General features: G+C 42.1%; 1 protein-coding gene across 3 annotated transcripts; it reads right to left on the bottom strand.

Annotated features, from left to right (window-relative positions):
• Positions 1 to 51,351: 51,351 nt before the first annotated feature.
• LOC133344174 (adhesion G protein-coupled receptor B1-like) lies at positions 51,352 to 118,989 on the bottom strand. Of its 3 annotated transcripts, XM_061554185.1 has the most exons (29): positions 118,837 to 118,989; positions 114,766 to 115,736; positions 112,239 to 112,406; positions 111,384 to 111,491; positions 92,423 to 92,521; positions 89,128 to 89,234; positions 88,761 to 88,955; positions 83,244 to 83,312; positions 82,852 to 82,960; positions 81,606 to 81,752; positions 78,969 to 79,038; positions 77,186 to 77,288; positions 76,459 to 76,502; positions 72,028 to 72,157; positions 69,117 to 69,223; positions 68,723 to 68,825; positions 67,832 to 67,982; positions 67,010 to 67,079; positions 65,902 to 65,968; positions 61,733 to 61,818; positions 61,290 to 61,388; positions 60,559 to 60,730; positions 59,460 to 59,555; positions 59,228 to 59,267; positions 58,134 to 58,795; positions 57,783 to 57,818; positions 56,633 to 56,737; positions 56,254 to 56,298; positions 51,352 to 53,434 (listed from the first exon to the last, which is right to left on the bottom strand). In XM_061554185.1, exons 2-29 carry the CDS (start codon positions 115,550 to 115,552, stop codon positions 53,258 to 53,260), a joined length of 4,152 nt encoding a protein of 1,383 aa, XP_061410169.1. In that variant the 5' UTR covers positions 115,553 to 115,736; positions 118,837 to 118,989; the 3' UTR covers positions 51,352 to 53,257. The 3 variants fall into 3 exon arrangements, with proteins under 3 accessions (XP_061410169.1, XP_061410168.1, XP_061410170.1); XM_061554184.1 differs by lacking the exon at positions 118,837 to 118,989 and having other exon boundaries at positions 114,766 to 116,331; XM_061554186.1 differs by lacking the exons at positions 61,290 to 61,388; positions 118,837 to 118,989 and having other exon boundaries at positions 114,766 to 116,331.
• Between the last annotated feature and the right edge of the window lie 25,190 nt (positions 118,990 to 144,179).

Here is a 144,179-nt window from a genome sequence, read left to right as displayed (position 1 = left end):
AACCACTATCCCCCAACCCCCCCCCCCCCCTTTAATCACTCCCACAAATTGTCCTGTCATCATAACTAGATTACCACTTTGGACAACTCCACTTCTTATTTAAACGATTATCTTATGAACATTTAAAAAAAATGAATTGTTGTAAAGTGCCTTTGAATAAGGATCTAAATTAATCTATATTAGATAAGAATTAAAGTCACGGCTGGCTGCCTGAGTTTCAGTGGTGCCAGCTTTGCCTAATTTGCTTCCAAACGTCTTCACTCGACAACACTCACGTAGAGTTTCACACTGTCGGCGCTTGCTTGTGCTTACTTACGAAATATATACGATCGATTTCGCATCAATGCCAGAATCCCTTGGTGACCCACAGGTTTTTAACAAAGTAAAAAAAAAACGTCTTAATGTCCATTGGTCATCGCCAATCTTAGAGGATTCGTGGCGATTCAAAAGAAAAATTCTCGAAAAATCAGACTAGGTCACGGTCACTGGTTATTTAAAAAGTTATACAAAATAGATTACATGTCGTTATCAGAACTGCATCTTGGTTTTCATGTCAGCGTGGGAAGAGGGGCAGAGAAAGGGCACTAATATGCTCCTAACTCCAGACCATTGTTTCCAGGCTGTTTCACATCAACTCCTGCAGTTGACGAGGAGCACCCAATAATTTAAAGTAAAGAGATTTCTGCTCGAGTGACTTTAAAACCAAGCACGCAATGAGACTCGTATTACTCGGAAAGGCAGTTGCAGTGCACATTGCCACATGTGCTATATTGTGTGGTGTCGCCACGTGTTTGCTACAAGAGCTCAAACTACACACTCAAGGACGATTTCGAGAGTTCTATTGAACCAGAAGCTTCCCGTGCAGAAAAAGTTATTCTCCCCTGTTTCAAGAAGTGCACGTTATTAAACATGGTTTTCATTGCAGCGTTTGAATTTCTACAATTTTTATTTGTTATATGGATGCTTGTGTTTTTTTTTGTAAATGGACATCCCATTAGAAGCATTTCTTAATATGTGAAGTGGCCAAGTTTTTGCTGGCAATTAACGGAATGTCAAAACAGCATCTTCCCCCGCCCGCCCGCCCGCCCCCTCGTCATCCAATGAGTGAAAATAGTTATAACAAATTTATATTCCTATCAAGGAGAACAAATAATGTGATATGTTGTCAAAATATCCACCCTTTGATTTACTGAAAGCTGGCATGCAATCAGCCAATAAAACAATATGGGCCGTGTGGCGGGAAAATTGAACAGACATTTCGATTTAAAGCTTTCGTGACTGCAGGGATTCATCTTCTTGGTTCTTATTAAAAAATAAAAATAAAACATAATAAAATAACTATTTTATTATGTTTTATTTTTATTATTAAAATAATTATTTTATTATGTTTTATTTTTATTATTTAATAAGAACCAAGAAGATGAACAGACATTGTCTTGGCAGAACTGGTTCTTAATGGTCTTTCCATAATTACTTTGAAGCGTTTACTTATACACAGGCAGTGGCCATAAACTAGATATAATGCCGTAGGTCAAAGGGTTAAGCTCTAATTGTGTAGAACATCTTGCAAAGACGGTGGTGTCACTCACATAGATCATAACCGCAATGACAGCCAATGGCTTTGGGCAGACATCTGATGTACAACAAAAAAAACTATAATGTACAAAGAATGGACCCCTGATAGACTTCGTAGAAAATCAATCAGGTCAGGAACGTAGTCTCGTTATTTATACTGTTGTTTGTGTCCAACCAAATACTATTTCAGCTGTTGTCGCACAAAGTGGAACACGTCAATTGTATTTTGACCTTTTTCCTATATTATAGTAATTTTATCAACATTTTTGCTGAAGTCCAAGATGGTATACTTTGATAGTAAAGATTAGGTCGACAAACACCAAATGACGAAAGTCATGTGCATTTTGTAGAGGAGGTCCATGTTTTTCAGAACATATTGTGTTCCCATTATTTTATTAGCAGAAGAAATGTGTTTCATTTGGTATAAAAAATTCTACATTACCAAAGATGCCAGATCTACAAGTGAGTCAGAACTGCTTTTGTGTATAGTTTATTGTCCTTCCCCGGCACCTCTTATTAGCACGCGTGGCTATACGTATGGTGTGATAGAAGTTCAACATGCATACATACATGGAGCTTGTGAAACTTCTACTGATGTTAAATTACCAAAATGGGGTCCATTATCTTAAGATATTCACGTATATAAGCTCACACGTTTTATAGATGCAAATTAAGATTACACGTCCAATTATATATTTAAAGATGTAAAGATGCGGCTCTGCAATTACTAGTAAACGCCACTGCTGGCAGAAGTGCCTCCACCAGAAGGAGCTCTCAAGAGGATGTTTGACTTACTCTAGAAAAAATAAAAAATAAAATAAAATAAATTAAAATGAAAACATAAATTAAATCACGACGTTTCGGAAGCAACACAAGCATCCGTCATCAGGTGTGACTGCTCCAGAAAAAAATACTAATTTATTTGTTTTCATTTTTTTTATATTTTACCTACGTAACTTTACCGACAAAACCAAAGAGTATGGATCCTTGCAGTCACGAAAACTTAAAATCTAGAATTACTCGACATTATCATACCTCAAGACGGACTTGTGATATAGAGTTTACATTAGCATGCCGAGTCTTACTGTTGAACTTCTTTCGCACCGCACGTAGCCATCCGTGATAATCGTACTAAGGAGCAGACATGGAATTATTTGGAGCGTGTTAATTTAAGTGTGGTTTGTTGCATGAAAAGAGTGTGGCAGACAGGAGTCAAGATTTGTCCACTGAGAGAAATGTACAAGAAAGGGAAAAAAACGTGGATATGTCAAAGTGCACTGGGCGAGAGGTAAGGTTCCTTGATCAAGTAAACATTAACACAATGCTCATGGTTATATGGCTATATCGTGAAGGTTAATGACGCATGAAATTATTTAAAAATCTATAAACGTTGGCAGAAAACACTTCAAGACAAGATAAAAGAGAAAAAAAAATGTAATGCATCACACCTTCAAGTATTGAGTAAACCACATTTTAGAATGCAATTACACCTTCGGGGATTTACAAGAAAAATCTAGTTTTATATTTTAAGAGCTGTTTGTAATTTTTCTTAAAAATTCTAAGAAAGGCACCGGGTAATATTTGCTAGGGGGGTTCCATAAGTAATATTCTTAGCCACAGTAGAGAGACTGTGATAACAGAGGGAAATAACATGTCGTTATTGGCTGTTAGTATAATGCATGCTTCCTGAGAGTAAATACACTGCCCCGAAGACAGGAATTTATATTAAGATTTTAAAGAGGAAAGCGTCAAATAAATCACCAAAGATTGGTAAAAAAGGATTCACTGACAAACATCTCAAATACAATTTAAAACGCTCTTGTTTGCTCCGCTAAAGATAACAATAATAACATATGCGGGAGACATTTCAGGAAATGGCCATTCTTTATAGCAGAGTGATCAGTAGAGAGATGATCTCAACGGTATAAATAAGGGGCATTTCCTGAAACGTTGTCTATTACATAGTTTTCCTTTCAGGGCAGTGTTACCAATGAATGACTTTTAGTTATTTGTGCTCGTGCACCACTGCCAACACCGCAGGGGTTTTGCTCTTATTTGCTTTCTATCGTTTTCTGCCATGTGCTTAAACCACAATTTAATCAGCAACAGAAATACAATTACAATAACAAAACATAAATATTGATGTCTAGCATATATATGGGTATTGTGTTTATCAATACTAGTTATGATGCAAGTAAAAGCGCACACTATTTACGTAATTACCATTCACAAAGTTTTCTTGCACAATTTTCTGCAATTGACTTACAATTAAACTTTTGCTATGTCTTAAACAAGAATCCAGATAACACAGTTTAGAGAAAGTTCATTGGCATCATCAGAAAGATGGGTGGTATGGTTCATAAGGCTTGATTCCCAACTGTATACTACGTCTTAATTTACTCATATCTCATCTACTGAAAAATTGTCTGGGTCAGTCCATATGCTTCCTTCCTACATAAATGACACATCATCCAAAAGAAATGTGCAAGACTGGCCACCTCCTCTAACTACTTGGCTCCATCTGCCCCTATGCTTAGAAACTCAATATCATGTCCATCTACAACATTAAGATACTCCAAAAATGTGCCTTTATCTATAAATGCACGTACCTCAGCGACATCGTATCGAAACCCTTCAAAGTATTCAAGGTTAATTCCCAAATCCATGCTTACAACACAAGGCACTCCGATAAACTTCACCATCCCCACTGCTGCACTACACATAGTCAATTCTCCGTCAGATACAGAGGTTCCGTACTCTGGAATTCCTATCTTCACACTGCCAATGCATACATATTTCACAGTTAAGATTTTGATCATTAAAGACGATATTAATCATTTCATAGAGGAATTCTGGTGTGGGTGCAGAATATGAACACTTGCACTCAATCTTAACTGCAGGGATTGAGCAGTGAGGTGGTGTCAAGTGAGGTTGATTGGTGTGCATCTGGTCATAATTACAGGTATGATAAAGTTAATTTCTTTTGAGTTTCATTTTGTTTATTTTACCGTTTTTTTTTGCACGGGAAAGTTGAAAGACAAGATGGCGTCGTTAACACCGTCCCATTTATTTAATTATATTTCCGAGTGCTCATCTGTCTAGTTTTATAAATTAAAGTTAATTCAATGGATATACAGTAATTGGAAAGTGATTCGAATGTTATAATAATGAAAAATGTAGTTAATTTTGTCATAGTTGATTACATTTAGTGATATTGAAGTTATGTTGTTGGGAAGAGACCAGCACAAAGTGGACACCCTGCAGCTCTTAATTGAACATTGAGCTTGATGAAGTGAGCAGAATAATCAAAGTATTTTGATAAAGATTATTCGGATTCAGGTATAAGAAATAGTTGCTTTATAGATTCATGGTGATGAAAATTGCTTGCCAAATTGACATTGTAGTAATACAATTCGATTATATTTTTTCTTTATTATTATACAAGTAAAAACTATTTTATTTGTGCTATTATCACAATAGCTATGACGAGGATAGAGTATTTAGAAGGCACTCTCGATGTTTATTTAAGATATATGTGATAAGCAGATGTTATCATTCTTCAGATTCGGATGGACGCTGTACAGGGATTGACCTGTGAGGTGCTTGGGGTCGACTGGTGTGCATAATGACAGGATTCACGAATGCCCCTCGTAAGAACACTTGGAAATAAAGAGTTGCAGCTCCAAAACCCGCTGGTGTCCCTCGATGGTGGAGTCACTCGATCCTCAAGAGGAGGGCAGAATACATCGCACAGTATCCACTCATCGCCTCCGAACTCGTCTACTGTATTATTGTTTTCTTTATTAACCAGCCTGTCCGCTCGTCATGATCGCCGGGAGGTGAGGGAGTGGGCGAGCTGGTTACACCAACAATATATTTATCCGACACCTGCAGTCCCCACAGACGTTCCCACACGTATTCACAGTTTTGCAAGCAGAGTGGTGGAAGTGTGCCTAATTGCCTTACGAATAGCACGTGTTTTTGTTTACACTCGGTCCACAGACAATGGCTGCCAAAGGTCAATATGTTTTCTGGATATGCCTTAATGGCAGCAATTTTAGAAGAGGATTTTTTTTCCAGCCCACCTCAAACTATGCCTGGAAGCGTTGACATGTTATTATGTCAAATATACATCTTAAAGTTGCAGTTGCTTGGAATAAAAACATGCTACTATGTGTAGTAGCAAAGTACTGTAATGGTTTTGGTTTAAGTGCTCATCAGTCTGCTGTGTATTTTTTACTTGAGAGAATGGCATGCTCACTGACTCATGTTAGAGGATGTTGCTTCCCTTTGCGTGGAATTGTTCCCAACGTCAAGTGTTTGTGACCACCGTGCCTTTCTCTGACAATTGCAGAATGAAAGTAACGTTCTCATGACATTGTTTTCGTATTCGAAAAAAAATATTCTACAGTACGCAACATCCTACCAGTGACGTTGTAGTCATGGTGGTTAGCCCACTGCACGGTGAATGCGGAGATCAGAGTTCGATTCCTGACCATGGCAAAGAATAGTTGGTGAGTCATATGTGAATCAGTCGTGGCCACTCCATGCCTTTTCACCAACCGAGTGGAGGCCTCCATCCAACAAAAGAACCGAGTGGTCTTTTTTTCTCCCCATTTTTTTTTAATGCTTCGCTGCGCGTTCAAAGTTATTTTAAATGATGTTTTACAATGGACATTGCATTTTAGATGCATTCCATGGTCCCCGCAAGTTAATCAAGGCAACATGCACGGGTACATTATTTTTAAACCACTGATGGTAATTGGCAAAAACTGGTTGGTGGATATCATCCAAAAGACCAATTCAATTCCAGGCTCCATCACAAATTTTCCATTAATTTCCACGTGCCGTTTCTCTGCTTAGTTAAAACAACGGGGGGAGTGCAGTTTCATGGTCTTTGTCACTTTTAGACAGCTAGAGCAAGAAAACCAATTTGTTACGTTATTGAAAACAATACAAAAGCCTTTCATTGGTGCTCGGAGAGAAATCTGTTACATGCCAATAATGTGTTACTCCTTTCGTGTGCACACGACATATAACTTTTAAAACTCCAGGTCAAAGTTTCTACTGACAATTACAAATTTATTATTGAAGTTCTAAATTAGTAAAAATAAACCAAGCTTTTGAGATGTGGCTGTATCGAAAAATGCTGAAAATCCCATGGACAGCCAAAACCACCAATACACAAGTTGTGCAAGATATGGGCACTGACAGGCAACTGCTGAAGACCATCATTGGCAGGAAGTGTTACTACCTAGGCCACATTGCCCGAAACGACCACAAATACCAGCTATTAAAGCAAATCCTGGAAGGAAAAATCGAAGGGAAAAAACGACCAGGACGGCCAAAAACGACATGGCTCAGTAACATCAAAACATGGCTACAATTAACAACAGCACAAACTCTACACGCCGTGAAGTCGCACACGCCGTTAGGCAGCACTAAAGAAGAAGAAACCAATGAACATATAACCAAAGTAAATGGAAAAATAGGACAACTGTGCAGAAAGGAGATGTTCACTCTTGATAATGAAATACATGTATTATCTGTTTTAAGCCAATATTAATATATATCTTAGACCTACAAAGATTTGCACTCCACGCAATTTGATTGCCAGGATTTGAAGGAGCGATTCCATTCAAGGATACATTATTTTATAACATCATAGTGTACAGTTGTGTCTCTAGTCCCTGTGGAGGACAGATTACCTAATTGCATAAAACATTTATGGCTTGAAAATAATCTATTCTCACATGTACCACTCAATGCATGTCAAATTAGCATACAAATCATTTTTATCAGTGAATCATTGCACCCACACCATTTAAATTGTGCTAAACTTTTATTTCTGCACTGTGATTTTAGATAGTGAAACAATGCCCGAATATTTAGCTCCACATGCTGGGAGCTTTATTTGGGAACTGAATGAAAAAGCTCCCAGACTGCCATGCCGAACAACCCAAATAGCACATTGGAGAGGTAATGAGCAGTTGTATATCTGATGCAATATTGCTTAATTCAGCATCATCATATAAACACCAGAAAAGTTCAAGATCTTTGCACTCGATTTTTGGGTTCGCCAAAACAGGAAAATTGGGATTTTCAAAGGCCGATGTTATATTTGGATTCAACACCTGACGCTCCTACGAACCAAGGTATTTGATTTAAATTCCTGGGTAAGGATAACATCAGTAGCAAGTGGGATCAGAACTTGTCTTGTGCCTCCCTTAGGTCGACTCAACCTTAAATGTGTACCTGCTGTGACATATACATATCAACACCCCGCCATGTGCCTTGATGACCTTGAAATTAGTTTGCTAACAGCACTTGTCCCATGGCTACAGGGGAAAGTTTGTATCGTTTGTTTTGTATCGATAATGAGCACTTGACAGAGATGTACTTCTACAAGCAACCAAAATCAAAGCCATGGATATAGTTGCGACACTTTTATTCACTCATATGTTTCACAATCTAGGTTATTCCATGTTTTTAAATACTATTATTTATTTAATTTGGAGCTTTCGTGACTGCAGGAATTATTCTATGGTTCTTTCGGTAAAGTCACGTATAAAGATTAAACAATTTTTTTTATTAAATACTAGCATGCTAGTATTTACTAGCATGCTAGTATTTATACCTGATAATGCCAAATGAGTGTGATATTTCTAATTCCGCGAGTTTTAATCTCAATTATAAAATGCCTGTTTTTGCTAGGATAATGGCGAGTTTAATCAAAATATTCCAATAATGTTTGTTACTAAAGCGCCCTTCCAAAAATGTCCGGATTTTCCCATTATGTTTTCACTCAGTGCTAAAAAAGGAAATATTAATTTTAATTATTATGTTTCATTATTCAATCAATAATCCATAACAGCACAATAATTAAAAGCAGACAATTGAATTTAGTGTGCCGCTGCGTTCCTTACGGAGACACTTGTGTGTATTATCATTTATAAAGACAAGTAGCTATGTGTTAGAATTAAATTAAACTATTAAACATTCAGCATGAATGCACAATTAATGTCTAATGTAATGTATGATAAAATATTAGTTTTATGTATATTTTTAAAACACCCACCTTCAAATTAACTTTTGTCACGTAAATTAAAAATAATGTTTCTCATGATATAATCAAAACGATGCTCAGCCAAGTTCCTGGATTAATATCCACAAAAACATTATGTAAAATAAAAATAAAATATTAAAGTTATAAGCCTCAGGCCTATCCAAGGGACAAAATTTTTTGGGATTTAATTCTTCACAGATATGTAATTAACATTTCAAGTTGATAGCTGCAGTAGCCAGTTTCATTTGTATGTACAGCAAAACGCATATTGCCTCCTAAATAATTAATTAGAAATATTTTATGCCGTCCATTTATCAGTAGCAGACATGATTATTAAAAAGGGGTCATTAAGCAAGTTATCCGTTTCAATTAGTGTAAAGATGCAAATGCTCAGAATATTCAAATTCTTACTTTTTTCAATTGACCTCTATTATCCATAACCCTTTATAAATTCACACTGAAAAATAATTAATGTAACTTTATTTAATTCGCTACAGCCGTTTCTATATGTGGTGTGATTTCTAAAAATAAGCAATTATAACTTGTTAAGTTTTCCAACATGATACAAATAGTCCACAAGGTCAAACCGTGTGCATTCTAATGATTCACATTTTTTATTACTATTATTTTTAAACAGAAATGCTGCTCCGTATAGATTTTTTTGGTGTCACTGCTTTGTGAACAACTCTGCAAGAAAACACGCATTTCCTAACACTTGCCATAATGAGGATAACTATTATAACAATTGTGCATGCTTGTTAGACGGATGTTATGGAAAGGTTAAATGTAAACATGCATATCTACACCAGTGCACAAAACATTATGTCCTTGCTTCACCACAATTATTACGAATGCTCACTGGCCCAAATTAATTGAATGTAGCACGGTAACAAAAGTTAAAACGAATCATGTCAGGGTATAGTATTCATTGTTGTTATTATCTTGCAATAATCACCCCATCACACGGATGCCGCTTGGGTTCAAACAAGGGCTGTGAACGAGTGCATTTGGGTATGTGGATCAAAACACCACTTACACTTGGCCTCTGGAGGTATTGAATGCTTTCTGGATGCACAGTTGAACAGCAGGGACAAAGAATCCCACTCCTCCATAATCGCTCTCATCTTTTGCTGTATGGTGGAAACGGTTGCCACTATCAAATTTAATTGGATTGAGTTCTCTCCTTTTTAAATCCTTTATATTAAGTTCACTTGCTTGCGTGCTTGCGTGCTTGCTTGCTTGCTTACGACCGTGCAAATTTTCGGTCGTGTTTTAACCCACTTCCCGTGATCCAATCGAGCTGATATTTTGCACACAGACTCGTTGTGCGAGACAATTAATGTTCGTGAAATTTTTTTTCCAAAATTTTACACTGTTTAGGGAAAACAAATTAAATATTTAATTACCAATTGCTTAATACTGGCAGACAATCATCTGACCCATAGGTGGCAGCCATCTCAAGCCAGAGGACGAGAAGACTCTAGCCGCCACGCATATAAAGGATTCATAGTGAAAACTTAGTTTTTACGGGTTTACTTGTTTTTGTCCTCACCTCACTGCGTCCAACTATAACCCAGTTTATTTCTGACAATTCTGCTTCCAGGTCAACGAGGAGCGAATCACCCAACAGAGTCTGCATGTCGTGTCGCGCCTCCAGGAGTCGTTCTGTTAACACCCCAGTGACTCTTAGCACTCCCTTGCTCAGTCGCCTACCCAGTCCCCTCCGTGGGCTGACGGATCCAACGCCACTGGTAACTGAGGGCCGCGGTTTTGTGTGATGATCATGGGGAGCAGGCGGGGGGGGTGTTGGGTGTTTGATCGTACATCACCACGCTGGTTTGTGCCTCTTGCTGGGAACCTGACCTGTCAGGGTGGCCCTATCCAGCGGGACTGCTTTGCAATGATTGAGCTTCATTGCCACATCAAAGTAAAAACAGGTTATATATCTCCTGAAACGGAAGATCAATACGATTTGTAACTGTGATCCTTCCCTGTGTATCGATAGTCCAATGTTAATGTGTCATTTTATTGAAGGGCTACTGAGTGGTGTTACCTTGGTGTGGTCTGGGACTGTTTCCTTGCTTTTGCTGCCTTGTCCAAACTTGATAAATCGGACTTATGTGATAAAAAAAAACGATTTAAGTGACCTGCTTACCCTTTTCTCTATTTTGCACCCTTATCGTTTTTTGTAGTGGTTGTTGTTGTAACTTGCTGACCCAGCTCAAACTGGACATCTGTGAAAAAGAGCGTTATAGTTAATCGGATTCCTCCTCCACACTAAATTAAGATTCTGATTCTGAAGGTAGCACCCCTTTGAAGGTGTTTCATAGAGACACATTCAAACTACTTCTCGTATGGTTGATTATCAATTCATTTGAAGTCCACCAAATTTATGATTTTAGCACAGTGTTTATAGCACAATGATAATACAAAAATATATTTGAAATGTGCAAGTTTGATGAACATCATTATCGTCCTAATTATATGCAAATGGTGTGTTGCACAAGCAAGTATCAAAGTAGGAGCGAATGTTGAGGCAAAGGGGTCAGAGGCATAAACAGTATGCAGTGTCAACACATGTAAACCATCCCCGCCACGTACGCACATTATCACAACAAATGAGTGCGTAGACCTGTTCTTCACCTCAGGACGGCTGCTTGCGTTGTGGCCGAAACGTCGTGACCATTATTTTATTATGTTTATTTTTTATTATTTTATTATCTCCCTTCTACGTGACTTTACCGAAAGAACCAAGAAGAGGGGCGTTAATGAATTGTTAGGTTTATTTATGGTGATCAGAGGCGGCCCGTTTAATCATGTCAATCTTGCCAATCACTGCAAGATCAAAGCCCTCCCAGTCAGTGCGGGTTTGTGAAAGTAGGGCCAGAACATTAAGTGCAGGAATCGAACATTCACGTGGTGGGATAAACACAGCACCACCACTCCACCCTTCTATCATCAAAATTAGCTATGATCGATCCACTGCTGGATGTAAGTCTCCCCATCTGACCTCTATCCGTCTGGAACACTCTTCCTGCCGATATTAGGAAGCCGCTGGAGCTATGCACTTTAAAACATCTAAAACTATCTTCTTGGTTCTTTCGGTAAAGTCACGTAGAATGGAGACGCTGTCTTCCCGACAGACCTGGTCTTCACCTGAGGACGGCTGCTTGCGTTGTGGCCGAAACGTCGTGAGAATGATTTTATTAAGTTTTATTTTTATTATTTTATTATTTCCCTTCTACGTGACTTTACCGAAAGAACCAAGAAGATGAATCCCTGCAGTCACGAAAGCTTTAAATCGAAACGTAACACTGTCGTGGCTTTTCACGTCAATATCGATGTTTGAAATGAAAATATTGTTGGCTTAATGAGTCGGCTATCTTCAAGTTTCAAGTTTAATTTATGAGGTATATAGCCCTGTGAGCCATGCGGTTCTTGAGTCGGGTGCAACCGCAACAAACAAAATATGAACGGAGAACATCCCAAAGCGACGACGCGCAACAAAAACATCCTGGAATAAATCAGCAAATATAAAAAAGTATTTAAACTCTGTGTGCAAAAATCACAATGTGGTGCCAGCCAACAACAACAACAACCATGAGACAATTTAGATTAACCATATGTTTTCGAATCACCAAAATGAAGCTATAAAAACAATGTAACAACAGCAATCATACGGCGCCTTCTCACAATGCAACCGTTTTATGATGACCACGGTCGGCTACGTACGATGCGAAAGAAGTTGAACATACAGCCACACAAGGCCTGCATTGGTGTTAAAATGTGCCTTTGCATGCCAGTGTGTTATTTCTATTTTCAAGCCTTTTTTGCGTGAAATCTGAAAGTGGTCATTTGAGGAAACCACAATATTTAAATTCGGCCTTAATTCGTAAGCAAGCTCACGAATTCTGAGCGAACTACTCTTGTGGTAACGATCACAATCTTAAGCGCCCACACCATCCCACAACAGCATTGATTATCATTTAAAACATTAGCTGGACACTCCAAATATCCGTTTTCTGTAGTTATCTGTCTAAATGTTTTTCATTTGGACACTTTTTTGGTTCTGCCCTTAGAAGCAGGCAATTGCGTATTTTTCAGGGCAAATATGGACAATAAGCATTTTAGTGTTCGGTTATCTTGTTTTCGAAGCAACTTGGTATAATTCCCACTTTCGAGAAAACTGTGCAGGTGCTAGATGGATTATTACATCTCTGGATCGTGAGCGATAGCATCGGCTTGGGGATATCTTCATCCAGCAGTGGATGAACCATGGCTGGTAATAATGCTGATGACAAACTTATAGTATAAACGTAACACTTTTTTTTGTCTCCCCGACAGACCTGGTTTTTACCTGAGGACGCTGCTTGCGTTGTGGCCGAAACGTCGTGAGAATTATTTTATTAAGTTTTATTTTATTATTTTATTATTTCCATTCTACGTGACTTTACCGAAAGAACCAAGAAGATGAATCTCTGCAGTCACAAAAGCTTTAAATCGAAAGTATATGCAATGTTTAAAGTGTTGTACATAGTGTATAATGTACCGTAGAGAATATGTGACACCGGAATCAAGCGTAGCTACCTATTTTTTTTTTTGTCACGCGACATGTTGCCGATCGCCAGACTTGTTGCACCCTTTGGAGCGGTATTTGCCGGTGTTGCCGGATCGGCTCTGGACTGCAGCCGAAAAATGTTGGAATCGGCCAAGATAATTTCGCGCCGGATAACAATCGACTGTATGTTTTAAAGAGTCACTGGTTTTTCATGCTGAATTGAGCATCGGACTTGCACTCGTCTCCTGTTTACTGTGCTGGAAATTCCACATTCCTATGGTGAGGGTGCGTAATACTTTTTTTAACATCTCAAAAATTGAAACTGTATTCCCATCTAGACCTCTGCTTTCATGACCCTGTTGAAAAGTTCACTCACTAAATTGGACTAATTTTTCCCCCATCGCTCATATAAATGCAATTAAAATATCTGCTATTTTTCGTTTAACTACCTGTTCAGCATGGCCTCATAATCTTTTTGCCAAAAGCCAATTTGCCTCAATCGTTTCACTAATGAATCTTCTCCTTCATTTGAAACGAGTCAGTTTTGGACCAAAATGCTACATCAATGCATGACCCCAAATTCAGCAGGGTCCCAGGCATAATAAGCACACTACATTGCATACATAATCCACTACAGTCACCGCCAAGTGCATAACAGTGATTGAGTCTCCTGGGCGCTATGCAAATGCCATGAATCAGAACATTATGATGGTAGCGGCCTGTTTTTCACCTCTCACGACCAACGACAAAATGCAAATTAAACGTACAAATTATTTCACGTGCACTTTTCAATTGAAGTGGAGTGTAGGTTTTTTTGTATTTAATCAAAGGACACAAGCACTTTGCACATTACCAAAAATGTCCCTCAATTACAAATTACGTGGAAACGGTGAGTTTATTTGAAACAGCAGGTGACGTGAGACTTTTGCATCGGATATATATTTGACATTTATCCTGAGCATTGAGTATGCAACATTTCCCAGCCAACACTTTTTTTACTTAATGAAAAATATGGGTTGATCCAATGTGCACCCAAAACCGGTCATGGATATGCTTTAAGTCGTGATTACATATCTTAGGAAATTTCTCAAACCTTCAGAAACAAGATTAAAGATCAAGAATTGTAGTTTTGAAAATAATGAATCCTCTATTGCATGTTATTACATAGCATCAAAAATATTCGATGTGGAGTGAGATATTATTTGCTTAAACGTAAAGTCTAAAATGGCAAAGCACTACAACAACGCTATTCGCAATTTCTCGGCTCAAACACTCCCTCTCTGGTATCCATCCAACACAGAGAGGGTTGCTTATTAACAAGCAGTTCTCATCTTATCTCAACGTAATTTATACAGCGCCTCCATCTGCCCATCTACCAATGTGCCTTGAAAACAAAGTGTCCCACCGTTGTATTTGACCACTTTGAAATATGGTTTCGAAGAAACATGCAAATGATTCTGTTTTACATGGAGCAACACTCGTTGGGTGGAAATGAAGAGATGCACACCTTAGAATCACGAGAGACAGAAAGAGGGACGCATGGATTGGAGAACAAATGCAGGTTAAAGACATCATTCAAATTTTTTTTTTTAAACTGTGAATAAGGAATGGTGGTCGGTGGTCAGAGATAATAACAGTGGCAGCTAACGAATGAAACGTGTCCAAGGGGGGTGTCCACAGACTTAATGCGGCAATAGAATCAGCTAACGTGCAGGTGCGAGGTGGATTACTACATTGCAAGATTTTCTAGAGATATTGGAGGCTTGGGGAGGCCTTCCTCCAGCAGGAGATTGACCATGGCTGATGATAATAATTATGATGGCCATATAAACGAGTCCGATCTTGCACCGCATATTGGCAATTCAAATTCATCGTGCCGAGGAGCAGCTTCACGAGTTGCCATTTTCGAGCAATTCATCTCACAAGCACCTCAGGTCGCCCGTGTAAATCCCACGCGGGGACCCCTTACCAGCAACCCTTTGCGAGGGCTGTGGTGGTGGAGGTGGTGGTGGTGGTGATGATGACGTCAATTGGTCCCTTGTGTAAACCTGCTGCTGTCAAGTCAGAGGGCCATCCTCTGGGGCGATGGTGACAAGAGAAAGCTTCTGATCAAAAGCTGCTTGAAAAGAGAAATAGACCAAATAGGCGACTGCAATTGGAGTAGTATAGAAACATAGGGTCACACCTCGCTGGTCATCTTTAAAAAAGAAACCACTGCATTATCACGTGGTTTTATTTATTTAATTAGTATTCTTTTTGGTTATTCTGCTTAGACCTCGTGAACCAAAAATATGGCAAGGATGAGCGATGCAAGAAAAATCAAATAAATTATCGTTTCCAACATGCAGATTAGTTTTTATTTTAATTATGTGACCCGCACTGAAGAATTGGAGACACATTTTAATGGAGCAGCGAATTATTCATCGCGATTGATCTCGAAGGATACCTGTTAATGGATAGCTGAATTAAGATATTTGAAAATTATAATAAGAATCATGTTACTATTTGATTTGACTAGAGAACCAACTGTAAACTAGGATGTGCCTTCCTGTGTACATGGCTGTAGTGGTGAGATAGTGCAAAAGGTACTGCTGAAGCTATTAACTGATAAGTAATACTGTACAGGCATATACTATTTTAATAGTATTATTTTAATTATTTAATATGCATTCATTGTTATTTCTGGTGCTCAGTATACCCACCGTTCAAAATATTAAGCCGAGATATACAAATTGTTTCTTCTCTTTTAAATACATATTTGTTCAGCGACGATGGTAGCATTTTTAGACGTAAATGTTAGAATCGCATCGTTCATGCTCGAACATTTTTTTCTATTCATTGGGGAAAAGGTTGCGATTGGTTGTATTAACATGCGTTTTTTTCTTTTTCCCAAGCTTCATCCACTTCGGGGGTATTTTTCCATTGCTTTAGCTTAATTATCACGTAGTCGGGGCAGCAAATGTATTTGATTTTAACAAACGGCAAAAACACTGCTTCAGAAAAATAATCCATCAACCGTGATTTGCCCACTGCTGGATGAAGACCTCCCCGATGGCATTGCCATCTCTCTGTGATGCCACAATCCATCTCACTCCTGCACACAAGGCAGTCTCGTCATCACTCCATCTCCACTGTGGCCATCTTCTTGGGTGTGTTCTCTCCTTCGCCTGCCATTCCATTACCAATCTCGACCATCAACCCTTCTCGCAAGCATGCCCTGCTCAATCCAACTTATTTTCCCCCCAATCAATATTCTCTCTATTGTGTGTGTTGTTCCCCGCTGATTTTGGTTTTTTCCTCTCTAACATTTACGATTTTTATTCAGATTCATTTTACGAGCGGCAACAATGAAAAGCAGTGATCTTAATGGTAGCATACGGGAGGAACATTCCTCATTGCATTCATCAGGAGTCGCACCGGATAAAGAACATGGGCCGTCAATGGTGTTTTATTTGCCCTATTTCAGTGGCTATCAATTTATGTAGACAACACACAATCGTATAAGCCTACGTTCAGTAGCAATACTTGTATATCACGAACATAAGCATAGATTTGTGTGTGTGCATGTATTCGAACACAGGATTAAACGGGTCACAGCAAAATCATATGCGGGTTTGAATAAATCTGTGTGCTGCAATTGTAATTGAGCATAATGTCACCCTGATGATTTAAGAACGTAATTTAAGTATGGTCTATTGTGATAATCCACTCTGTTGATTCTTTGGATAATGTCGGATGAAATTCATAGATGAGCTGTCATATCCCATTCAACGTTTTAATAAAATCTGAATGACCTGTGACTGAACCACCTACTCCAGAAGGTTATGAAACGTGAATGTCAATGTTGCTTCTGATACACATTTGAAATTGGCATTGTCCTGCAAAGCTTATGTCCAGTGCATATCAATATACAGTCAACCACCAAGTACCTTTGCGGATTTATGTATGCATTGTTGCACATATATCGTAAAAAAAGCACAAATTATATTTAATAGCTGTATAATACATACAATACACCGAGGAGATAGGTTAAGGAATGAAAGCAATAAGGAGAACAGCGGGGGGGGGGGGGGGTCACTGAGAATGCTGTCGTTGAAGCGAAAGCAATCACAGGCGGATACGGGTGGGGACACGTCGGGACAACAACCGGCGAGAGATGAGATGCAGGAGAGAGATGAGATGCAAGAAAGAGATGCAGGAGAGAGATGAGATGCAGGAGAGAGATGAGATGCAGGAGAGAGATGAGATGGAGGAGAGAGATGAGATGCAGGAGAGAGATGAGATGCAGGAGAGAGATGAGATGGAGGAGAGAGATGAGATGCAGGAGAGAGATGAGATGGAGGAGAGAGATGAAATGCAAGAGAGATGAGATGGAGGAGAGAGATGAGATGCAGGAGAGAGATGAGATGGAGGAGAGAGATGAGATGCAAGAGAGAGATGAGATGGAGGAGAGAGATGAGACGCAGGAGAGAGATGAGACGGAGGAGAGAGATGAGATGCAAGAGAGAGATGAGATGGAGGAAAGAGATGAGATGCAGGAGAGAGATGAGATGGAGGAGAGAGATGAGATGCAAGAGATAGATGCAGGAGAGAGATGAGATGCAGGAGAGAGATGAGATGGAGGAGAGAGATGAGATGGAGGAGAGAGATGAAATGCAAGAGAGAGATGAGATGGAGGAGAGAGATGAGATGCAAGAGAGAGATGAGATGCAAGAAAGAGATGCAGGAGAGAGATGAGAGATGCAGGAGAGAGATGAGAGATGCAGGAGAGAGATGAGATGGAGGAGAGAGATGAGATGCAGGAGAGAGATGAGATGCAGGAGAGAGATGAGATGGAGGAGAGAGATGAGATGCAGGAGAGAGATGAGATGGAGGAGAGAGATGAGATGCAGGACAGAGATGAGATGCAAGAGATAGATGCAGGAGAGAGATGAGATGCAAGAAAGAGATGAGATGGAGGAGAGAGGTGAGATGCAGGAGAGAGATGAGATGCAGGAAAGAGATTAGATGGGGGAGAGAGGTGAGATGCAGGCGAGAGATGAGATGGAGGAGAGAGATGAGATGCAGGAGAGAGATGAGATGCAGGAGAGAGATGAGATGCAAGAGAGATGAGATGCAAGAGAGAGATGGGATGCAGGCGAGAGATGAGGCGCAGGAAAGAGATGAGATGGGGGAGAGAGATGAGATGGAGGAGTAACTTTGGAGTGGAAGGCGAGTTAGAAGGCAAGAGTAGCGGAGGGAGATTAAGTCAAGGAGTTTTGAAAGTACGACTGGGCAGGAGCAACTAGGGAGAGAAAATAGTTCAGGGAAATTGAGGAGGCCTTTTCCCAGCAGTGAAGGTACAGGCTAATGACAACAACAACAACAACGTGTAGACGGGCTAATGGAATACATTTGTAATGTCGTGACCAAATTCAATGTCTTTCAATTCAGATTTAATATTTCACCCTCGCAAAGCGTGCTGTAAAAAAGGGACAGGCACATCGTGTAACGATCTCTCCAATTTAACCTGTTCTATTAGTCACATTTACATTTGATAATTGTGAGGTGTGCAGTTTTAATAATCTGAGCATCTTATGTATCACTATTGATCGAGAATACAGAACAAAGCTATTGATTGTATCTCAGTGTGCTTGCATTGAAACAATACTGGGATTATACATTGAAAAAATAAATCACCATATTCATTATTAAGACTTCCTTATATCAGAAAAAACACATGTAGTAATCAGTAAACACCTCAAAAAGGCCTTTCTTTATAGCAGAGTGGGGTTAGAGAGGTGAACAGTGCAATGAGAAGGCAATGTACATTCTAGATGCTTTTAGCACGATGCTGTGTTTATTAAAATACTGTTTACGTTACGTTTATTAAATCACTATTTGCATAGCTGAAAAGGAAAACGTGGATGCTAATTCACGCAGGAACAAGGTGTACAGGATGTAACATTTCTTCAATATTGACATTATAAAACAATTACTATTGCGTAGGATTTCACAATAGAATATACTGTACAGTCATATCACTACGCGACTACAAGAAAATAAACATGTATCTGAAAATTGAATCTTGAGCCTGAATCAAGACAAATTATCAAATTGTGGAAGAGATGGAGATTAATTGTCACAACCCCAAAGGGGTTGGAGATATTGCACAGGATTTACAAGTCGGAGTTGTCTAGTTCAATGCTTAGTATTTTTTAACCAGGTAAGGCCCACTGAGCTGTATAGTTCTTGTTCAAAAGCGACCTGCCCACAAATGACATCTCAACGAAGTGGCTTATCATGTGGAAATATACAGCAACCACATACTGATTCTAAAAATGTGGAGGGAAAACCCGGTGGACCCGTAGAACAATCCACACAACCACGGGGAGAACATGTAAAGTCCAAATATATAGGCGTCAGGGTCGGGATCGGGATCGAACCCACGACCTCCTGCATCCCAGGTGAGGTAGTTAACATATCGCTAACGCGGCATCCCAAAATAGCATAAGAACACAACAGCATCGTCACAGCAGGGCCAAAGCTCAGTCTACGTCCACAACTTCTACCATGCCAATGAAGTTAAGAGCAATAGCTCCCACAAGGCAACTTATTCAATGTCATTTGGTGCTTTCAAGAGAGTATTATGTTTATAAAAGTTCTCAATTATTACCTTGTATGTGAACACATGGACAAGATACAATTACGTTTAAAACTCGTATATTAGCTTTATCTTTTTCCCTCTATAAAGGATAGTATTGAATCGCAATATATTTTAATGACATTTGGCAAAGTATTATTTTTACAGGTTAGTTTCAACTGTAACCCACAGTGGAGTTGAATTTAATACTTTACCAACACGTTTATCTTTCCAGCATTATAAGTAATAGAATGCTGGTCGTCGGAATCCAAGCACAGCAACTTGCAGTGCTAAAGTCCCAGGATGCAAATTCCTCCCTCTCCTCCCCAGCAATTGATTCAGCCGCAGGTCCCACGTAATGGACCCACCCCGATCGTTAATATCTGTAGCCCCCAGGCGATACACTAATTTAAAAGGTGCTATCAACTGACCCAGATTTCCCAGCTGAATCATTGTGGCGTGTCGCACACTGCCCACACTAGGGGGCGGGGGGGGGGGGGTCTGGGGGGTTTGAGGGGCAGAAGAGGGTGGTGGTGGGAGATGAGAGGGGGGGGGGGTACAACGGGAGGGGTTGGTGGAGGAAAATAAAAGGCAGAGCCAAGAGGGGCTGCTTATGTGCCGACTTGGACTGGAGTAATTTATGGGGCGCTATTCTGGATTTAACAATGGTTATAAATCTGCAAGCGCCGTCTCTGAATCAGAATACATTTAATACATGTGCACCGGCCCAAAGGGCCAGATCAGTCATGCAATAACAGTTCGCCGGAGCAGCTCGGGTGGTGCCTGCTTTTACACGTCTCTACAAGAAGAATTGGCAAGTCATTTCCTTTTTGCCTGCGACCGTTCGCAAACTAAAGGTGATGTAATGAAAACTGCCAGTATTTAGCAGCTTCTGTTTTTTAGCAGAATTCGCCAGACCAAACACCAAGCTGCCTTGTCTCCAACGTCAACCACAATCGCTGCTTCTCCCGCATTTGATCACGTTGTGAAATATTACCAAATTCGGAATGGGACATTTATGCAAGTCGCATTGTACATATGAAACAAAATAAATTAATAAAAGCTGTTTTTGGCGTTAAAAAACGTAACTTTGAGAAAAGACGTGCAAGCATGTGCAAATTAAAAATTCAACGTGACGTAACACTCGACACTTTTATTTTAAGAGCTCTTCATCTCTAGTAAACCACTCACCTAGCAGCTGTTATTTTTCTTGGTATTCTAGCCATACTTTTACGAGATGCCATGACATCCAGACATGATTGCACGATATTACAAGTCACTTAGACTAAGCTTACGACATTGGGACTTTGACCCCTGCAATTTTGATATGCTCTGGGCAAGTCTTGAGGGATCAATTTGGTAAAATAATCCAACCAACATAATTGTGCTTTTACAACCTGAATCAGGGCCAAGGTCTGCTCACGTCAGATAACAGCTTAAGAGTTTCACCAGCTATTAAGTAGAATAAATCATCTGAATTGTCTCAGCTTCAGAGAAGATCGCTCGACCTTGGGAGGAATTCTTCTCGACCGCAAAGGGTAAATTTGAAAGTAAGAAACCTCCTCACTTTTAGCTCACAATTCTTCAGTCTGCCAATGTAAGCAACAGCCTGGGAGAGCTTGGCTGGCAACATCGGGGGCCTGTGTGTAATCTCACCTCAACGCGCTTACGCCGTCAATTTTCTCGAAAGTGGGAATTATACCAAGTTGCTTCGTAAACAAGATAACCGAACACTAAAATGCTTATTGTCCATATTTGCCCTGAAAAACACGCAATTGCCTGCTTCTAAGGGCAGCACCAAAAAAGTGTCCAAATGAAAAACATTTAGACAGATAACTACAGAAAACGGATATTTGGAGTGTCCAGCTAATGTTTTAAATGATAATCAATGCTGTTGTGGGATGGTGTGGGTGCTTAAGATTGTGATCGTTACCACAAGAGTAGCTCGCTCAGAATTCTTGAGCTTGCTTACGAATTAAGGCTGAATTTAAATATTGTGGTTTCCTCAAATGACCACTTTCAGATTTCACGCATAAAAGTCTTGAAAATAGAAATAACACACTGGCATGCAAAGGCACATTTTAACACCAATGCAGGCCTTGTGTGGCTGTATGTTCAAGTTCTTTCGCATCGTACGTAGCCGACCGTGGTCATAATAAAATGGTTGCATTGTGAGAAGGCACTGTATGATTACTGTTGTTACATTGTTTTTATAGCTTCATTTTGGTGATTCGAAAACATGATTAATCTAAATTGTCTCATGGTTGTTGTTGTTGTTGGCTTGCACCACATTGTGATTTTTGCAAACAGAGTTTTAATACTTTTTATGGAATATTTGCTGGTTTATTCCAGGATGTTTTTGTTGCGTGTCGTCGCTTTGGGATGTTCTCCGTTCATATTTTGTTTGTTGCGGTTGCACCCGACTCAAGAGCCGCATGGCTCACAGGGCTATATACCTCATAAATTAAACTTGAAGATAGCCGACTCATTAAGCAGAGTCCAACAATATTTTCATTTCAAACATCGATATTGACGTGAAAAGCCACGACAGTGTTACGTTTCGATTTAAAGCTTTCGTGACTGCAGGGATTCATCTTCTTGGTTCTTTCGGTAAAGTCACGTAGAATGGAAATAATAACATAATAAAATAAAACATAATAAAATAATTCTCACGACGTTTCGGCCACAACGCAAGCAGCCGTCCTCAGGTGAAAACCAGGTCTGTCGGGGAGACAAAAAAAAAGTGTTACGTTTATACTATAAGTTTGTCATCAGCATTATTACCAGCCATGGTTCATCCACTGCTGGATGAAGATATCCCCAAGCCGATGCTATCGCTCACGATCCAGAGACGTAATAATCCATCTAGCACCTGCACAGGAGTTGGTTGTATCGCTCCATCTCCTACGAGCGCGTCCTCTTGGACGAGTTTCATTTCTTTGATTTAAAAGTTCAATAAAGAAACATCTTAAACTTTCTCAAAGTGCAAGAGTTTTTTTTATAATATTTTAATTTTAGATTAAACTTGTGTTGTCTGTCTTTTTAATAAATGCAAATTAAGAATGTGCTGTATGGTAATGTTCATGTTTCTCATCCTATTCAAAAACGTTACACTCTATGATTATCTCAGCATTAAGCACTTGCCAATATCTTGCCTGAGGATGAGATGATTGTTAGGGCTCCTGTATTGCGGGGCCACAACAACGCATAAATAACCTTTATGGTCACTGAAGATGGCATTTTTACAGCAAACCCCTTAGGGATCCCTGATTAAAATTCAGGAGCAGCGCTGCCCTTGGGAAATGTTTAGTTGCTATGTTTGCTGGTGGAAAGTTTAATATTCATTCCTGGCCAACATAGCCGCGTCACAAAGAGCAAGATCGACCTCTTTGTTCTGAATGATTCCCCCCTTCAACTTTTTATTTGGCTCACCATTAAAACTAGCCATCTTGTGTAAGATACAGTCCATCATTGAACCGATTGCCTGTTGTCAAAAATAAGCAGAAAGAGATTCGAGTGCAAGTACAAACTGCACACATTTAGCAAGTGCTATTGCCAAGGGAATATATATTCCCGTAGCGTAACAATAGTTACTGAGAGAGAGAGAGACATGCAAACTCCAAATATTCAGGCGTCAGGGTCAGGGTCAAACCCACGACCTCCTGTATATCAGGAGAGGTAGTTCACATCTCGCCACCGTGGCACCCATACCCCACCATATGCAACCAGGGGAGACACTAACTGTGGGTGGACGCAGGCAGGGGGCATTGTAAGAACTTGGCCATTATTTCAACTGCTGCATCTCTGTATTGCGCATACCAGTGTGCTAACCATTACGCCAAAGCAACGTCTCTTAAAAGCCATAGTTATGAATGGCATTTGAAAGCTGACATTGTATGTTATACTCTTTGGTTCTTTCGCTAAAGTCACGTAGGTAGAAAACATAAAAGATCGCGACGTTTCGATCGCCACGCAAGCAATCGTCTTCAGGTGGGAGAGAGAAAAACAGCCCGATTCCCACCACCATCCAGCGCAGAAGAATTCCCTCATCAAAACACTACACCATAGGGCCCATTGCATCTCCGACCAGCACCACCTATCCAGTGAACTGGAGCACGTACACCAAGCCCTCAAGATGAATGGATATTCGGACCACACAATCCGCAAAGCTGTATCCCCAACCATGGGTAGAGAACCATCTGAGGACCCAATCAAAACCATCACCTTGCCATACATAGCAGGGGTTACCAAAAATATTTCCAAAATCTTGAACAAACACAAGATCCAGGTTCGATTCAACACAGTACACAAAATCCGTGACCTGCTCCCATCCGTGAAAGATGTGATTCCAGACATGCAATACCCTGGTGTCTACAAACTAAGTTATGTCTGTGGTAGCAGTTACATTGGGGAAACGAAACGACATGTCTCAGACCGTGTTTGCGAACACAAGGCAGATTTGAAACACGGCAGAACCAATACCTCTGCCGTGGCTGATCACTGCTTGAAAGCAGTGGGCTCACACGACATTGTTTTTTCCGAGACCAGTGTATTCTGTAAACCTTCGGGCTACCATCAGAGATTTGTTCATGAAGCCATTCAGATATATGGACACAGACATAACTTCAACCGAGAAGATGGGTACAAACTGACAAATCATTTGAAGGACGTAATTAACCAGGTAAAGCCTTAACTGGTTGTTGATATTTCCATCATACCTGCCATTGTCAGCAGTTATTTCCGACTCTCTGAGTTACATTACCAAGTTGAATGTCTTTACATTAACGGCCTAAATGTCTCACGAACAAAGCCAGCGTTGCCCCTTTCCCACGATGTGGCGGTGGCTCTCGTTTTTTAGCGGACTATAACTGGATGTGATGATGTTCTGTGTGTGTCTCTCTCTGTGTCTCTCGGTTTGTGTGTGCTCTGTGTGTGTCTCCCTGTATCTCTCTCTTTGTGTCTCTATGTGTTTATGTGTGTGTCTCTCTCTGTGTTAATTTGTGTGTGTGTCTCTCTGTGTGTGTGTGGGTGTGTCTTTCTGTGTGTCTCTCTCTCTGGGTGTCTGTCTCTGGGTGTGTCTCTCTGTGTGTGTCTCTGTGTGTGTGTGTCTCTAGGTGTGTTTCTCTGTGTGTGTCTCTCTAGGTGTGTCTGTCTGTGTGTGTCTCTCTCTCTCTGTGTCTCTCTGTGTGTGGGTGTGTTTCTCTGTGTGTGTCTCTCTAGGTGTGTCTCTCTCTCTATGTGTCTGTCTGTGTGTGTGTCTCTCTCTCTGTGTCTCTCTCTGTGCGGGGGTGTGTCTCTCGGTGTGTGTCTCTCTCTCCTTCCCTCGATGTGGTCTTGTCACTCGGTTTGTTGCCCTCGTTGTCTAACGAGCTGGACGTCTCACTCGCACAGCCACCGTTGCGTTGGTTCGTTTACATTGACATGCTCATCTCTCACAGTACAATGGCACCTCCTTAGTTCTTCTTCGTTGTTGAGGTGCATCAACCACAACCTCCCCCCATCTCGGTTCCCATCTTTGGATTTCCCACTCGCTGAGGCACAATCTCTAATCCCCACCCTCTTGACCGATGCGGAAAACCACCCCGTCTCCCCCCCCCCCCTCTCGGCTCTCTATATATAAGGACTTGTTTTATATCAGGACTTGTTTCAGCAGCCTGTTTCTCTCTCCCACCGGAAGATGATTGCTTGTGTGGCGATCGAAACGTCTTGATCTATTGTTTTTTCTACCTACGTGACTTTACCGAAAGAACCGAAGAGTATGGATTCCTGCAGGCAGGAAAGCTTCAAATCAAGATTGCGTGTAAACTACAGAACCACACGGAACAGAGCAAGAGTTTAAATTGTTACGTGGTACACATTGGACGTGCCGAGTCACTCTTGGTTGCAGAGTGAATTGTCACGTTGAAATAGTAATACTTAAAAAGTGTCACCGATCACTTGAGTCCAAGTAAAAAAATAAATGCGATACAGAACGTCCCAGCGATCACGGGGAAATGTATGCAATTGAAAAAGATAGTTCTAAAATCCATAAGCTGTACAAGTTACAGCTTGAAAGGTGCACCACTTGTGAAGTTTCAATATGTCCTTCAATTGTCTCCAGCCAAAAGAATATTCACTTTGACAGAAGGGTTGAATCGCTGTCTTGGAATAGAGGCTAAGCACTCGTGAAGTCTCCTTTCCTTCTCACAGATTCAAACGAGTGGGTGGGGCATGTTTGAGCGGCTGTTTAAAACAAATGAATGAGGACATAATGCATTCTTTACGAGTTAAAACACGAACTGCAGAAAAACTGTTGCTGCAAGGTGAGAGCGACCTTTGGTGACACGGGGAACGCGTGGTCTCATTCTCTCGTTAGTGTTGCGGAGGACATCACTGCCAAGTGATCCACTGCGGTCTTGTGCTTCGTCACTCACGGGCGATGGAGAGTGCGCGCGGTTTTATTCTGTGGCCCAACAACTGGATTGCCGCCTTCGCTGATGTTTTGCTCACGCAGAGACGTAATATTCACAAAGGCGACAGTGCTCACTGACGGTTTAAAATCATTGGCGGTCCGCATAACGCGCACAAAAAAGATAGTTCTAGATTTGAAGCTTTCGTGACTGCAATGATTCATACTCTTAGGTTTTTTCGGTGAAGTCACGTAGGTAAAAATAAATAATAAAAATAATAATAATAAAATAATAAAAATAAAATTCTAAATCACGACGTTTCGGAGGCAACACAAGTCTCCGTCATCAGGTGGGACCGTCACAGCCAGATTTACTGTATCAAGTGAATCTAGCTGTGACAGTCCCACCTGATGACGGACAACTTGTGTTGCCTCCGAAACGTCGTGATTTATTATTTTATAATTTTATTTCTATTATTATTTCCATCATTTAATTTTTAATTATTTATTTTTACCTACGTGACTTTACCGAAAAAAACCTAAGAGTAAAAAACGATAGATTTTTTTAGTCCACTGCTGAGAATGAATGCCACGTTGGTCAATGCGGGTTGTTTGACCACTCCTTCACCAAGCTGGTCAGTGCGGGGTTTGTCAATTGGGGGGGGGTGGGGGGGGCGCAGCATAGGACCAATTCAGATGTCACCACTCGCCAGTGATGTTGGCCATGGCTGGGGAATCGAACTTGGGCCGTCGGGTTACATTGTGCAGTTCATGAACCGCTCTACCCACAGCTCCGTCCCCAACGTGCGCACACATTAAATCAGTGTAACTTTACTCGTTTATAATTAATGTGTGCAAGAGGTTCGTTGGAACAGCATTCATCTTTTGAAAAGGAAAACTGTGAACACCTACGTGAGGATTGGATAGACCATCGTGGCAGCTCAATGCGAATTAATAATTCATAAAGGCCATAAACATAAGAAACACACATTTCACACAGGTATGCACATCGCATAAATTGATGTTTTTTTGGTAGATGTACATCTTATCTGAGAACTAAATGTGCACTGCGCACATTCAAAACTGCCCTTCACTTTTAAGCAGTAACAAGGTTCGAAACACAAGATAAAGGAAGTTTAAATGATTGCTGACAAAATCGGTAGCTTCCAGTGATGTTATCCTATTTTGAGTTCAATCCAATGTATTAAAATGCTCTAACGTGAACATTGCATTTTATTTGAACGAATAATATGTTAGTAATTTGGTATGTTATCGGATTGTGCATGACAATGTGTGGAATACTGGTCGCGTACAGTGTACTATATACTCTCTGGTTCTTTCAGTAAAGTCACCTAGGTAGAAAAATAAAATAAAACAAAAAATAACGTATCACGACGTTTCCATCGCAACACAAGCGGTCGTCCTCAGGCGGAAAAATAATCAAGCAGTGGAACTGCTGAACTAGCGAGAGAGCTGTTACAACAAGACGTTATTTCTGTGGCGATGGGCAAGCAAGCGGGGTCTGAGCTGGAAAGGAATTTCATCCCCGGACGCAAGCACGTCAGTTGTGTTAACGGGGGAGATTAGGGAGAGAGAGATTAAGGTAAAGGTGTAGCCCTGTAATTCCTTGCTCCAGGCATTGCTGGTGAAGGGCGTCCAGTAGAAAGCCCTCCGAGAGGGTACTGGCCTGCTCATCCACACGAGCCAGACCTCTTGCAAGCGGTGGACGTATCCACAATTCACCTCGCCACACACACTCACTCACATGGAGAAACTTTCCCATTGTTTTAACTGCCACTACGGGATATCAAACCGATGATCTCTGGAGTGCAAGTCAGGCGTAATCATCGTTATACCACAGCAGCTTCACTTCATGTGTAAATAAAAAAAATCCTTAATTAATTACTCACAACGCTTAATAGTATTAATTTTTAAAAAGCGGTGCAATGGCAGCGCGACCCTGTTACAAAATCGTTTTCGGGACCGTTATTATTTTTGAATGAAAACTCAGCGTAAAATTCATTAGTTGTCATTTGCTTTCTTTGCGCATTTTTTTTATTGCTCGGCCACATTTGTCAGGTTCCATTACGCCAATAAATTGAGGAATGCGGCGCCAATCTTGGATCCTGTTTATTGTCGAGGATCAGATGTTCGCTGCTCACTCAGCGCAACACGGACGCCCAATCAGACAGCTGTCCGATACTTCTAACCCATCCCAGTGAGTGGAATGGACACAAACGGAATAGGTGATCCGTGTCTCCTTGAAGAAGTGTCCAGGACATTTTTTTTTGCATGGTGCTCTTTTTCTTCATTCTATTTGTATTATTGGTTTTCAGCGAGTGAACACGGACAGCAGTGGAGCGATAGCAACAATATAATAGGTTCATGGGAATCGCTGGACATCAAGTGTTAGATTACACTTTGAGAACGAGTGTTGCCCTAAGACACATGCTTGCCCGCAAAAACAAAGAATCGTCGCGTTGAAAGCGCTGGACTTCATAGCGTTTACAGTGTGAATGGTATTGTTCAAATGTATGCCCCATGGGCTTCAGGTGCATTAACCTAACGTTGCCATTTTTCATCGGAGCCTTTATAGGATAAGATTAGTACTGTAGTCATTTTGAAGGCGCACCAATTTATTCCTAACATCGTGGGCAATTTACAATAATGCTGCAAATAAGATCTGGAGTGTGTGTGTGTGTGTGGTGCATGGGGGGCTTGGTGGTGGTACCGGTGTGCGAACCGCAGAGAATATTAAAGCGGCAGCAAAGAAAACAGGACAGGGGGAGAAGATGCAATTCCAAGCAGGGCAGAGGTGTCAACAGACATCTCGGTGAATGTCATCTCCTGCCATGTGCCAGGCTGATGGCCACGTCTGCCCGAGAGTGTTAAAATACTAAGTCTCTGCCCGAGCCGAGAGCAGAGACTGTAGTCAGAGACTTAATATTTTAACACTCTTGTGCGTGCTTCTGTTTAACCGTCATCCGTTTAGTCGTTTAGGTGTCACGCAATGTGCGAGGGGTGCAACGGTCAAAGTTCACGGGGATTTTTTTATCAATGAACCTTCCTGCGGGACCGCGGGGTCCCGAATAAACGGAAGTCAAAATCCTAATTCGTTAATTTTTGGCGACTCCGTCCCACCGCGCACATGACCCACCTGGCGCGGATCATTATGTCGTCACGTCGTGTCCAAGCGCAACGAGGACGAATGCGCCGAAGAGCTGAACAAGCGAATGCTGCACTCCACGCTCGGGTATGGGCAGGATCATAACCCTTATCCAAAGCTGCTCAAACTGCCGACACGACTTAAGTCCTTTATGTGTCATAACGGAATGCATAATAGAGTGAAACTGCTCTCTTATCTTCATTATTATTTGTGACCTACCAATGTCTGCAGCCAGGATCAATCGATGACAATCCTATTACCTGCAGATATTTGACAGATGAGATGCGTTGCACCGTTAATTCTTCCCGTCCGAGAAGACTTCTCTTGTCCGTATGCATCTGTACAGATCGTTTTTTTTTTTGCAGTTAAGCCATAGTCCCCAAATACCGCTGAGATCAATGCAGATAAGAGGAGCGGCGACTCACTACTCTGTAGAGTAAGATTGGGATAAAGGCTTGTTACAATATGAACAGCGCATTGAAAACGCGTACATTTTATGTACTGTTTACAAGGTGTGTTCACAAATCCACACTGAGAAACACGATGATTGACAGAGGGATGTAAATTACTTTGTCGATAGTGTATTTAAATAGAGGTACGGCAGGTAAGTAGTTTTCAGTTTTAAAGGCATCGTTTAACAAGACAACACTTGCCACCATCCTTCAAACCCATTGGTGAAAAAGAGAAAAGTTTTTGTTTCAATTATATGATGTTTATGCGAGACCCGGGGGCTTATGGGACCCCGGGGTCCTGCCATAAGGTTCAAATTGTCGCAGTTTCAGTGCCCATTCAGGAGTCAAATGTTTTTCTCGTCTCGTTTTTCATCGCTTCGTTTGTATTGTTTCTGAAATAAATAAGCATTGCTCCCTTCTTTGTTCACTCCATTGGCTTAAATGTAACATTAGCATTTACATGAATATAAAAACACAAATTCCCACACAATCTCTTTGATGCATGTATTGTAGGCCTTAGAACTTAATCCGATTCGATAAATATTTACATTCTGACTCTACCTTAATTTTCGAGGGAATATTGTTGAGGCTTTTAAGGTGTTTGCGGTGTGTGGCCAAATTGCTGTTGGATGATAAAACACGGTTGCCTAATCTGTTCGCATGGTTTTTAACCCAGACTATAGGTGCACGATCTCATCGGTTAGGAGCAAAATCACACGTACACATATGGTACTCACTCGACATTAGTGAAGGTTAGGTTCTTGAAATGTTGCACGAAAATAGAATTCGTGAATGTAGATTAAGTGTGTTCTCCTATAACGTGGTAGTTGTTCCTGAAGAACACTGCATCATGGAAAAATCGCGTTATAACATAACATAGGGAAAAGCATAGTCCGAGATGACACGTGAGATGTGGATGCATGCTGAACAAAGACCGAGGCGTGTGGGTAGCATCTAGAAGGATCCAGCAGCATCCCGCCTTGCATGACGCTACGCCCAGACAGCCATACGACCGCTTATTCAATTCGCGTGACGGAGTGCTCTTAATTCATTAACGTTATACCCAATTCGCGCTATGAAAACACGCGTTATAGAAGAACAGACTGTACGAATATTCTCCGAGTCAAGAGTGAAATCGACGAACGGCAGCATTAATCCGTCTCCCTTGTTCGCAGGTGGAAGGGTTCAAGTTAATTTAATGCAACGGCTGCGACCCATTGCCTATTCTGACACAATGGTGGCCAATAAGACCCATATTGTCAGCTCCGTTCCAGTGAGGGCAGGCAAAGTAATTCTTCACCGAGGACAAAAGTGAACCATGTCGACTCACTCCAACTCCTGTCGACCCCAATCTGTCAAGGGCACCAACAAATTCAGGCCGAAACGCAAAGTGCGAGAGAGGGTTGCCCACACGTTTGGGCAGCTGCCTGTAACTAAAAAAAAGAAAGGTGAAAGGAAAAAGCGCAGCTCACAACAACACTGCTGGCACGGGCGCCTAAACTCGAGCAAGCTCGATTAGGGAGCCCGTCTCGAGGTGATCTTGGCCTATTCTTTCACGCCGGCGAGAATGTCTTTGGAGGGATGGGAGCACCCCACACTTTACACATGTGTTGAGTAGTTCCGACGGACGTACTCGTAGACGGAGGTAAGTTAAGGGCTTCCGCCAGGGTTTATTAAAGCTGTTACAATAACACACCAGGGTACACAACTCCCAGGGGCTAGGGGTCCTACTCTGAGTCCGGGTCCCTGCCGGCTAGCTCTGGTCTCTCTCTCTCTCGTGTCGGATCGTGGAGTCTGCCGACTCCACCGAGCGGAGAGAGAAGCACCTCTACGGCTACCACCGGCTTCTCCCCAGACTCACTACTCGATCCCTCTCTCTACCCCTGGTTCCCTCTTCACCCCGTTTACTTTACCCGTCCCCACAGTGACCCCGCCTTACGTCACGGGGTCTCTCTTAAGTACCCTAGGAGACGTGACGTCATCGCACTGAACGGCACACCTGACGTCACGTCCCCATTTTACTCCTCTACACATGCACCGCCACCTGCTGATAGACTAACTGGAGCCTGTGTATTGCGTGCGTGCTGAACATATTTCTCAGCGGACATAGCTATTCGTAGGTGCGCTATCCCCCTCGTATGTATGTTGAAGTTATTTTGCACCGCGCGTACGTACCCAACCGTACTAATCACTTGATGAGGTGCACACAATGTGTAAGCATGTCGGATTGCATGCACAATCAGCTATTTATACTGCGGGGAGGGACAAGTGGGGGGGGGGGGGTAGGGGGGAGATGTGAGAAGTTTGCTTCTTTATTTCAGTTTAACACGTAGGCTTTCGCGACCAATATTATTCATAATCAACGATTTTGGGTTTAGATCGCGTTATTTATAAATGTGTCGTAACCCTCCACCACCCGACATGGCCAATCAGTAAAAAAGTGTCACTGCTTTAGCCCACCAGTGTGTTGAAGCGTGAAACCACAACATTTACAATTTGAGTACGACGTTTCGCTGGTAATTGCATCTAGCATCATCGGGCAATTCAACTGCCACGTCGGGAGGTCGATCCGGTGACCGCTCGCTTACAAGTCCAGCAGCATCCACGTTGATGACCGCACCGCTGGTCAACTGTTCATTGTAAAAATCAAGAAAACATCAACTGAAAACCATGAGAAGGGTTTTTTTCCATGTTAGGTCTCGTAAATATAAAAGTGTCGTTAAATCCGCCATCGCTGAATGTTGCCTGATGAGGCTGGTTGTAATTACCGGCGAAACGTCGGACTCGAATCGTAAATGCTGTGGCATTACTCTCCAACGCACCGGTGTGCTCAAGTAGTAACTAATTGGCGCGTTTTGTTTACGTTACAATCCTTACCAACTGGCTGTGTTGGGTGGTGCCGAGTTTAACGACACCTTTATATTTACGCGATCTAACCCCCCCCAAAAAAACGATATGATGAAAACGAATAACTATCCGTGGATGCAGCCTTATTATACTATTATACATTTCTGGCGGATATAAAATAACCACTGTCAATGTAAAATGTAATAATGTTGCACCATGCTCTTCCCCCTCCCCCACTCACCGTTACTCTTGGGAAGATAATTTTGCCCTTGACTTTATATTCACGTTGCTAACAAGAAACACTCAATATTAATTATAATGTTGTAACAAAGCATACAATTTGTGGGGAGTGGAGCTTGTTCTTCACCCGGACTAGCCTAAAGAGGAGGCGCCTCCGTTTTAATTACTCCATTAGGAACATATTAATGGTCCCGCCTTGTGCGGCTGGGGTCATTAAAGGTAATGAAAGAGCACACCGATTGCCTCGTTTGTTCGCACAATACGTAACCAGCCCAAGCGATAATCAGCATTGTTCTCCTCACGTAAATTCTTATCGCTAACCACGGACAATGATTTTTTTTCCCCCATCCTCTCCGCCCCGGAGTCGGGGCAACCAGCGCGCACATCATCGCACGCGACATTGCACGCGACATCGTCGCAGCACCGACAGATCGTCACCCCGACAAAGGGGCAAGCGCCCAACAAAGCGTCGCCTCGCACGGCGATAAGACGTGAAACTGCGCGGGGTTTTTTTTTTTTCAAAAGGTGTATCTGAAAAACGAATCTGAAAAAAAAATTTACCCGTAAAAACAAAGTTTTTCACTATAAATCCTTTATATGCGTGGCATCGGTTTTATTGTATTATTCATTTCTGTGTTTCTTGAGCAAGTGTTTCATTATTGGTATTTTAAATTAAATATGAAAAAAACAAATTCCTAAAAAGTGGAAACATTTTTAAACATTGTTTCACGAAAATTAATTGTCACGCACAACGAGTCTGTGTGCAAAATGTCAGCTCGATTGGATCACGGGAAGTGGGTTAAAAAACGACCAAAAGATTTGCACGGTCGTAAGCGCGCAAGCAAGCAAGCAAGTGAACTTAATATAAAGGATTTAATGACGAGAAAATTCCCCAACTTAAAATAGCGCAGAACACCGTAAGTTTCGAACAACAACAACAACAAGGGGTAAACACGTGTAGAAAGCCTTCAGCCTTTGTGCATTATACAAAAATAAAACATCAGCAGGTCCTGAATAAGTGTGACATAGATGGTGTTTGCGCGTTTATTATTCCTACAACCAATGCGTTATCATGTTGCTGCTGTTGCTTTATATAAACAATGCTCACAATTTGGCCTGTTTTAATGTAACCTTGCGTTCATTGCGGCCTGCATGGAAATTGGTCGACAAAATGTATGCGTGCCCCCCCCCTCCCTCCCTCCCTCGCATTTAAAGATGCGTGTGGATTTCTGAACACATTTGAGAAATGAACCATAACCGCTGCGGCCAAGGTATAAGCGTGTATCTTTTATAAGTGCAATAAAATCTGCTGTCATTTTTCAAGCAAATTATGGAAATTTGGAGTTGACATTCTAAATGGAGTCCATGGTGGGTCCAATTTTACAATGAGATTGCTTTTATCCTAGGGAAAATGGTGAGCTCATTGGCCCAGGCAGTAAAAATGCAACGGGAAAACAAGATTGGTTCATCTTAGTGGGTAATTAACCCTTGTGTCACCCAACGCTCAAGTGCACATTTCCGTAAATGAATGCCTGCTGCATTGTTATGCACTGATGGAATGAAGGCAGCCGCGTATCACTGGTTCTCGGTTTCTGCTCTTCCCCACATACATTGTCACATGCCGCCATGCAGTGCTACATCGCAGTGTACAAAAGTACTTACCGATAGCCGTGCTTATCCGTATAACTCGTCTAAGAAAGTTGTTCGTTCATTCCAAACAGTTACACCTAGTAATTGGCAAAAGAAAGTTTCATCTTGAAATATTGCACGGTAATTAAAATTTATGGTGCTGTTTTCTCATTAAGCAGAGACGAGCTTTGATGATGTGATCAAGTGTAAAATTGGAAAATTCTGTAATTTAACCTGCTCACGTTTCTCCCCGCAATGAATACGCCTCCACTGAAGCAACTCTAAATTGCACGGTGATCGATCAATCAATGCAAAGAGAAAAGCAGAGTTAATGGAGGGGAAAAAAATGAGCTGAAAAGCGATTTTTTTTTTTGCTAAAATGTAACAAACACAGAATACGGCTTCCCATTTTTTGCCATGGTAAAACACAGCGGGGCGGGCAATCGGTGAACAATTTTGGAAGCGATTTTGGGGCATCGACATTTCTCGGCCTTCGGGGCTGACGCTTAAGTTGCGGAAGCACATTACTGTGATGTACTGTGGAAGCTAAGGCGTCATTCTAATGATGCCTTAGCTGGAAATCATACCTTCCGGTTACTCTGCAACGGCCTTCATGGCGGAACCGTGTTAAAAAGGACGGCTTTGGTTTACTGCGCTGCCATCTCAATGGTGATTTAACATTCAATTGTCTGGTAAAGCTCCGAAATAACCAACCCCCGCCACCCCAAACCATCAGCTGGTAATTTAAAGTTTCAGCATTCTCATCGCGGTGGGATTGTCCACAAGCTGTCTGTTTCCAATATTAATAACGAACCAATCGAATAAAACGCGTCACAACATCGCCAACATTGCTTCCACACAACATTTCTTTTTAGGAAAGCTATCACTGCAAGTACAAAAATAACATCGCATTCTCTTTGTAACGTCCATCCATCCTGCAGATACGGCACTCAGCCATCGGGAGGGGGCACTACGGCATTCCATAAATAATAATGTTACAAAGCCACTTGGCAATAGAAACGCATTTATTTATTAATGATAAGTATACAACTGCATGCATATGTGATTGAATGAGAGCCTACATTGGGACCAAATCTGAAAGGACAACTGCAGAGCATGTGTCGGCTGCATATGTGATTGAATGAGACAACAGAGGTGCCTCGGTGACGAGATGTTAACTACCTCGCCTGGTATACAGGAGGTCATGGGTTCGATCCCGACCCTGACGGCTGTATATTTGGAGCATGCATGCCTCTCTCTCCATGGTCGTGTGGATTTTTATCCGGGTCCTCCGATTATTTTTCCTCCATTTGTAATCAACATCACGCGTTTAGAGTATTTGGCTGCTATAAATGTCCACGCGATAAGCCACTTCATTGAGATATCATTTGTGATAGCCAGGTCGCTTCTACAAAAAAAGCTACATAGCTCGGTGGGCCTTACCTGGGTAAAATACAATAAAAAAACATTGTGTACTTTAGAGTTTAGTTTGAAAGGATGACTGAAAATGAAAGGACAACCAAACAAATGGAGTGACAAAGCCAGGGCACGCGTGCGATGGGGCTCAAGTTGAAGCTTGCGCAAGGTCGGAAGAGATAACCGCGAGAGGCTTTCATCCAGCAGTAGCGCGAGCATGACTGCTGACGAGATGGATTGTGCAATCAAACCATAAGAGTTCTTGGCAAACTCTGGGGGTGTGTAAAGTTATTATTATTTCTAACTCGTCGTGCCCTGCATCTATCTGTAACTGAAAGCTTCTATTTGTATTGCCTGTAAACCGTTTGTGACAATGCATATAATAGCACACGCTATGTACCCGCGAGTAGCTAATATATAATATTTTGAAGTATACAAATGCACTCTGATAAGGAATGTATTAAAGGGACTTTCACCCCTGGCTACAGTTAAACTACCTTAAAACATAATGAATATGGCTCTCAGGTTTGCGGTAACTCTTTGCAAAAACACACTTTGTATCAGTAATGCCACAATTTTGTGACATTTTAAATGGATTTTAAGCACTTTTATGTAAATAACAATTAGATGACCAATTGCTGCAATCCATGTTTGAGTCCTCTGCGATGACTACAACACAGGCATCAATCGAATGTGTGCCTCATTATAAGGGAGCCTCAAAACATCGATTGATTTTTAGGGAGGGTGTGTTACCACGTGTAATGATTAGCGCATTGGACTTGCAAACCAGAGGTCGCTGGTTCAAGCTCATTGCGGGGAAGTTGAAACAATGAGTACGTCTCTTGAATGCCGCCAGTTCTGCCCACCGAACAGTATTAATGGATACAGCACAAGGACACAGCATTTTTCGATTTAAAGCTTTCGTGACTGCAGGGATTCATCTTCTTGGTTCTTTCGGTAAAGTCACGTAGAAGGGAAGTAATAAAATAATAAAAATAAAACATAATAAAATTCTTCTCACGACGTTTCGGCCACAACGCAAGCAGCCGTCCTCAGGTGAAAACCAGGTCCGTCGAGGCGACAGAGTCTGAATGAAACAGCACACGAGCTTGGAGCATATATATAAGCTGGGCGCCTTGACAAAAGAATTTGCATATCAATAGGAATTTAGCATATTTATGGGAAATGCAGGAATGTGATTAGTATGTGATGCATAATGCACATGCATATGTAGTACTAATCACATTCCTGCATTTCCCATAAATATGCTAAATTCCTCTTGATATGCAAATTCTTTTGTCAAGGCGCCCAGCTTATATATATGCTCCAAGCTCGTGTGCTGTTTCATTCAGACTCTGTCGCCTCGACGGACCTGGTTTTCACCTGAGGACGGCTGCTTGCGTTGTGGCCGAAACGTCGTGAGAATAATTTTATTATGTTTTATTTTTATTATTTTATTACTTCCCTTCTACGTGACTTTACCGAAAGAACCAAGAAGACACAGCATTTGATTGTCAGGTTGAATGCATGTGGTGGGGTAAAGTATTGTACTTTCACCTTGTCCAAGACGTATAGACAGCATGGAATCGTAGGCAAAAATACCACAACGAGGACATCTCCAGAGGTCCCTAGAGTGTGGAGGCTCTTCAGCCAGCATTGGCATGAGCAATAATTGAAGGCCGCACCTAATTGGGAGTAGCGGCTGTGTAGTTAGCACACCACACGATGAACCTGGACACCTCACTTTGAATCCCGGCTTGCGCTATCTTCAGTGGAGAGAGAAGTATAAACTTGTCCTGTGTTCCCCTTCACTAAGCCGCACTGAACAACACTTCCCCGCACCTCCTATTAGCACGGTTGGCTGCGTACGGTGCAAAATAAGTTCAACGTCCATACCAGCGGTCGGGAACCTATGGCTCGCGAGCCATATATGGCTCTTCCAGTGACGGCATATGGCTCCCAGACAATTTTGAGTAGAAAAAATAATTTTTAAAAAATCTGTTTGTAACTGATTTTAAAATACTTGTGATATTACTTAATAATACTGTGTCATTTTAAAGTGAACAGAAATTAGTTTTGAAGATACATTTCACGGGTCACGCCTGCACGAAGCTCAACCTCACCACGTACGAACCAGACTACAAGGCCATCAGCAAAACTATGCAGCACCAGACGTCGCATTAAAAGTAAGACATTTAATTTATTATACGTTAAAAATACTATATGGCTCTCAATGAAATATATTTAGAAATATTTGGTTTTTATGGCTCTCCCAGTCAAAAAGGTTCCCGACCCCTGGTCCATACGAAGAGCGTGGTGAAGGGCGACACAGCATGTGAAGGGCGACACAGCATGTGAAGGGCGACACAGCATGTGAAGGGCGACACAGCATGTGAAGGGCGACACAGCATGTGAAGGGCGACACAGCATGGGAAGGGCGACACAGCATGTGAAGGCCGACACAGCATGTGAAGGGCGACACAGCATGGGAAGGGCGACACAGCATGTGAAGGCCGACACAGCGTGTGAAGGGCGACACAGCATGGGGAGGCCGACACAGCATGTGAAGGCCGACACAGCATGTGAAGGGCGACACAGCATGTGAAGGGCGACACAGCATGTGAAGGCCGACACAGCATGGGGAGGCCGACACAGCATGTGAAGGCCGACACAGCATGTGAAGGGCGACACAGCATGTGAAGGCCGACACAGCATGGGGAGGCCGACACAGCATGTGAAGGGCGACACAGCATGTGAAGGCCGACACAGCATGTGAAGGGCGACACAGCAGGTGAAGGCCGACACAGCAGGTGAAGGCCGACACAGCATGTGAAGGGCGACACAGCATGTGAAGGCCGACACAGCATGGGGAGGCCGACACAGCATGTGAAGGCCGACACAGCATGTGAAGGGCGACACAGCATGTGAAGGCCGACACAGCATGTGAAGGGCGACACAGCATGTGAAGGGCGACACAGCATGTGAAGGGCGACACAGCATGTGAAGGCCGACACAGCATGTGAAGGCCGACACAGCATGTGAAGGCCGACACAGCATGTGAAGGCCGACACAGCATGTGAAGGCCGACACAGCATGTGAAGGGCCGACACAGCATGTGAAGGCCGACACAGCAGGTGAAGGCCGACACAGCAGGTGAAGGCCGACACAGCATGTGAAGGGCGACACAGCATGTGAAGGGCGACACAGCATGTGAAGGGCGACACAGCATGGGGAGGCCTTCATCACGTTGTGTCTTGACCAAGGGCTGAAAATTGTACATTTTAAACGACATAAGACATTTCGCTTGAAGCTGCGTCAAGCATCTTCAAATCAGAACCGAAGGAAGTTAGTTTGATAATCCCTGAGAGTTTGATGCCTCCCCACAGGAACAGTGCCGTTCCGGAGAGAGGCATATAGCATGCCATCCTGTGCTGTAATGGACAAGAGGCTTGTGTCCATTGTCAGCATTTTTATTTTAGCATTTTAGTCATAGTATTAATTTAGTTGATGACACACTCTGGAATCTAAGTAAATTTTTAGCTTGTGAATTTCACTTTGTCATTCTTCGTGATTGATTTTGTCGAGAGGGGTTTGCAATTTTTCTCCCAGAACATTATCAGGCCAGCCAGTCAGTCAGTCAATGAACTTTCCATATAAATCTTTGCGTATACTTCAGAGACATTAATAGTAGGAGACACATACGTTTATTTTACACTTCCACAGTACAGGGGACAACTACACATGGGTCAGGACAGCCGGCACACTGTCTAACCCACAACGCCGAGGAAATGAAGACGGAGACGAGACTTGCGCAGACGACGGGTTCCATTCCAAACGACAGACCCGACCCAGCGTCGGGACCTCCCTTTTATCCTCCCGAGCGTGGCCTGGCTCCGCCCTCGGCCACGCCCTCTTCTGGAACCTACCAGAAGGTTCTGGGCTTCGCCCCACGTGTCCCCCCCCCCTCTGTCACCTTTACCCTACATCCCTTACCCCGGCCTATCACGTGCTCTGCTGGCAGACCGGCTGCTGTGTCCTCAGATCCCCCGTCTCTGCCAGCAACCGGCGCTACGCACTCCAGTGGCAAATTTCACCTGCCCTGCTGGTGGACCGGGCTATTACACCCACAATCCCGCTCTCGACCAGTAACCAGTGCTACGCGCCCTAGTGACCCATTCTATGTCACTACACATATACAAACAATTACCATTATTGGTTTTCCTCAGTGCACTGCAGTCTAATCATGTTACTAAATCGTCTAGGTCTGTGGCATCATTCAAACTCGTTAATCTAGTCTCGTCACAGTCAATCATGCTTAGTAGGTATATGGTGGGTAAGTCGTACTCATGCTGGATAAAATCATCCACCCATGGTCATCGTTGATTAAAATTAAAAACACCTTGTTAATTAATGTATTCATGACCAATTCCTTACCAACTAAATTAGCACCTGTGCTACACCTGGTGACTCTCTGTATCACGAATGCCGTTAAAATCATTTTTTATCTCACCAGATCGTGAAGCACCACTGCCAACGCTGGGTATGGAATTCCAAAAAATAGTCTAATAATTTACACAATTTGGAGGCAAGGTTGCAGAATGCCTCTTGTTTATAGAAAAATATCTCTCAGGAGGGATTAGAACGTGTAGGTTTCTGGGCGATTTGAAGTAAAACTATAAATTATTAAAACTAAACCATTTTAATTTGACCAGGTAAGCCCACCGAGCGGGAGATATTTTTTTCAGAATCGACCTGGACACATGATAGCTCAACTAAATGGCTTATCATGTGGAAATGTATAACAACCAAATACTCTAAATGCATGTTTAGAAATGGGCAGGGAAAGACCGGAGGACCTGGGAGAAAAATCCCCACGATCACGGGGAGAATATGCAGGCATCAGGGTCAGGATCGAACCCACAACCTCCTCCATACCATGGCGAAGTAGTTCACATCTAGCCACCGTGGCACCCCAAGTGTCAGTGTTATCCACCTCATACGTATGTGTGTGTTTTTTTGTTGTTAAGAGGGCCATTCAGCACAGGGCTTGTGTCTTCAAAATGGACAACTTCTGTAAGCGAGCATTTACGTCGGCTCAGCTCAGGCGAACATACGAGCCAGACAGACGGGCAGAAACTTGAGCCCATACAGCTCCGCCCTCTGTACAGCCCTGCCCGCGAAGAGCCCGTGTTGTTGGATGATTTGTAAAGATTTGGCACATCAATCTGAACGTGAGAGAAAGCAGCTTAAAGGCCTATGCAATTTCCATTAATCCCCAAAGCTGCTCTAAAGAGAGTCTGCGTACCACGAGAACGGACGAGACTCACTTCATTCTCCAGAATAGCTCCGAACGCATGATAAATACACCCAACTAACAAGCATTTCCCAACTCCCTTTTATATAATGCGCATACTATATAGGAGACAGACAAATCGTAGGTATACTTTATTTATTTGTTATGTTTTTGCGCTTCAGGAGTTCAGTTGAACCTCTTGTTCACTTACGATTGCCACCTTACCGTGGTTTTCCTAGGATCGTCCTCTATTTGAAGTGGATGTCATGGGACTTTTCAGTCTTTCGGGTCATGAAAAGTCACGATTGTTGCCATTTGCGTAATAATCCACCGCTCGGGACAATGCATTCACGGTGTAGTTCTTCCCTCTTCCAGTATTATGTGATATTCTTCTTCCCATGAGATGTTTGTTGTACTTTAGGAGCGGTGGGCGGCGGGGATGCATCCCTATTTGAAACACGAAATATTGAAATACCTTTGAGCGGCATTGAGCTCAACTATGACCAATGTAATAAATGGGAAACAGCTGGGCCCGATACTGTCCAGCACTCCGAACCTCCTCGTGAACTCGTAAAATATTGATGCATGCTACAGTTCGCAATATACGTGTACATGGACGTTTTATATACGTTGCATGTACGTCGTATGCACGTATGTTTGACTTTTTTTCGCACTGTACGTAGCCAACCGTGCTAATCGGAGGTGCAAAGAATGGTTGACATGGAAACCAGCATTCTGCTCGCAATGATGTGGATATCTCACCCTAGTAAATGTTCACTAAATTATGTCAAACGATGTCCATTCAAGCAAGCGTTTAAATACTGAGGGATTCGCGTATCATAATAATAAAAAATACAACGGTAAGTTGTCTACCATTCGCAAAACTATAACTTACAACGTCTTCTTGGTTCTTTCGGTAAAGTCACGTAGAATGGAAATAATAAAATAATAAAAATAAAATATAATAAAATTATTCTCACGACGTTTCGGCCACAAGTCTGTCTAATCGACAGACCTGTTCTTCACCTGAGGACGGCTGCTTGCGTTGTGGCCGAAACGTCGTGAGAATTATTTTATAATGTTTTTTTTCATTTCAATATTTCCATTCTACGTGACTTTACCGAAAGAACCAAGAAGATGAATCCCTGCAGTCACGAAAGCTTTAAATCGAAATGTAACTTACAACGTGTTTAAATCTTGCCTGAGTAACACCACAATGACCACGTCGTTCCAACGCAGATGTACGTATGTTGAACTTCTTTCGCACCGCATGTAGCCAACCATGCTAATCGGAGGTGCTTGGTAAGTACAAACTAAAGACAAAAATAAGTTCTAAAAAAATAAGTTTTAAATCTAGATTTTAAAGTGCATAGCTCCAGTGGCTTCCTAAGAGTGAAAGAAAGAGCGTTCCAGACGTCCGTGGAAGCACATCTGAAAGCGAGCGATGCAATGGAATGGGGCTTGTAATTTAATTTCTCCTCCAGCTCAGACAAAATTACCTTTTGGTATATTTAAGTAACACAAATTTAACCCAAAGTTGGCTAGGTGGCTCATACTGTAGGTCAGGGCATTCAGCTGCCACAGTTACAATCTTAGATTTGATCCAGACAGCCACCTGGGACTGAACCGGGTTCTCCAGTGTATTGAGTTGATGATCCCAGGCCTTCATCTTCTTGGTTCTTTCGGTAAAGTCACGTAGAATGGAAATAATAAAATTATGAAAATATAAATATTAAATTATTTGTATTATTTTTATTTTATTATTTCATAATAAAATATTTTATGTTTTATTTTTATTATTTTATTATTTCCCTTCTACGTGACTTTACTGAAAGAACCAAGAAGATGAATCCCTGCAGTCACGGAAGCTTTAAATCAAAATTTGATCCCAGGCCTGTTAACCAAAAATTCACGTGCACACAAAAAAATTCACCGCATTGAATTCAATTGTGCACTTTATTTAGCTCAAATCCATCTCTGAGAAGATATCGGTTTGACTGTCGTGCGACGAATATTTATCTCGTGCAGAGCAGGTAGGAAAGTGCTCCACCCCTACTGTGTGGGCCAGAGGTCACTGGAAGGAATCTCAGAGGTAGCTCTGTAATATCTACTTCCGTGTGCAGTTCCCCTACCACAAAGGGTTGCACAGCTCTGCGAGAGATCCAAATGGATTTCCTGTTTCATGATGTGACACCAATAGCACAATGGGGATACATTTGTAGAAGAAAAAATATTATTTAGAAAAAAAACAACAATACATGCAGCACTGATTTCCGAAGCCAATAACATACACTCATGTTTCTACACAACTTTTTTAATTCAGTAAAAATGTTACTCTTTTGAAATGTCTATCTAATTCTGTAATGTGCAATATGTATTTAATTAAATCTAGATTTTAAGCTTTCGTGACTGCAGGAATCCATACTCTTTGGTTATTTCGGTATTTAATAAGTTTAACTTTGTATCTGTATATGAAATAACTCGTAATGGACAAGCATCACAAATACACCGCAATGAAACTGCTGGTGTACCTATAACCATTACATATTCTCCTGATCGATTACTACCAATCTACAGAGTAGTTTTGGAGCTTCAGGCATGTGGTCTTACAATTTAAAGCCAAGTGTAAGTAACATTAATATTTCATTTAATTTAATTCAGTCAACTTAATTATGCTTCATTTTTTATTGTAGTGAGTCATCATCAGCCATGATCAATTGACTGTTGGATGAACGCCCCCCTGAGCTGTCTCCATCTCTCACAAGTCTGCAATACAATAATTCACTTGATATAACACCTGCACACAAGCAAATGTTACTGTTCCATCTCCTTAATACACGTCCTCTCGGATGCATTCCATACATTTGCTGCCACTCCATCATTATTCTTGATTTTCAGCCACCATCCCTTCATATGGACGTGACCTGATCAAGCCCACTTACTTTCTCTAACAGTTTGAATTATTGCATCGACTATGTTTCTATATCCCAAAGTAATTCCGAGCACTCTTCTCCTGTTGAGAGGAGTCAATGCTGAAAACAAATATCTAACGATGGCATTTATACTGCATAATTCATGCACATTGCCTCTCACAATCGCTAAGGAAACACAGACCAAGCTGGGAGACTCTCAGGCGGTGAGGCGGTGTCGACAATCGCTCTGCAGTTCTCTATATATTCAGATGTTTTCGGCCAATTAGTGAGTGTTCATAGATGTGTGGGAGGGAACCAGAGTACCCGGAGAAAACCCACTCGCGTGAAGGGGACAAAACTCCACTCCCGCACCGAAGGGACAGATGATATCAGTCCACACTTTGCCGTACTGCATTCTGTGGCAACTCGATGCCCATGGGAAGAGATTTTCGCAATATGTTGCAGGATTCAGTACGAATGTGAATAACTACTTACCAGACTGATTTAGGGCCACGGATACCCTACACACCATTCATTTGAAGCTGTTCAGGAAGTTCTTGCTTGATACAGCAATCGTGCTGTGACGGTTCCACCTGAAGATGGAAGCTTGTGTTGCCTCCGAAACGTCGTGATTTTTATTTTACTTTTATTTATTTAAATGTTTACCTACGTGACTTTACCGAAAAAACCTAAGAATACTGTTCAGGAAGTTTGGTCATTTCAACATTTGGGATTTAATTATTGACGGCTTAGAGTTTTCAGTGGTACCACAAAAACCCATATAAAAAATGCATTTCTCATTCACTTATGAATGAGAAAAATGCTGCCTCTCACCCCTTGACTGCATACCACTGTGGGTATGAGTCAGAGGCTAGCTCAACCGTAAGGCGCAACATTTCGTCGTGGGTGCAAACTTTTAGTTGAATGACACACGGGGTGAAGTGTTCCCTTGGCTTGTGCCAAATGTCACCGCAGCCAGAGTCTTACTGCCACCCATGTGTTGTGTTTTATGAACACTCTTTTGTACCCTCACATGATTTTTTGTATTACTTACACTAAAACATGTATGTATTTATTAATTGGCGTAACGGATGTTGTGGGGAGTACCGTTACGACGGGTAAACGCGCAGCGCTTTGAAGCAATAGCCATTCGAGTGAATGCAGTGCAGTTCATTACGTAGGTGCTACACGGAGGGGGAGGGGTGGTGGGGGAATTAAATCGTTACATTAAAACTTGAAAGTGGCACTTGCTGCAAAAGTAAGAGGGCAAGGGATAATGTGCGGTGGGAGGAGTGCTTCCAAAAAAAGTTAACATCACATTTTTTTACAACTGTGCACTGCAGAACCGATACTTCAGCACTTAACTGCTTTTGTGGCCAACAGTAACCACTGAGGAACAGTCAATTATGATTTTTTTCCCCCCATGCTTAAATAAACCCCTGGGCTTATACGATGCCACACTTTCTCTCTTCTATGTAAGCTCTTCAAGAAAGTTCTGGCAAAAACTAAAACTCTTAAATTGCCCCTAGATCAGATTCGACACGTCTGTGCATAATAACACGAGTTATTGGCCTTCGCTTTGTCAGGGCCATCCAACTCAATGATCCGTTTTAAACAAAAATTAATAATAATTTTTTTCAACGGCGTAAATTCTTCAAAATCCTAAGAACTTTTTTTCAGGTAAAGTTTTGGTCACAATTTCGGCTCCTTCATGTTTTTCATTTGCTCCAGTTCTCGAAAACAAATGGTGTACAGGACAAGCAAGCAGCCCACACCAAGCCATGCTTGCTGTCACTTCCTGTTGCGAAGAATATAGCTCAAAACCAAAGATCCAATCAATAGCGAATTAAAAGGTGTTGTGGCTCAATTGCAATGCTATTGAGGGATCATATACACGGAAGTGGAACTGATGAGACCCAGTCATTTCAAACCCAGATGCGATTGTACGCATGCAACTTCTTTCCCACTGTACATAGCAAACCTTGCGCATCGGAGGTGCGATTCTATTTCGATTAAATCCTGTCCACAGATTCATTTCATGTCAAACTAATACTATCACATCATAGCGTGTTAGATGAAAAAATGTAGTTACATTTGTTAATAACAAGGTAAAGGCCCAAGCCTGATGTGTTGTTGCTCACACCATTATTGGCAGATGATCCTTCGCTAGAGACGGCTCTAGAGAGCCCCTTTAGACGGTCCTTTGGCCTAGTCTTCCACACCGGCCAGACAACTTGGAAGAGGTGGGAGTATCCACGCCGTATCCCACCACACGTGACCTACCAATTGATTGTGACTTGTATTATTGAGTTGTCCTCTTGTTTCAGCTGCCGCACCGGGAGATCTCATAGAGCCACTGATTGCAAGTGACCTCCACTGTGTTCAACCATTGCACGAGGGCAGCATTCTCTCCTGATTGTATTTTACATGAATGCACATTTGGTGTTAAGGTTTTCTGAAATATAAATAGAATATACTAAAGTTAAGTTCCAAACCATCAAAATCGCATTTCAGTCAATAATACGTGTATAGCTTTGAACTCCTTTTTAAATCATTTATATTAAGTTCACTTGCTTGCTTGCTTGCGCGCTTACGACCGTGCAAATCTTTCGGTCGTTTTTTACCCTACTTCCCGTGATCAAATCGAGCTGACATTTTGCACACAGACTCGTTGTGCGTGACAATCTATTTTCGTGAAATTTTTTTTCCAAAATTTTACACTTTTTAGGATTTTTTTTTTATATATAATTACCAATTGCTTAATGGTGGCAGGCAATCATCTGACCCATAGGTGGCAGCCATCTCAAGTCAGAGGACGAGATGACTCTAGCCGCCACACATATAAAGGATTTATAGTGACAAACTTTGTTTTTACGGGTTAATTTTTTCCAGATTCATGTGTTCCTATTTCTGTAATTCCACGCATGCACCACCACTTGCTTCTTGGTGCACATATCAGACGTGGTCCCATTTCCTTTGTCATTGTCTCGGTTTCTGATACGCACAGCGGGATGTAACATTCACCTATTATAAACACATTCTTCCCCGTCGCACAATGATACGTTGCTTTTCATTATCAGTTCAGTTTTCCAAAAGCAATCCTACTTCCGTCAATCTCTTTATATCACATTGTTGCAGGCCGACCTTTCGTGACTGTTAAATATATACTGCACATACTCGCATGTGTTTTGGAGTTGTTATGCCAACATGACAACGTTATGCCAACACCATAACAACTCCAAGACACATGCACGTGCACAGGACTTTCGCTTTGCTCATATTCTACTTACACTCTATATAAATAAAAATACATTCGTCGCCACTGTGTACGAGGAAGGCTCCGGCGCCCGTCGAATGATGTACCAACATTCTACGGCTTGACTCGAAGAGGGGGGCTCTGCCTCCTCCAGCATCCACAAAGCTCCGTGGCTAATGGTCATTATGCAACGGTGAGTATCGTCATTTAATATAATTAAGGATAGCCTATCACGAGGTCTGAGTGCGTGTGAACACCTGGTGATGCTGTTTGTAATCCATAATAGAGGTTTTGGGGTTAAATCGCGTAAATATATAAATGTGTCATTAAAACCCGCCACCATCCGACACAGCCAACTAGTAAGGGTTGTCACGTAAACAGAACATGCCAATTCGTCACTAGTACAGCACACTGGAGTTTTGGAGAGCCAAGCCACAACATTTACAATCTGAGTACGACGTTTCGCTAGTAATTACAACTAGCTTCATCAGGCGACAGCCAGAATTGTGGAGCACACTAAAACCATCTGCTTGGTTTAGATATGTGGATGACATTTTGGTGGTCTGGCCACACGACAAAAATACACTAAACGCATTTCTAAACCATCTCAACTCGCAAAACCCATCCATCCAGTTCACCATGGAAGTGGAAGCTGACAGAAGTCTACCATTTCTGGATATTCCACTCGGATGGGGTCTAAATGGTAAATAACAGTGTTTACCGAGAGAAAATGCATACTGACTCCTATCTGAATGCAGAGTCACACCATCACCCCGCACGGAAATCTGATCTCATCAAGATGCTCATTCATCGAGCTAAGAAAGTGTCAGATGGTGACAGTTTGAGAAGTGAAATTCAACATGTTAAAGAAGTGCTTCAAATTAACGGTTACAATTGTAGGGAATCTGCGAGCCATCCTCACGCACTCGCACCACGCAGACATGAAATCTCCGCACTTAGCAGAGCACACACCAATCACACGCACGGGAATACACGAGACGGGGGTCAAGGGTTAAAGGGCACTGACGTCACATGGACTCGAGACGGAGATGTGTATTGGGAACGAGGGCGGAGATGGAGGTTTTAAAAGGGGCTGCGAGACGCGTATTCCGGGTTGGTTTTAGGAACGAGTGTGGCTGTGGGTTGAAGAATAAACAAGTGCGTAACCAGTCTCCGACTCCTCTTCACAATAATGCACAAATCAACAGGGCATTGAATATAAAATTACAAGAGCATTGAAACTGCCCAAGTAATAAAAATGATCAAAATACCGTACATTGCAGGAGTAACTGATAAACTTGCCAGATGTTTGGAAAAACAAAACATCCGAGTCAGATTTGGCATTGTACATAAAATGCAGAAATAAAATATCTGGTACAAAACATGTATTACTGAAGCTACCAACAGAAGGTGTGTACAGGATTAACTGCACGTGTGGTAAATGTTATGTTGGGCAAACAGGACGAATGATCAGCACAAGACTGAAAGAACATCAGAGAAATAGTAAATTCTCCAAAATACAACTGTCAGCAGTAGCAGAATACACGTGCCAACAAGGAAACTCAATTGATTTTGATAATGTTGAAGTTTGTGCAAAACTAGCTACTACTAGCTAAGACTAATTAGAGAATCTATCGAAATTGAAAGAAATCAAAATAACTTTAACCATTCGAATAGATACCGCCTTAGTGCTGCATGGAAGCGAATCATCAAATAATACATTATTTCAATGTTTAGTGGCGTAAGGCGTGCAGGGTTTGCAAACAGAAGTTGTATTATGTACGGGGTTGCAGACAGTGAGGTCAGCTAAAGATAAGCAGGTGCAGGCGGGTGGCCTGCGTGACAGCAGACAGAGAGACGCCCGCAATTAGGGAAAGAGACAGTGATTGGCTGCAAATGCAAACGCGGAGTAGGCGCCACGGAGGCGAGAGATAGTGGCGATAAGGGGGAGAACACGTGCGTGAGGCATGGGGAGGACGCCGGCTTAATGAGGGTCATCTGGGGGCACTTAAAAAGGAGGGGGATAAAAGGGGAATGTGTGAGTCAGAGGAGTTGAGTTGGTTGGAGTGAAGACAAGAGTGAATTCAAGAGAAGTCCGGGACCTGGCTCGCCGCACCTCGTCCTCTGCAGCAGTGTTGGCTGATCCCCCGCTGGAGGCACGGGCAAGGTTGGAGGAGTGAAGGTAGACAGGCTAGCAGTAGAGAGGCTAGCGGAATCCTCAGTGAGAGGGTGATAAGGAGTAGAGAAGCTAGCAGAGTGTATAGTGAAAGTCTAGCAGTGGAGAAGCTAGCGGAGTGTATAGTGAGCGGATAGCAGTTAATGAGAGGCTGGCAGTGGAGAAGCTGGCAGAGAAGCTGGCAGAGGGCAACGTAGCAGGCTAGGGGAGCGAGCAAGTTGCGACGGAGACGTGCGGTGTTAAACGTGAGAAGTTCTGTACGAATAAAGTGACACAGGAGAAAATAATAAGTTGTCCGTGTGAAATAACACCACTACAAATGCATGCCTACGAAGGGCAGCGGACTTCAATAGGGATTACCTTTGGTAGAGCTATTTTAATAAACAATAGACAGGAAGGACGAGTTCAAAGGGCTCGCATAATGCACATGCATAACGTACCTTGCCTCGGTAATCATCCCCCCCCACCACATTGTGCAAAAGTGCAGAAGCATGGTCAACACATCTATGCCTCTATTTAAGGAACGAAACAGGTGGACTTCTCCAAATCTGGCTGTCGCCTGATTAAGCTAGTTGTAATTACTGGTGAAACGTCGTACTCAGATTGTAAATGTTGTGGCTTGGCTCTCCAACCGATGTGCTGTACTAGTGACGAATTGGCCACGTTCTGTTTACGTGACAACCCTTACTAGTTGGCTGTGTCGGGTGTTGGCGGGTTTTAACGACACATTTATATATTTACGCGATCTCACCCCAAAACCTCTTATGGATTACAAACAGCATCACCAGGTGTTCACAAGCACTCAGACCTCGTGATAGGCTATCCTTAATTATATCAATGTACATTACATTGGTGATAACTTATGCTGTATTGATTGGTCATATAAATCACCTATGGAACGGTATTGCAGGAGGTAGAATTTAGTATAATTGTATCCGGTGGAAAAAGTGATTGTTTCTTGCATTTTGCTAAATTTTATTAAAATGATATTGTTTGTTGTTGGCATTCTTGTAATTAAATTATGGATTACTTTTACCTAAAAAACTAAAGTTAGTTTTTCTAGTATCTAGATTCAAATTAACAGCATCCAAAAAAACATTAAACCTGGTGCTGCATTTAATTTCGGTAAAATTTCAGCTCTGGGAATTAAACTATTGGTTTGACTGAACAATACACTAATATGCAAAGAAGATAAAAAAAAGTTCTACCACCTACTGTTTGAACCATAGAATAGGTCACTTGTAGGGATCTCAGTGGTAGCTCTATGATATCCACTTCCAAAGGCCGTTCTCTAATAAGTAGGAATGCACTGCTTTGTAAAAAATGCAAATGCATCATCTCATGACATGACCAGAACAATGATGCAATTGTGGAAACATTACAACAAAAACCATATAATACAGTGAAAGGGCACCTTACGGAAAATTTTATGGCGTACATATTTCTTCACAATTACCACGTTTGTTTGAATGATTTTTAATGTACCGTGTGAGTTGAAATGAGGCTTGAAATTATGATTGCGTTTTTTTTATCGTACGTTAAAAATAATAGCAATCAAAGACATTCGATGCATGGCTTCGTTTACCTCCCTAAGCAGTGAAATTAGGTTGCAGATGATGAATAAGTGTGGCTTTCCTAAGTTAGCAAAGCACAGGCATCCACAAAAACACACCCAGTGAAATCACTCAAACGTGACTTCCACTGCACACCCAATTATAAATATGCATGTGTGCAAATAATATTTACAATTGCGAAAACTTGGGCACAATATATTTTATTTATAAATTGATTTATTTTAATAAACATGTTTTTACATGTCTAGTAACCCTCTGAAGCCTTGTACAGCTTACAAACTTTCATACATCAGAAAATAGCAGTTTTTAAGCTACTATAAATAAATGACAAACCCAAGCGTTGCATTAGCTCGGGGAAAAAACGTAATCAATTTTTTTTATCTCTATTGAATAATACATTGTTAATAAAACAGCCAAACATATACTCATCCTAATTTTTTTAAACTAAACCGTTAGATGTTCTGCTTACATATTATATCAATGTACAATAGGTTGCTTAATAGTATAAGTTTTTTTGTTCTGTTAAAAAAAGAAACATGTTAGCACAATTTATACAATGTATGCCATAGTGCAGATGAAAAGCTGAATGCATAAATATTTTTTACAGAAATTAAAATTCATCAGCCCCAAGCGATTTTTTTCATTTTAATAATCCTATTTATAAGTAGCGTTGTCTTTTTTTCGTGTGACTTGTTACCCATTGTAAAAGCAAAATTGTGCAAATAATTTTCTACATGGCTATTGCAAACTCAAACCGAGGTCGCTGTATGAAAGATTTAAGAGTGAGCATGTAAGAAACAAAATACTTGCAATATCTACGAGACTTTATATTTAATATTATTGTATTTTAAAAAATAAGTTATCTCTGTGTTGACAGTGTATAAGGTAGGTTATATGTACAACTTGGCAAGTGGAGAGGATGCTTTTGAAAATGGGTGTTCAAACACAAAACTAAAAAGTTATAATTTATGCTTTTTTTACACATTAAAGCTGTAAATATAAGCAAAGTCGAATCATACGTCACCATATTTAATACTCAGTGGTAAACTACATTTTTAAAAGGGCCAATGGGCACATGTATTACACACCTGTTTTGTGATTGTCAATGTAATAACATTTTACCTTCTAGTTTATAATTCGATGGCATGTCCAATTAAGGCTGACTTTTGTTGTAAATATACAGTGGCATTTCTATTATACATTTTTTGTGAATGCAAATTAAAAGGTTAATCATATCTATTTGTATCCAAAGGTAGTAACTTTTTTTATATATATTAGGTATTTTTTTCTCACTGCATGTCTTATGTAAACGTACCATCTCCTGCAATAAAATAAACAATCTGAAAAAAAATAAAAATTTTACTTTATTCCAGTTCCTTACATAACCACCTTAAAGAGTTTAAGGATATCCCAACGTGATCTTATGCAAATTTGAAATGTGTACATTCTTCTATAGAATGTTGTCTTAATCTATATTACATGTGCATAAGGATCAAACAAGGATGTTTTAAATGCTATTTATTGGCTGCCCTATAGGATTTTATGTAAGGCAATGTTGGAAAATATACCATATGAAACACGTTTATTCCACATTACTTCACAACACATTGGTGGCTTTTTAATATTTTCAGAAATATATATTAAAAAAATACCATACTGGTATACACCAGTAACTTTAATATATCGACATATCAGCATACCTTAAGTAAAATTTAGATATTTGCAAGATACTGAAATTGCAGTGATAGGAAAAAAAACTATTCGGGTGAATTTCATTCCTAACATTTGTAATATATCAACTCAAATGGCACAACAAACTAAAAAAATATGTTAGAACGCTGTAACACATTCAACTAAACAAAACCACGCAATTTGCTTCGACGAGGGGGGGGGGGGGGATGATAAATGGCATCGTGTATTTATAAAGCAGCACAATCATGATCAACAGATCAACAGCAGGACGCGGGTGCCTGGTATTAAACACAACGTTCTTTCGCTAAAAGTCCTCTTGCTCTGTACACCTCCAAGTCGCGGAAAGGGGGGAGACACGTGCAAGACGTGGCGCGTGGCAGTGCGCGCGCACGTTCCTACACCTCCGTCTGAATGTCCCCTTCGTGGGCCACCAGGGGCAGAGGCCCAACGGCTTTCTCCCACTCGGCGGCGCCGGGCTGCGACTGGCAGGCCAGGCCGCTCCACGCGGGCGACATGTGGTTCGACGTACTGCGCTGTCCGTCCCACGCGCTGCGACTCGGGGTCAGCTTCTCCTGGGCCGTTGTAGGGCAGCGAGAGGGGCAAAAGGGGGGGCACGTGAACGAGGATTGCTTTTTAATGTCGCGCGAGGCAGACGACGTCCACCGGATTTCCATCTCGCGTTACGTATTTCACACGCATCCAAGCGAGCCCTCTGTTTTTAAACTGATGTATTGCCACCGGGGATGACTTGACATTACACATGACAGAGTCAATCAATGTAACATGCCAAATGTACTGTCTTTAGCACAATTGGCCCCTCCCGAGAGGAGTTGAATGTATAAGGTAGAAGAGCGATGTTTTTATTCTTTTATTCAGACTCAAAGAAGCAATACATTATATTTTTTAAAATTATTATCTACTTTCATCGTTGAATTCATTTAGCCGATTTTTCCTTTAAAAATGTTTCCAGTCGTTATTGCTTGAGTCTGTCTTGTTCCAGGATATGTCTCTAAATCGAATCTTACATGTGTTTATATAACGCCTTATTCCAAGGCACTTTACAGAGTGGGGTTTTTGAAAGTACCAAGACAGTTATGGTAACAGGAGAAAAGGTGGGGGAGGTTAAGCATGGGTTAGAATCGTGATTGGGGTAGTGGTACTGATATGGGTTGGGGTAGGGGTAGTTAGTGATAGGGGTTGGGGTAAGACTGGTCGTAGCTGGGGGGCGGGGCAGGAAGTATCAGTAGCAGGCTGGGCAAGGGAGAAGAGATGGGGGTTGTTTTAAGGGAGGAGCGGAAGCAGGTTACACATGTGTAGTGTAATAGCGCTGGCTGGTGGGCAGCAGCGGCAACTGTGGTGGACAGACAGTACACACGCTGGTGAGTGTGAACACGGTGTGTGTTGGCAGGGCGGAGGAACTGGGGCAAGGGTCACGGAGGACCCCGTCTGGAGGCCCCTGGAACCTTGTAGCGGGTTCGAGAAGGGAGGCGCATGCAGGGCGGAGCCAGGCTGTGCTGGGAGCATAAAAGGAGCCGAGATCGGGGGCTCGAGGCTGCTGGTTCTGGGAGTTGATTCGTCTCGTCGTTGCTGTCGTCTCCTCGCTGTCGTCGTTAAACGTCTCCGCTAGGAAGGATAGTAGTTGGCTATCTCAGTCAGCGCCATCAGTGTTAGACGGCTCGGGTAGTGTACAGGCTAGGCTGAGCTACTGTGGAGAGTGTGCGGATGAGGCCGTGGAAACTGTCTCTGAATCGTTGACACTGCACATGCAATACATGATTTAGGGCAGAAATAGTGATAGGGGTTGGGGTATGTGTAATGCATGTGTAACACAGTCGTGAATCTAATGTAACAGATATGGTAATTTGGATTGCAACTATTCCCCTTCTACAAGTCTGTAAATCACACAAAATGTGTCTTACTGGTTTCTTTAACAAGACCGTAATTTTTTTTACATAAAACTTTCATGACTGCAGGAATTCACATTCTTTGGTTCTTTCGGAAAAGTCACGTAGATAGAAAAAATAAAACAAATTAAAACCACGATGTTTCGATCACAAGCGAACGTCGGCTTCATGTAGAAAGAGGGGGGAGGTCACCGAAGACAACCGTTTATAAAGGTTTCAGAAATGGGCGTGGCACAAGAGCTCTGGCGGTGCAATGAAGTGGGCGGGGCATATGTGCCCTGGGGTAAGATAACAAGGAAACACAAATCAAGCCATGACCCAAAGTGGTTGATGACATGAAACACGGGAGGACCAATATTTCTGCCGTGGCTGATCATTATTTTAATGTGGCTGGCTGACACGAAACTGATTTCTCTAAGACGAAGGTACTTTGCAATCCCACTGGCTATCAACAAAGATTCGGTCATGAAGCCATCCATATATGGCTTCATGGGAAATGGAATATAGCATGCAGATCCTTTATTGTTGAACCAGGTTATGACCCAGTGAGAGTTGAGACGAGAGTTTATTTTTCAGAGCAACCTGGGTTATACGGTTGGATATAGGAATAGGATAATTTTGACAAATTTTAACACATTTTAAATTCAAACAAAACTTGAGCAAGGCTCGCACATACGACGCTAGAGTTGGTGCACACACTTTTTTGTCTTTCGTATGGCCGATGTAGATGCAGAGCAACGAATACAATTTCACATTCAAGGTGGTCATGCCAGTCAACCGCATCAGGAGTAGCAGAGTTTGTCGCTGTGATGTCACCTTCGTATTCGTGGATCGAGGGCATTGTCTCGTTATACGTTGTACGGTCTGTTCTGAGTGACCACAGTCACACTCTGGAGAGTTTTTAATTTTCCACTTGTGTATCAGGTCTCCGCATCTGCCACGGTTTGTGCAGTGGATGCGATTTAGGGTGGTCCATGAGTTGCATGGTCATGGTGCACGATTGATCGATTGGGATAGTCAAATATATCTCAACATCTCCAGCAGATGACAAAACAAAAAGGCAAAAGTGCAGCCCCACAATTGATTACTCTGGAGAATCGCTATATAAAAGGTATTTGGCCTACTCTTTCACGCTGGCCAGACGAATTGGGACGCGGTAGGAGTACCCGGTCTTTGCCCCGCCACGCACGACCTGCTGATCGACTAACTTTGATGGAGCCGTCTATACTGCTCGGTGGACAGATGTGGGGGGGGATTTAAGAAACTTGCATCGTTGTTTCAGTTGCCATCCCGGGAGATTAAATCACACTGGCGACCTCTGTATGTGTCCACTGTTCTCACTATAACACAACGACAACATCCCAATGCACAATATACGAAACAACAAATAGGATAACACAAATGCATTCCATTGCACCATTGACTGCATTTTCATGATCAGACGGCTACATTTGCCTCCAATTTGCAGTGGTAAATGTAATTTTTACCTTTTCACTTCCTGCTGAAGAAACACTCCACCTCTGGCTCGATTTCTATTCAAATGAAACCACAAGAGAGCAAATTTACAACAAACACCGAGGGAATACGCAGATAATGCGTCTCCTTCACACACGTATGTCCTGCATCATTTCAGCAGAATTGGGCAAATACAAGCCAATTTTTGGACCAGTTTTGACATTCAGCATCTCATGAGGCTTGCTTAAACCGATACTGATGAACCGCCAGATGTTAAGAGGCAAGGACGTTGTTTGCCGCGGGGCTTAGTTTGACGTACAACTATATAATGCACAACATATAATAATACTGTGGAGCGTTGTAAACATGAATTGCATTGTGAGAGGGTACTTACAGCTCTTCAATTCTTACCATGAGATCAACCGTCGAGATATCCCTGTCTTTGTTGACGTGCTGGAACTTCTGGTTCAAATCCTGGAACATGTCTAAATGCCTCTTGCGCGTACGCATAATTTTCTAAAACAAAGAGATGAGTATACAACGAGGGCCATTATGTTGGTCAAGGCTGAGAAACAAATACATGTTTATTTCCTTGCACATGACGCCGCGTTCCTGAGCAGGTGATGCGAGAGCTGTAACCTGTGGCGCACGTGAAATGTGAATGCCGGTGGTAGGAGTGGACATGCCTATTGTGCAGTGGTGCACAATGAGGGAGTGTGCTAATTTCACTAAACAATATTTTATTTTACCAGGCAAGGCCCACTGAGCTACGTAGCTATTTTTCAGAAGCGACCTGGCCTATCACAATTGATAACTCAACGAAGTGGCTTGTCGTCACGTGAAAATTGATAGCAGCCAAATACCTGAGGGATGTGATGCATCACTCAATACATACACACAATGTATTCGTTTATTTTACAGTTAAATATATACAATAATTGAAAGCAATAACCAATGGAATAGCTCAAAATTAAATGCTAGTCAGACACTTGCTTTTTAAGTCCCCACCCCTCCTCCTCCTCCCGCCCACCCTCATGGCTCTTAGGTTAAGTGTTCAATTTGGAGAATGAATCTGCCAGAAGTCAACAAATTGACTTTCGGAGAGGGCTGCTTGCTTAGTAAGGAGCTGAGTTTTAAAGGCTAAAATTGAAGGGTTAGTGGCCAGTGGCAGTGGCAAGTGTGCAATTTTGCCAACATATATATGTGATGCAGAATTTCTATCTGCAAAGCTCACATGCACACAACGTATTTTCGAATTTGGTTTCGGTATTGGGTATGCCATAGGGTCATCATAAGTATCAAACGTGTGTTTGGTCGATACGCACTGAATATTAAATCGGAAAAATTACCTCATCGCAAAAAAAAACATGTTTGTATTTTATTCATAAAGGGAACACACTTTTCAATTTCTCCATTATATGAAAACCAACCCATCATGATTAAAGTCATATTTGGTTCACGTAATATCAGAAAGCTTTGCACTTCCCCCTGATTAAGCTTAAGCTGAACTGCATGAGAGAAATTACATTACAGTTCACGTAAGCAAAAACCATCTGCTCACCTCAACATCCAATTCTGAATATTTACATTTTCTTCTCTGAAATGGAGGGAACACAACAGGCTACATAAGATTAAATGATCCTGAGTGCAGCTTTTGCAAATTAATATGAGATACATCAGCATCACGTGAAAATACACGTTTTTTCAACGTGCGGAATATTCAATACAAAAAAATGCCACTGATCATTTACAAGCCAGTAAAGAGCACTTCTTTAAATGCTGATGAATTACATTGCTTTTGGGAATAAACACTGGGAACAAACAGCACATTTTCGCAGCCAGGCCAATTTTCTTTTTCTCTTTAAGCCACGCTTGTTTTTTTTTACGGCGGTTCAAACAATTATTTACATACCTCCAAGGAGTTAAGAGAAACCGTCGAGCTCGTTTCGCTCCTTAAAACCTGGCCGAGCATCTCTCTGTTGAGAGTCCCGTAGCCAAATCTCAAGGACGAATGAGCCGCCGCTTCCAAAGGGGCGCCCTGGTGCCTCATCGAAGCGGCCTCCATTAGGCTGCTCGTCAGGTCCATGCCGCAATCGCCCATGGGCTGACGCTCGGTGCCGTCCTCGTTGAAACGCGCCACACGTCGCAGCGTGACCTCGTCGACATTCCCCTCCAAGCCGTCGCCACCGGCGCCGCCGCCGCCGCCGCCCTGCGACGACGGCGCGCTCCTCGGCAGCACGACGTAGTCGCTGGCGAGGGCCCGCTCTTGCGCTCGCAGCAACTCCACGTCCTGCATGTTGTCCCCCTTGCAGAGGTACACGGGGCCTTGCCCCCCGCTCGCCATCTCCATGCTCAGGTGGTAGTTGCCGAGATCGTTCATGCCCATGGGCAGCACGGAGGTGGACAGCTGCTGCAGCTGAATGTCTGGGAGGTTGCTCACCAGGTAGCCCGGCTGGCTCACCACCTCTGGGTTATAGTCGGGCTTCTCCAGGCTCGTTTGCTCCGGGAGGATGTCCGTGGCCATCGACGTCGTCATTGTGGCCGTCCTACTTATGCTGCTATCCTTGCTAAGCACTGGGGGCAATGGTGAGAACAAATAACAGCGGCTCATGAGTTGAATTATACAACGATGTATCTGAAATCAAGGAGAATTAATTATTAGGTAAAAAAGATAAATGGAGGGTAAAGGTGCCACAATGCAATATCTGTCTCACGCCACTGCGGGCGGAAAAGTCCTCCATTTGAGAGGAATTAAGGGAGCTACTCTGGAGGGTACTTTGACATACACTTCCAGGCTAATGCATTATTATACATTAATAAGTTACACTACATTAAATTATGAAACGGATTATCATGAGCGTTGCAATGTAAGCAGAACAATATTTTAAGAGAACATGGTAGGCATTTTGTTTCGCAGGCATTTTGTTTCACTTATGTAATGAGCAATTCCAGTTTACACAAATAAAAATAGAAATAATGCAAACATTTTAAAGATAATAAACTCACCTGATCTACAAACCATTTCAACATCCTTTTCAAAGTCAGACTATGTAAACAAATTAGAAACAAAAATTGGGTCAGAAACATCACAAATGCAACTGTTTTAAAAGAAGCATTCATTGCAAAAATATAATCAGCTTAACATTAAAACACTTTGAGATAAAATATAGGTCATTTACTGAAAGCTTAAACCAACAATCCACTAATACTGAGGATTCAATGTTAATGGTGGCTTTACCAAAATCTCAGCATGACCGTTTGGAAACGTTCCACTTGACTCCCCATTGCTTTGGTCGGCCGTGTTTCTAGTTCTACACTTCAGGGCATCTTGTACCTGGAAATTTTAAATTACAAACAGCATGGCATGGGCATGTCAACATCATGGCACGGGCATGTCAACATCAATGGTGTCAGCTCTCGCCTTGTGTCAGGCTGGCATTGAGACATATTTCTGCCAAGCAAGAGGTGGACAGAATTTCAACTTAATCTTGTTTGAAACACAAACACCCAGTGACCACAAATTCAATTCCCAGATTAATATTACACGAGGAAAGTACACATTTATGAATGCTTAAACATGCCATATTTCTTTACAGCTCAATGTAAACATATAAGCGAAAATATAACATGTGTGGAACTTTTCCCTAGTGACTTAGGAATCACGTGAGCCCGATTCACATCTTGAAAGATTTATTTACCATTTTGATAGACCACCAGCTCATCTGTTTTGCTGCCAATCTGCCACTTAAATTATAATCAGTAATGGAAGTAGCCGAAGAGTTAATTAATTACACCATCCACCACGTCTATTGTTATTGCAGGGGCACAACGACACTTGGGTAGTTGGGGCTGTCTTACAAGTGATTTCTTCCCTCTGGACATTTGTCAGATTGGAGGGAGGATCCACAGCATTCACCCCCCCCCACTTCACGAAATATTTGTTACCGTATGGTAATTAAATAAAATCTACGCAACAACTGACTCTGTCGTTAGTCTACTGTTTGCGAACTACTGTGTATATAAAGGTCCCATCATCAGTATAATCAGCATGTCACGTATTGAAGGGAGATAGAATATGTACTCAAAAATACCAATGGTTTTTATCCACATTTTTGTGGGTGCCTCTTAGCCACAGCAGAGCTGCAGGTACCGTGGGTTTCGTGGACATCCACGATACACACAAGGCTGTGACATATGTGCCTCGGTGACGGTGGATGGAGCCACGCGGCACCGCGGCGAACGCAAGGGATGGCTAACGCTGCCGATCCACAAAGCGGATTTATTCTATCGTTCAGTGCCCCGCCCCACTCCACCACACATCCCCCCCCGTGCCTGACCTCCTTGCGGAGGAAACTGTGGACGACCATGATGACAATGCCCTGGAGGGAGTCAAAGACGGCAAAGAGGATCTGGAAGAGGGCCGACCGACGGTCGGTGATGGCGAGCACGGCAGACATCCAAGTGAGGGCGAGGAGGGGCAGCACGACACACGAGCTCCACAGGGAGGCCCTGCATGCCACCACCAAGCCAGGCAGAGGGGGCATCATCAGGGTGCGGGGGGGGGTTCAGGGGGGAAGGGGTGGTTGGGTGGGGGCAGTGGTTGGGCAGAAAATGAGACATTTACACCCGATTCTGTTGGTAAGCGTGTTTACAGCTGCGGCATGACATTTAAAAAATGTTAACGTGTTTTTATTTGTTAGTCGTTCAATTACAGAAAAATATGTGTACGTTGTGCAAAATTATGAATTTCATTTTTCTATATATAAACAGAAATATTGAATATTTGTACTATGTCATTAAGTGTACACTGCAGTAATAGGTTCAGAAGGAAAGCGAAAACTGGAAACAGTAGCGGGCGTTATTAACAGCCTGGATAATTCGCGCGGCACGATCGCGAAATTCATAACAGCCCTCTTTGGAGCTGTGCACTTGTGATGCGGTGACCATGCAGGAGGGATGTCGTTCACATTTTTTTGGACTGGTTACAACCTTCGCTTTCCCCTCCCAGAACTGTCAGGCGGTGCTGTGCATGCACTGTGATAGCTGTCGTGTGCAAAAAAAGACTAACATGGCATTACTGGCAGTTGAGGCTGATAACGAGCTTCCTGATACAACTCCACACTTGGAACATTTGACCTTCATACCGTTATGTGGAAGTGCCATCTGACTGCAAACAAAAGTGAAGAAGAAACCAAAAGCAAAATGGTTGGAGCCTAAAAAACCAACACAAGCAATGCAAAGAAGAAAGACGTGCAACCAAAACCGCAATTATAGCATCGCGCGTCACTTTTCCTAAATTATAAAGAACGGGATTAAGAAACTTAAAACGTACAAAACAACCAAAAAACACAAAAAACCATGTGAAAATTGAATCACGTTATTTTTTTTTACGTCGTAATCATGAGAATAAATAATAAAATACTTGAAAACTTAACATCCACTATTATTGTTTTTAAAATATATATTTCAGTACAAAAATAACACATCTCTTGTCTTTCAATACTCCCCTACCTAGCTGTGTGCTTCAACTTCTTGTCTGGAATACCCTCCTTGGAAACTAATTTGTTGAACACCAGAATACAGATGGCCATATTAACCTAAAAAACACAAAGACAACACACACACACATCTTGTCAATCAATGTAATGGATAATTCATAATATACCGTTCAACCCGTAATCATTCAACATCTATTCTTATCCATGCGGCGTGCAATATTCTGACCTTTAGCAAGTGTTTTAATACTTTATAAGAAAATGCCAAAACAGGTCTCACCTACATGATGTATTTAAAAAAAACATTTTCATGCAATTGTGTTTCTGACCGTAACAATTAGATTGGTTGAGAAAGCAGTACAATGTTTTCACGTAAATTATTCCTTTGGATCGACTCTTCGCGTGTTTTTTTTTCCGTCACCAGACGTACCCCACAGTAACACAGACCAGCAATTGCCTCACCAATTAACATTTACTCATCGAGACCAATTTCATGAAGTAAAAGTATTTCAGTTACTAAAACCACTTTTGGGGGGGATTTGAGAGTGGTGGTGGTGGTGGAGTCGTTAGCAAGCTGCGCTCTGAACCTAGCAACATGAGTTCGACATCCGGTCACGGATAATTTGAGTGGTGGGTGACGACGAAACCGATCCTATACACCCCCTTTCACGGACTTGCACTGAGCAGCGTATCGAGTGGGTTCAAACAATCCACATGACTTCATCCAACAGTGTTGTGAACTATTATTATTAGGTTTTTTCGGTAAAGTCACGTAGGTAAAAATAAAATTAATAAAAGTTATAAATCACGACGTTTCGGAGGCAACACAAGTCTCCGTCATCAGGTGGGACTGTCACAGCTAGATTTACTGATTTTCTGATACTAATTTTCTGATACAGTAAATCTAGCTGTGACGGTCCCACCTGATGACGGAGACTTGTGTTGCCTCCGAAACGTTGTGATTTATTATTTTATTTTCATTATTACTTTTATTAATTAAAAAACATTTTTTACTGTGACTTGCAGTCACGAAAGCTTCAAATCTAGAATTATTATTATTATTCCCCACTGGATTCATAATTATAGCCATAACCAAAGTTACAAGATTTAAATTTTTCCCCACAAAGAATACAGAAATACTGAAAAAATTCCACATACATACCCGAAACCCTCTACTCTCCCAATAAAGGTAATGGTGCAACCGTACAATTATTGGCTCACACCACTACTGGCAGAAGGGCCTCCACTAGAGGGAGCTGCAGACAGCACCTCTAAAGGATATTTCACAAATGTTTACATACTGGCAAGACGTATTGGAAGAGGTGGGAGCTTATCTCACGACACGTGACCTGCCCATCGACTAACTGTGTTTGTACTCATTTATATGGCTGAGCGGATAGAGACGAAAATAGTGAAGAAACTTACGCATTGGTTTAACTGCTCCTGTATAACAGGAGAGATAGTAACGTCTCGCCACCTATGGCGAGACATTAACTACTTAATCCATTGCAAACAACTTACATCTCAAAACATTTGGACAACAAAAATCTGATACTATGTGTAAATTAATATCGTTTGAGAAATATATTAGAGCAGTGATAATGATTATTCATGAATGCTGGAAGAGCACATACTCATACCACAGCACTGTATTTCAGTTACATAATGTAACTGATATCAAAAGCAAAATATATACACACGGGCATTTAATCGGCTTATTTTTAAACCAATGGTTAAATCTGGTTAAGCGTTAAATGATGGTTGTCATTGCTCCCGTCCAAACAGAATGACAGGCATCGGAACCCAAGCAATTAAGGGTATGCTGCTCTAAACGAACTTTCAGCAAATTATGTACAAACGACCATTAGCAGTGATGTGATTAACCTCAGCCGCCCGTAGTTAAGCGGCTTGCAGAGTGACAGCTCCTGATGGAAAAGCCCTTAAATTGCTCCCATATATTATTACCAAGCCAGCAAGTGATCCCAGCTGTTCGCTCAGTGGGCATTTGCTTATGAAATGTGCTTATTCATTGCAACTCAATCACGAACACGGCTGCTCTTTTTTTTTTCTCTCCCGTCGACAGATTTTTGAGTTGTCATTTTGCTGAAGTCAATGTTGCCCACTCACGCACCTCTTTTTTATTGTTTTACTTTATCGTGACACAGTAAAGACACTCTATCTTTCAAATGTATTTGATTTTATGGTAAAGGTACATTCCCTATAATCGTATGTATGCTGAACTTCTTTTGCACCGGACGTAGCCAACCACTGCTGGTGGAGGGCCTCCACTAGTGGGAGCTCTGGAGAGCCTCTCTAGAGGATATTTGGTCTACTTTCCATGCCATCCAGACATCCACCACACGCAACCCGCCAAATTGTGGTGCATCAATTTGTTATGCTGGGTGGATAAGAGGTCCGATGGTTTAAGAAACATGCACCATTGTTTCAATCACCGTGCCCAAAGATCAAATCAAGCAGCCCAACCATTGCATTGCAAGTCCAGTCTGCTAACAATGACGCCAAGGCAGCATCCTTCATATTGCTGTTAAATGTACGCATGTTGAACCTCTTCCCCGCCGCACGAAGCCAACCATGCTAATCGGTGTTGCGGGGGAAGGACAACAAACTAAACGAAAAAATGAGTTTGAAAAGAAATTAGTTTTCAATGTAGCTCCTGTGGCTTTCTAATATGAAACATTAGCGTGAGCATCAGTGAAAGAGGGATGTCTGAATCCTCTTTTTTTCTCAAGAAATAAAGAAACCCTTACTAGAAGTGAAGAATGAATGGATTTCATACGTCAAATTACTGTCACATTTTGTGCCATCTTCAATACACACCCTTTGTAACATCTCAGTAGAATTACAAGAAAATAAAATTAAGGCAAAATGTAATACTATCTAAGTGAATGTAGATTCAGTTATACGAGATATATTGCATTTTTTATACACGTGCGTATATTCTGCTTCTAGCACAGAGATTTTACAAGGGACCTTATACATGAATACTTTTAGACATTAAATCTTAAAGCTTTCGTGACTGCAGGAATTCATACTCTAGGGTCTTTCGGTCGAGTCACGTGAATAAAAAATAATAGATCACGACGTTTCGATCGCAACACAAGCAATCGTCTTCAGGTGAGAGAGATGTTAACTGACTCTTTCATTACTAGGTTGTATGTCTTTGTATTGACAGGCTGGGTGTCCACTGCCCCAGCCTCTGTGGTTGGACCATCTCTAGCTCCACCCACCTACCTTGATGCACCCATCTCAGGACAGGCTAATTTCTCACAATACAAAGGCCACTGCCCCAGCCTCCGTTGGTTGGACCATCTCTAGCTCCACCCACCTACCTTGATGCACCCATCTCAGGCCTATATAAGCTTTCTCTCTCTCTCTCACCTGAAGACGATTGCTTGTGTTGGGATCGAAACGTCGTGATCTATTATTTTTTTATTTACTTTTAGACATGACTACACTATTCACGTCATTGTAAAGCGTCGTCATGGCATGTATTGCCCATGCAAATGAAATACAATGTGATTTATTTTTTTGAAATGCTTAACACATTAGTGCGGTTACTGTCAATGCAGATCATTATTGGGAATTAATCCTCCATAAAATTTGCGAGTGCAGGCCAAGAATTCACAGGCTTGGTCAGTGTCTGGAGAAACGCATTAGTTGCATTGCCAGCACAAACAGATGTATCTGGACAAACGCGTCAGTCGCATTGCCAGTACAAACAAGTGTACGCCAAAAGAAACGACACCCAGGTGGTTTGGCAGTGAACTTGCACTTTCATTTAATTCAAGCCCGCCTTCCAAATATCTTAAATTAAGGCGGCCAATTGCATGCCAAACTGGTTGAGATGGATTTGGATTTCAATCACAGGAGACATTTTTCAATATGTGTCCGATTAGTGTAAGACAAAAAAAAAATTTGGATTATCAAAATGGGGTTCTGTTATTTTTTCCTCCAAAATCAATGCATGAATGAAATGTCATACTCCCTAAATCAATTCGGGAACACCATTATTGATATTAATCCATTAGAACGGGGATATAATTCTACAGCATATGGCACAAATAAGCGAATGTTGTAGGCCTATTTATTTTATTTGAGAACTACCAATTTGTATTTATTATTATAGACCTACCCATTTACATGTTTTATGTATTATAGACCTACCAATACCACCCCCGCAGCAGGGCCAACAAAGGCGTAGAGGAGCCCTCCATCGAGCGACAGCCAGCAACTGAAAAACAACGAATTTGGGGAAAAATCACGCACACGCATTGATTTTTGTAACGCTTTCCATCATGTGTTCAGTCCTACAAAGTGTTTCATAATTATCGGTACAGAAGCTGATTGCTAGCTTTTAAGGCAAAAAGCAATTGCATATTTGCAAATAGCATATTTTGCTCTGCTTTGGGTCTTCAAGTTTTGGGCAACGCTATGAATCAAGTTGGCTAGCTTTCTCTAAGATAAGCCCTTAATATCTACACACCTTTATACTATCATGATATCATGCAACGGACAGACAGAGCTAATGCGTGGGTAACACTGTTGCGTATATATCATTATTTTCATTTGAGATATGAATTGGGAAACAGGAAATCGCACACACATACGGCTGAGTATTCAATTTGTAAACATGTTCAGTGGTGGAGGGCACAATAAAAATACATTACAGGGGCCCTGCCACTGCCCGTTTGAGGAGAGAGTACGCCCACTGCATTTACAACTCGGTTACAAGAGGCAGCTCTGATTTAAAATAAACAACATTAGCATGAAAGTGCAAGACGTGACAGGCTCCACTATTTACTGTTTGGGCGGAGGGGAAAAAAGGTCAAATAATCTCTATGCAGTTTAATTAATTCGGATGTGTCCAACTACTCAAACAAATGTTTGTATAATCTCGGGCGTGTTATTTATTCTTCTAATTGGACTACAAACACGAATAAGAGGGAGCACAAAAAAACACTTTCTCTAACAGAAGCTTGATCCTGAGATGCTAAACATGACATGTCAAGATGTTAAGATAGTGCGACATTAATTCGCCCCTTTCATTTACTCTACATATGCATCAGCAGCATCGTAATTAAATTAATTGCCAGACCTTGCTGTCCTATGGCTATACCACTACAAACTTCACAGATGCATGCAACTTATGTTTGAGATGCCAACTAGAATGGGCTCATTGTGAAATGATTTTAACTGACAACACAAGCGGGAATTATGAGGCTTTTAAATGTTCTAATGTCACCGTGACCAAATAATTGTAACGACTACTTACTACTGAATGGTCCCATATCCCTTTGTCTTCGTGAAGCCAACAGAAATAGCAACGATAAGAGCAGGAAGACCTGTGCATAAATTTAAAACAACTGTTAGCGTGTGCTCTACGAAGATTGATTCAAACAATATATACACGTTGTATGCACGCATACACATATGGCGAGTTGGAATACGGTTTTACGTTGTTGAGTTTTGTTAAAGACTTGTTCCTCACGATAATGTTTCAAGTGGCTCTCTCTTTACCCTGCACATGGCAAGTGCCGCGTTTTACAGACGCAGTCCGCAGTAGTTTCACAGACGCAGTCCGCAGTAGTTTCACAGACGCAGTCCGCAGTAGTTTCACAGACGCAGTCCGCAGTAGTTTCACAGACGCAGTCCGCAGTAGTTTCACAGACGCAGTCCGCAGTAGTTTCACAGCGACGTCTCCACGATGTATAACCCCAATTGAGTACTTGGCAGGTAATGCTTCAAATTTAGAAAATTTGGACCACGATTGCCAGAACTCAATAGCCTGACCCTTTCGAATGATATCACATGACCTCGAACGGTCACTGTGAAGCGGACAGCACGTAACATTTACAGCAAGTACGCAAAGGATGCCTGCCGGAATAAAACCACAAAACCTTCGCAACAAGCGGCAAAGGCATTGCCGCTCAGCCGTGTCACCGCTCGCAAAGGTCATTGGGTATGTAAGCACTGGTTTGCAAGAAACATTTAAAGGTTCCCGCCTGATAACGGGTTTATTTAACCCACAAAGGCTCGGCCCGTACAGCAACGTGTGTTTGCAATGCACGGCACGTATCACAAGTCGGTCACTGACCCCATCCGAGGCAGAGGAACCGCTTGCGGACGATCTTGCTGCGCTGCTGCCCTGTGACGGCAAGGTAGGACTGCCAGGCCTCGGTCAGAACCCAGCAGAAGGACGCCAAAAAGAAGAAATGGAGGAAAGCAGCGATCGCTGTGCAGAAGGCCTGCCGTTAAAGAATACAAAACACATAACGCGTTTTTCTGGAAACTTTTGAGCAAGAGCATATGCAAGCAGGATCCTATAATGTGTCTCCACATAGCAAAACAAATGTTTTAATCCATTGGCATTATGGGTTTCCATACCAATATTATTCAGCACCATTTGTTTAAGCAAGCAAACTCTGGACCAGTTTTGACCTTCTGGGTCTCATCAGTAGTCGGCCATGTTTGATCAAAGTTGCTACTGTGCCAGGCATGAGCTCCTTATCCAAGATATTGGGCCCTGATCAAGGAAAAACAAGTGCTATTTTATATACTCATGCATTATCGTGGAGCATTATGGGTAAAATCAAATATCAGCATAACGTCATTGTATATCTGTACATGTTAATACAAATGTTTTAGTTTATTGGCTTTTCAGAAAAATATGATCCAATAGCATTATTCTCAAAAGCCAATAGACCAATATTATTCATTAATATAGATTAGCAAAGCCAATATGTAAATTGACAATTTGTATTGATATGGGGAGACAGAAATTAGTTGTGTGTGTATATAAAGCTAAAAGAGCACTGGTATGGTGTCAATGCAGGAATTAAGCATTAGCTTATCATGCTATTTGCACATCTTTAATGATTTACTGCTTATATTTTTGCATTTCGCAAACATGTTAAATTGTCAGTGATTGCAAAAAGTCCGGTAAAATATCGTGCCATGTTTTGTTTGTTATAAAAACATTTCAAACCTTATTATTGAGCTGTGCTTGTCCTGCCACAATGAGGGAGTTGGATAAGATGATGGAAACACAGAAGTTGATCAAAATAACAGATCTTTCTGATTTGATTGACCTGCAAAAACAGAAGGAAAAGCTATTTATGTTATTGGAACAAATTTGCGTCAACAAAACAAATCTTGGGTCGCAAATTATGAACATGAGCAACTTGAATAAAAAAAAGCATCTAAATCAAGTGCATCTCAAGAAAATATACAATAGTGAGAAGGACAAAAAAAAACCCCACACATTCTTCAATTTACTAATTAAAATCTGCACTGAATGTCAAGAGTCATTCAGAAGGATCCTGGGAGGGGGTTTGAGAGGGTCACGACTAATTTGTTTTAAATAAACGTGAAAAGCCTACCTCCAAAAGATGCAGTACATGATCATTAAGCAGACAAGCGCGAGAGAAGAGACGCCACATCCAATGACGAGGGGAAATGACGACGCCTCTGCAATGTCCATCTTTGGCTGCAAAAAACGAGACGTTTGAACTGAACGCATGCGTACATATCGTGCAGCACGTTTCACTGCACTCGAAAAAAGAATCAATGCGATGCATATGATATATATTTCTAGTTCCTACGATATTTAACTGAATTTCTATTTTCATTAGCACGGTCCACACCTCCGATTGCCACTGCTGGCTACATACGGTGCCAAAGATGTTCAACATACATACAAACACAATCATACACGATTTACCACGAAAAATGTACCACAATTAAGATGGTAATCACAATTACAAACTAACTACGATGAGTAATAATTTCGGCATGTGGCCAAGGGGTATGTATATATGTATAAGGATGTGTTTCTAATTTTTTGATTAATCGGCCAAATCTTACACTCAAGAGTAGACTTGAAATTATGGATGATCGAGACAAAAAAAATGTTTTCCCGAAAGTTTGACTTCACAGGAAACTACCTCACTAATACTTTTGTTTTTTTCGGTAAAGTCACGTAGGTAAATAATAAAATAAATTAAATCACGACGTTTCGGAGGCAACACACCTTGATACAATAATTTTGCTGTGACGGTGCCACCTGAAGACGAAAGCTTGTGTTGCCTTCGAAACGTCGTGATTTAATTTATTTTTATTTTATTTTTTACCTACGTGACTTTACCGAAAAAAACAAAGAGTTTGGACCCTTGCAGTCACGAAAACTTCAAATCTACCTCACTAATGTTACATCACTTCTGTACTTTTCCCAGCCAAAAATGGGGGGGCACGGTGGCATCGGGCGATGCCATGATTCCTCATATGAAGAAGCGTGACATTATTACAAAATATAAATGATCAGAAAATCCATAAAATGATAAAAAAATTGTCCTAGAAAATCGAAATCTATTTCTGAAACGTTTAAATCTGAAACTTATCTCCGGCGCATACAAATTCCCCAACACTTTCATTCGACCAACTTTAAAAAAATTAAGTACGCCATGCGATTTCGCGAATGTAGCACAGTGTTGAGATGACCTGTCAAACTGTCCGCTTGACAGAATCTCTGGTGCTAAATGTGCAAGCATCATGTTCTTGTTGGCAGTAATGTATCGCGTGAAGAGAATGCAATTGGAAAAATAATGCTGCAGAGTGGAAAAGATTCTGGGGCTTTAATCTGACACAGGGCAATAACGTGTGGGCCTGTGGGAGGTGTAAAGCCACTGTGGGCAATGTCTTAATGGCTTTCCTGCCCTCGGCAGATGAGAAGAGACCACAGACGATTTTTTGGAGGGGATCGGGAGGAAGAACATAACCGCAAACTGGAATAAAATAATAATTTTCTAAAATGTTGTGAACAATTAATTGGCGATGCGTATGATGTTCAAGGGGAGATTATAGGTACCGCTGCAAAACATCTTGCGTTTTACGTAAGGAGTTCATTCTTTAGTTTTACGAACAAACCAAATGTCATTTTTTTATTATACTGAAGATAAATGTGTAAGCAAACATAACCAGCAACATTGTATATATCAGCAGTGCTTGTTAGTTACTTTGGCTGTTATTCCTTATTGCCACATTTGTACGTAAAACATCACAGCGCCGGCAACGCAGCAAGAAGAGCAAACATTGTCAAATATCCCCTACATTTTATTAGGTTCCTTTGTATATTTGTTGCCTAAAATAACATTCACTGCCCAATGCTTTCTTTATTTTTCTTTTGAAAAAAAAAGCATCCATCCAAATTGCTTTGGCAGTCAAATTGGCAGAACAAGATTAAAATAATTGTTGCATTGGAGGGGCTTTTTTTGTGATGACCTGGGGGTAACTGTGAAGGAATAGTACTTAATTTAGAGATGAGCGGCCAGTTCTGTGGGGATCACTAAGCGGGCCCTCTTCCGTGCAAAGATCAAAGCTTTATCGACCACTCCCAGGAAACACTGGGGCACTTGCATGTGGGAGTCCAGTTTGAATTACCAGCAGGCAATTGCCCCTTTCGCTTATTCATCAGATTGCATTTTACCCACCCTTTTTTCGCTTTGCCGTATTAAAATAACAAGTGGCACTCGAACCTGAGTTTTTTTCCCTATCTCTCTGGCTCTTTTTTAAACAACTAATATTAAAATACAAAAAACACACAACGTAAATTATTACGCAAAACAGCAATTTAATACAGGTGTATTTGAGTTAATAAAATTCGTGCACATTACCCATTGCTTACAATGTCGGCATTTGTAGACACTATCACACAGCAAATGCTAAGCCGGTAAAATGCGTTGTGCTCGAACTGCACTATGCTGAAGAAACATGACCCCACGCAGAGACGTCTCTGCACAGCTTCCAATTCCCATCATCTCAAAATTAATTAGGGTGCATCCGCGAAAGTAAAAAAAAACACATCGCATTGTAATGGACAGACAAAAAAAAAATCCCAAACGTTATTACGGGAAACCTAACAAAAAAACATTTCATCAAACACCTCAATAAAACCGAGCCCCACGATTTAAATAAATGTATTATGCATACAGAACATAACTAACGGCAGACAAAACACCAAGAGATATTAAACAGGCTCCGTGAATATATTTACATCCATCAGCCGTCTGTTTACAGTTCAGATTTGCTACTGATTTAGCACGCCGGAAGATTACTGTCAAGATAAACCACAAATCTTTGTCATTTTTTTCTTGCAAAAATATTATTTTTGGAACAGCCAACGGTATGCTCCGCATTTTAACCATTTGCATGCGATCTGGAATTGCGTGTTTAATAGAAAAAAAAAGAGTGGAGGGCGCAATGTTTAATGCATTGCATCGGAGCCTCTGCACTTACCTCTTGAGGCAGTGGATAGGGAGACAAAATGGCGAAGGCGGAGAAGCCTTTACAGAGGCATCTGGTCTGCCAGGAATCTCCGAGCACGGTGGCGCATGGCTGTCCCAACCAGCCCTCCGCACGTCCGTGCCTTACGGGCGCACAGCGCGCACATCAGCGACAGACGCGTACAATTTTGGACGCGCGTGAACGATTCACACTCATTGCATCGGCGGGCACACACGCGCGCGCGCGCGCGCACGCACGCACGTGTCGCAAACACAGGCGCAGCCAAGGCTAAAAAAAAGAGAGAGAGGCTTGGTACATGTGGAGTGCAGCAACGAGCCGCCAAATGATACGAGATGAAAGCCGCTCTGAGCAAAAGTGCAATGGGGTGGAACGGGAACGGATGAGTGATTTTTTGATAATGAAATTAATGCCCTAGATTCCGTGCGCTATCCCTGGTGACCAACCACATATGTACAATAAATGGTGCTTTGAAATGGCCAAGCTTGGGCACAATGTAGACGCGGTGTTATGAATATATTCGCGCCGACTTAGTTACCGTGCATTGAAAAAAAAAAACTTTATGTTTTGACCAATAAAAATTAAATAAAAGTTAGCCAGAAAATAAATCTCAAGTATCACGTGACTCTGATAGAGATTACATGTCAACATATGTTATTTATAAGGAGTAAAATAGTAACTACATGATCATAGTTTAATTTGTATAATCAGTTTGTTGCCATTTAGAGTCATGTCTGCTATTACATTCGCATATATCTCACGTGGATGTTAATATATAACTAAGCCAAACTATTGATTATTTTAATAAGGTAAGACCCAGTGAGCTATATAAATCTTTTTCAGAAGTTACCTGGCCACAAATGATAGCTCAATGAAGCGGCTCCTCGTGTGGAAATGTATAGCAGCCAAATACTCTAAATGCACGTTTCTAAAATGTGGAGGGAAAAAAACGCAGGACCCGGAGAAAAAGAAAAAAAACGACGCAACCACGGGGAGAACACGCACACTCCAAATACACAACAGGCGTCAGGGTCGGGATCGAATCCACGACATCCTATATAACCAGGCGAGGTTGTTAACATCTCATCACAACCTGTTCTTAAGCACATCCTCTGCACACGACATATGCAACGGTTCCAGTTGGTCACGCTAAATATGCTCGCACAACAACTATTATACCGCTCTTCCACAACCGTTTAATTGCAATTGGATGGCAAATTAAACGACTATTTACCATGCTAAAGTGACATCTGCAACAATTACACACGTGGGCTAAACAGTGGCTTCGCGACAGCCCTGCAACGCACCGCTGGTGTGTGTGCGGTTATTTACGGCTCAGATTATTCTCCGAGCACGTGAGACAAAAGGTCTTCAGTCATCTTCTTTCTCCCTTTGCCGGCCAAATTGAATCGCGCCGCACTCGGCAATTACCAATCGTATTTTGAGCGAGTTAATAGCACAAAAAGAAATAACCGGCACACGTCCATTAAGACAATTAAACACGAGCGTGCCCACAAGTGCCGCCCTGCCTGCAAGCTTGTTACCGCCAAATGTACATTTAGCATTTCGCGTAACGGTAACAAAAACAGGAATTCCCGAACAAACCTTGACACCCCGTCTCCCAGCCCGAAGACGACTGCATACCTGTCAACCCCTTATCAGTGCCCTACCTTATTACAGACCAATTCAGACCTTATTGGTCACCCCGTGCCCCTTATAATTCTCAAAGTTGATCCTACAAAGTCCCATCACAAGGGAGAAGCAGAAACTAATAGACAATTACCACCACTACACTCACCAACTAGTACACTCACTAGTATACTCGCCACTACATACCTGTCAACCACTTATCAATGCCTATCCTTATTGTAGACCAATTCAGATCCTATTGGTCACCCCGTGTCCCTTATACATATCAACGTTCACCCTACAAAGTCCCATCACAAGGGAGAAACGCAACCAAATAGACAAAAAAATGTGCCCGTATGGAAACGCCGTATGGACCTGAAAACCAATTCCCCTGTACAAGAACGTGGGGTTTAAACCGCGTGGTGGGTTGTCAGCTAAGTGACTTTCGCTGAGCGGCCGGTCGTGCCTCTTGCGTTCTTGCACCCACACCACCACCACGGCCACCCTCCCCCTTTGCTCGCAGAGCCGCCGAGTATGAAAATGATGGCCCTGCCGTGAATACAAATCGTCGGGGCGAAGGGAATTGACAAAAAAAGCCGAGGAGGCTGCTACACCCCCCCCTTCCTCCACCACTCCTTTCCCCACTTTCCAGCGGCACTCTGCGCTAAATGCCAAGACGCCTGATGTACTATTGTTTTTAAGTACTACAGAGTATGGGACTATCAGCTCTGTAGTGTTTGCGGGGGGAGGGAGGGGTGCAAGGGCAGACCTCCATCCCCCCCACCTCTGCTTAAAGCGTTTAGTCACCCTTCTAGATTACTTGTCTAAGTAAATAAATGCGGGTAACGGGTAAATGGAAGCGGATCGTCAAACACTTGTGTTTAAAGTTTGTTGATTGCGCTCCATCCTGGGTTAGTATATGCCCCTCCCCCCTGTTCATGCATTCCACTCATAGTGTATGTGGCTTTTTTTATAGAGCATGTCAAATTCGAATTGCGCAAATGATTAGCAATTAAAATTGTTTCACTTGTGATTGCGATTCACGCCAACGTACAGAGCGGACTGTCCCAGGAATGTTCCCAGCAGTCGTACTGCGTTAATATTAAAAAGAAAATTCCCCTCCGGGAAAAAAACAGAACAACACAATGAAGTCACTCAAGATTAGTATTCAGAGTCTGCGGTGTGTAAACAGACAATGAGTTTACTACAACTACTACTTTGCTTTGGGCAGTGTTTATGAACGCAGTGGGGTTTTTTTTGTTGCAGTGTCACTGCAGATTGTTAATCCCACTCATATTATTTTACCCATAGGTTCTGAATGGTGATGATGTGACAATCGTAACAAAAATATCCCGTGGGGCTATCCTCTTCAGAGGGCATGCGATGAAACATTGAACAATCAATTAACATTGACGCATGCAACAAATAACTTATTTCGGAATCGATTATTTTTCGTCTCATCGGGAAATTACAGGCAACGGCATATGTTAATGTCACATTCAGGATAATGGAGCAAAATAATGTACAGATAGGAAAAAAACACAATACAAATGAGGTGGTAAAATTGATATTAAAAAAAAGATTAAGCTCTTGAATCGAATCCCGTTCAGTAAATTGTGACACTTTGTCACACTTTCAGAATGGGTTGCATGCCTGCTCTCTACCGAAGATGGAAATGTGGAGCCTTTACCGGAGGCTACATTTTAGACTCGCTCGGACTACACGGGGTCTCACCCTGACAGGAGACAATACATCATGCAACAGGTGCACTGGGGCACGTTGTTATTCCCTAAACAACTGAGCCAAAGGTTTCAAACAAGACACGGACATTGTGCAAAATGCTAAAACAAAAAAGTTCCATCGGCATTTCCTCAACAGTGCATTGTGGTCCTATTGTCTGAGATCACCAGCGAAATACATTTCAGCAAATGATATTCATAATACCAATTGGAACCTATGATATTCATAATGTAAATGTACAGCGATCTGCATGGGGTTATATTCTTATTGCACTGAATAAATGTTAATGGGAGCATAATGACAGGAGATTAATTGACATGCGTGATGAGAGACGGATTTGGTGGAAATGCTGGTGATGCTCATGCCAACAGCTTTGCAAGCTACACGAAGTAGACTGTTTTTTGAAACTCATTTCAACTGGACATCTGTGCCTTTACAGTGACGTACTACGTTTAATGGTCAAAGACTACACTGCAGTTGAATATGATAGTCTAGCCTGGAGTTCCGTACGTATCTCATGTAACGTACAGTATTATGTTACTGAAGTTCATGTGATTATATTTTATATAATGATGGTACGTTCACACCTCCGATTAGCACGGTTGGCTACGTACGGTGTGAAAGAAGTTCAACATAGTACGTACAAAAAGGTTTTCACGTAACAATTGCTATAGAAGCCGTTCGTAATGTATTCCCTGCAAAACGATCGTGAAGACGGCACGGTAAATGCGCAGTGGGTGATGCCTTATTGGAGACGTCGCAACAGATTCACCATACCAACACTGGTCTTTACAAAAAAAACACGCACATTATCAAATAATCGACGCACAATGCGCCGTGTTATTTAACATCAACCGCCATTAGTGGCAGTCAAAGAAAACTTAGTATTCACTGCCATCTGGAGGTGTCAACAGCCAGAGAGAGGGATGTAAGTCAGTGAAAGCAGCAACTTCCCTGACGTGAATGCTAATGAGACCGGTTTCATTTGCAACCATGCAAATGAGCTGCCTTCCTGCGCAACGTCCACAACAGATGAAGCAAAAGTTGCATACTTACATTTGGGTGTAATTCCAAAAGACGCAGAACGATTCAGTCGTTGACTGCAAAGACACATGAACAAAGCAACTTTTATCTGTGAGCCTTCTGCAAATTATTACGCTGGCCAGAAGCCACTGCCGCACTTATGAGATTTGAGGGTGCTCTACCCAGTGACTTGTTCCCCATGCTTATTGGTTAGATTACCATCAGGTTCGAAAGAATGAGAAAAGTCCCCCCCCCCACCACGCCCCTACCACGAATATAGTAGGAGTTCGTCATCTACAGTGATACATTAAAATCTACGCAACCATTGGCTACCGGGCCAGTTTTCGAGCCCACCACACGAGCATGACTGCGAATTTCAAGGTTTCCGTCATCGGCAATCAGCACTGGTCTCGGCGTTCTTGAAGAGAGGGAAAAAATGCAGAATCCAAAGAATACCGTGACTTTTTTGTTTTTTATCCCAAAGGCTGTGGGTGTCGCTTAGACCATATCTATAACGTATTAGAGGTGTCCAGAGTCCCAGCAACACTCCCTGTCACAGTACCTCCGTATTAATCATCACCGCTAACCACCACCACCATCAAGCGTTCCTGCAACCCAGCTCAAAATGTATTTATTTTCGTGTCCAAAATGCAACCAACCGTTGTGGGTAAGCCTCGGCTGAAACAACCGTTGATAGAACCGCAAGATTGCCAACTCCGACTCGGCGAAGCTGCGATGCAACATCTGTCTGGGTACTCACGTTGTTCAGGTGCGAGAGCGTGATCTCAATTGGAACGTCGATGGCACTGGGCATGGGTCGCATCGTGAGGGCAAACACCTTGGAATTCACAATCGTCGAGTTCCTGCGCAAAGGTGTGAACAACGCGGCACTTTGTTGTTCTTTTGCATGTGCGTATCAATCGAGAGATGGCGCAGTGCACTTGCTAAACAACGGAAATTTGACGTTATCAACACGGATGTACAGTGGTTTAAATGTGACCAGCACTTTGAAAGCAAAGAGATTGAGTGCATTCGAAGAAATCACAGCCACAATGTTGGCAGACAACAAGGACTCTATTGAATGTCCATGCGACGCGCATCGCCAACGCCACGGTGGGCATGTTGGAGGGTTAGAGGGATGGGAATTACGTGAAAAAAAACATCTCTCAGGAATTACCAACAGATTACTTGGTCTCTTGAGTTTTCAAGCGGTTAAGCAAAATAAACTTAAACTCACGCTACCAAGTTGTATATGTGTATAGTTTTATTGACCTATCATAAAACTAGAATTTAACTATCATTTTTAATCTAATAATGGATGATACCTTTATCGACACCCGATACAGTGAGTGTAATAGCATCAGGCTACACATGTGCTTGGAGACAAAGAATAAATAAGTCAGCTGTCTTGGGAAGAACGACAATACATGAGGGATTGCGATACCATGTGTTATTTTACAAAGGCAAGCAGAATCTGCAATTCTATTGCGATAAATAATTTAATTCCTGATGTCAAGAGTATAATACTGAGAGACTAGATTTTAATATAGACAAGTATGTCACCGATGCATTGCATACTCAGTTAAATTAAGAACATTTAAATGTGTAGCTTCATTTTTCTAAAGATATGCCAATGTGATTTAAAAAAAAAAGCTTATTTCACTGTTTAAAAATGTGCTCTGTCAAAATTTTATCATTATATTCTGATATGAATTTTAAGTTATACATTAATTCTTAACTGAAAGTAAAGTTTGCTGTGTGTTTTCACATAATAATAAATGTCTCAGCAAATATTAGCTTATACAATATTCAGTATTCTTAACTACATTAGTACTAACTCGACTCAACCAGCAGTGAATAATGAGGCTCTGAAATTTAACTGTCTTCACATGTAACATTTTAGATCGTATTTTATTCATATAGGTTAGCAGATCTTTCATACAAAGCCAATAAACAGGGTTTTTTTCTATTTAATGACAGTTCTAACTATGGCAGACTTAAAATGTGTTCTGTTAACATGAATGCCATATTTTCAAATAATATAGAACAATGAAAAAGCTCATTTATATGCAGAATACAGATGTTTTTTTTAATTCCGAATAATAATGTGCAACTTTCTCTCAATCCACTGCTGGATGAAGCCTTCCCCATGCTGTGTTCGTCACAGGAGCAATTTGTTCATACTTTGCAACGCTGGTCAGTGCGAGTTGAGAAACTCGTTACTTTCCAACAATCGGTTTAGATGTCACCCGGCAGCGATAACAGCCATGGCCAAGGATCGAACTTATCGGGCTGGGTTCACAGTGCTTTAACCAATGCACCACAATTCCACCCAATGCATTAATATTGCACTAAATTAATCAACTGTATAACGAATTGCTATACATCTAAAATAAATCAGTATTAAAAATGTAAGGATTTGGTATCGGCAAAACAATACTTTGAAATGGAAGATTACACTGGCAAATTCAAATCGATTTATGAATACGATTTTAATATCTGCAGCATCATAAACCATCCGAGTGTGCGGGTGCATGGCTCACCTTGATATTGGAAGGAGCAGGCCGATGTTCTTGTAGAGAATGTTTCCAACAACAGCAAATTCTCCCTTTTCTAAGTAAATTTAAAGAAACTATTTTACAATCGATTGTTAACATTTTAGATGATTATTTTGACCTAAATTCTATCATTTTCATGACTAGCACCCAAGCCAAATAAATTAAGTACATCCCATAACCTCTCGTAGCCATGTAACAATGCATCAGTTCACAAATTAAATTGGACTCGTGTGCTAATGATTCACACAACATCGAATCACAGTGTGTGAGTAACGAGTTATTAACTATTTATGTGCATGTAATGTACATTATGCGGAAACATTGCATGATTTTCTATTCCTGAAAATGCCTCATGTGTTCAGGACCTCCTCCATTGAACGAAAAAAAACTATGGTGGTCGACAAACAGGTCCATAGTTTGGGTTGCATGGCCACAGTCATACTGTGGCGTGTCTTTCATTTTCCACATATTAGATTAAGGCTAACGGAGGAAACAAAAAAAGAGAACTGCACAGACTGGAAAGTATAAATTATACCAATATATTTGAAAGCCGAATCAAAACTGTGATGATTAATCCAATTTCTGGTGGGGTGACTCACAGTGCACCTACACACCTCCTTGACATAGTGTTTACGAGCAAGGTGACACAAAAAAGCATGATATGCAACGTGCTAAGTCAAAATCCTGTCATGAAAATTGTCAATGCATCTTGCGGATCTGACATTTCAAGAAAGAATGACATCTTTGACTGGTAATAAAACGTAATGCATGCTGCAGAGATTTTACGTGAAAAATGCAAATGATTGCAGTTTGCATAGCGAAACATGCTTTGATGTCCTTGTATAATTTACATTTAAAAATGTGAAGGAATGCATGATGCACGTTTCAAATATGCACATATAAACGCATGTTAAATATATGGATATATATATACTCTGGCACAGCTATACATGTCAGGTTTGAAACGTAAAATAATGCATGGTAAAAGTGATTTTCATTCCTGGCATTAGGATATGTATTAGCTGTAATTCTCATATCTTAGAAAGAAAGGTAGCACAGCAGGTAACATAAAGAGCTGGTTGATGCGTTTGTACTTGATCAATTGTAAATATTTTAACAAGTCTAATTCATATTGGAACTTTTCTTATAGACTGGAATGGCAATGAAAAAAGTTAATTCAAAATGCTGCAGCTCAAATGATGCGTATTTAGATTCGGTGTAATTATATATCTTAATTTATTCACACAAGACTCAACACTTCTCAATCATTGATCCTTAATTTTTTTTTTTAAGACAGCACTGTGCCAAGAACTAAAAACTTTTCAGAACTGATATGGAGTTAAAAGTTTCACCAATGCAAAGATGACTTTATGTTTAACCCTCACATTGATATTGCTATCATCAATCATCCCCCTTTGGCTGCCAGTCCATCGTTATCCTTCACGATTGGCCATCATTCCATCGAGCGATGTGACCAGCTCATGCCCACTTACTTAACAGTAAATGTGATGATGCCTTCAACCTGTTCTCACATTCCATGAGTTCCTCCCTCTGTTTCTCATTGTAAATTCAAGCATCGAAATCCCCATTCTCCGTTGGACACTTAAGCTTTTCTTCCTTTTTTCTTTGTCCATGTTCATGTTCAAATTCTATATTTCATATCAGGTGATATGCACTAATTAAAAACTCCCTTCTTTGCGCAGATTGGTACATCTGTTTTTTGCGTAACTAATTATAGTGTTTCAAAAGCACAAAGAGCCTACCCATTTGGCCATTCTACTATCCGATTTGAAAAAGGAAAGAAAAGAAGATGACAGTGGTTCAGAAACGTGACAAGAATGAGCCGGGACAGGAGGCTGTTTCCAGGTGCTGAGCCACAGAAGCAGAAGAAATCAGGAGTAGGTGAAAGGTAGACAACCAGGTCCGATAGAGCGAGTGGTAAAAGATCTATAAGAGAAGCGATTGAGATTGAGTGAAGCAGTGGCACTAGCTAAAGAAAGATAACCTTGGCAGAAATTGGCACAGCTGCATCGTCCATAATACAGATTCTTTTGGTTAGCTTCATCACTAGTAAGCTGACAGGAGGGTCAATACATGATACTACATATTAATGCTGCACTACTTATTAATGAACCATGGTGTGTTTAATAGAGTATTAATTTTTATGAAGAGTACTCAATCATATAGGCTTATAAAACTACTTTGGTGTCTTGACTTAAAGCTTTCGTGACTGCAGGAATTCATATTCTTTGGGTCTTTCGGTAAAGCCACGTAGATGGAAAAATAAACAAAAAATATGACGAGGTTTCGATCGCAACACAAGCAATCGTCATCAGGTGAATTGATTGTGTTGCGATCGAAACGTCGTGATATTTTTTATAATTGTTTCTATCTACAGTGGCTTTACCGAAAGACTCAAATAATACATTGTGTCGTCATATTTTCACTTTATATATATATCTCAATACATTCGACTATACTTAACTTTTACAACTCATTTTTATTCGGATTTAATTCAATTAATCACTTACGTGCCATGCCCTAAATTCACGAAGCGCAAACAGTAATGATTTGACATTGTGCTTCTCGTAATATATCGGACTTAAATTAAAGGTCCCTTACCTGACGGTAGAGAGGATATGACATACTTTGGCACAACCATTTTGTCTTCCAAGTTACGTGCCCACTCCACCATCCCATTCCTGCCTTTCATCGGAAAAATTATGTCCGTGTTGTCCTCCGTGATCAAGAACTTGTAAATGTTGATTACTAAAGAGAACACACGTCTGTTAATTTTTTCACTTCAAAGAAAGTATAAGCGCGAAACTGAACTCAACTTTAGACTGCAAGTTTGTTCGACGTTGGACCATCTTGACCGGTGTTACAGTGCCTCCCCGTTACGGATTGACAGACAGAGCAAATGTGAAAACGCCTTCCACTTTAAATGGATAGCGTTGCACTACATATATTTCACCATCAAACAGTCCGCTGCTGGATTGGAGACTTCCCCATGCTGTGTGGGCTACGGCAGCTAGTTGACCATACTTCATCACCGTTGGTCAGTCCGGGGTTTGTGTAGGCAGATATTATAGACGGGGTGAGCTTATAAGTACAGTACAATAATAGATTTTGCTGCAGTGCTTTCTTCCTGCCCGCCTTGTAGCCCCAATGCTCAACAATAATAACAACTTTCGATTTAAAGCTTTCGTAACTGCAGGGATTCATATTCTTGGTTCTTTCCGTAAAGTCACGTAGAAGGGAGATAATAAAATACAAATAAAACAATAAAATTCTCACGACGTTTCGATCGCAACACAAGCAATCATCATTAGGTGTGAAACCCACAGCAAGAAAATTTGAAAAAAGTGTCGGTTTTCACACCTGATGATGATTGCGTGTGTTGCAATCGAAACGTCGTGAGAATTTTTATTTTATTTTATTATTTTCCTTCTACGTGACTTTACCGAAAGAACCAAGACTAATAATAACAACAAAACTAATTAACAGCCCCTTTCTTTATAAATCTCCTGATTAGTGAAGCTCATGCGATGGCGTGCCAGTCATGGAAATTGTTTTTTTCACCCCCCCACACCCACACTGGAGGGAGGGGGAGGGGCAAGGGGTAGCCGGGACGAGTTCAGATGTCACTCGACACCGTGGGCCAGGAATCGAACACAGCTTTAGAGTGCCCTGCCCTGCGCCACTGTAACTGGATACCGTTTTTACAAATGTAAATCTTTTTTTATTAACCAAAACTGGAACTTTGAACGAAAAAAATCCACCAATTAACCCACGGACCTTAAATGTGGCGCATTTATTTAAAAAAAAAAACTATATACTTTAAAAGCCATGGGGAAGTGATCGTTACCTAAATTTTCTGTGACGAGATAAAAAGTCTGGGCATTCTTAATTCCATTTCCCATGACGTGAATAAAATCTTCCACAATTTTCATCAGTGCAATGGAAGCAGGGTAAATCTGCAGAATGGAAATATTGAAAGGTTATTTCATACATAATTTTTCTTAACTTGCCATCTCATTATGACATTATTGCATAATGTTGAGATTCTCATATATATATACCACGAATATAATATAAAGAATTGTTCTGCAAGTTATTCCACGGAATTATAAAGTTGGAGGTGTTGAAAAAAGGTGTGAGTCATATGAAAATTGTTAAAAGTCAGAATAATACTAATTTTTTTTAAATGTATTAACTTATGGAATAAGATATAATTTAACATAAATGTGAGTTGCTTACCAGTTGGGCATCATCCCACTTCTCTTTGTTCTCTTCAGATAATAAATTGCTGACGACTTGAACAAAATTCTGAAAATAATTGTCACAAAGAAACACATGGTCACTGCAAATAAATAAACGTCGTTTTTTTTAATCATCAGCGTAATATGAAAGTGTAACGTAGAAATATTTTGACATCACGCAAACGTAGAACGGTACAATTAAATCGGAATGTTTTAATTACGAATATATGTTAAGGTGATGGATTATTCACGGTATTGGCCAATGGAAGTCTCAAACGACATATCCATCCATGCAAAGATAGTGCATCACTGATTCACTGTCCTTACATACCTACCATTGTCTAGGTCTATCTTGCAAAACAAATTATTCCTACCTGTTGAGATAAAACACTCTTTATTGCCAGTTAACTACACTGGGGCTTATAAACCTCCTGGCCTAGTTCGAGACACTCACCGAGACAGAAAAAAATCAAAACATAAAGGTGCAGCCCTGCAATTGCTTGCTCATGCCACCACAAGAGGGAACTCTAGAGAGCTATAATAATAATAATAGGGCTTTTTTCTGGCAACAAAACTGAAACCTTTTATGAGGATTCATGTCTGCATTAACCACAATACTTGTAGTCAAAATGCAAACAAACAACACACTGCAAATATATGCATTGTCCTTGAAACTGATTGGTCCACACCAGAGACAGCTTTCTTTCTTTTTCCCCTTTTTTGTCTAGCTGCAAGTATTGTGGTTAATGCAGACATGAATCCTCGTAAAAAGGTTTCAGTTGTGTTGCCAGAAAAAAGGTGAAAAACCCTAGTATTATATTTTGGTACTGGCAAAGGAGTACTAATGATCTAGACAGCTGATTGACCAGCCCTTTCACGCTGGCCAGGCTACTTGAAAGAGGTGGGAATACCCACACTTTACCCCACGAGATGTGACCAACTGATCAACTGTGATCCACCCATGTATGCTGTTTGGTGGACTGGGGTAGGGAGGCTGAAGCTACTTGCCTGTTGTTTCAACTGTCACACTGGGAGGTTGACCGGGTGAGCTCTGTATTGCAAGCCCAGTGTGCTAACCATGAAACAACAACAGAAGCACCCTAAGAGGACTCATGCCCACAGAAATTTGCACGTGAAAAAAACCCGTGCTCTCCAGTGCAATCTGTACGCTGACGCTCAATCAAGGTAAAACAATAATGCGGCTTGCTAGAACATGAATGCGTCGCAGTTCACCATGAAACGTGACATTTCTACGTAGGAACCTTTTACGAGAACGAATACGAAAAAAATGAACAACCCTTTGTCAATCGACTGCCGTGTCAGTCTTGTGGGTGGTTTAACCGCAATTCACCATGATAGTATAGTCAGTGCGGGTTGGTGAGACGCGTATCTGGGACCGTTTTTGTTACCAGGCTCGCTCGCCCAGCGATGGCTAGCGCGATGGGGGAAGCAAAAACGTGGTGGTCGTGCCGATGCCGCAGTGTATGCACGTGTGTACGTTGAACTTCTTTCGCACCGTACGTAGCCAACCGCGCTAATCGTAATTGCCGCACAGTGCCATTGCTCCTCCCGCAATCAACGAAATCAAATTTGCACCTTTTTTGTCAGCATTTTGGATTGTTATTCAAGCACCCGGAATACAGTGGGAATTTCAAAAGGAGGGAGGAATAATATATACGGTATATAGCAAGCCAGGCGTAATGCGACTCTCAACAAATGTAACCTTGTAATCACAATAAACTACAGCACGACGTTCAAACTGCATTTCGATCCATCTGCTGTGTGCTATAATGGTTAAAAACCCAATTTCTGGCTTGCACTAACACAGGCACAAACCATGAGTTGGAGAACGCTATATTGAGGTCAAATAAAATGCACTTACCAAGGCTACTGTAGTGAGATATAAAAGGTTGTCTCCCACTAGAATGGGCAGATTATGTGTGCTAGCTTGAACTGGCGCACACATGGAAGGAACGACGTAAATGGATATAAGCACTGTAAGTTCTGGAAAGTGATACATGTATACATTGCCATTCTTCTGAAATGTATTATTATTATATTATATATTTATAAAACAACTCTAATGGTTGGTATTGGATAACGTCCTTCATATGCAGCATGTCTTGCCCCGGTCGCCCAAGATGTTGACCTATACAGTAACTAATTTCATAACATATTCCAGGATAACTCATGGCAATAGTAACTTGGGGCTCTTTGATTATACCCTGAACTTAATAATTATCAATAATAACTTAATAATAATTAGTAGTAGTATAATTGTTATTCATATTGATAATTATTTATAATTATATCATGCACTTAATCATTATTATTAATAATTATTATTAATAATTATTAAGTTCAGGAGGCAATTGTATAACCATTGTTTTCCCAATATTTGCAGAGAGAGCATCGGCCGTCAAAAAAACGTAAGGTTCTGTCCTGTATTTTAAATTAATGCACTCGGTTAGTAACCCATTAATTCATTATACTCTCTATCATTTACATACACATTTTATATCCACACACGCTGCAACTATACACGTATATTGCAAAAGGGTGTGCCGTAAATGCAATGCTGCATTGAATTCAATATTAACTCGCATTACTATGTGAATGGTAATTATTAAATGTTGATTATTGTAAAAAAAAGAGATGGAAGATTACTCATGCCACTACAAGGTTTGGTGTAAATTAGTCATTTATATTAATACATTTGTTTAAAAAAATACGTATTAACCACTTTTAATACTGAATACAGGAATTATTCCCACAACTGAATCCACATCGATTGATAAAATAAAATCCTGGCTTGTTATTTGAGCATTAGTATACCAGCTCCTGAATCACATGAATGCTACAGTGGTCCCAGGGCGAAGCTTTATTTAAACTCCATGATGTGGAACAAAATGAGTCGGCCTGGGTTTTTTTTTCCCCGATGTCAGGTGTGCCAAATTCCATTACGTGAAAATGTGCAAGGCTGCTTATATGTTGCATCATAAATGTAATGATCACTCAAGGATGTGATCATTTTAGGAAGAGCAGGGAGGATTGGGTAAAGGGACAACCGTGCTACTTTTTGCTCATGCCACTGCTGCAGAAAGCTCTAGAAAGTCCCTGTGGAGGCTACTCTATCTGACTCTACCACATCAGATAGACGCATTAAAAGACGGGAAAGTACCCACAATTCACCCCACTATGTGGACAGAGGTGGAGAGATGTACGAAACTTGCTCCATTGTTTCAATGGTACAACAAAAAATCGTTACTGCAATGTCAAATGTATTCATGTATATCGGTAATACAATAATAATTTGTCGATTTTTGCCAATTTACTGCGAGATGAACGTCTACCCTTTGCATTTTGCTCATGGAGGCTATTTTTGTAACCGTAATTCACTGTGCTGGGCAGTATTAGTTGGTAAAGTGGAGGTTCTAAACCAGTCTCAAAACGGTGTTAGACCAGAGGATACCTTTTTGGCATCCTCTTTTTGGCATCCTCTGGTCTAACACCGTTTTGAGACGAGGCTCAAAAGAAAGCTGTATCTGGTGTGGACCAATCAGTTTCAAAGACAATGCAAATATTATCAGAGGATGGTTTTTTTTGCATTCTGACCACAAGTATTGTGGTTAATGCTGACATGATTCCTTGTAAAAGGTTTCAGTTTGGTGTATTCACATCTTAACACAGCTGTTTTGTTGCCAGAAAAAAGGGGAAAACCTATTCTCCTATTTTGGTACTGGCAAAGGAGGTCCCATGATGATGAAAACATTTAATTCATTCTTCCTCCACCTTACTCAAAATCAGTTTGCCTAAACTTAACTTGGTGTTCACTTACATATATTTGAATCATACAATGAGAGTGTATGATATAACAATGTCTGGGTTAAAACACTTTCCTGCCAATAAGACACCTAATTACACAGTGCCATCTATAGTTCATACAATGCCAAGAAAGGGTCATATCATTTTAAACACTCCTATGCATTTTCCATTAGTTTCTTGCTACTGCATTGAACATTTCGTATTAATATTTGCATACATAACGAGTCAGTTAATGTGAAATGTAAAAATAATGTGTTTTTTATAGTATACTTTTAATTTCCAGGAAATCAAAAAATGCTGGAACCCTGGAATTTCAGCATACAGTATTGTGATAGCCTAGAATCGGAATAATGTATATAATTTACATAATATGTATAACAATTACATCGTTAAAAACAAATTGGACATATAGCCATAGCATTATTTCATGTTTAAATCAACAATAATTGTTTCATGCTCGACTCAGCTTATTTGAAAAAGTTACAATTTTCCATTTTAATAATTGCAGTATGTTTATAAAGAGGCTCTGTGTGTGCATGAGTACTTTATACATGTGAGGAGCTGAAGTGTAGTGGTTAGCACGCTGCACTATGAACCCGGTGACCTGAGTTCAATTCGCGCTCACGACCAACATCAGTGACAAATTTACGAACGAGTCCTGGGCCTCCCCAAGGTCGACTGAGCCTCAAATTAGTACCTGGTACAGTGTGTAAATATAGTCACTAGAGAGACAAAGGCGGCCGGGCGTGGTGCTGGCCACCCACCCCCTCGTATGTCGTGCCGTGCTTAATAGGTACTCGCTAATAGCACTTGCCCCAATAGTATTTTAAGGCTATATGGGGGATCTTTGTCTTTGTACTTTTTATACAGAAAAAAAAACCTGCAACCGTATCAATTGTTGGGGCCATTAGTGTTGACGGCATGGCTCCCCCCATCCACACTCCGCCCTGGTTGTGTGTCCCATGGAAATGTGCGGGGAGTGCGAGTTACTCTAAAACATACAATTAAATTGTATTCATGCTGTGTTTAAATGCCACTGTAAATACCATATGTGAGTTCCTCTCACTAGTGTCATGCATAATGTTATTGGGGATTGCTAACCTATATTTTCACTGTATGTAGTTCTGGTTGTTTGTTATCCCTGTATCTACAATTTCCTTGATTTTGTTCTCTGCTATCCATGTACAGGATGGCCACTTTGGCATGAGTCACCATTGAAAATAGCTTCTTAGTTCAATGGGCCTTACCTGGAGCGAATTGTGAGTAAGCCTGCCTCTTCAAATGCATCTGGCTAATGTGAAGCAGCATCAAACATCCTTCGATTTTATGAGGCTATTTCCCTGAAATGGCCTCTTAACAGGGCCGAGCTTTCCCCCAAAATAATACTTCCTGCATAGGTGTTCGTGTTTGTGTTGCTCTGTGATGTGTTTGGTGATTGTAACGCGTGTTTGGTTCTCCACAATGCGCTGGGATTTTGTCAATTCAATACACATAAAGCTCCCAGCACGTGCAGCGAAACGTCAAACGTCGTGCTTAACAACACTCATTGTACAACCGAAAACACATCAGAGAACCGAAGAACACCAGCCGAACACATTCTAAAAATAAACGCGATAGATAAGTACGTAGATTCCACAAAACGATACAATCGAGGCTTTGGTAAATGCGACTGACACTTTGTGACACTTACCTGAACGTCCTCAGAAGACGGGTTGTAGTTGGCACGCTTGAGTGTCTGCGTCACGTTTGCCAGAATTTCCACAGAGGCCAAAAGATCACCGCTGTAACCCCTCTTCTGCTGGGACAAATCCAGGAGATCTTTGGTGACCTGGGACATCCCTTCTCCCGCTAGAATGCGGTGGCCTTTGGACAAATGTTCCATAATCTGCCATGCACAACGAAACACTCCTCACAACCATGGTACAGATTTTATTTGCAGCAAATGTAAAACCCATGTTCATTAGTCATCAAATACCCACGAGCAGAATGAAAGTGCCTCAAAAGCAATTAGTGCTTTGGTCATTCTTGCAAAAAATCACAATGAAATTGGCACTTACGTCTTGCTGCAGATTACGATATTCGTATGACACACAACGAGCAAAACTTGGACTTTCCCAAAAGGCCACACCATTCTCAGTGAGGGCACATCTTCGTACGAGCACTCCTGGCACATAGAGAAAATTAGACTAGTTTAGTTTGATATTAGAAATAAAACAAGTTAGGATCAGTAAAACGTGAAATGCAATTTTTTTTTTCAATATGACTCATTTCTGAGATTTTTTACTTCATACTGATGAATATACACACATACAGAGTATTATACACATGGAGGGTGAGCGATGATTTTGAGAATCAATCACGTGAAAGCGAAAGTATATGAGACCAGTGAAAGAGTCAATGTTGTGCCCCACACAAATAAGGATGATGATATTGATATCAGGCAGCACTAGAAAAGGTTGGTTCAGAAACAAAGATACGAGGAATAAGGCAGGGATGGTTCCCATCACAAACAAGCCTAAATAAAGTTGACTTTTTTTTCACTTCATACTGATGCATATACACACATACAGAGTATTATACACATGGAGGGTGAGCGATGATTTTGAGAATCAATCACGTGAAAGCGAAAGTATATGAGAACAGTGAAAGAGTCAATGTTGTGCCCCACACAAATAAGGATGATGATATTGATATCAGGCAGCACTAGAAAAGGTTGGTTCAGAAACAAAGATCGAGGAATAAGGCAGGGATGGTTCCCATCACAAACAAGCCTAAATAAAGTTGACTTTTTTTTCACTTCATACTGATGCATATACACACATACAGAGTATTATACACATGGAGGGTGAGCGATGATTTTGAGAATCAATCACGTGAAAGCGAAAGTATATGAGGCCAGTGAAACAGTCAATGTTGTGCCCCACACAAATAAGGATGATGATATTGATCTCAGGCAGCACTAGAAAAGGTCGGTTCAGAAACAAAGATACGAGAAATAAGGCAGGGGTGGTTCCCATCACAAACAAGCCTAAATAAAGTTGACTTTTTTTTCACTTCATACTGATGCATATACACACATACAGAGTATTATACACATGGAGGGTGAGCTAGGATTTTGAGAACCAATCACATGAAAGCGAAAGTATATGAGGCCAGTGAAACAGTCAATGTTGTGCCTCACACAAATAAGGATGATGATATTGATCTCAGGCATCACTAGAAAAGGTCGGTTCAAAAACAAAGATACGAGAAATAAGGCAGGGGTGGTTCCCATCACAAACAAGCCTAAATAAAGTTGACTTTTTTTTTCACTTCATACTGATGCATATACACACATACAGAGTATTATACACATGGAGGGTGAGCTAGGATTTTGAGAACCAATCACATGAAAGCGAAAGTATATGAGGCCAGTGAAACAGTCAATGTTGTGCCCCACACAAATAAGGATGATGATATTGATCTCAGGCATCACTAGAAAAGGTCGGTTCAAAAACAAAGATACGAGGAATAAGGCAGGGGTGGTTCCCATCACAAACAAGCCTAAATAAAGTTGACTTAGATGGATAGGATGTGGCATACGATGCGAGGAAACTACATCAGAAAAATTGTGGTGATCATGAAAGCAACAGGGGCAGAGAGTGAGAGACAAGGCGTAGAGAGACGTGGTCGAAGTGCTGAACTAAGATATGAAGGAACTGTGGAGTGGATGTGGAGATGATGGCCCAGGAGAGGAAGGATAAAGAGAAACAAGACAAGGAAGACAGACCCAAGATAGAGAAGACAAATAACAAGAAGAAGCAAGGCTCTAATATCACTATATATGTACAAGCAAGCAAAGAAACAATTATATAAAGACATGTATACATTGCGAACATATACACGCATGTGTTTAATTGGAGCTCCGTTCGATTAGATACATTTTTGTCTCATTGTCTAAACCTTGCATGTAAGCATAAGCAAAAAAACACACCAATAAAAAAAAATCATCAACGAAGTGGATATATTTTAGTATAAATAGGTGTAAAGGCAGGTGTTATGCCATAATTCACAGGAACAAGTATTCACCGGCCTTTGAGTAAATGTCCTTTTAACAATGACCCACGTTGCCTTTATGGTCATTTGTCTTTTATGTACGTGTAGGACTCGTACTCCGCTTGTCTTTCTCGTTCCATTTATTCGCACTTTAGAGTTCACACCTCCTCCTTATCACCGCTCCGTGTCTCCCCGTGCGCTCTGTTGCACCATCCGCCATCAACGACACTCTATGTCTCTCCGTTCTCTCTCCTGCTCTCCCAAGGTCCGTTACTCCGCTGCTACCCTACTCTGTATTCCTCCGATGCACTGCTACCACTGCTACCGCACACTGTGTTCTCTCTATCCACTGCTACCGTACTCTGTGTTATCTCTATCCACTGCTACCATACTCTGTGTTCTCTCTATCCACTGCTACCATACTCTGTGTTCTCTCTATCCACTGCTACCATACTCTGTGTTCTCTCTATCCACTGCTACCATACTCTGTGTTCTCTCTATCCACTGCTACCATACTCTGTGTTCTCTCTATCCACTGCTACCGTACTCTGTGTTATCTCTATCCACTGTTACCATACTCTGTGTTCTCTCTATCCACTGCTACCATACTCTGTGTTCTCTCTATCCACTGCTACCATACTCTGTGTTCTCTCTATCCACTGCTACCGTACTCTGTGTTATCTCTATCCACTGCTACCATACTCTGTGTTCTCTCTATCCACTGCTACCATACTCTGTGTTCTCTCTATCCACTGCTACCATACTCTGTGTTCTCTCTATCCACTGCTACCGTACTCTGTGTTCTCTCTATCCACTGTTACCATACTCTGTGTTATCTCTATCCACTGTTACCCTTATTGTATCTTCCCTACTCACTGCTGCTCCTCTCTTCCCCGGGCGCGAATCCCTCCAACTCCAACCAAGACTCCCGTCTCTCCGTTACGCCGTCCTTTTATCCCCGCACCAATCAGTCCCAATCAATTATCTCACCCCCCCCCCCCCCCCCCCCCCGCTTCGCCACTCGCCCCCAGGCCCCCAGCCTCACGTGACCTTGTTATTCCCGCCAGAGCGGCGCCGGTCATTAGCTACTCACCCTCCTAACCAATCACCGGCCTGCGTCCTCGGTTACCCCTAACACCTGTCGCACATCTTAACGACGTCTCCCTCACGCCCCAACAACAACAACCCTGTCCTCAGATACTCCCCACTGTACACTGCTCGCTTGCATAGCAACAGAACAACAGAATGCGTGGCGCGTCATATTTCAAGTCCTACATACGTATAACAAACAGATGACTACGATAGTGACTCACAGACCTGTGGCGTTTGGAGGGCAGATAGTTCCTGTTGATTCCCCGGCTGCTGTTCTCCTCCAGGTTACCCAGAAGTGGTCTTCTTCACAAACCTCATGGGCCTCTATGAGACAAACAGCACGCAGGTTCAGACATAACCTAATTTTAACAAGTATGCTTTTGGAACACAGCCATTTAACAAAAGTTGGCATGTGAACAAACGCACCAGTGCTGCTGAAGCAGTAATACATTGGCACGTTTGTTCAAGTGATAACTTTAATAATTGGCTGTGTCGGGTGGAGGAGGGTGTACGACAGATTTTACTTACACAATCTGGCCTGAAAATCAATTTTGAAGCATGGCCTTAATTTCCTGTCTTAGTTAAAAGGCACAAATGTGTGATAACACGTTGGTAGTGGTGCATAGGGGCCGTTCATAAATGACGTCACGCGATTTTGGACGATTTTTGATCCCTCCCGCCCCTTTGTCACACGGTGTCACAAAAGTCAGACCCCCCCTCAAATATGACGTCACAAAGCTCTGCCCCCCCCCACAAAATTAAACATTCTTCAAATCGCTTTAAAGTATTGTCATTGTAGTGCGTATTAATGTGGCGCTGCACTATGATGTTGTAGGAGAAAACATTTATTAAAAAGTTTATTTAATTAAGTAGAACGTGTTGTCTATATTTATTTAAAGTTGCGCATTTTGATGTGACGTCACAATTCTCAAACCCCGCCCCCCACACATCGTCACAAATGTCTGACCCCACCCCCCCTTGGTGCGTGACGTCATTTATGGACGGCCCCACAAGAACCACCCAGATAACTAACACCGCTCTGAATCGAAATAGGTACAGAGAGCCCTCTAATTACGTTGCTTCACTATAACGTCGCCAACGAATTAGGGAACGTGGTTTGATTTACAATGTGTGGAGCCACTGCAACGTCGTTTTGGAAAATTTATAGAAAAGAAACGCAGGAGTTTGGGCGACGTACGCGATGACGCACTAGGCCACAGCGCTCCCCAAGTGGGCATTGTACCCTCAAACGTGTTTTAACAACATCGCCGCCATACCGTGTACTGTACAACATCGCCGCCATATCGTGTACTGTACAACATCGCCGCCATACCGTGTACTGTAAAACATCGCCGCCATACCGTGTACTGTACAACATCGCCGCCATACTGAGTACTGTACAACATCGCCGCCATACTGAGTACTGTACAACTTCGCCGCCATACTGTGTACTGTACAACATCGCCGCCATACCGTGCACTGTACAACATTGCCGCCATATTGTGCACTGTACAACATCGCCGCCATACTGTGTACTGTACAACATCGCCGCCATACTGTGTACTGTACAACGTCGCCGCCATACTGTGTACTGTACATCATAGTCGCCATACTGTGTACTCTACAACATCTCCGCCATACTGTCTACTGTACAACATCGTCGCCATAATGTGTACTGTACAACATGGCCGCCATACTGTGTACTGGAAACATCGCCGCCATATTGTGTACTGTACAATATGGCCACCACACTGTGTACTGTACAACATCGCCTCTATACTGTGTACTGTACAGCATCGCCGCCATACTGTGTACTGTACAACATCTCCGCCATACTGTCAACTGTACAACATCGCCGCCATACTGTGTACTGTGCAACATCGCCGCCATACTGTGCACTGTACAGCATCGCCACCATACTGTGTACTGTACAACATCTCCGCCATACTGTCAACTGTACAACATCGCCGCCATACTGTGTACTGTGCAACATCGCCGCCATACTGTGTACTGTGCAACATCGCCGCCATACTGTGTACTGTAAAACATCGCCGCCATAATGTGTACTGTACAGCATCGCCGCCATACTGTGCACTGTAAAACATCGCCGCCATATTGTGTACTGTAAAACATCGCCGCCATACTGTGTACTGTACAACATCGCCGCCATACTGAGTACTGTACAACATCGCCACCATACTGTGTACTGTACAACATCGCCGCCATAGCCGTGCACTGTACAACATTGCCGCCAAACTGTGTACTGTACAACATCGCCGCCATACTGTGTACTGTACAACATCGCCACCATACTGTGTACTGTACAACATCATCGCCATATTGAGTACTGTACAAAATCGCCACCATACTTTGTACTGTACAACATCGCCGCCATATTGAGTACTGTACAACATCACCGCCATACGGTGTACTGTACATCGCCACCATACTGTGTACTGTACAACATCGCCGCCATATTGAGTACTGTACAACATCGCCACCATACTATGTACAACATCGGCCGCCATATTGAGTACTGCACAACATCGCCGCCATATTGTGTACTGTACAACGTCGCCGCCATATTGTGTACTGTACAACATCGCCGCCATACTGTGTACTGTACAACGTCGTCATACTGTAACTCCACTCCACTTGACCCCACAACCACCTAAATGCAATATCCACCACCATCTCTGGTGGGTACTCTGTATTCACTTATATTGTTCATTTAAACTTGCCGGTATCTTTTGTTATATTTTTTTGTCCTAAATTCATATAATTACATCAATGACAACTATAGGTTTTGATTTACATTCTTTCGCATCATGTCGTATTGTCCAGCAACGCATCTCCAACATAAATTGATGACTTACGTATTATATATTTAAACAGGGCTTTACCGAACATGCCACTGATTAGTTTTTTTCTCCTTTTAGAGCAGTGTTATTGATGAATGTATGGCGTTTTTTTGTGTGCGTTGTGGTTGTGCCATAGGTAACCTAAGGGACAAAAACATTTGGAGGATGATCAAGGTCTGACTGTAATAGGGAACATGCCATTGGTGGCGGTGTGAGCTGCCACATGGGCTACTGCTGCAGTGCTTTCTGGGAATATTATCAACAAGTATGATCTTCATCTGAGAATAAACAAAGATTTGTCAGTGGAAAGAAAGAACCATGAAAGTCGTCATTAGAGAAGCATTCCCACTCATCCTTTGTTGCTGACATATTGATCTTCATTCTAGCTTTGAGGTTTTCGTGACTGCAATGATTCATACTCTTAGGTTTTTCGGTAAAGTCACGTAGGTAAAAAATAAATATATTTTATTATTTATTTTATATCTACGTGACTTTACCGAAATACCTAAGAGTATAAATTGATCTTCAGTTTACCAGCACTATAGTAAAAGAGACGCACACGATGTAACCTTTAATCTTTTTACTCATTCTCTTAGATAGTACGAAACATTTCCGGGAATATATTTTGCCTTGGTTTTTTTTTCATCATCGAAGCTCATTAACCCTAACTATGAACATAAAACATGGGTGGCAAACTTCTTTGTGGTTAGACTCTCAACTAAAATGAGAGAGAAGGTAAAAACCTGTTAAGAATTTTGGGCTTAATGAAAAATGTAGGAATACTCCCGAAATGTTCAAAAATATCAAATTTGCAAAGGAGTAAAGATCATGTGCTAGAATGTCATAAAATGACAGCATGAACTGGCGAAATGGAGAACACAAGGATATTATCATGCATAATTCATTAAGGGGAGCATCTGCTTTAGTTTTATTGTGACAATAGAGCGCTCCTCATTAGCGCTAAATAACAGTATATGGAAGATGCCACATTGTACGAGTAGTAAAAATATATATGCATTTTATTATATTGATGATTCTGTAATAATGTATGATGTCTATTTCAACAAATGACAAAAAAAGTTTTCCTTTGAAATTGTTAGTCATACACAGAATTATATTAATACTCGGTGAATGCAATATTCTTTTGGAATTTACTAAAACAAAACACCATTCATGGCTAATAAATTTCAAACTGGGTTCTCACCTTAGGAACAGATTGCACAAAATAGCATGTAGTGTATAAAGCGCACACTTCATGTTGGAAATTTAATCATGGCCATATGGTATTTAATGTACATTGATGGAAAGGTGTTGCTTAATATGCGTAAGATTCCTCCTCAACATTCCACATTCAGGAACTGAATTTGGCTCCCAGGGCATGGTATGAAACATTGGACATCAATCAACACGTAGTATGATGAGTAAAAACACTGGATAGCAACACTTATAATTCACATCATCATTGACAGACATTTGTCATTCCACTGCTTGATGAAGCTCTCTCCCGACTGTACAACATCACCACATCACCACCATCGGGGGCTGTTTGGCCTTCACCACGCTGGTTAGCTCAGGTTGGTGAATGGGTGGCCTGAGACAAGTTTATACATCACTCACTACTGATGATATCCATATCTGTGTATTGAATCTCGGGTGATCAAATTAATAGCGCAGTTCGCAAAACCACAGCACTACCACTTGCTCACATGCTTAACATTTAAGCAATAATACGAATATTTATGACCCCAGTGTAGGACGTTGTTAAATGGAAATCATTAGATGTAAAATGTGTATCTGCCAGTTGAATCACAACACATATTTTATGTTTTTTTTTATAAAGTATGTTACATATGTATGAAAAGTTAATTTATTTTTGCAAAAACGATTTGAAATGAGTATTCACAAATTCAAATTACAGGGCGAGTCAGTATGTGCTCTCGCTTTAATTCCATGAAAGTGCGTGGGGGGATTTTTATAATTTAAAACGGGTTTGAACAACTCCATTCATAAACTCTCACCACGGGTCCTGCAAACTTAAATCTCTTTAAGTACAGTGAATCAGACGAATTATAGCGGTTCTCTCTTGCAAGAAGAATATGCCCAACACATTTCTCAAAGTATCAGTGTATCAGATTGTATTTGTTGGCCTAGAAAATTCAATCAGATTGTAAAAGCCCAGACAACCCATTACAGCGTATTTACCATATTAATGATTCGCCCACACCACATATTGAGCATAATGAAAACATACATATACATTGTGTGCAATGACATTTCAGGCAATAAATATTCTTGAACAATAACTATTCTATATACAATATTTTGGAATTTCAAAACAACAAAAATAACTCAAATATGGAAACATCGCTACTAATAAATAAACAACTGTGTAATCTGAAACATATTACATATACTCTTTGGTTCTTTCGGTAAAGTCACGTAGAAAGAAAATAAATTAAGTACTAGAGTACGACGTTTCGATTGCAACACAAGCAACCGTCATCAGGTAGAACTAAATTTGAGAGAGAGACAAAACACAGACACGGGGACACACAGACAGACACACAAGCAGAGAGAGACAAGCCAGACACAGAGAGAGACACTGCGTGTCTATGTTGTGTGTCTCTCTCTGTTTGTCTATGTTGTGTGTCTCTCCCTGTATGTCTCTGTGTTGTCTCTCTGTCTCTGCATGTGTGTCTGTCTGAGTGTCTCTGTGTGTCTCTCTCTCTCAGCTTGTGTGTCTGTCTGTGTGTCCCCGTGTCTGTGTTTTGTCTCTCTCTCAAATTTAGTTCTACCTGATGACGGTTGCTTGTGTTGCAAGCGAAACGTCGTACTCTATTATTTAATTTATTTCCTTTTAACGTGACTTTACCGAAAGAACCAAAGAGTAATTCCTGCAGTTACGAAAGCTTCAAATAAAATATTACATATGTTAAAATGTTGAACAAACGTCAACAATTTTGAGGTTGTTGGGTGCCACTGAGCTGACAACACCGCGCGCCTGGGTTCAAGTCTCAGCATGGCCTCCGTGATTAAATTGGGTTCTCGAGTGTAACAAGTGTAAGAAATTCATGGTCTCAGCCTGGCGTGTCTCTGGGAATTAAAATAGCATCATGGTCGTTATGCAAGGACCTCATAGCAGAGAGTGAGAAGGTGCACGGCTTAAATTCAACAAGATATGAAGGCTATGAAGGACTGTTGAAAATATATATTTCCAGATTGTTTATTATTGGTATTACTGTATTATAATTCCACTATTTTTTTCCAGCAAAGCCTCAATTAGTACCAACACATTATTCTGGAGGGACTGCATCAAGATTCGCAGTAAGAGGGGAGGGATGTTGCTGTGAAATTGCAATTGAGTAAAATGCAGATATACTTTTCAGCATTAGTATGTTTGGCCAATTACAGGAATATCCTATGTTTTATTTTGTATATGTATCACTCTGTGAGATCGAAAAATAGGTTTTCCATCTCGTGACATGATGCACTTGACAATTGTAGAAGATTTGGGATAATCGGCAAAAAATAGAAACGTCAGAAATACCGAATCAAAATATAAAGTAATTATAAAATATCTCACAATTGAGCAATTCTATAGGTATGTGATGGACATTAAATCACATATAAGTGTATGTGGGTATTTCTTAGAGTACATTATGTATGCATGTATGTTGAACTTCTTTCACACCGTATGTAGCCAATTGTGCTAATCGGAAGTACGGGGGAAGGATAACAATCTAAAAAAATATAATCATACAATGTACATGTTACAAGACAAATTGCCATATATTTATTTTAATATATATATAGTACTTTTGCAAATAGGTAGTTTTATATTGGAGATAATAATTAGTAATTTATTAAATATTACATAAAACTCTCAAGATTGTAATATTAATATTTAATGTTCTGATGGATTTATTTCAATTGGAATTAAAGTCACTCTGATAATTTTCTTTAATATACTATTTCGTTCGTAATAACCATGGTTTAAATATACTTGAAATCTAAATGCAATCTATTTCTTAAGCTGGAAAAAACATGTATCCTCGAAAATCCTATTACATGCAAGGATAATCGGAAAGCTACAGAACAATTACGAATAAAATTATACATTGCACTCAATAAATATTTCCTTTATGCTTTACAGTTTGCCAAAATGTTTTAAACGTTTAGAAATCAGCCAGGCAGTGGCTTTTGCGAGTGGAATGGGTTCCTTTATCACCACTCACTATTCAACAAATCGTTGATTATTCAATAATCTATCCATTTTGTAACATCGTGGTAAATCTAGTGACCTCTAAGTGACTGGAAGAGTCACGTGAACCTATAATGTACAATGTATTAAATTTAGGAACGTTGATCCATACACACATAATCCAATACGTATATCAAGGTCTTACGAATCAATATTAGTTGGTGAATTCGTGTATCTTTACAGGCAGAGTTATCCAATTTTGGGGATTTCTTGTGTGAATACCTTTCAATACGTTCTACATAACACAGGCAAAACATGAATTATGCTCAGTGTAAATGAACGTTGAAATTAATTTGGGACTTCAGTCGAGGTAATTGAAATGTTGAATGATTAATATTGACACAATTGTAATGTAAACAATAACATATAACAAAGCAACACGTGATAACTGACCTCTTATTTGTGCGTGTCAAACTCAGGTATATAATACGTGTACAAAAAAAGGTTCTAACAATGACAACAACAGTGAAGGTGAAGAATTATCGGAGGGGAACGCGTGTCAAGAGCACGCGTGGAAACGCACAATGCTACTTGGTGACTAACAAATGACACTCGAGCATTCGACAAAATTGATCTGAATGTGCCTTTGCCATCAGGCTATTCTTTGCATCGTTAATAAAGCCAGAATTTACGAACGGTATTCAAACGTCATAGTTACAACAACAACAAAAGGTCGTAACAAAATAACAAAAAGCTTCTCTCTTGCAATAAGTCTATCAACGTTGTGTCTTTACACGATTACAAAAAAAATACTTTAAAATATATTGGCATCACTGTAGTGGCATGAAATTAGTGACGTTATTTTACAATTACGTAAATATTTTCGCGTGCTGAATGAATGCAGCTGAAATTTTGGAACTCATAGAAAGCCGTGGGACCGGTGAGGTTGTGTGATTATTGTTTTATTTTAATCGGAAAAACAGATATTTGGAGACAAAATGTATGCTTATATACTTGGACCTTATATCCTGCACATTAATTAATATAACAAGTTCGTGTTCTATTATAAAGCACTAGAGTAATGCACGCTTGCATCCACATTGAGAGAGAAAGATGTGGATTAAAGGATACACGCAGGTTAATAACGTAATTAAAACAGTTAAGCGGGCTTGGGCATAACACAGTGCTAGAAGAGATGACCGCACACAGTCACAACATTGTGGCAGTTGCAGCCAGGGAACAGATCACACATGAGAGTGCATCTATACCGAGGAGATGGAGCAAGCAAATCAGATTACGTGCACACGCGTTATTAATTTGGAGGGTCATGAGAGTTGGTGTTGGATTGGAGAAGCCTCAATCCAGCAGGGGATTGATTGACCACGGCTGACAATGACAAAATTGTTCGTGAGAGGGCTTGTGCTCTTGACTGTTTTTTTTGTTCACAAAGTTTAAAACTCGTGTCAGACATGTCCAGGACACACTGCATAAGGTGTTTACCTACAAAAGAAGAGCGACTTCTCCATCTATTAGACATTAACCTGCATGCCTTTCGAGTTTTTTTTTTTTCCCTTGAAGCTTCCGTGAATATTTCTCCATGAGAGAATGAGGTCTAGGAGCAGCGTGGCAGCATGCCACCCTGAATGTGATGCCCATTCATTGTTGGACCTCGAATGGGAGCGTCGTTGAGTCTGGTTTGTGTTTGGATGGGAACACAATGTGTTGTAGGCTTGCACTGCACAGCGGCCAAGAGAGAGCAGCATGATAACATTTAAATCTATCTATCTAACCTATATTATGGATTAAATCTATCTGTCGGGAGCTATGAAACAGAGTCTTGTAGCAGAGTGAGGTTTTCTCACGTGAAGGCCATCATTCTTAGAGCATGAATGCGTACTTTGATGACAATAATTATCATGAGTATTGCGTGGAATTGTAGCGAATTTGTAACAATTGTCCCTCGCAGCAAGAATGGCCTAGATTTGATTGTCAAATCTGGTGCCTTTCTTTGTGGAGTTTGTATGTTCTCCCCATTGTCTGCATGGGTTTCTTCAGGGTTCTTCGGTAACTCCCACAGCTAACACAAAAAATCCATACAATGTAACTGATGTCACACGAAAACATCCCAAATGCTGAAAAATGACCCACAAATTACTGAATTGGATTACATGTATCTGCATTTCCCCCTGCTGCAAGTACTTGGCAGGAACCTCCTGAAAAGGGTTGAGACTCCCAACTAAACCATAAAATAAACTATTTTAATTTTACCAGGTAAGGCCAACTGAGGTAAAAAAGCTCTTTTTCATAAGCGACCTGGACACAAATGATAGCTCAACGAAGTGGCTTATCACGTGGAAATGTATAGCAGCCAAATACTCTAAACGCGTGACTCGAAATGTGGAGGGGAAAAACGGAGGACCCGGAGAAAGCTCCAAGCAACCGCAAGGAGGACATGCAAACTCCAAACAGAGAGGTGTCAGGATCGGGATCGAACCTACGACCTCCTGTATATCAGGTGATGTAATTAACATCTCTCCACTGTGATGCCCCAGGAGTACTTGGCAGGAACCTCCTGAAAACGGGTTGAGACTCAGTAAAGTTTTCCTGGGTAAACAAGTTTCATAATTGTACATGCACACATTGTGGAGTAGCATATGGTACCTTCATAAAAAAATATTAATAAATTACATCACCACCTTAGTAGTTATCTGTAATAAACTCCCTTAAGAATTTCGAAAATCGGAGGGTGTTAATGTGCCAAACCAATAAAATCACAATAAGCCCTAACTTTAGGCTCACATGTCATCCTCCTGGTGGTAATAGCAGCATACATAGACAACTGGCTTAATAATCACCCACACATGGCTTGCCTCAACTGGAGATTATTTTCAACACCTTTGATAATTACCAATCTTTTATCACTCGTTTCCGAAGCACAGACTCATTATTCACTACATTTTGGATAAATAACTTGCACATCCTGGCTTTGGCTTGATGTGAGATAATTTGCTGACTTTGGACTCAGCATCGGTGTATACAGTGAGGGAAAAAAGTATTTGATCCCCTGCTGATTTTGTACGTTTGCCCACTGACAAAGAAATGATCAGTCTATAATTTTAATGGTAGGTTTATTTGAACAGTGAGAGACAGAATAACAATAAAAAAATCCAAAAAAACGCATGTCAAAAATGTTATAAATTGATTTGCATTTTTATGAGGGAAATAAGTATTTGACCCCTCTGCAAAACATGACTTAATACTTGGTGGCAAAACCCTTGTTGGCAATCACAGAGGTCAGACGTTTCTTGTAGTTGGCCACCAGGTTTGCACACATCTCAGGAGGGATTTTGTCCCACTCCTCCTTGCAGATCTTCTCCAAGTCATTAAGGTTTCGAGGCTGACGTTTGGCAACTCGAAACTTCAGCTCCCTCCACAGATTTTCTATGGGATTAAGGTCTGGAGACTGGCTAGGCCACTTCAGGACCTTAATGTGCTTCTTCTAGAGCCACTCCTTTGTTGCGTTGGCCGTGTGTTTTGGGTCATTGTCATGCTGGAATACCCATCCACGACCCATTTTCAATTCCCTGGCTGAGGGAAGGAGGTTCTCACCCAAGATTTGACGGTACATGGCCCCGTCCATCGTCCCTTTGATGCGGTGAAGTTGCCCTGTCCCCTTAGCAGAAAAACACCCCAAAGCATAATGTTTCCACCTCCATGTTTGACGGTGGGGATGGTGTTCTTGGGGTCATAGGCAGCATTCCTCCTCCTCCAAACACGGCGAGTTGAGTTGATGCCAAAGAGCTCCATTTTGGTCTCATCTGACCACAACACTTTCACCCAGTTGTCCTCTGAATCATTCAGATGTTAATTGGCAAACTTCAGATGGGCATGTATATGTGCTTTCTTGAGCAGGGGGACCTTGCGGGCGCTGCAGGATTTCAGTCCTTCACGGCGTAGTGTGTTACCAACTGTTTTCTTGGTGACTATGGTCCCAGCTGCCTTGAGATCATTGACAAGATCCTCCCGTGTAGTTCTGGGCTGATTCCTCACCGTTCTCATGATCATTGCATCTCCACGAGGTGAGATCTTGCATGGAGCCCAGGCCGAGGGAGATTGACAGTTCTTTTGTGTTTGTTCCATTTGCGAATAATCGCACCAACTGTTGTCACCTTCTGACGCAGCTGCTTGGCGATGGTCTTGTAGCCCATTCCAGCCTTGTGTAGGTCTACAATCTTGTCCCTGACATGCTTGGAGAGCTCTTTGGTCTTGGCCAAGGTGGCGAGTTTGGAATCTGATTGATTTCTTCTGTGAACAGGTGTCTTTTATACAGGTAACAAGCTGAGATTAGGAGCACTCCCTTTAAGAGTGTGCTCTTAATCTCAGTTCGTTACCTGTATAAAAGACACCTGGGAGCCAGAAATCTTTCTGATTGAGAGGGGGTGAAATACTTATTTCCCTCATTAAAATGCGAATTAATTTATAACATTTTTGAAATGCGTTTTTCTGGATTTTGTTGTTGTTATTCTGTCTCTCACTGTTCAAATAAACCTACCATTAAAATGATAGACTGATCATTTCTTTGTCAGTGGGCAAACGTACAAAATCAGCAGGGGATCAAATACTTTTTTCCCTCACTGTATAGTATCCAGTAAATGCAATTGTTCAGACATTTGTCTTCGACTCAAATACTGATATCCCAAATGCCACTGTACTATTATACTGTACTATTATACAAATTATTATTTCAGCCTATAATATTTCATTTACATTTCAAATACAAACGTAACCTGGCCATTTAAGCATCTGCTGGAGTATTTTTTTGTTATATTATATGTGTATGGTTACTTTTTTATTATGTTTTATTTTTATTATTTTATTATTTCCATTCTATGTGACTTTACCGAAAGAACCAAGAAGATGTATGGTTACTGCTTTATGAAGAAATGTCTGGACCTTAACATTCATGCACATAGATTTATAGCTCTGTGTAAATGTTTTGACAACCTTCTTTAAAGTGCATAACTAAGACTTGTGGTGACCATATAATCATACTAAGCTGTCACCCTACACTGATGCGGTCTAAATATGACCTCATTTTATTTAACATTTTCATTACAATTAGAAATGTTCTTTTCACGGGTAATTCACATTTGATTTGATTGCATGAACACTGGGCTGTTTTTGCTCTGTTAAAATTATATGTTGTATGAAGTAAGGTTTAAATAAGTTGTGTGTTCGTTAAATGTTTTAGTTTCGTGTCATTTGAGGTTTGTATAAATGTCAAAAAAGTTATTTTACTTTCCTATCATGTACGTTTGATTAGTAACGTTATGACCTGGCCCTACTGGACATATTTGAATGAAACAAGGCTCTTTAACACGCAGGCTTTCACGACCAATATTATTCATAGGAAAGGTTTTTGGGTTAGATCGCGTTATTTATAAATGTGTCGCAACCCTCCACCACCCGATACAGCCAATCAGTAAAAAATTGTGTCACGTTGACAAAAGACAATTATTTCACTACTTTAGCCCACCGGTGTGTTGAAGAGTGAATCCACAACATTAAAAAAAATTTGAGTACTAAGTTTTTACTGATTGGCCGTGTCGGGTGGTGGAGGGTTGCAACACATTTATAAATAACGCGATCTAACCCAAACACCTTTTATTATGAAAAACAAATATCTAGTGTGCACTCACAACGTTTAGACCTTTATTTTGTCAAATAACAAATGTATGTACGTTTAACTTCTTTCGCACCATACATAGCCAACCATGCTAATCGGAGGTGCGGTGTCATATACATATATGCAACTTAAATAGATGTAGCATCTAGGTATATAATACTGGTAGGATTCTCCTGGTTACACCAGCCCACAGGGGATTATTGTGTCCGTCCGTCGTGCAGGGAGGGGCTGGGTGGGGAGGGAGGGGCTGGGTGGGGAGGGGCTGGGTGGGGAGGGTGGGGCTGAGTGGGGAGGGGAGGGTTGGGAGGGGCTGGGTGGGGAGGGGCTGGTCACCCCGTGGTGCCCTTATAAAACTCAACGTTTAACCAACTCACGCCGGCTTGTGCCCGCCCTCACAGTCGGGCATATTTGCAGAATACACCACGCCGCCGTTGACCCCGGCCATTGACTGAGCAACCCAACGTTCCTACCAGCTCCCTCTGCAGGAATGTTGAATACTCGCTATAAGAGGGTCTTCTTTGAGATATTTTTTGCTATTTGCATTAATTCATGTTTGAGAGAAAACTGGTGTACATGAAGACAATCTATGCTTGTGGGGGGCTTAATGTTTAAGGCTCTGCACAGATGGATGAAGGAATCCATTGATTTTCTGCCATCTCTTACACATCTTTCAGGGAGCAGGATAGGAGATTAGAGAATAGAGTGGGGTTTGTAGCTCGACTCAAATTTTCAAGAAACAGTTCAGACCGAGAGCACATCAGTTCAAGCTCGTAAAACGTGACACTAATTGTGACTCTAAATAAAGTTAGTAACACACAAAAGAAGTTACATTTCAGCCCATTAATGGTAGAAAAACACATATTGATTCTACAGCTTTAATGAACAAATTAACATACATGATTTATCATAGTACTTCTAGTGTTAAGTTTTAACCATTATAATGCAGTACTGTATGTCTATATGTAATCTATGGCCCTCTCAATATTCAAGCACTAAGCTCAACCGTGCTTAAGATACCAAGATCTGACACGATCAAGCACGTTCCGGCTCATTACACTGGAGCAGCTATTAGTTAATGAGAATAAACAATTGATGCTAATAAACGCATTGCATAGCTTGGACCGCTTTAACAGGCGATGTTTTATTTCAGCCCAGGCATATTTTGCACTCTATCACCACTTTTACAAGTCCCTTGCTATGAGCCATTCGCACATTAAACTAAGCACTGGCACCAATCTGCTCAGGTGATACGATTGGCATCAAAAGTCATATTAAAAATGTAATAAACTCCACGGAAGATAGGAATCATTCGCACAGACACGGCTCATGGTATCCAGGGCCAGATTAACACCGGAGCTTTAGGGTCTGCAGTCCTGAGCCTCAGATATTGAGAGGGATTCCAAGAAATTAAAGCATATAAAATAATAATATATATAGATAATATATATTTATTCACCACTTTTTCTTTATCGCCTGTCAATTTCTGTGCTATGAAGAAAGCCCATCATCCAAAATGTCATCTATTATATAGATTTACTTTTAGGGCAGTGTTTTTTTTATTAATGTGTAGAGTTTTTCTTGTTATCTGTGCTTGTGCACCACTGCCAATGCAGTATCACCAGAAATGTGTTAAATATACACTGTACTGCGCTATGGTTGAAACACATCGCTGTAGCATTAAGATAACTCTTACACGCAAAGTCCTTGCCACAAATGAACCACAATACATTTTCTAATGTCGCCAAGGCGCATAAACCACCACGCAAAGTCCGGTCATCCTCGCAGTCGTTATTCACTAACCATCGGACAAAGAAGGTCACCGCATGGCGCGCTTTCAGATGCGCTTCTGCGACCATCTGGAATGCTCTTCTTTGCCATATTAGAAAGCCACTGGAACGATGCACTTTTAAATCTTGATTGAAAACTCATTTCCTTAGAACTGCATCTTTTGATCAGTTGTGTTGTCCTTCCCCGGCACCTCTGATTAACACGGTTGGCTACGTACTGCGGGACAGAAGTTCAACACACGTAGAAGCAGACACTTCCTTTCGCCCTATCCTCCTCTTCTCCTCCCCTCACCTCCTATCCTGTCCCTCCGCCCCTGTCGTTTAACTTTCTTCTTATTCAATCTAGATCTGAAGTTCTCTTATTGTTTTCACATCCTCACTGATATCTCCTTGTCTGGTACTTTGACCCTGCACTGTCATTAAAAGGCATGAATAAAGCATACGAACCAAACTTAAATAACGATTAAGTTATACTCTTTGTTTTTTTCGGTAAAGTCACGTAGGTTAAAAAAGAAAACAAATACATTAAATCACGACGTTTCGGAGGCAACACAAGCTTCCGTCTTCAGGTGGAACCGTCACAGCAAAATTACTGTATCAAGTGAACTTCAAATCTAGAACGATTAAGTTTTTAGGCCATCGGACACGTGCAAACAATAACTACCCTGGGCCCCTATCAAGCGTGAGCTGGCTCTGCTGGTAGTCGCGTCACTGCATCCCATGCCACTGTGATGTGTCCACTGTGTCGTTCCATAGAGCGAACAAATATGCCTCTTGTGTCAAGTCGGTGGGCAATTTGCAACCAACTTTGCCGTCGGTCACAGGCAGTCTGTCCTCGACCTCCCTAAGGACCCTGCCACATTGATTCACAAAAAGCTTTGCCACCCATCGACCAGCACACTTTATTGTGCTCTCTTCATCTCAAACAATCATTCACAGTCGTCAATATTGTTTGCTCCAAAGTCGTTATTATTCATCAGTCACTGTCCGTCGTTAAAGCTCTTCTTTTGGTCGTCTAATTAACAGCTATGCATCCGTCGTGTTAAGTACATAAAGTGCAATTTGGTAGACGTAGGCAGAAAGAGAGACGTGGAGAAATGATCATAAATATATTGTGGAATGCAGTGTATACATTCTGCATATGTCCCGTTCATTTGTAATGAATATATGTAATGAATATATCTTTGAATAAAAAATCTCAAGGAATTATAATCTGATAAAACAACCCCTAGAAAAAACATAATTTCTGCACACATGGCATCACACCTAATTTATGTGGTGATTTAAATATATATATATATAAAGGGTGGTCCAAAAGTCAGGACACAAAAGGTTATTATTTATTTATCAAATTACACGCGGATATTTTTTTTTTTTACAAAATTGAACAAATGTTCCAACTGCCATTCCACTAACATTAACGCATGCATGAATTCTCTTTTGAAATGAATTTAGGACTTTTAAAAAATTACAGGTGTAATTATTGAACGTTCATCAATTACGTTTTGTAATCTCATTTCATTCCGGGTTCTAGGTGGAGTTTTGTAAACGACGGATTTGAGGTGACGCCACAATTGATAAAATATTAACTTAAACAATTAGAAGTGTTTTCATGGCAGTGTTAAGATAAGTGAAATAACCCTATGCATGCTGACTTTTGGGCCACTGTATATTTCTTAAAAATGATTTGTAACTGTGAGCCTTCAGTGCACAGTATTGCATTTGGACGTAGAGTTCCTATTTCACCTGGTGTAGTGTGACTGTCATGCCCATAGAAGATGACAGGCTAGTCATCAGTGTAAGCATGTCTGCTTTTAGTTTTTGGGTTGTTGACCTTCCCCCGCACCTCCGATTAGCACGATTAGCTACGTAAGGTGCAAAAGAAGTTGAACACACGTACGTAAGTGGGCCTTTATCTTGACACACTTGAGGTCGCACTGATGCTATGTTCAAACATGACTAGCAATGCTAATTTACAATCATAATAACCATAATTACTCACCTTGCCAAGTTGCATGATTAGTTTCATTGTTTAATAGCTATGCTTAAAAAAATAAGCTTTTGACAAATACACTACACAATGTCCAGAGACATTTGTAACAAGACTCTCTTCTGAGAATCCATTCAACTTTGTTTAACCATTGCTCTTAAACATTTTATACACCCACAGAGGAGCACTGGAGATAAATAATTTGCTACAAGATGCATGCATTTATGATCAAGCTTTTATTTAACTTAATATGGGCACATATATAGAAGCAACATAAAAATATGCAATGTGATGTTTTATTTGCCTTCAAAGAGTTATTCAGTATTTGAATATAAATAAGCACATAAATGACCCATGGGTTTTATTGCATAATAAGTAAAGTTAATGATTTGTTTTGCATTTTCTCATAATTATAATTAATAGAGACACCTACAAGCGACATATAAACACTGAAATACCAGCTGTTAGATTTTCCACGTACATTTATTTTGGAAATAGATTAGGTAGATTCACACAAAACACAAATGGCAACCCATATTGGCTCTGTGCATGCCAGTTTAATGCTTGCTTTGGGAGTCGTATGTGAAATTGCCTCCTAAGCCACAAGTTGCAATCTTCTTTTCAAGACAAAGCTCACGGAAAAAGGCCACGTGTATTCCTCTCACAACTTATGCCTCCCATAAAATAAGAGCTTCCCATTAAATATCCCAGCAATAAATTCACTGAAAGCTGTAAAATATAACTCAAGGCACACAAAATAACTCAAAACTTTACACTTGAAAACTTGCAATTTTTAGCAACGCAAAAAACGTATATTTTCGTGGAATACAAAAATGCATCATCTCCATCCAGATATAATTTAAAAATGAGAAATGACAATCCATAAAAAAGCTCAACCGAACATTTGTGATTTCACAAATTGATTTTAGATGCTGCAATGGTTATCGCACTGGACCTGCAATCCAGAGGTCGATTCGATCTCCCGGGGCATGGGCAAGTTTCTTAAAGTCCCCCCCCGTCTGTCCACTCAGCAGTATAAATAGGTACACAACAGTTAGTCTGTTCGCAGGTGGCATATGGTGGGGGGGCGGGGGAAATGCGTGTAATGGAATAATAGACCAAACTATCCTCTAGTGGGGCTCTCTAGGACCGCCTCGAGTGGAGGATTTGCCACCAGCAGTAACACAAGCAGGCAATTGCAGGGCTGCACCTTTACCCCATTCCTTTCAACCATGTAAACAGAGCGACTCAATGAATTTTTGGTCACGTGGGAAGTTGAAGGACGGTTCGTTTTCCCACCACCTTGTTGCAACACGAGCTCAATGACAAAACAAACAAAAGACGCATCGTTGCGTCTGCAGCTTCACCTGTGCACAGCGAGGCAGCATCGCAGCCGCGCAGCTGGCTCCAGGACCCACTGCGGTGGCCGGCACCTTCCCTGCCCTTTGCACTCCTCGTCGTGTTTTTGCATTGTTTGTTGTAACGTTCTGACCTGCCGTACCCACCTACTGGCCATCGGTGACAAAAGAGCTTCACAGGCCATCGGATTCCTCCAGCCTCAGTAAAGATCGATGATTCTGACACGTGTCGAGGAGGCACGGGCGCAGGGAGAGAACGCGCCTGGCGGCCGTGGCCACGTGGCACGGAGCGGAGGCCCCGCTCGGCCCACATCTCCAGCTCCCTCCCGGGGGAGGGAGTTGGGGGCTCTGCTCCCAGCAGTAGCCAACAAACCCAACCGTGGCAGCCACTACCCTCTGCAGCAGCAGAAGCAGCAGCAGCAGCAGTTGCGGCAACTCTCAATGTGTAAGTTCAGCCAACTATATTTGAGGGTTGTTAAAAAATTCAACATGACATAACCAGATGATCGATGAACACTACCGCGTAGATTTTCGCGGTTGTGCTGCGTAGCTCTCTGATGCGGTTTTGTTTAATCCGGTTGAACCGCGCGTTGTTCGGGACGGTGTCCAATGTTTGGCTCAATGCACGGAGCCAAATGCAGCTGCACTCAATTTCCAAGCTCAGCAAACAATATTTAAAAGATTAAAACGAGATATATATATATAACTGCGTAGGTTTTTGCTGTTGTGCTATATCGCTCCCTGGTGCTCCCAGCATGCACAGCAAAATGTCCAACATGACGCTGAGCAACACGCGGTGCAACCGTAAAGCCCATCGAGAGGGATAAAGCGTATTGATAAATGTCACCGTGTCTCAATCACACGATGCGCCGACCTTCTCAAGATCTCCCAATATCAAGACCCGCCACGTTGTCCCACAGCGCAGTCTTCACCAATTAGTATCAGAATATTTGTGAAGGCAGAAAGGTGCACTGCGGTGGGCCAGCGCTGGAGGTTTTGCACATTTTCGGTTGTGAACTCCTTTGTGGCTGAGGACCCCCTGTGGATCATGCTGGAGTGGTTCACAAAACCCCCATATCGAACCACAGACCTGTGGTTGAAAACCAATATTTTGAAGTGGCCTTTATATACAAATGTGAGTTTTAGGCTTCATTTCTGATGCGGTCTCTATTCAACCTTAATCATTAAGGTAATTATCGAGATTATCAAGCTATGTGTGAGAAACAACATGCCATGAAAGGTGTGGTGAAATACAATTGGTTGTCAGCATCAGGCGTGACCGACTGCAGAAGGACGAGTTTACCTGATCGTGATCCCATTGCAGGAATTTGATCCCAGCTGCCGTCTGTGTCTTTGATGCCAGATCGCAGTGAGTGAGTGTGATGTGCAGTGTAGCCCGATTCCCATCGGCCTGAAATGGAAAATAGGCGAACTTGAAAGAAAAAAAACGCCAGTCTTGTGAAGGGACAATTAGTGAGGAAGCAGTGCACGTGTATGTATATATACACATACTAGATATTTTTTGTATAAAAATTACATTTTAATTCGAACATAATTGGATTAAGTGTGAAAAATAAACTTGAAATTTTTAATTAATATGGTTTAAATTCAGATTTATATGTCAGACTAATTTTCCTGTGTGTGGATGTGTCACCAAAGTGGCTAATCGTTAAATGGTATTAATTACTGTAATTTGTCTTTCCATTCATTTGAATAATTAGTACAATACAAAAACACATTTTGTCGAAAGCCATCAAAAAACACATTTTCTTTAGTAATATTTTGTCATTGTTCGAGGTAGACTATTGCCAATTTTTAATATTACAAAAAAAAAACACGACCAAAATTAAACCGTTGATTTTTCACCAATTTGCTTTCGCTGATTTTTCATTACCGGGGTCTGACCCACAATTTCAGCGGGCCTTTCACGAGATAACCTCATGAGATACGAGACAGAAATTAGATGGGCACGTATTCGCCACTCATGTGAACATTTGCACGAGCGCGCTGGCCTTGATTTTGCAACCGTGAATCCAACAAAAAAAAATGTGGTTAACGGCACAAAGCACCGGGGAGGCAGCTGACCTGACGGCGAATGAGCTGATAAGCTGCGCTTCCAGGAGGAGAGGATTACCGCGTCACGCTCAAAGCTACTTACTGTCACAACTGTGGCGATTGCACTCTCGCCACTCCTCGCTTAATCCACTACAGGTCCGCCCACGCTCCCACACATTCTCCCATTGGCACGGCCCACTGCATGCCCGGCTCCGCATCTGCAGCCCACCGCCGCAAGGCTCCGAACAGCTGCCCCACGAAGACCACGGCACTGCAATCGGAACACACGGCGCACTGCTGATGATGGTGATGACGATGGTGGCATTGGCTCCGCAGAAAGCTTAAGCGTCCCTAAAGAAGGAGCCTCAGCAAACCAATTGACTTGCGGTGCTCAGGAATTGTCCGTACTGTGAGATGAGATGTGTGGTGTTCCATTAACAGGTATACCCATGTTAGAAAACCATGTGTTATGTATTATTTCTTACTGCAATGGTAATACTATTTGTAATGTAACAGGTGTGTTTTTAGTGTGTGTTTTAAATACTGTAAGGGCACATGTGCCGTTTTACATGATGCAATTTTATGATACCGAATTATTGTGAATTTGTTTAGACAAAAAAAAAATCCCATAAGTCACATTGTGCCCAAAAAAATTGATAATGCGTAAGCTATATATATTTCATGTACAATTTTAAGTGAATGCTTGCATGCTTTATATACTAACAGGACATGGCAATGTACTCCAAATGAAAATGTATTGCCCTGTTATTGAGGTAAGAATTCATTTCAATAATAAACTGGCAAGCTGCAACAGCATGCCATGCAAGAAAATAAATTATTACTGTTCAAGTACAAAAATTTCCATCATTAAACGACATTGGGAGCCTCTCATAGCAAGCAAACGTACCATGCAATTTAGTTTCCTCACCTGAGCCGCGTGTGCTTATATTAAAAACACACTAAGAGCAATCACTTCCCTCGCACCTAATGCCAATTATTTCCAACACTTTTCTCCCGTAAACATCGGTGAAGATGGAGGTGAGTCCGTAATCAATCATAACAAATCCAAGCAGTTATCACAGCCCAAAGGGAGGCACTGTTGGGCAGAAATTGTGCAATATACTGTACTGCCAACTACCTCCTCCTGCCAAGACAAACGCAGTTATTTCCCTCTCTGTAACGATGCCTTGTAGAGACTGCGTAATTACACAACCCAAACGCGTGTTCTAATTAAGGCTCCATTCGGTGCATTACCTGACTGCCAGTAAGATTATGTACAGAGAGCCAGTGTGCATTTTTGCATGACCAAGAATGAACCGTGACAAAATACGGCTCTGTTCAAATTGCCATCGAGCACGCCGGCTCTTTGAATGGCACCATCGTCACAAGCGTGCATTGCGGGCCCATTCATTACGGTCATGGCTATTAAAAAAAGTTTCAAGAGACGATGTACCAGACTCTATAACCTATGCCACAAATCATAAGATCATTCCGACTGCCACATGCTGCTTGATAATATGACTGCAGTTCCAACACTATAATTGCAGTGACTGCATGTTTATCCGTACCCTGCACTCAATGCTTAAGTGATGCAATGCATCATTTGTTGTTCGAAACAATCTGCTTTACACGTGGAAACGTCTTTTACTCACTGGCACTTCAACATGTTATATATATATATGTATAACTGATGGATGTTATTGCTGCACAAACATAAATTTGGCAGCAGATTCATGGTGAAATGTCACTTAAACCACCCCCAATATTATTCAAATATTCATGATGTGCAGCCTCTGAGTAATAGAAGGGTGAGAGATCACCGATCCACTTCATTTACTGGACACTTATCCATGAGAGGACAGCCACTTTCAAATAAAGTACAATTTAGATTTCCGTGGGATATACAGAAGCATCACATGACACCATAGCCGGGCACTGCATAATTACACACTTTCAAGACATGTCAGGGGTGGAAATTTCGCATAGCCCTGCAGTGTGAGATCAAAGCGATCTGAAAAAAAATTGCTTTAGCACAAATGCTTACACATTTTCTAAGAATGTTCTTGCAGTGGGACGTATATTTGCATGCACTTTTTTTTAAAATATAAAACCCGATTACTGTGCACAATACCCACGACACAATAAAACACGTAATAAAAATGCCAGATTTTGGATGCGGTTAGATTCGGATGGTCATTTCTATAAAATATTCCTCCCCTCATTTGCATCTCAATTTGGAATTTCACTGACTCGTGCGCGTCAATTATTGTCATTAGGCGTCTGCGCGTGAGCCGAAAGCCAGACTCGCAGATTTACGATTCCCTCCCCTCTCTTATCAGCGTGCCAATGATATTTTGTTTTTAATAACTTAGCTGAAACACACACACGTTGTCTAGCTACGGTTATTGCACAGCGACGCGTTGACCCGAGTCTCCCACCTTGGGTCTTTGATAAGATTTAATGTTTAGAATCGCGCAACGTGGACGCAATGACAAACCTCTCATATATCAAGCGCATTTTTTTTTTCGAACAGTCTACCCCTGGTAAATCGTTTATCTAAAACTCCCGAGCAAATCCCCTGGGAAAGATGCTATCTGAATTCTATTACAGCATCTCATAAGCAGCCCCACCTGATAATGACGACGACGCCTTATCGCAGTCGTGCGCCACGAAGAGCAGGTGCCTGGAGCCGACCCCTTCCCTCCTCCCGTTGCAGGGTCCAGACTCGAGGCCAATGTCCTCCTCGTCCGATCGAGGGGCAAGGCAAGAGCAGGGAGACTTGGCCAGCGTGCAATGACCCCTGGGGTTCTCGGTACACCAGCAGCTCTCGAGCCAGTCGCAGAAGAGGCGGCAAGCGTCGGCGTTCGCCCCGCTTTTATCCATCACGATGTAATCCACCGAAATCCAGTTGTTCGATGGCGACGATGGTGACGATGGTGACGATGGCGATGTCGAGAGGGCTCCGGAGAGCGACGGCCGATTGCCCCGCGCCTCCTCGCGAGCGCACTGCAGCTTCACGTACTTTCTGTCGCTCTGCATGAAAGTTACGCGGCTGCTCGAGTCGCACACATCCAAGAACGCGTCTTCCGTCTCCTCCTCCACCACGTCCTCCTCCTCCACCACGGGGGTGCCACGAGTGTCGTACGCGTGCGCCCCGAGCTTGTATTCCGCGCAGGATCCGTTCCCTTTGGTAAACCTGAGCAGCAGCACGTGTCTCCCGGGGTCCGGGTTCACCACCAGCCTGCTGCAGCACGCGGACGCGTTGCGCGGCACGCCTTGCGCGCCACCGAACGCGAAGCGCCCCATGAAGACCCCCTCGGCTCGCGTCTCGGCGCCGCAGAGTCCCGCGGCCAGGCACACGAGGCGGCACGACACGCAGGCGGCCAGAAGCAAGCGGAGCACTCGAGGGGACGGCATCGTCCTCCGCCGCGGGGCCACGCAGGGTGCTGCTGAAACGCCAGCGGTGGCAGTGGCCGCGGAGGAGTCGCTGTGGGCTGGGGGGAAGGAGGAGGAGGGTCGTGCAGTCGATGATGCCACGGTGGAAACTCGCACTCCCGCGCCGCTGCCGGTGCTAGCCGATCACGCCCGGCTCCTCCTTCTGCTGTAAGCGAGAGATGAACTGTGGTGGTGGCGGTGGTGGTTGCGGTGGTGCCGTCTCGAGCGGACGGAACGGACCCGCCCGCCGGGGCATTATTGCCATGCAGCGCAGCGCGGAACGAACGGGAGCCGCGTGCGTAAAACAAGAACAAGGAAGCCACCACGGGAACGATTCAGGCTCCCGACTGCTGCACTTTATCCGACTAGCCCGCTACCGCTCGGCTCAAGCTCGTATCATCCGTTAATCGCGTTATGTTTCGCGCGTGATTAATGCGTTATTTCTACTTTTGTGCGCAAAACCTTTGCTTGTGTCCATCGCCACGTTAATTTATCTAACGCGCCGGGGTTAACAGTTTACGGGGCTCGAATTCATTTTTTTACGCATGTTTACGCATCGTCATCATCATCATTGTCGTCGTCACTACGACGTGCAGTTAAATCGCAACGAACACGCCAACCAAAGACGAGACAGCTTCGCGGGCGCGCAGCTGCGAATCGAATTGAGACAAAATAAATGTCACGATGCTCCCATCGCAAAGAAGAGGACGCACACAAAAAACACCCCCCCGACCGTAGCGCGGCATTAAAGTCCCTTCTTAATTTTTTAACCCCCCACCACCTCCTACCCCCCCTCTCCTCCCTCTGTTCCCCGGTCGCCTTTGTCTCTCCCCGAGCGAGGGTGAGCCCGGACGCGTGCGCGATGCACGCGCAGTTGAACAGGCGGCGCGCGACCGCGATGATAATCGGCGCTGTCTAAAAGTGGAGAATCTGCGCTCCCTTCGCGTTACGAGCCTCCCCACACACCTCATCTCCCTATTCCTTGCCCACCACCCCCCCTCCCCTCTCCTCCGCCGCGTCTCGTGCAGAGCGCTCTCTCTGCACTCGGAAAGCGAAGTCGAAAGCCGAACGGATTTTGATCAAATGGCTCCACCTCGTGGCAATCGTTGGGAACGGACGATTACGGCAACGTTCGCGTGGTTTTTTTTGTTGAATAATTTTTTGTGAGCGTGCGTGCGCCTGTTTGCGGAGGAGTTGCAGGAGGAGGAGGAGATGGTAAAGGATTTTTTTTAAAACTATAAAACGGTCTGGTGCCGCTGCGACTGCGTGACGAAACACATTACGGGTTCACGCAACGAAAATAGCGTTGTATTAATGGGACGCCCCACGTAAATATCGGACGCAATCATTACCATGCTCTGCCGGACTCGACCCCGTTACGTAAGTTGCACTCGCCAAATATATAGCCGCGTGCTGCATTTTTGTGAGTTTTTTTTGTTTCGAAATATAATTTCGCAGTAACATCTCTCAAATTGGTGTTGAACGCGGGCGACCGATTATCTTTCTCCAATTGCCCACCGCGTTTTTGTGCGTGCACTTGTTTTTTGTGTGCGTGTGTTTACGTGCGCGTTTTAATTTGCACTAACAAAATAGCATTCACGATTTGCCAGCAGTGTCCTGGGTCTCAGTGATGCTGAACCGCATAGCCCCAAAAGGGCTCGCCAATTTGGAACCGTATCGAGAGGCGCGCGTTCGTATACAGACACCCTGGGGCCGGTGAACTATATCTTGGCAGGCTTAGCTTCGACTGTAAAATCTCATTGCTAAAGGGAGATGACGCTTGCTTCTCTCTCTCTCTCTGGAGGTAGGTGATAACGTGCGAGGATGTGTATGGAGTAGCCCATTCCTGTAACCTCCGCGCAGCGTTGGCTAAAAGCTGAAATCATCTCCTCTCTCCGTGTGTGGCATCTATGACTTCAATACGGCATGTCGAATCGATCGATTGGACACGAAAAAACCGGATCGAAAAATGTCACCCGCGACAATGACTCATAACAATCATAATATTATTGCACGAGTTGCTGGTCCGTTTAAAGCTTTTTGTTTGTTTATTTATCTCTGATTAAAAGTCGCCCCCCCCACCCCATTGCGCCGTCTCTGGCTTGGCCTCACTGCGGTAACTCTCGTGCCGCGTTGAGCACTGGCGATAGTTCGGAGCAAACGCAATTGCAATTTGCACTCCAACTAAGGATTAGCAACCGTTTAAACAACAACAACAAACAAAATCAAGTCGAATAACACTGGTCGGTTTCAGAACCACGCAAAAAACACGCGTCGGCTTGTGAGATGCATGCCACTGGGCCACGATTACACTCCGACAGGAATGCGCGCAGCTTGAATTTTTTTTTTCTTGACGCAGCCTTTTATGAATGTCCCCCCCCCCCCCCCCCCCACTTTCTATGCGAGGGCCGTGGGCCCTTTCCATTGTGCGCGCCGAGGCACCCAATGGCAACGAGTCCCCCTCCTTGAGGCAGAGAGCGCCTTGGTGCCCAGCGTGTATCTCGCCTACACTCGGAATAATGCCTCGCATTTAGTGCCGGGTTTGCGTGGTTTCCAATCGCGTCTGACACGCGCTAGCGTTTTCTCTCCAAACACCCAAAACATACCGCGGCTACGGAAAATTTGCATCGACCTTTTAATTCTGGAAATGAGCATACGAATGCCCCCCCACCCCCCTCCACACACAACGATGAATTAGTAATCTAAGGAAGCGCGGCTGCTAAATGATGAACGTTTCAAAGCAAGCGGCGGAGATTGGTTAAGTGTAACGGTTGCATTGTGAGCTCACATGCAGCGAAGATTCGATCCGTAAACGACTTGCTGCGTAGTAAGCATTTAGCGATCATTGTCTTGATCCGCGCAACACAACGTGCTCATTTCTGTCATCCGCGAGTATTACGCACTTATATCACCTCTCCATCGGCTACACACCCGTCAGTTTAACACGTCTATCCCGTAGTGGACGTAATTATGGGCTAAGCTTAAAGTGATTACATACCCCCCCCCCCCCGCTTGCAACGAAAGTCGCTGCACTGCGATTTTTTTGATTCCATCGACAACAACAAAAAACGACACGCCGAAAGTAAACACTGTGTGGCTTTAAACAGAGAATAGCGTGTGGATATGTCGAGCAAAAAAAATTGCGATGTGTGTACGTGTTGGGTTCCCGCAGACGCACGCCCTGGGTGCACGGGTCACGTTCCCTACACGTTTCTAGCCGGGGAACGCTAATCGAATTACAGTGACAGCTATAATTGTCTACTTACCGTCTTCGTGGCCGAGGCTAGAATGTAAAACAGCCCATTTAGTGAGGAGTCTGGGACGCTGGCGCTTGAATGAGTAATTACAAGAGCAGGGCTCGGCAGCAAAGAGAGAGAGAAGGGAAGAAAAAAAAACACAACAAAAATCCCACCACAGTCCACCACCCCTCCCCTCCTCCTCCTCCTCTTTCGTTGGGCTGGTTGGCTCCTCGCTCGTTCCTCTTTCTCCGGCTCCCGCACCCCTCCTCGCCCCCCCCAAAATCCTCTCAACCCACCCCCCCTCCACTCTCTCCACACACCCCTCCTTCCTCACGCCCAGCCAACCCGCACCCCGACACCACAGCCCGGTCGGAGGCGATGGACCTCGTCGCTCACCCCCCGCGTCAAAACGAACTATGGACGCTGCTCCGTCAGCTCCGGCCCCTCCAGGACACGAGCGCAGCGACGCCGCTGCGAGCGCTGCGGGACTCGGAGTTCGCTGCACGGCGCAACACCAAGAGCTGCTGCTGCTGATGCTGCCACCACCACCACCATCGTCATCGTCGTAGCTCGGGCTTGCGTAAAGGGGCGCCCGTTCGCTGCTCCCGAGGGCTGCTCCGATTGGAGCTGTCGGGAAAAGGAGGTCGGTTGTGGGGGGGAAGGGGGGGATGAGTTGAGGGAGTGCAGGGAGGTGGGGTGGGGGTGGAGGTTGGGGGGATGTTGGATCGCGGAAGAGCGCGTTTCGGGGGGGGTGGGGGGGTGTCCACCTTCTGGAGTCCACGAGAGTCGAGTCCTTAAAGCGGACGCAGATTCAGCAGCAGTAGCAGCAGCAGTAGTAGCAGCAGAGGCAGCGCACACGCACACAGAGACCACGAGACCCCACCCCCTCGGCAGCTCGTGACGGCGGTCCCAGCAGCAGTGGATGGATGCAGCAGGGTTTTTTTTCGCGTCTCGAGATTTACTATTTGATTGTGCTGGCTGAGTTACATCTTCCAAACATTGCTATTGCTGGCACGTGGTTCATAATTGCAAGGCTATTGTTTTACCAGACTGTGTCTCGTAACTTACGCTTCGAAACGGCCGATGTTTATGTTTGTTGATTTATATATTGCAATCTATTATACTGAACTATATATTATTCGCGTGTTGGGCACGGAAGCCGGTTGTGTGTACTCGTGGAGTCTTCCTCCCCTTCGTCTCAAGAGCACGCGTTCGTTTTGTTGGCGCTCCGATATTGCTGCATGCCAGCGGGAACAACCTTATACATTATTATTTAACTCTCCTCGCAAACCCCTCCCACTGAACAACCCAGCCTAGCAATCTCTCCCCGCCGCGTTGCACTGAAGCCAGTTGCAGGGAGTAGGAGCAGGCGAGGGCGCGCAGGCAATCTGCGCGCCACCCCTCTTCGCACATTTCAATAAACCCGTGCGCCGCTCTTGGAATCTCGCAAACGCGAAACCCCCACGGCCACCGGCAGCGCGAACGCTCCCTGCGGTGCGCTTTAAATCCACGCAGCGGGTAGGGGAGAGGATACAACAACAACAAAATGCGAGGATAACTCAACATGATTCACCCCCGAGTCTCACAGCCTCCGTCAGTATCGGGTGAATGCAGCGACACGAAGTGGTAAACCAAACTGTTCAACATGTTGCGTACTTTTGTTTGTTTGTTGTTGTTGTTGTTGCGACGACATCCCGTTTTCACCGAGGCATGTCCCTGCGTCTTCCTCGTCCACCTACGCGTCATCCGCAGATTGGCCCAACGGCGGTCTAAGCGAGTGTGCATCGCGTGCGCAATGCATCGAGAGCGATTGCAACGGCGTCCCAGCGAGGATGAGAGACTCGGTGCACACAGCGACTCACCGTGCATTCCTCCCCCGCCTTCCTCCTAGCGCGAGGAGCAGTGGCGTGCACAATTTCCCCATTGTTAGACGGCTCGGCTCGGCACGGGGGAATGGCCAAGCAAACCGTGCATCGAGCCAGCCTTATTGTGGGCCCCCCCTCCAGCGAGCGATACGAGTCAACGGTGGCCGTGCACCCTCTGAATTTTAACCAATATGAATTCATCTCGCTTATTTGACGGTTACTCTCCCAGATAGCCTGTGGGGCTACACATGCTGCTCCGTGAATCACACAATCACAGATGTACTATATATATATATTTTACGAGTATTGAAATTACTTCACACGCAATTTTTCTTTTTTCTCTCTCTCTCTCACCCTCTGTTTTATTTAACGTCTATATCAGAGCTGGAGAACACTGAAGCCACTCACTTTGCCAGGCAGTGACCCAGAGTTCATCGGCAGCTGGAGGGCACCCACTGACATGTAACTTTGTGCACATACTAAAGGCAGCAAACACTGCGTACATTTGCGCATCGCTAACAGCAACTCGCGCGCTTTAAACTATTGACTTTGTCGTGCGTATTTAATGTGCCGCTGCACTCTGATGTTGTAGGAGAAAACATTTATTAAAAGTCTATTTAAATAAGTAGAACGTGTTGTCTATATTTATTTAAGGTTGCGCATTTTGATGTGACTTCACATTTCGCAACCCCCCTCCCCTCGTCACACATCGTCACAAATGTATGACCCCCCCCCCCAGGTGCGTGACGTCATTTATGAACGGCCCCTTTGCTGATCTCGTTAAGGAGCATAAACCATCACCCGAACTCCGGTCTTCCTCGCAGCGGCTGTCGGCTAACCGTCGAACAAAGATGGTCACCGCATCGCGGGCTTTCAGATGTGCTTCTGCGGTCATCTGGAATGCTCTTCCGATGTTAGGAAGCTACTGGAGCTATGTCCTTTTAAATCTATATTGAAAACGAATTTCTTCGGAACTGATTTTTGTGTTTAGTTTGCATGTCCGTCCCCCAAACCTCCCATAAGCACGTTTGGCGACGCACGGTGCATGAGAATGAGATTTACCCATACATGCAAACGTGCGTCAAACGTTAGAAACAGTTTCAACCTTCTCTGTATATCCCAACACTTGACCAACAAATATTCTGGCACAAAGCGTTTCATCATCAAAAAACGCATTCTCGATCCGTCGCGCCCCTCGCTCCCCAAGCGTGATCTCTTGTGGTGAAATCAAAGTTGGAGTGATGAGCAACATGCATTGAGCACTGAGCCGGTGACCATCACCGATTCACGGCTCTGAGCCATTTATTGAAATTACACAATCTTATGGTGGGAGAATTGTCAATCCAAAGGACAAAACTGTTGACTCCCGCCACTACCCCCCCCCTCAAAAAAAGTGGAACACATTTTATTGACCTGGAGGGATAATGGGCTGAGTGAACCCCCAACCAAGATTTGGCGACTTAACATTCCCACGTGACGAGCCATTTCGTCGAGCTATCATTTGTGTTGAGGTCGCTTCTGAAAAAAACCGAATATCTCAGAGGGACCTCACTGGTTAGATAAAAAAACGTGTATTTATTACAATGTATTTGCTTACCTTTCCTATAGTTTGTGCTCCTGTTGGGTTTTTTTGTATTGTTGTTGTAACTTTCTAACCCGCACCTACTGGACATCTGTAAAAAAAAAAGCTTCATAGCTCATCGGATTTCTCCAGGATGAAAAAAAAAGATTCTGATTCTAAGCCGTCCGATTGCGAGCCTCTCGATCTCTGGACTTCGTGTTTGGTGATTGTGAAAGCGATTTCATTTCACTGTTGCCCCCACTTCATTTCGTCAACATCCTGTTCTCATTTGCCTTTGTTCATAATTGTTTTCAGTGTTAATTGTTCGGTTTATATTATTGGCATTTAGCTTCACATTTGCATGTGCCATGCTTGTGCAATTGCTCTTGTTCCTGTGCTTGCCATTGCAACTTGACAACGAGACTTTTAGTCTCAGTAGGTTCTCACCTGATTGAGCAATGAATTATCTGAGTTATGGACTGACCCTACGGGAATAAAGGTACTGGAGTCCTTGACCTGTACATTAAATCTAGTGGGTGGTGAAAGCTTACGCATGATTACATGGTTGAATGATTGTAGGCATGTGAAATATGCATGTGTATATGTCTCTGGGGAGCAGTAGCGCAGTGGGTTTGCGCCCTGCGCTACGATATTTGGCGACCCGAGTTCGGTTCCCGCTCACGGCCAACATCGGTGACGGATATCTGAACGGTCCTTGGTCTCCTCTAGGCCAATGCAGCCTTAAATGCGCTCTGGACGCAGTGTGTAAATGTCAGCAGTGGGAGAGAGAGGCGGCCGGGAGTGATGTTGGCCACCCAACCAGTGGTTCATCGTCAAAACCGGCTGGAATACTATTCCAGGGCTTATTCCAAGTCCAGTCAAAACCACGCAGCAGGTACAAATTAAATCTCATAGCCAATGAGTAAGATTTCATTATTTTTGCTAATAGAATAGAAATAGTTCTGTCCATTAGGCCGATGTTCCTTGCTGTAAGGTTGCCAATTAACATTAAAACAATGTAACACTTTGCATCACTCCCATCAGCGATTCACTGAATTACTGCTATTAAGGGTCGCAATTTACATTAAAATCAATAATTGTCTCAACATTTTCTTGGTTCTTTCGGTAAAGTCACGTAGAAGGGAAGTAATAAAATAATACAAATAAAACATAATAAAATAATTCTCACGACGTTTCGGCCACAATGCAAGCAGTCATCAGGTGAAGAAACAGGTCTGTCGAGAAGACAGGGTCTGAATGACATTGGCTGCAGGGAAGGAGTGAGGCCATTTACATACAATGTATACTGCATATGAGGTATTCTATGAAAACATTGACTTTTTTCACAGGTGATTCGATGTACGTATCGTGTGCTTCGGAATCGACCTTACCTTATTGAACCATTGCATCGTTTCACCCATTATGCATGTGTGTAGTTACTCATCCTCCAGTAACATATTACGAGATATTCTGATTACATCGTGTTGCAACTGTACATATATATAAACACATCAGCTTAGGAATAATAATGTTATATGCTTCTTTAAGCATAGTCATAACTAATAGTAAACGCCATCATACTACACGCTTATTAAGAATGTAGTGTGGTCGTGTTGACTGTTGAGTCAAAGTACTAAAACAAAGCTGCGTTCACACTTGTATCTTATACAACATTCTTAATAACCAACGCGAATTACATATCCTGTATAGGTGTATATAGATTTTAACTAATAAAACTTCACAAGGCAACCCCATTAGGAGCAATGGTTTCCCGTCCTAATGTACACGCGGTAATTTCTACAGCGTCGGCACTTCACCGTTACGATGTATCACTCTGCGAGGCACTGCACTTTGTTCGGCACGATTGTCCGACGTTTCATGCCAGACAACACGTGGTACATCCCGAAAATACATCAGAGAGCTGTATTCGATTTATTATTCGATGAATCAAGAAGTCATAGTAAAAAATCCCATTTGTAGCATAGGAAAGAAGGTAATAACATTTCTAAACACCACGCTCCTTTTGAAGACAAGGTGACATTATTGTGAGTACCGTAATCATAATAAATTTTCAATATAATATGAAGTGACGTCTTACAAATAAAAACCCTAATTAGAGTTGAAAAGCGTGTTTTTTTTCTTTTCTCCAAAAGACTAAACTGATTTCTTCCATAATAAACAATCAGCAAGTTTGGCTGATTTGGCCAGGCCACACGGACCTGATCTAGAATCGCCAGCGAAGCTTTATTTCTCCTATTTTATTAGCTGTCACTATTCCGGCTGATGAATCTGGCTCAATAAGCTAATTTAGTCGGGGACCTGGTGAACACATAGGCCAAGCAGATTTACTTGTGCCTCGTGATTTCAACTTCATTTTCTCTTTTTAGTGCTCCAGGGCGATTTTCAGAAAATTGAACCCAGGAAATTAAGACTTTTAAATTAAAATGTCTACGGCAGGATTATATATTTTGATTGTTAAATTGTTTTGTTAAATTAAATAATAGTTCTCATTTATCTGCTGCTGTGCTAATTAAATAGTTTTTTTTTTTCTGGGGGAGAATATTTACAAATGTGCATTTGTCAATTTTGTGTCAGAGAAAGGAAAACATTAGTTTTACAAACTCCAAACATTGAACGGAATGCCACAAAAGTCGACGGGTTTATGTCACACGGACTTCAAATTCTTTATGAAATTGCCACTTACAATATTTAAATGCTTTCATGTCAAAAGGGCAAAAGCAGCAATGTTGGTATCGACTCGCATGTGATTATGAATCAGCCCCTGTTGGATAAAATGTTGGATAGAATTACAAGACCCACAACATCCTCTATAATTTATCTGTGACAAATCTCTCAGTCAACGTGGCTATGTCTTGTTAATGAAGTGAATGCGCGTGCGTCTGTGAGCCCAGCTACGCTTTTGTTGAAAGAAGTCTCTGAATGTACACTCAAAAGTAAAGAGTAAATAACACTGCAAAATAGGATTATGTAGCATCTTATCTCAACAGCAATTAGAAGTTTGCCTAACAATGTCTCTTCATGTCATGCATTTAATGTATGTTATACACATTCGCATGACATATCTAAAATGTCAATTACATAATGTGTGTATGCCATGAGGGATGCTGCTATGGCATAATGGTGAGCACGCTGAACATGCATTGCAGCGATCACAGATTCGATCTCCGCACATGTCCGTTGAAATAATGTGGAAGTTTTCTAACCACCTCCTCATTTTCTTGGTTCTTTCGGTAAAGTCATGTAGAAGGGAAATAATAAAATAATAAAAATAAAACAATAAAATAATTCTCACGACGTTTCGGCCACAACGCAAGCAGCCGTCTACGTGACTTTACTGAAAGAACCAAGAAGATGAATCCCTGCAGTCACGAAAGCTTTAAATCGAAATTTCACCTCCTCATCATCACTCCCCTACCCCACCGGTGCACACAAGCAGTATAAATGGGCACCCCACAGTTACCGGTAGTCGATCACCAGGTTGTAAGTGGTGGGGTAAAGTGTGGGTATTCCCACTTACTCTAGTTTGAAGAAGTAGGCCAAAATATCTTCCAAAGGGGACTTCTCTGGCTCCCTCTGGTGTAGGACCTTCTACCCGCAGTGGTATGAACAAGCAGTTGCAGAGTTTCACCTTTTCATTTTTTCCATAGTTTATTCGTTAGTTCGTTTCTCAATCCACTACTATACACGACAGTATACACTACACTACTATACACTACACTACTATACACTACACTACTTTACACTATACTATATACGATTATACACGACAGTATACACTACTATACACTACAATATACACTACTACACACTACACTACTATACACTATCTTCTTGGTTTTTTCGGTAAAGTCACGTAGAAGGGAAGTAATAAAATAATGAAAATAAAACATAATAAAATTATTCTCACGACGTTTCGGCCACAACGCAAGCAGCCGTCCTCAGGTGAAAACCAGGTCCGTCGAGGCGACAGAGTCTGAATGAAACAGCACACGAGCTTGGAGCATATATATAAGCTGGGCGCCTTGACAAAGGAATTTGCATATCAATAGGAATTTAGCATATTTATGGGAAATGCAGGAATGTGATTAGTACTACATATGCATGTGCATTATGCAGGATTAACAGCATCAAAGGGAGCTGCAGGTACTGATGCTGCTGCAGTTACTGCTGCTGCTGCAGTTTCTGCTGCTGCTGCAGTTGCTGCCTTATCCATTTTAATATAACACTATGTATTATTCTACCCACCCTAATGTATATCACACTGCTATATATTTACTATACAATTACGACACCATACATTACTATACACTACACTTTACACTATACTATACACTACTATACACTATACTATACACTACTATACACTACACTACTATACACTATACACTACACTATACACTACACTATACACTACACTATACACTACTATACACTACACTATACACTACTATACTATACACTACATTATACACTACACTATACCCTACTATACACTACACTATACACTACTATACACTACACTATACACTATACGTTACACTACTATACACTACAGTATACACTACTATACACTACTTCACTATACACTACTATACACTGGACTACTATACACAGATTCTAGCTTTTCCTGGGTAATTCCCAGGCGTTCCCAGGCCAGCCGAGCGACATCGTCCCGCCAGCAGCAGCGTGTCCTGGGCCGTTCCCGGGGTCTTTGCCCGGTGGGACGTGACGCCACACCGATCCGCTGGCAAGATCTCCCGCTCCCAATTACCATCACTCGTGAAAGAGACCCCGAGGTACTTAAACTCCTCCATTGAGGGCAGCTGTTCCCCCGTCACTTGGAGAGCACACTCCACCATCTCCCGGGAGGGAACCATGACCTCAGATTTGGAGGTACTGATTCTCATCCCAACCGCTTCACACTCGGCGTCAAACCGCTCAAGTGCGCGCTGGAGATGACAGACTGACGAGGCAAAGAGGACGACGACACCTCCATGCCCCCGTACTGGATACTCTCCCTACCTCGGCTGCGACTTGATATCCTGTCCATGAACATCACAAACAGGAGTGAGACGAGACGCACCCAAGGCGGAGTCCAACACCCACAGTGAACGACTTTGATTTAACACTAAGAATACGGACACAGCTCTCGCCCCAGTTGTAGAGGGACAGGAGAGCACACACACAAGCGGCACCGGTGCATCATCCTCCCCCAGCACCTCCCACAAGACATTCCGTGGAACACGGTCATTTGCCTTCCCCCAAGTCTACAAAGCAGAGGTAGACTGGAGAAGGGTGCTCCTATGACCCCTCAAAATATCTGTGAGAGAGAAAAGAGCTGTCTTCTTGGTTCTTTCGGTAAAGTCATGTAGAATGGAAATAATAAAATAATAAAAATAAAACATAATAAAATATTATGTTATTATATAATAATAAAAATAAAACAATAAAATATAATTTTTATTATTATATAATAAAATAATATTTTATTATAATAATAACATATTATAATAAAATATTATTTTTATTATTATATAATAAAATCATATTTTATTATAATAAAATATTATTTTTATTATTATATAATAAAATCATATTTCATTATTTCCATTCTACGTGACTTTACCGAAAGAACCAAGAATATGAATCCCTGCAGTCACGAAAGCTTTAAATAGAAAAGAGCTGCTCCATTGTTCCACGACCCTGACCGGAAGCCGCCTCCTCTCCCGCACTCTGGCACTGGCTTTACCTGGGACGCCGAGGAGTGTGACATCTCTGCAAGTTGGAGCACACTCCCTCTGGACCCCTTTCTTAAAAATGGTGACCATGAACCCAGTTTTACAACTGTGTAATAAAAGACTCCGTCAGGCACTGCTGGTCTCCGTTTGTCTTTTATTCAGGTTCTTCTCCGCACCCCACTGGCCTCCTCCCGGACCAATATTGTCTCGCGCACGCCCCGCGCATGCTCCCTCTCGCGTGCCACGCACGCTCTCTCGCGTGCCACGCACGCTCCTCCGTTAGCTCCTCTACTCCCGCACTCCGCACACCGCTGGCCGACGGCGTGCTGAGGTCCTTCGGCCACGTGGCCGATGGCGCGGATCTCCCTCTCACCACCCAACTTGGCTCAGACTCTTAACTTCCCCGACTGCCCCGATCTCTTCCGGGCTCCCCCTTATATCCATTCCCCCACGTGACCCTGACTCCAGCCTCCTGGATCGTCAAATCCGGCCTTCCCATACTACCCTGCTGGCTCCGCCCCCATTCACCTCGCCTCCCATTGGAGCCGAGGTGAACGGTGGCCCCTCCCACACACCCCGCAGACCAGGCTCTGCCCCCCAATGCCCCGGGCCGCGTGATTGCATTACAACTGCAACAGATTCGTCAATTACACTTTGACTTTAAATTAAAACATATACATTAGGGGACATTTCAGGCAATGCACCTTCTGAAGAGCACATAATTGTCCTTGTGTACCGCTGCCAATGTGGCATGCCAAAGAGGTTTAGAATAAAAAAAAAACGTGGAGAGAACCTATCACCCTGCAACAGAAAATTAGAGGCTTCTGTCATTTCCATACTATTCTAACAATCCCCCTGTACTCCAAGCACTCGCAGTAATAATATTTTTTTTACCAAATAAAATGCCAAGATAATATGTATTGTGAGGTGTTTATATATTGTGGAGGATTTAATGAATATTCTGACAAAAGAAACGCACATATTGAAAAGTTGTAGCAATTTCAAATGTGCCGCGTCAGTTTTCTATTTTCGTTCCTCCCCCCTCTTCAGCGTCCGTGATTATTTGTTACACTGAAAATCAAGTGTAGCCAGTTACCCAGCTAGTTTCGGTGGTAATGGCCCACAGCCACGAACAACAACAGAGTTACTGCCAGGTTGGAAAGGAGCCCAGCCAGCAGCCAGCCAGGAAACTCGAGGCATAGATGATTATTATTCATAGTAGTATGATGAATAGAAAAGTCATACAGTACTGTGCATGCAAAAGATACCACGATGCATTGGGGTTGTATTGGTAGAGATAACTTTCTGCAGCTCTAACAGCATGAAGAATGATTTAAATGAAAATTTATTTTTTATTTTACCAGGTAAGGCCTACTCAACTATATGGCTCTTTTTCAGAAGCTACCAGGCCACAAATGATATCTCAACGAAGTGGCTTATTACGTGGAGATTTTAGCAGCCAAATACCCAAAATGCATGTTTTTTAAGTTGTAGAGAAAACCCGCAGGACCCCGAGAAAAAAAACACACGAACACGGGGAGTGAGACATGCAAACTCCAAATATACAGGCATCGTTGTCGGGATCAAAACCACGACCTCCTGTATACCAGGCGAGGTGGTTTGCATCCTTCTATCTGGCCATATGCTCTATGCTGAGAAGTTGTTTGTGTTATTCTAAACACATGCCACTCACACGTTGAATGCCGTTGCAGCAGCCCTTATTTTACAAATTCTGTGACTGAAATTGGAGATTACCGGGTGTGAGTGACTGGCATGCGAGGGGAGAAAATCCGCCTCCGAGTCAGCGTGTAAGCATCTTATTATGGCGATAAGAGAAAAATCGTTCGGGAGATTTTTGAATATAATAATCATGGGACAGAAATCAATGTTATAAACCGATGTTTTTTTCATCATAAATGCTTGGAACTGATGACTGTGATTTTGTTGTTGTTACAAAATATATATTTTTGTATGCAATGCTCAATTGCAGTATATAAAATAATACATTTTGTTTCTTCCTCATAAATGAAATGCTATCATTAAAGTGAACATTTTTTGCCACTCAACATTTTAAGGAAAGGTGTTTATATGCATTACGTGATGTAGATTAATTTGACAAGCCGTTCATTACACAACCAAATTTACACTGACATTTTCAGATTCGTACATGAGGTGAAAGTCTGAACATTTGGACCTAAATAAACACACAACCTATACACACAGCATGCAGAAAGAGTATTAAACACTCTTCGAATCACGTGGAATCGGAGGGCGATCTAGAAACGTCTCGATGAGGGGGGGGGAGGTGGGGGAGGAAACAAAACGTTCAAGGGATTGGGGGACAGTGAGGAGAAATCCATTGTTGTACTCAAAATCTATGCTTCCACGTCTACGCTCACCGCCTTCGCAAGCCCACACTGACCAGTGCGGTGAAATATGGTCAACCGACCCCTACAAACCGCATGGTATGGGGAAGCCCTCAGCTAGCAGTGGAATTACAAAACAGACGTACGTGTACGCACATGCAACAAGCACTCTTTAAACGTAACGCGACTTTTTTTTTTTCTGGCGCATTCAACCACTCTGCTGGCCAGCTCGAAATCCAGGTGTGGCAGTCTCACTGATTCGTGTGGTCCACAAAACCTTGCACCCAAAAATCGGTGTATCAGCTCCCCTGTCCAACGGCGAGAACGCATCGCTGTTGAATTGGCCAATGCACAAAGAAACACCCAATAAGAAGCCCCATTTTTAGACCGTATGTCTTGTGTTTGCAAAGCTCCAAAGTCAGATGTTGACCCGCATGTTGACCTGCATGTGTAAAGTATCTGTATTGAAAAGTAATTTCTTTGGAACTGCGTTTTGTGTTTAGATTGTCGTCCTTCCCCCCGCAACTCCGATTAGCACAGTCCTCTACGTACGATGTGAAAAAAGTTCAACATACTTACATAAATTAGGTGTTTTTTATATTATCACCATCGGCCACAATTAATTCACTGCTCCTTGGAGTCCGCACCAAGCCGTCAACATCTCTAATGATCCTGCGATGTATTAATCCACGAGGCACCTGCACACGAGCTCATTTCATCGCTCCATCTCCTCCGTGGACTCACTCTCAGATGCGTCTCAATTCTTGGCTGCCACTCCACGCATGCGTTCGCGGGATTGTTTTTGTGTCTTTTAATAATAAAAAATTACAAGCGATAATGATGATAAAAAATAATGAGTTCGAACACGTTTGAAGAAATCACAATTTCTGGATTTCACAGTTGGATGGGGTGGGAGTGGAGGGGGGGGGGGTATTTGCTCATGGGTGAGTTGAAGATTTCCAACTGGGACCTCATTATGCACTTACCAATGTTAGGAACCTCGGAAAGTTTCAAGCGATTGAATTGAGGGTAAAAAAAGAAGCCATTTGACACCATTCCTGGCATTCACGCAGCTCAGTATGTATTCTTTTTTTACTGCAGGGCTCGAGTCGATTATTCATCTTTGCTGCTTCAATTCACTTGATCAAAGGCACAAGATCCCTGCAGCAAATCAAATCTGACACATCCTCCAGCATTCACGTACATTTTAGAACATTCATTTGAGTCCCAGCATGCGCTACCCGGTTATATGTGTGCAAAATGTCACTCACAACAATGTGAGTCAAGCCATGCAAATTCGCAACAGACAAGATGTACAAAAAAACAAGCAGTGGTCAGGACCATTAGTTTGTGCAAAAAGCTGCAGGTTTTCGTATGCGGCTAGAATATTGCAATATATGGTCTTCGCGAGAGAAAATATATGTAGATTGGTAATTAGTTTATTTTTGAGTTACATCGTGAGGTATAATGTCAATTAGAGTCATGCACCCTCATCCACCGAACAAAGCAATACAAATTAAGTTGTCACATGGCCAAGTGTGCCAGTGATTTTTCTTTAGAAAAATTGTTGTGTTGAAAAGCAAGCAAAACGTTAACAATTTTGTAGGATGGTAAGGTGGTATAGCCAGACTCAGATCTGCAGTGGGCGCTTGCTAACACCTGATGATGATGACGATGACTGCTGGTTTTAATGTCCTCGATCTGGCTTTGAGGCCAAGGCCTGGGTTTTCAGGATCAGAGACTCACCATAATGCAATATTTACATCATAGCAACACCGCGTGTCTCAAACTTTCCATTCACTGCAAGAAACCTCTTTAGATCCGGGCGAAATGCACGTGATTTTTTTCACTTCCTTACTGGATAACTCTAAGGTGTGCGGTAATGAATGGCGCGTCAAAGGTGTTTGAGAGTAATGTTCGGCCCTCTGGACGAATGTTCTCACCCCGTGCGTCACAATATTGCATAATTATTTGAAAACTAGTAATTAACATTTTCAAATAACTGAACACGTGGACATGCGTGTAGTGTATATGTACGAGCGTGGGTAACCCTCCACAGTTTCCCACGCTTCAGATTTGCACCATCTGGTGCCACGCTTCAAAGATCCAAACTCACGCTGCACGGGGTTGTGGTTGTTGTGAAGGGGTCCTCAGATTATCTGGCAGTTCTTCGCTGTGGCAGATGGGTATGACTTTTAGAATTAAATATATATGTGTTCAAGTACAAAATGTACGCACTGAATACTGGTTCTATTTTTTTTTACTTTATATATTAATTAAGAACAAACTCATTTTTATGGCTATTGACCATTCATATCATCATCATCATTTCTCAGAAGTCACACATTGGAATATGATTGTGAATGAAATGCCAAAGGTACGTCTTGTGAACCTTGATTCACTGGCTGTTTACAGAAGTACTTATTAAATGTACTACCAATTACTTATCCAGAAAAGCCTCGTTGAACCTTGACGTTTTGGGACGTTTGCCCAATTACCATTCATAAGCGTTTCTCATATCCAAAACCCCGGTGGGAAGTAAACCTACCACACATACCATAGGGCGGGCACTTCACACTGACCTCTCCTGATCACACCTCGTGGCTCCACGTCTACAACACCTCGCATGCCCAGATATGATAATTTATTTTTTACCCTTTTATCTGGCAACAAAACTGGCACCTTTTTTTTACGAGGAGTCATGTTTGCATAGACCACAATACATGCAGTCATAATGCAAACAAAAAACACAACTCTGATAATGTATGCACTGTCCTTGAAGTTGATTGGTCCACACCCGAGACAGATTTCCTTCGAGCCTAGTCTCCCTCTTGAAAAACAACACAAAACCCCGAGGTTTGATTCGTTCTATGGAAGTGAGGCCGGCTCGGTGGTGACTGCTCCCTCGTCGTTGTGGGTTCGCTATCGTCGCGTTGAGATTTGGGAATTCAATCATTGCCGACCGTAAGAAATCTCCACTCACTCCTGAGGTAGCTGTCATAGGTAATCGGCAGAGAAGGGTGAGCTCCAGTCTGCGTGGATCGTACTGAAAGTTCCCGGCTCCTGATTGTGTTTGCTTTGTTCAATGACTTTGTTTTTCCTTCCTTGAATTTTGTTCGTAAAAAAAAAAATGTAGTCATGCTTTGTATTCCATTTGCTTGTGTTTTCGACCGGTTTTCGATGCATGCCACGCGTAAAGCACGTACCCATGTTCGCTGTTTGTATCGAGACTCGTGTAACCACCATTGCAACTAAATAAAATCGAAAATCTAAAAACGTAAAACCCGCATAGCTTGTGAGATATTGACGAGTGCGGGCACATGAGGGGTAATTTGCCGATGAGGAAATGTTGTGCATGACAGACTGTGGCAAAGGTGGGGGTGGGGAGGGTGGAGAGGGGTGGGGGTAGTAAACAAACGTCAGAATTAAATATTCCCATCACGTCAACAGGGAATGCATTTTCATTCCGCCATATGTTTTTTTTTTCCTTTTCAATGCGACACTGCTTAAAAAGTTGAGAAACAAAGTTGCGTGAATATTTAATTTGACAAAAGTAAAGATGGCCTAAAGAAATAATCCATTGTCCGATGATGATGCCGTACCAGGAGACACGTCAATTCTCTCGCTATGTACAGGGTGCTTCAAAAAAATGTTAACACGTCTGAGAATTTGCAACAATACCACGATACATATGCCTCCGGCTCTGGAGACCACCTGGAGAAGATTCTAGGCAATGTGTTGACAAAGATGGCAAATTAACATATATTTGTTATAATTTAAAAGTGTAGTATCCGTTCTTTTTAAATTAAAACCCGATAGTCCCATATAAGTGGTAACATTTTTTTAAACACCTCTGTATAAAAAAAATGGCAACCGGGATTTCCAGCATCTAATGGCAGCCGTATCTCAAGACACAATACAAAAAGGAACAGCAAGGGATCATAATGAACTACGTTATACTTGGCATTAACACATTTAAAATAACTGTCATCGCACCGCTTTCCCGTTACCAAAAGTCATCTCCGCATGGCCCAGCATACAGTTCAACAAACAAGCACCTATCTACACGATGCATTTAAAATTCATGTCAGAGATGAGTTGTTCGTACAGCAAGCGAAAATACCATCCTGTCTCGATGCGTCCAAAGCGATGTCTACGAACATGCTCGCAGTCAAGATGCATATTTGTCAGCGGAAACGTCTGTGTCCACAGGCAAATTAATATGCTCGTAACAAATTACAAGACACGTGGAACGTATTGCACGTGTCACAATGTGCAAAATGACAGGTTCATTTTTTTTGTACGTTTATTTTTGGCTAGCACCTGCATAATTTTGCGTGGGTTTTGTCAGGGCTTCTTGCCGAGCCCTGATTTTGAAAATTATACCTTTTGCATCATCATTAAATATGCTCAATTGGATATCGCTATTGACAGGCCAATGTCGATAGCATAGCCGGGCACTCGGCCGATTGAGCGTTACGGGTTTAACACATTACATCAGCAATTACTCCCGACGCATGCATTAGATTGCACTGTGCTGCCAAGGACTTGCACCTGTTTATTCCAGCGAGTCTTCTCTGTGAGAATATTACTATTTTGTCTTGAATATATACATTACATACGTAATCCAACAATGTGCAGAAAATTGTTGGATTTTGTCACCCTAGGCTTCCAAAATAGCTGCTGAACAAATATCAACATAGTCACATGTGGTGCATTGATTAGTAAGTGGCTGTCATGGTTAGCTCAGCGGTAAAAAAACAAATTGTGCACGTTTCTGAAATCCCCCACCTCTCTTCACCCAGCAGTACAAATAGTGTTCGACCAGAGTCAGCGGATCGCTAAAGTGGGCACTCCCACAACTTCCAAGGCGTGTGGTCAATGTGGATGAGTAGGCCAAACACTATCCAGAGGGGGTCTTTTGAGCTCCACCTCGCGGACACCATTCTACCAGCAGTGCCATGGGACAAGCAAGAACAGGGCCACCACTTTACCTTTCGTGTTGACCTTCAACATCACGTGACATGCCGAAACACTCATGGTAAAAAAAAACATATTCTCATATGTAGCCCTATTATCCACGACTCCTATTACTGACGGCCTCAGTCGCCCCATTACAATTCCTACTATCCATGGCTGGGTTCTTTCTATTACAGGAGTTGTTTTATTAGTAGATGAGGTGTTACCATAAAGAGGTGGCACATTCGTTCTGTTGCCCGCGTTTATCCCTGGATAACAGCGTCGATATTGGGACTTATTGTCACAGATGGGTACAGATTACAGGATGCGCCAATAATTCCTCCATGGAGGAGTGGAATACAGCATTTCCACAGCACTGTAATAAAATATATAAGCCACTGCTTTTTGAAGCATACTCCAAAATTAATGCACCGACACTTATTTCAGAACGTGGACACACTTTGCAGCCCATATCAACACCACTGACAGAAAGGCATGATCCCGGTTCAAAATCCCCCAAATCAATTATTATGCATTAATTGGTGCTTCAGATATGATCAATAAAAGCAAGAACCTCTGAGCTCAGAAGATCCGAGAAAGGCTACCTCATTTCTTGGGATGCTTCTGACACATTTGCCAATATAGAGGGATCTCAATCCCAGGAGCTCAGTCAATACAGCTTCATGTTCCACATGCACGCAGAAAAAAAACTTATAATCTTGTAAACTGCAGATCAAGATAGGCCAAATGCTGTGTGCTTGAAATTAAAATCTTGTACTTTGAAATTAAATCAGCATGTGGGAGAGTAATTTTAGAATTTAATTGGTATACTATATGTGTAATTAATTACCGTTATACTTATTTTATTACATTTTCTTTTGTTGTCTGATTTTGGTTCAAGATTGCAAAAGGCTAATATCTAATTTATGTCAAACTGCAGGATGCTTTGTAATCATAATTGAGAGGCTATGAAATGCAACGGGGGGGAGGCGGGACTGCAGATTCTGCTAAATTGGGCTTCCATCACATTTAGAACCAACTCAGCTTGGTGCAGTAGGCTATATCAGTATTCTAAATTAAATTCAACAAATACCGTACATATCCAACTGTATATGCTTGTTTTAATATGTCAGACGCAGTCAAGCTGCCATTGGGATGTTGCTGTCATGGTTCTCAGCCGGTAACTGGATTCCTACTGCTGGGATAAGGACCTCTGCCAATTCGTGATTGCCACTGTGCAATGGATGGCCACTTCCAAACTTCAACGGTTTACTTCAGCCCAAGTGTATCCAAATCGTTGAAATTAAAATTACCCATAAAGTATCGTACAGCTCACCACACCTCTACACCGAAGCCATTGCCAAACAACTCTCCTGAATACGCTAATTTAGCTCAATGCAAGTTTTAAATCGCATTGGTTGAACATATCTTGAGAACAAGGGGAAATAATGGCAAGGACAGAGCATTGTTATAGACGGAAGGGCACTGAGAAAAGTGTGCGTGCTACCACCTCTTCCAAGACGTCTGGCCAGCATGAAAAATGAGCCTAATGCCCTCTAGATTGGCTCTCTACAATGTATCTCCATTTCGTGGAGGCCTTTCTGCCAGCAGTAGCGTGAGCAAGCAACAGCAGGACGGCCTTTTACCGAGAAAAGACAAAAAGCCAGCCTGGTAGCTCAGCGGTAGAGGGTTCGGCTCTCCCCCACCATACGAATGTGGAATTTCCACAAACTGCCTTTGGGCTGTAAACGGAATATAAGCAATGCCACCACGTCCACTTTTGGTTGAGAAAAAGAATAAGGGGTAGTGAAGTGGGCTTAATCCCTCCACCTAACCTTCTGGGTGATCTGCCTTTCTATCCGCCGTTAAATATTGTGCACACCAAACACAATCTTCAAATGCTCTTGATTTCTTCCCAGAATGACAATTTGCCCTGTTAAACAAGCAGGCCCAAACAGCATCGCTGGTGCCGTTAAGCAAAACAAATTGAAACACTTAACCTTGGGCATGGCTCCTATCAGAATGCATTCACGAATCACACAGCTCACGGGTTGAACGCATCTTGGATGCAAAAAAATAAATAAAACACTAATCACTCAATTTTTCGATTTAAAGCTTTCGTGACTGCAGGGATTCATATTCTTGGTTCTTTCGGTAAAGTCACGTAGAATGGAAATAATAAAATAATAAAAATAATAATAAAAAATCAAACATAATAAAATAATTCTCACGACGTTTCGGCCACAATGCAAGCAGCCGTCCTCAGGTGGAGAACAGGTCTGAGTCTTCATACTGAAGACTTTGTCTCCTCGACATACCTGTTCTCCACCTGAGGACGGCTGCTTGCGTTGTGGCCGAAACGTCGTGAGAATTATTTTATTATGTTTTATTTTTATTATTTTATTATTTCCATTCTACGTGACTTTACTGAAAGAACCAAGAATACTAATCACTCACTTAAGTTCAGCTTGGTGGCAGTTTCATAGCTACTCTCTCTTCCCTTCATTTAAACACTTCATTATTATTATCCCGCATTACTTCTTCTTGGAGGCCACCGCCTTGCCTCGGCAAACAAGCTCGAGGGCCTTGTAGACCTGAGTAGCTCTGCTGGGCAGGGGCAACAGCACCAGTCGGGCTACTCGGCGAGTAGCGAGGTCAAATGATGCCCCTTTTGCAACGCTACACTGCCCACCATGGCGAAGTGAAGGTCAAACGATAAAACCACCAACCAGGTCAATGACCACCCAGCTCTGGATCCAGCAGCCACAGAAAACGCTGAGTAGTTTAAGGATCGGGCGGTGGGGGGTGGGGTTTGCCAAAAGTTATGCACAGTGCTCGTCAAAATCAACCGTTACAAAAAAGACAATATTTCGTGATACTGTGTTGCCTGTGTTGCAAAACATTGCAACAAAAAAGGTAATTCTACCTCTCTGGCCTCACTATGTAGGTGCCATGAAGAAGAGCCATTGCCGAAAACATCACCTCTAGTGGCACCTTTACTTTTATGGCAGAGTTATTGAGGAATGTGATGAGTTTTTTGTTTAATCATCAGCCGTGATAAATCCACTCCACCATTACCACCTCTCACGATTCTTGCGATGTAGCATGATACACGTTTGTCTGTAGTGACGGTAAATTGTTATAAAACGCATAAACATATGCCACGTGGAATTTTGATTGCACCTTCCTAAGACGGAGTGGCTGTAAAAAAATTACTTTGCATAAATTGTACGGCTCTCATGAATATGACCCGTAATATAATTAGATTAAAATAACACATTTTCATGCTAACTGTAACATTGGCTGTGTGGATTTTTTTTACCTCATTTTGATTATAAAAAATATATTAGTTCAAGAAGCACTTATCTTGGAAATCGAAGTGATGTGCTCTGCAGAAAGAAAGAACGTTCTGTAACTTATATTTTGTTTAGTTTCTTCATGAATTCCAAATTAAACATTAAATAATAAAGATTAAAACGTCAACAAATTCGTCAATAACACTGCATTAATTGGAAATTTAGATTTTAAACTTTTGTGACTGCAGGGATTAATATTCTTTGGTTCTTTTGGTAAGTTTCAGGTAATTGTTCTTCTTCACAGCACGCACATAGAGAGGTATATTCACACTCTTTGTTTTTTTCGGTAAAGTCACGTAGGTAAAACATATAAAATAAAGAAAAAATGAAAACAAATAAATTAAATCACGACGTTTCGGGCGCAACACAAGCGTCCTCCTTCAGGTGGGGACAACGTAGCGAAAGCACAAACGCTTAAGTGCTGTTCCCACCTGAAGAAGGACGCTTGTGCTGCGCCCGAAACGTCGTGATTTAATTTAGTTGTTTTCATTTATTTAAAACTATTTTTTACTTACGTGACTTTCCCGAAAAAAACAAATATTATGAATCCTTGCAGTCACGAAAGCTTCAAAGCTAGGTATATTCACAGTTGGAGACTGCACCTTACACTATGGGGCCTGTTGAGATTAAAACATGAAGTAAAATAGATTTTCTGATCATTGGAACCTCATTTGCCAGTAAAAAAATATAACAATTAGTTTTTTGGCGTCATCTGGTCCAACCCATGTGAGACTAGGCTCAAGGAAAGCTGTCTCGGGTGTGGACCAATCAACTTCAAGGACAGTGCACATTATCAGAGTTATGTTTTTTGTTTGCATTATGACCGCAGGTATTGTGGTCCATGTAAACATGACTCCTTGTAAAAAAGGTGTCAGTTTTGTTGCCAGATAGAAGGGTAAAAAACCAATTGTCAGATTTTCTGATGGCAAGGTTTTCAATTAGCGTATCTACAGTGATCGATTCGTAACTCGTGAGTAACAGGCAAACTCTTCAAATGATCAAAACATATTCCGAAATTGACTCATTTATATCAGAAGTAAAAGAATAATATTTTTTAGAGGATGATGTTGAGTCCTTTAGCGATATTTTTTGCTCTTCAATACCGTGTCAGTTTATGGCGTTTATTTGTGACCGTGCAGTCGCGACTCGGGTCCATTTCAGATAAATGCTCGTGACTGATGATAGCGGTGGCTGGGCAATTTGGATTCCGGGTTCATGGTGCTCTTGCTGTTTTTGTGATCTGCCTTTTGCGTTTCGTTTGGCGTCCTTCCCCCGCACCTCCGATTAGAACGGTTGGCTACGTACGGTGCGAAAGAAGTTAAACATGTGTGCATAAGTGCTCTGCGCAAACCACTGCGCCACTAAGTCCTGATAAGTTGTGTTGTAAACATCATATCTTGTGGGTTGCAAATTAATGCAGAACTCACTTGCACGACTCTATTTCACATTACGCTTTCAATGACGATAAAAGCAAGTAAAACGCGTCAATTGAATTACTGTACATTCACAAAACTAGAATTAAAACTTGACAGTCGTTTAAAGGTATTTTAGGGGTATCCAACAGATGGCGCTCCCTTAGAAAATACAAATAAGTACACTTAAAATAACATGTTACATCGAATATTTCAAAGTAAAAAAAGAATCCGACAAAAATGTGAATTAAAAAGCTGAAGGAAACAGTTACGGCGCCATTTTGTTTTGAAGCCCTTGATTACAACTGCTTACGATCAAACAAGAGCTTTCGGTTCAATAACCAATATGTAAAGTTTCTACCTCTGAGGTACTGTCCGAAAAAGCAGGACATATCACGGGAAGAAGAACATCTCACAATATGGGCAGAAGGGAGGACTACATGCGAATGCGTTGTCTTGAGTCGTGTATGATTATGCGACTGACGACAACGCACAACAGGACTTTTAAATACCTGGGAAGACATGCAGATTTCCCAGGTCAGCTACCTCAAAAAGAGCACGATTCCTAACATCAGGAATAAGTCAGAATATTTTTTTTACAGCTGTTATTACATGTTTGTTAAACAAACAAACAAAAAAACTACAACCTTAAATTATCAAGCTCATAACGTCATGATTGATTGTATAACCGAACATCTGGCATTAGTTATAATAGTTGATGTATTGACAGGTCATCAAGTTACTGTTAATTAAACAAGTTTTTGGAATGCGTGTGCCCAATTTGTGGTGATTTTCTTTTTGCAGGGTACAATTAAAAGCAGTTGATTTATCCGTACCTGCGCACCTCTTGCCTTACACTTTTCTGCATGCAACCCATTAGCTTTGAATACGGGGGTCCAAAAATTCATCGCCGCTGTATTACTCTTTCGTGAAAATCTCGCACCTTCACGGCTGTAAATTGGCGTGCCAAATAAACATACGGGCAGCAGTAAATGGCGAACGGGCTCGCTCAACGTCTGCAACGAATACTACTTAGTCGACCTGTGTTTGCTGAAGTGGGGAGCCGCGTTTTCCAAAAATTGAGTAGCATCTCTTGCATAAATAACGAGTGGTGTACACTCAGAACTTGCTTGGGAATGGAGGGCGCTTTATAAATATTTTAAAGAGACGTATGGGCCAGATAGCCTATGTAGCATTCGACAGCATGGCATATAATAACAATAATACATTGCTATGGCACGATTTTTTCTTCTGTATGTCATTGATTGTGTTATTTTCATTTGTTGTGATATGGCCGAGTGCCACACTGCGATGGTTTTGAGTTCAGATCCGAGGTTGAGGTTCGCACAACCCCGTGAGATTTGTACAATAAAATAAACACTGAGAGAGGTGAACTGTGGTTGTCCTAAAGATCGACTTTGCCCCCTGCCGTAGAAATGTGTAAGTTTCACCACTGGCTGAAGCACATCAAAGTAGAAAATCCCCATACTCGTTTGAGCGGGAAATCTATTTGACTTCCATCGAGTGTTATTTTAATAATAACGATCTAAAAAATCCACATGAAGAATATATAAATTAAATATAACTAAAGATTCGAAGCTGTCGTGACTGCAGGAATTACTCTTTGGTTCTTTCGGTAAAGTCACGTAGAAATAAATTAAATAATAATAGAATACGACGTTTCGATTGCAACACAAGCAACCATCATCAGGTACAAATGAATGAAAAAACAAACAAAGTGAACTTGGAAATATAATGCAATACAACACAGAGAGTCGGCCAACAAAACAGTCAACACCCCACCTGGTTGATTACGTTCTTCCAAAGATTGCTAAATTTGAGAGAGAGACAAAACACAGACACGGAGACACACGGACAGACACACAAGCAGCGAGAGACAACACAGAGACAAACAGAGAGAGACACACACATAGGCACACAAAAAAACAACGTCTCTGTGTCGAGGCCTTAAATATAAAGAGAGGGGGGCAGAGGGGGAGTTGTGTGGAATTCCTGCCCAGAGGGGGACGGACGAGCTGGACACTGACTTCTAAACAAACAAGCAGGAAGCGTTGTGTGGAATTACTGCCCATAGCGGCCGGAGGAGAGAATGGACCCATAAACAAGCACGGTAGAAAGCAAATTAAGTAAAATTAGGAAGTGTAATGCAATGCAACACAGAGAGTCGGTTAGCACACAGTTAACGCATAGCCTGGTTGATTACGTTATTCAAAAGATTGCTAAATTAGAAGTTAAGGGTGAAACAAACAAGCACGGCAAACCCTCCCCGTAGAGGTGGTTTAAACTAGATTTGAAGCTTTCGTGACTGCAGGAATTAGTGTTTGGTTCTTTCATTTATTTGTACCTGATGATGGTTGCTTGTGTTGCAATCGAAACGTCGTATTTTATTATTATTTAATTACATTTATTTCTACGTGACTTTACCAAAAGAACCAAAGAGTAAACTAAAGATATCAGATGTGACAGTTGAGTTAAAACAATTCTTCGTCATGTTATTTATGGAATTAAGTACATATCGCTATGAATATATATATGAATTTAGAATTGTTGCAATGTTTGCATAAAATGAAACGTGGATCATTATCATCATCCATGATCTATCCACTACTGGATCAAAGCCTCTTCATTCCATCGCCATCCCTCGTGCAAAGTCACAATCCATTCGACTTCGAGCACGTAAATTGACTTCATAGTTACACCTCCACGCTGTGAACACTCCCTCCTTTGGCTGCAATTGCGTCACCAGTCTTGTCCACCTCCGATAGCACATTTGGCTACGTACGCACACACACACACATGTCAGTCCAAAGACCATCATCCCGTCTGGGCATGCGTCTTCCTCAATCCCAGTTACGTTGTTCAACAGTCAAATATAATGTCCCTGGTTTGTGTTTCTTCGCGAATTCCACGTGTTCCTCTTCCTGTCACCCCACGCACGCGTCTACACATTATGATCGTCGTGCAGCAAGCAGTACGCTTAAGAGCTCTTTCACGGCACGCATAATCGGGCATTATATACGTGAAGTTGCTTGCGAGGGCTGTGTCCGTTCAACCAGTTGACGAGTCGCGGCACATGCAATAAACAAGAAACCACACTTGCGCACACACAATGTCGACCGCGGGCACGAGGTGGGATCGTGTGTAGTCCCATGATGTCCCGCTATTCATTGTGTTAATGCGACCCGTTCCAAACTATTCACGTCGAAGCATCATGTCAAATTATTTTGAAAGAAAGCAGTTTTCCGCAATAGCCATTGCCCAGGCACGGGAGTTGTGTGGCAGCGCTGACAGGCCAAAGGGGGTTCTGAATCATGCAATCAACTGCGAGTTTTGTTTCGGAATCTGCAGCACGTGCCATTGAAGCATTTTGTTCGGAATGAAAGTAAACACATTTGCTCGATATTGTGCGAGTGTGTAGTGTGTGTAGTGTGTGTGGTCGTGCGTGTGTGTGTCTGAACTGCGGGGAGCGGTGGTGTAGTGGTTAGCAAGCTGCGCTACGAACCTGTACACCCGAATTCGAGTCCCGCTCATGGCTAAAGCCAGTGACGATTACCTGAACCAGCCCTCCTCTAGGTCGACTCAGCCTCAAATTAGTACCTGGTGTGGTGTGTAAACATCGCCACTGGGAAGGCAAAAGCGGCCGGGCGTGGTGCTGGCCACCCACCCCCTCCTGTGCCGTTCCAGCCTGCATAGCTGCTCGTGAACGACACTTGCCCTAACAGTCTGTTAAGGCTATACGGGTGATCTTTGTCGTTGAACTGTGTGCACCCTTGTATACATTGTTAATAATCAATTATCCTTCAAGTGTGTAGGTCCATGGCTGGAAGCCGAGACTTGCTGTAAAATCTCCTGGAGTGGATAAGAGATTAAAAGTTTTAGCTTTTTTCTACACTTTTTCCAAATCCACTGGCCTCCCCCCATCATCCCCTTTGGTGCCTGGTGTATCGCACGGCTGCAGTGAGCATCCCCTGCTACGCTATCTGCAATCATTCCCAGCTCGCCGACCTAATCTAGGGTTCTATCCCTTTGTAAATCTGTAGTCAGCACATAGGCCTGTGTGTCGGTGTTTCA

The sequence above is a fragment of the Lethenteron reissneri genome, chromosome 19, assembly GCF_015708825.2.
Source record: "Lethenteron reissneri isolate LAM-NWPU_2019-01 chromosome 19, ASM1570882v1, whole genome shotgun sequence".
Lineage (NCBI taxonomy): Eukaryota > Metazoa > Chordata > Hyperoartia > Petromyzontiformes > Petromyzontidae > Lethenteron > Lethenteron reissneri.
The sequence above is the reverse complement of the archived record's forward strand: the minus strand, read 5'-3'. Positions and strand labels throughout refer to the sequence as shown.

Bases quoted from the DNA above. Each gene is read 5' to 3' on its own strand.
- LOC133344174 (XM_061554185.1), bottom strand. From the start codon at position 115,552: ATGCCGTCCCCTCGAGTGCTCCGCTTGCTTCTGGCCGCCTGCGTGTCG. The intron at 92,522-111,383 runs GTAAACTCGTCC...TTTGTCTCATAG, and splicing joins TGCAATGGGATCACGATCAG to AGGCCCATGAGGTTTGTGAA. The intron at 59,268-59,459 runs GTAAAGCCACCA...TTGTTTACATAG, and splicing joins ACGGTCATGCTGAGATTTTG to TCTGACTTTGAAAAGGATGT.